Below are 144,179 nucleotides of genomic sequence, written 5' to 3' on the forward strand. Positions count from 1 at the left end.
GCCAGTTGGCTGGTATACAGCTATTCCTTCTCAGCCTCCAATAAAAGATTAGCCTCTTGTACGTTCTTGCACCAATTAGGCTCTGCAGCTGCATTTCGGGTGAATGCTGGATGTGTCGCTATCCAAGTGAATGCCAAGCGTTCTGTGTGTGTGTGCATGAAATCTTAACGGGAGCAGAGACTTTGACAATCCCCAACTTCAATGTCTCTTCTTGGTCCATTGTAGACATACAAGGAGACAAAGTTGTCTTCTGTTGTAGCTATCGTACTGGCGTTGAGGGTTGTGCTGAACAAGGGCTTTGCAGAAATATTGCTATCGACGAATCCAAGGGAAAAACATAGAGAAGGGGCACTGAAGATGCTTCAGCGTGGAGCTGATAGTCTAAAAGTCTTCCTAGATCGCTTCCCAGTGAGGAGTAGATGCAGCCACTCCTTCCTCCATAGCTATGAAGGGACCTGTCTACCTTGGAACCAGTGCAGTTCTACAACATGCGTGGCAATTGGGGAACCCATCCTGTGTCATTGAGTGCAGCTCCATGGGCACTTAATGAGCCCAGAGGAGCCTGTGAGAGGGAGCTACATGGATCCACCATCCGTTGCCCTGTAAAGGAGACCCAGCCTTGCTCCAGATGCTACTTCAGCTCGGGGGGAGGGGCTGAGACGGAAGGGAAATTCCATTCTTCAGCCCTGGGGACATCCCTGCCTCAAGCTCATCTACTCTGGCTAATCACAGGAGGGGGAGCGTTTGCCCCTAAGTAGTTCATATTGCAGGTGATTTAACCTTGGAATATGTTTGAACTTCCACTGAAGACAGCTAGAAAAGTTGGCTCTTTCTTCCGAGTCCTGCAGGAAGGGCTTGCGGTCTCCAGAGAATGCTTTAGAAACCTCCACTGTGCACCAGCTATGCTCTGCAAACCCCTGGAAGAACAGAGCTTGTTTCTAGCAGTCTCAACAATGCATATGTATTATTTTTTAACTTGTGTATGTATATAAGATAGGTGCCTATAATCCACTCAAATGCATGTCTGCTGAAAGATGCTGTTCTGTTCGTCTAACAGTAGAGCGGGTGGCTCAAACACCCAAAAGCGGGTGGCTCAAAAGACCAGAAGTGTGATTCTCCCAGTTGCTGAACACCCTTATTTTCCATTAAAGTCAGTGGGAGCTGCAGGTGCTCAGAATCTCTGAGAATTAGGACCAGGTTTAAACTGGGTATAAAATGAAAATTTAGACCACCTGCTGCTGCTTGTGCCAATAGGTGAAGTATCTGTTGTGGTTTTTGGAGCAGCTTGAGGATGTTGGGGAGTAGGAAAGCACTTCAAAGCAGGCAAAGATTCTGTTTTGATACCAGATCCAAGATCTGATGAGATTGGATTAGAGATCAGCCTGAAACAAACCCCCAGATCTGAACCTGCAGAATGTGGAAGCTCAGTGAGTTTTTGTCCTTTCTATTTGTGTGATTGTATAGTTTTCCTATTAAGGAGACTTTATAGCTGGACGAGATGGTGCAGTTTGCTGACTGCTGCTGCAATTCCTACAGTCCTGGGAAATCCCATTCAGGGCTGAAGGAATTTCAGGGCTTCCAGACAGACTGTATTCATAGGGACTCCTCTCCAGTGCCAGGTCTCAGTTCTAGTGGCATTCTTGGATTTTGAAGTTAACAAATGTTTTTTTGTTCTTTCCCACTACATCCCCTCCTCGCTCCCCCCCGCAGGTAAATCGCATTCGAACAAGAGACTTTGACTGCTGTCTGGCTGTTCCATTGATTTCCGAGGCAGGAGACAAACTGGACCTAGTCATTAGTCGAAACCCCCTGGCACTCGCTGCCAATACCCAACTGGAGGCCAGTGGAGAGTTAGTCCCACAGTCCTTGGGCGTGGAGGTCAAAACAAGCATGCAGACACTCTGAGGGAGGATTTAAATGGAAGGTACCTTTGGGCCCTGCCATGGTGGAAAAGCTGATGAGTATCCATTGTGGTTTTCTGTTTTTGCACTGGTAACTGTAATGCTGTATGTAGTGTAACTTGCAGGTGGGTCTGCCATTAGCTGTGACTCCTAGACCACCAGACATTGCTCTGAAGGTGCAAGCTAAACCAGATGAGCAGTGTGGACCTTGGTTAATGCAAATGGTAAAATGGGCTGCTGATAGCAGAAAACAGCATCCAGGGTAATTCACCTTTGGCAGGGCAACCTTCAGTCATCGTTCAGCTCCAGTAGGCCTGAGCTTTCACTGTGCGTGGGTTCATGGAGGGTGGATCATCTCCTTGCTCCTCTGACGCCGTCATTCTGAAGGACTTGGCCATCCTGTAAACACACATGGTGCTATTTATTTTTTTTTTGCGTTGTTGTTTGCTTTCTTAATCACGTACAGTAAGAGTAAAACAAATCCTGGTTTCTTTGAAAGGAAATGCTACTTCATCCTATAGCCTTTTTAAAACACTACCACCAAATCTGACATTTGAAAATCCCCTTTCCACCTGAACATTCACCCACACCGGGCAGCACTAAGTCCCATTTAAACCCCAACTCAACACTCACTTGCGAATGGCTAGATGCACTTTCTTTTGAAAGCTAAATCCTTTTGATGGATCAACGTCTCTCTCCAGTTGGAAATCCCACCCTCGTCACCCACCCCTTTGGAAATGCAAGGAAGCACTTTGCCCCCATTGCTGACTCCAAGACACAATTTGGTTGTCTGTCTTCATACATTTTTACAGAGCACTTAGTAGAACACAGCATCCAGGAAAGCCACTGAATGGCTGTCCTGAATCACTAGCTCTCTTGTTCACATAGACCATCTCAGAGATTCCTCTCATTGAAAACCTGGGCTGTTCCTCCAAGTAAACAGCTGAACAACATTCATCTCAGGCCAACTTCAGGGTTATTTTTTTCCAGTGTTTTGAATAAATAAATCCTTGTGGTCTCCTGCCAAATGCTGGCACGAAAAGCCCTCTCCTAGATTGATGTTGTGTTTCCAGTTCCCATATGTGCCCCAGATTGGGTCACCTTAGTGCAAGTACAAGTGTGTACACTTTTTTAAATGTCTCTGATAGGTTTTGGACACTTCCCTGTAGTCTGCCATAGCTGCCCTCCTTTACCTATCGTTAACCTCTCTGTGGTTAGTAAGCACGATGCCTTTTTCGGTAGCTCTTCCTCACCCTGTGTCTCCCTGCACTCAGCCCAGCTCCTTGTAGAAGATATGGGTGTGATATTTGAAATGGTTTAAAAATCTGCCTGCAGCAAACTAGTTGCGATGCAACCAAGGGCATGATCTCTTCCTTTCTCATCTCCAAACACAAAATTGCTGGCACGTGTCAGTTTCTTCACATGGCAAATGTGATTGCCTGCTCCGTGTTTCATATATTTGCACTTTATTATGATTTATTTTTTAACGGATGTCGTAAGGGCCTGTTTTGTTTTGTTTTTTCCCCCAGGGGAGGGGACATCCTTTTAAAGATCCCTGCTTAGTGGAAATGGGTCTCCTCCTTCTGCTTGTTCTCATTTTATTTATTTATTTTTGTTGTTGTTGTGTATTCGGGATGCCATGTAGCTTTGAAATGTTCATTGTTCCACCAAGGCTGAGCCAGGACTAATTCCCATGTCTGTACTCTAGGCAAATTTGCAACTGTCTCTCACATCCAGCTATTTGTAGGTGCAACCATTCTTGTCTCACGTATGCAATATTCCATACCATTGCTGCCATAACTAGATAATGTGCCATAACTGATACTGCAAGGCATTAACAGTACAGCTGAAAGTGTTTTTATATGCAATATTCTAAAAGGCAGAAGCTCAGTGCGGCTTCTAATGGGTTTTTAATGAAGACTTTTATTAAAAAGGCTTTAAAAAAACAACAACTTGGTCCTTGTATCCCTTCCTATGCATTTTGAATGGTACTAAACTGAAATGCATTACTTAAATGTGTATTTTTATCCATATATTAGAGTGTATTCCTTGTAAAGTATTTTTATATGCTAATTTTCTTATGTATCTATGAAAGCACAATATTTAAAGGTACAGCATTTCAAAGAATATTTTAGTCCTGTTTTGGACCTATTTGTAAATCTCTGTATTTAACTGGGATTGCAATGACTTTGTTTGTTTTTTTTTAATTAAATAAAAACAAGTGAAATGCATCTGGCCTTGTTCTTGAGTGTATTTCTGCTAAAGGTTAGAATCCAGATAATACTGGCTGGTTGGATGGTCCAGCCGTCTCCCTCACGTGCACATTTGTACACTCAGAGCAGGCCAATGCAGAGGTGATTAGGGACATGGCCTTCCCTTCTCCTCCCTTCCCCTTTGTGGAGATTTCAATTTCCTGAGCCGTGAGGATGGAGAAATCCCTTCCCTTCCCCCACCTCAGGACAGGGTCTTTCTCTTGTCTTTGGGCCTTGTGGGTAAAGGCTTCTTGAACCCTCCCTACACACCCACGTTGGGACCAGACCCAATCTGGCTGTAAATTTGACTGAAAAGCTTTGTGAGTTTGGATTTGATCTTAAATAGTATTCCGATTGGAGAAATGGGAGTGCTTTGAGAGAAGGGCACAAATTCAATCCCAGAATGTAGTGTTTTTCAACATCCATGGGATCCAACTCCAGATCTTGCCCATCTGTAATGGCTGCCTATGATACTCCATGTGCTGCTGCCCCTAAAAGCAGCCCTCGGTCTTTAGTATAATTTGGCACAGTAAGCTTAAAGTAGATGACTCTCTTCTGTACCTAGGTAAAACCCTCTGATTCAAAACCTTGAGACTAAGGTGACCGCCCATCCTGAATTGGGTGGGACAGTCCTGAAATGCAGAGTTCAAGGCTGAATTATTCCAGGATCGTATTTCTCCTGGCTCACTTGTGGCGCCGTTCTCCACCTGCCCGAGGCTCAGGGTGGTGCCAGCCTCTTCCTGGTGGGGGCAGGAGGGGCCTGAGGTGGGCCTTAGCGCCCCCCCCACACTCAAGATGAGGCCCTGCCCCTTAGTCCTCCTCTCACCCAGAAGCCCCGCCCCCTGGCCAGACCAGAAGCCAGAGCCAGGCAGTAGTAAGAGCCACCTGGGAAGCCCGGGTTCCTCTGCCTACCCTGGGCATGTGCCCCGGGCTGGGGACTGCTCTCGGGCAACCAGTCCCCCACCCAGGGCAAGTGGAGGGTCTGGGGCTGCCCACAGCAGCCTGGGCTCCCTGGGCAGTTCTTACCACAGCTCCAGCTTCTGGCCTGGTCAGGGGGCGGGGCCGCAGGGGAAGGGGCAGAGCGGGGGCAGAGCCACGGAGTTCTGCATGTGTCCCGCTTTTGCCTTTTGAAAAGATGGTCACCCTACAGCGTGTACTTAACAACGTGTGGCTGTACAATTTTGCTGCCCAAGCCACGAAGTGTATGTCTACACTGCAGTTAGGTGCCAACAGAACCTGGAGTCGAAGTTTGGGCTTGGGCTCTAGGACCTGAAAGGTGGGAGGGTCCCAGAGGTCTGTCAGCAGCCCAAGCCCTAACATCTACACTACAATTAAACAGCTCCGCAACCCGAGCCTGTTGGCACGGGCCAGCTGTGGGTGTCTAATTCCAGTGTAGACATAACCTAAGGCTTATTCAATTTGTTGCCTTGGGCAGTATAATTTTACAGCCACACTGTTAGGCTGTTAAGTGTCTCAAGGTTTAAGTATATCAGTAGTTCCCTTGAAGTTAGTAGGAGCAGTTGGATGCTTAAATACTTTGCCGGATCAGGCCCAGAAGGATCAGTGCCTTGCAAGATCAAGCCCCTGATTGACCTGTGATCATTCCTCTTAATTTACCTAATCTTTTTATGGAAATATTTGTGGTCAGGTCATTGCTACAGTAAACAGCTCTTATCTGTGATCTTTGTCTGTCTTTCTAGGTAGCAAATTCCTTAGAACAAAGACCTTTAGATGTTCGGCACCTAATACTTGGAATCAACTGCCAAAGCCATGCAGGGTAAACCAGAGGGCTCTGTATGCATTGCATAAAATCTTGTTAGGTGTAATGGAGCAAATGTGGTGTCAGCAGTTCAGTATCCTCTTAACCCTGCCTCCATTGTACACAAGGTAAAAGTTATCACATCTGGCAGCTCATCTGGAATGCTTTAGATTGTCTTAACGTTGGAGGCACCTACCCTGTAATAAGATACCCATTGTACTACAAAATGTTATTTACAAACCTCACTGCTGGGTGGTGGTGGTAGCTTTACAAGGTCATGTGAAGAGACTCCTCGGATTTGGGGACATTCTCGTTGGGTAAGTATTCAGCCATCTGGGTGTCACACAAACCGCACAACAGCGGCTCCTTGACGTGGGCTGCTTTTAGGGATTATCATTCTCTAGCAACCCTTGCCTGTGCTATGACTGAGGCTTGGGTCACCAGAAGCTCAGAAATGAGTGTGGAGGACACTGAGGTGGGGAAAACTAAGGAGGCACTTAAAGTGAAAGGGGTCAGAGGCTTAGAGGGCTCCATCAATGCCCAGTTTGAGATGTCTGGCTCGGTGGTAGGCAGGTGACAGACAAACGTGTGCGGCTGGATGTTAATATATGAAATTCTTCTCCCTAGGTTGCCATTTGAAATGCTGCTGAAGACAGTAGCGGCAGACAGTTGCTGCCCTAGAATAGTAGTTCACAGAGAAATGTGAAATAAACTGGTGAACTCTCATGGTTCATTCCCTAGAATGTGTGATGTGGAAACTTGTCTGTCGCCTCATTGTCTGTCTCACTGAGAGGCCCGGAACTGAGTGGTCTGTGGAAACTGAACTGCACTCACATGGCTGGAGGCCCACCTCCTTCTGTGAGCCAGTGTGCTGGTGAGGTGGGGCCTAGCCCTTAGACTGCCTGTGCTCTACTGCTCAGGGGATAAACAGCATGCAAATCTCCAGGGCTGGTAGTTCTTTCCTCTGGCGCTCAATTCATTTAATTTCATGCCCCGCAGTGTAATACCCAATATAACTCTGTTCTGAGAGTGACTGGTTGTGTTGGATGCAGTTTCCATGTCAAACAAGTCCAGTAATCTTTGTTAGAAGATGGGCACATGTTCCATATTTTTAGCTCACAAACTTCACTTGAAAACACCAGAACAGTACAGGACAGTTCAGAGAGTCCAAGGCCCAAAGGGACTACTGTGATCACCTCATCTGACCTCTGTATAACACAGGCCCTAGGCCTTTCCTGAAATGATTTTCTTCTGTTTGAACTCCAACATATCCATGTAGCTAGTCCCTTTCTTGGAAAGAGCAAACAGGAGCTGATCTGATTATCCAAGGCTGCAAGCCCTTTGTGAAATAACTGATTGTGCAATTCTTCTCCACTTGTTACTGAATTCACTGTGAACCAGACGTGTTCTATGTGTTATTTTCAAACCATGGTATGTATCTAATTCTGTATTAAAAAAATGCCAATTTAAGAGCATGGACTTTCTTGTTAATCCTTCATATGTCTCTGACTAAGCCCATGTGCAGAAGTCTAGTCTCATAGTCTAAGCCAGGGGTCCCAACGTGTTGCCTGTTTCTCGGCAGCATTTTGGCAATGACGCTTCTTCCTGCTGCTGCTTCTCTGCGGCAGCATTTCGGCGGCGGGATGTTTGGCACCCGCCACAGTCTTCTGGGAATAGCAATATGAAGGGACCATCATGGTCATCTAGTTTGACCTCCTCTACAGTGCGGGCCACAGAACCACAACCACCCACTCCTCTAACAGACCCCTAACCTTCAGCTAATTTGATTAGCTTCACTAGAGTTACTCCGGATTTACACAGATGTGGGGTCAGACTCAGATCCTGTCTCCACTTGCCCAGACATTCAAATCTAGAGGATTATCGAAACAGTCCAGCTGAGCTCAAGTGTCATGGCACTAGGATGGGCAAGAATCTCTAATGTACCTAGAGTCATATAAAACTTACAGATGAACACCATGAAGAGCTCTTTGACTGGAACCGGAAGCCAGTGCAATCTGTGGGACATCTGTTGTACCCAAACCTGTTGTTAAAAACCGCCAGCAACAGAGATTCTACAGTCTCCCTAAGCAATTTGTCCAGTGCTTAACTACCATTACAGTTCAGAAGCTTTTCCTACTGTCCAATCGAAACCAACCTTGCTGCAATTTAAGCCCATTGTGTCTCACCCTATCCTGAGAGGTTAAGAAAAACAATTTTTACCGTCTTCATTGTAACACAGTTTTTCAGTATGTAAAAGGTTATGTCCCTCCCCCAGTCTTCTCTTCTCCTTATACTATTTCCTCCACAGACAAGGGAAATGCATTCATATTCACCTGCGGGACTTCTCTGCAGCATTTGATACCAATGAACACAAGTATGCCTGTCCTGCCTCTAAGTACGGTTGCCAACCCTCCTGGTTTTGCCGGGAGTCTCCTGGAATTGGGCTTTATCTCCTGGAGGCTACTGAAGCCAAACCAGGAGATTTTAGGCAGCTAAAAATCTGGCGGCACAACACGACTAAGGCAGGCTCTCTGCGTCCCCAGGAGGTGCAGGGAGGCGTTGGGGGTCTCCATGCACTGCCCATGCCCCGAATCTGCAGCTCCCATTGGCCGGGAATTGCAGCCAATGGGAGCTGCGGGGGCAGTGTCTGGAGACATGGGCAGCACGCAGAGCCCTCTGCCCCTGGGGCTGCAGGGCCAACCTGGCCATTCCGGGAGTGGCGCGGGGCCAGGGCAGGCAGGGAGGCTGCCTTAGCCCCACTGCACCACCGCCTGAGGTAGGCATCACCTGGCCAGAGCCCGCACCCCTCACTCTCTCCTGCACCCCAACCTCCTGCCCCAGCCTGGTGAAAGTGAGTGAGGGTGGGGGCGAGGGAGGATGGAGGGAGCAGAGCTGAACTTAAGGGAAGCATTGGAGTGAGAGAATCCAAATCAAGGAAGTTGTGAAGACTTAAGCAAGGCTGAAATGAAGCAGATTGGGGGAAGTCACCGAAAATTTTGAGTGAGTGAGTACGAATAACCATCCACTGTCTTTGGAACTTGAACACGTTTGGAGGTGAGTTCACCGATTGCTAAGTCTAATAGTAGTGTAGCAGTGAGGACCCAATTGAATGAAATATGGTAATTTGAAAGTATTCTATTCTGAAATCTATTCCAAAGCATAGCATGCATTTTGCGTATTTTGCAATAAGCACAGAGCATAACAGGTTGTCTCCTGTTATTTGAATCTTAAAAATAACTGACAAATGCGTTTAATTTATAAAGGAAAAATTTATTTTCTGTTATAAGGTGATTACAAACTCCATCTAAAAAAGCAAAGATGACTTAAAAATATCAATATACATTTTTATCTAAAAATCAAAACAGATACTGCAAAATACAAACATTTACTGTATACACAAAGGCTAGTTTTAAGGATTGAATTACACTCCAGGATCTTATTCAAATACAAACAGTCCTGCTCAGAACAAAACCAGAATTTTTTTTAAAAATTGTTAAAGTTTTTAAAAAGGTCAGGTGACTTCAACATCGTCACTCTTCCACGTGCTACTTATCACATACTGTAGTTACAGTTATTAGGAAATTAAATAAAAAACAAAAATCACCACCACCACTGTTTTTAGCTAAATACATCAAACAAGATGGACCACTGCTTACTATCTGAAGTCCCTGGAGACCTATCAGGTAACAATCACAACATCACACTGAAAAAAAACTCCGAGCAAAACAATGAGCATTTCAGAGCAGTACTTCAATTAATCGAATGCTAAGAGAACATCCTTGAGTTCTTCGACAAGAGCAAATGATGGACCCACCTCAATCTGTCCCACAACATTCAGCCTCCCAACACCTTTTCAACACTGGTGTTCTGCCACTTTGTCTATTGTAAAAACCTTTTCACACCTCAGCTGCAGAAGATTTACAGACAACAAGTGCCAGGCTAAAGAAATCCAGTTTCTTTTCCTAGTTCTCCTGTACCCTCTGATTGGGCCTAAAATTCTAATTTTAATGGGGAAAAAATGGAAGGCTAAATTAACAAAAGTTTTGTGACTCCCTCCCCCCTGCACACACATTTTTCAACCTGCCTTCACAGACTTTGATCCTTGCTTGATTCCAGGTTTAAAACCAACTCTAAAGCTATATTTTGGTTAAGCTTTTTCATATCTTGTTTTAGCTTTTGATTAGAAATCATTGAAAAATGCCACCTGGGTTTTATTTGATGTTTTTATGGAAATTTTGAAGAATTTTTTTTCAAAATTTCCACTTTTTTTTAAAAAGGGGGGGGGGGGCACTGAAAATGTTTTGACATTGTTTGCCTTTGGAAAAACTAGCACTCTTTGAATGAAACATTTTCCATTTGGCAGGGGGGATTTCCTTTTAAAAAAAAAAATTGGACCAGCTGTAGTCGTGGTTGGGCACTGTCTTGGGCAAAATTTCTGCTGAAATTAAATTGTCCATTGAAATCAGTGAGCTTTTTAACCTGACCAAGGCATGCAGGATCAAGGTCTTATTTTATGCACTCAGCTTGTTTTCTTATGTTCTGTGTCCACAGATGCTTGAGTCGTGTTTATCTTTGTAGCTAGGGATTTGATCTGATGCTTTGATGTCCTCCTTAGAGTAGCTCAGAATAAACTAAAGAGTAATATATCACAAAGCTGTAAACCCAACGTGTCCTATTTAACATTAATTCCTCTGTAAACAAATTAGTACAATTAGGAGCGTGTTCATCCTAGATTAAAAATGAATAAATATAACAGATTAAAGGTTGTGTCCTAGTAGTTCCTGAACGCTTCTCAGCTGAGAGTTAATAATAACCTTTAATTCTAAATACAAGGCTTTGGCATCTAACTCTGGAAGAAATGGGCCCAAGCTGTGACCTTCAGATCCATATCTGAACTCTCTTTGGGGGTATTTTGGACCTGGGATTTCAGTTCAGCCTATGACAGAGGCAGCCATGAATTTTAACCTACGTTCCCCAAAGTTCAGGGTGGTTGGTTCTGAGCTTTTATTTCACCCCATCCCTAGTTAAGAAGAGGTGATCTTGGCTCCTTGAGGTTTAGGCTTCTCGCCTATGAATACTGGCTAACCTGTCCCACCCTACTTCAGTGCACTCTTGTCAATCATCAAACAAGGTGGGGTGGCATTGTTGCTGCAGTGCACTCAAAAGAGCTTTTTCTTTGCACACTTTTCTTTGCCAGCAATACCTGATCAGATCATTTCCCAAGAATGCTGTAAATACTTTGAAGACTGGACATAGCAGCACCTCCCCTAAGGCTGTTTTTAATTGTGGTGGGGGTCTCATTTGAGATGTGAATTGAAAACAGTTGTTTGCTACAGGGAGTGTGCCAAATGCACTGAATTTCCTTGGTGTTAGGTGATGGCCAACTTTCTTCCCAGTGCACTTGAAACACTTTAGTAGTCTGTGCCCTCCACTCAATACACCTCTTATTTAACCCTTTATTTACACTGTCTCCCTACCTGACCCACAGCGACCACAAGCCATGGCTTCATAACCAGTCATTCCAGGTGTTCAGTCCCTCTCCCACTGAAGACAAACGGCGGTTAAGCTATTGTTATCAGTGGGTACAGGATTTGAACACACTTATGACAAAGACATTACCAAATTGTCAATTCTGCTCAACAACGTACTACTGACTGCTGGGCATTTCACCCTTCTTCAGATCTAGAGCTATTTGGGACAGAGGCTGGGTAGCCATGTCCATCTGCAGGTGAGCAATTAGGGCACATACTACATTAAAAACAAGCCGGAGTTCTGATTAGCCACTGATCATGTGATTACAGTGACGATATAAAATTCTCTGCCGTTGTCTTGTTAAAACGATTAGAAGGCCGCACTTTTTTTTGCAAGTGCACCAGTGCAGCTCACGTTTGCTGAGCCACTTCCCGAACCCACATTCAAGAGCTGACCTTCCACTGCAGTTTGGATAGCAACATATGTTAAGGTGGTACACAGAACTACTGTCCTTTTTTATTTTTGTTTGCTGCATAGGAACTGACCCATATTGGTTTCCATATCTCAAACTTCAGTGAGAACATATGGAAGCTCATAGATCTGTTTGGACCAGAGTCACCAATAGACAGGTGAAAAGGAAAATTAATGAGAACCAAAACAAATTCTGTTCATGAAACCATGTTGTACCAATACAGTCTACTGGTTACGTTATCATACTTTGTGACTTTTAATGAGATCAGGTGAGTGACAGGTGGACTGCAAGAGTTTGGAAGGTTTGGTTTAGATAAGAATCATAAGTTTTGATTATCTGCACTGCTTTGGTCTGAAAATCTTATGAGCGAAAGATTTCCCCCATGAAATTTTCAGTACCTGATTTCAGTGAAGTTGGAAATATTGCCATTTCCAAACCCAGAAGAAACCACAAAGTACAAAGGTGCATGAAATGTAAAAAGAGGCCAATCTGGGGTATTTTCCCCTTAACTGAAATCAGTTCACCTATGATTAGTCATGATATTTAGTGCCTCCGCTGCAGGTAAAATAGGTCACACATTGCTACAAAGTAAATTAGAAAATTAGTTATCATTGCAACCATAAATACGTAGAAAATATGAACTTGAAAGAATCCTTTACCTTTTGTTTTAATTTAGCAGACTATAATGTTGAAATGCAAGTTTACCACCAGGTAAAATGTAGATAAAGCATTAGGAAACATTCTAAACTGTGAATAGGCTCGCTGGTGCTCAAAACCGTGGGATGGTGACCAGCATTGTTCTGGGTGACTGTTCAAGAGAAAGGATGATTTAATAGCTCTTCATGAATCCGGCCCTTTCTTGCGGTCAGGATGAATAGCACAGTCAGGGCCAGCGAACCTTACACCAGCAGAACTTCGGTGAGGTCATTGCATATGTGTGTGAGACACTTTCACTTGGAACATGGAAGCGACTGATTTGAATGGCACAGTTTGAGTCAAAATGGCGCTGGGCTCTCGTTCTTGTTTATTTGTAGTTTTAAAGGTGTAGTATTAACCCTCTGGTTCCTAATGCAAATCCACCCTCCACCATGTGTGAAGCATGAAATCTCAATCTCAACCTTCAAACTATTTTTCTAATTAGTGTCTCTCTCAGATGTACCCCTTCTAGAGTATGTGTGCACACACAAAATGTGAGTCTATAACAAAATATGTTACTGTAATTTACACTAACTGAAATGAGGAATTTAATTATGGGGTTGCTATTCTCACCTTAACTCATGCCATTGTGCCTATACACAAAGTATGACAAGATTTTGAGAAGGACAAAAGGCCTGATCCAAAGCCCACTGAGAATCCTTCCATTGACTGCAGCAGGCTTTGACTCAGGCCTTCTCCATTTCCACAAAGGCTGGAATACATAACATGTTTGACAGAGTTTTAGCTTTAATTTAGTTGCCTTTTGATAGCAAAAGGTTAAAACAATATTTAAAACAGGAATTGATTTTAATTGTTTTTTTTCTTCACTAAAGTTCTCAAAATCCAATTTTAATCACGTTGGCTTAGAAAATTCTTCTGTTGAGGTGGTCAAGACACCCCGAGTAGCTTCAGGGTGGCTTTTACCTTCAGCACGAGATGTGATAGTTGCCATAACAAATTATAAGTGTTTCATCTGCAACTCTCATAATACAGTAATTGGAAAAGAAAACAAAATTAATGTGGTGTTGGCTGTTTTTGTTGCTGGAATTCAGCCCCTCTGACTTAAAAACAGAGACGCAAATTATAAAGACTCTCCAACTATACAAGACACTTTTTTTTTTGGTCCCTTTCTTATTTCTAAATTGCCCCTTCCATTTTACATTAATACTAACACTACAAGTTTCTGCTGCAATGACCAGTTAGTGCCTGACCTGAAGGAAAGCTCTGTGTAGCGCAAAAGCTTATCTCCCTTCCCAACAGAAGTTGGTCCCACAAAAGATACTACCTTACTCAGCTTGTCTCTCTAATCTCCTGGGACCGACATGGCTGTAACAACACTGCATACAGTTAATGCATGGGACATCTTTTTTAAAATGACCCATGTAGGAATGTTAAGAACTGGATATGTTCCCATTTAAACTGCAAAAATCTACCCATGGACAAACTGAACTGGCAATAGTATAAGCAGGTACAGACTCGGCTGCTGAAGCTCCCCCCAGATCCCTTTGGCTAGCCTAACTGTGGTACTACAATTAGGATTATCTCCCAAGTACAGTACCCAAATGGAAAGGGCTGGATTTCTTTAGGGAGCCTCTTCTCAGCATGTATTGAAGTTTGTGAAACAAGATCTATCCAGATGTTTGAAATTCTTCACGGAGCAAATCTCGATTGAAATTCTTGACCTGGCCTATGTGATCAATTTACCTACAGCCATCCAGCTTTAAAAACTGTTTAGCAGCTTTCTACTGCATTAAATGCTTTCTTTTAAGTCTAAATTGGAATGGTATGTAATGTTTTTTAACCAAAGAAAAATTACATACTTACTTCTCTTAATTTACATAAAGCCCTAGTTTACAGTAGGTGGAATTCCCCCTTTTTTGTCCCTGATAAATGCATTACCCAAAAAACAAAATGGTGATAGTATGGTCCTCTGGGGCAAGACAGTCAGGAGACCTGAGTTCTAGCCCTACCTCTGCCACTGAGTTTCTGTAACCTTGGACAAGTCACTTTCCCTCCAGGGCCTGCTTTCCCAACTGCAACAACAATAGTAAAATAAATACACAGGGATACCACTTTGAGGTATATGGATGAACAGCGCATAGGGGTGTGCTAAGCATTGTTGTTCTCTTAATTTAATTACTATTATTAAAAATGTGCCTGCTGGAAATGCCTGGTGTACAATATATACCTAGGCTGCTTTGCTCCTGTGGTAATGAATAACATGCTGGGTGTTAAGCTTGGTGTGATCATTGTCCTCAATATATTTTTCTTTTGCTACCAAAGACCAGCAGTTTACAAAATACATATATATTTTAAATTCCATAAAACACGAATGCTGCCTCTCCATAATTCAGATCTTCACTATCACACAGGCTGCTCCTACCATTCTGTTCGTACAAAGTGCAAGTTTAAACCAGTAACATCTCAGCTAACCTACGGCATGCTGGAAAATTAATGGGTCTGTGCACAAAACTCCTTCCTCAGGCAAGATGTCTTCTGTAGGCAATAAGTAGTTTCTCTTCTACTGTGACTGGACTTTTTACATGCTGCTCAGGAGGGACAGGTGTCCTGATTGGGTATTTAATTCCTAACTGCATTGCCCACCCCCATACATTTCTCTCCTCCAGCTGACCATATATATATATATATATATATATATATATATTTATATTGACCATAGCAAAGGTAGCATCATGACTCAGAAATCGGTCATTCACCCTGCCTGAACCAGAGGACGAAAGCACTACACCTTTGAAAACCAATCCCTTGCAGCAACATCCACCTTTTGGCTTCTTTTTTTTTTTTTTTTTGCAATTCTCTCAACAGAGCTCACTCATGAGTTCTAGGGTTTGTTTACCCTGTTCCCAACCACACCAGCACCTAAAAAATGGCTTTCTGAGATTTGAATATATTGCTGGCAAGAAAATCAATTTCAAGTGATAAGATGTATAATATTCAGAGAGCTATTAACATGTGTTTAAAAACCCCAATGGTAGTAAATTCCTGTAATAGGTCTAGTCTGATATGAAAGCTGCCTCCTGTGCGAGGCTTCTGCTGTGATTACCTTACAAAATATGTAAAAAAAAAAGAAAAAGAGAGAGAGAAAAAACACCACAAAAACCAACTTTCTCTGTGAGAAATAAAAATAAATCCTAGTGCAAATATAAAGCTCTGTAAACCCGGTCCTATGAGAATCTATGGTTAGTAAATGGCAGTTAAAGCAGGTTTATCCTCTCACAGAGAGAGCTCACATCATAGTCTCCACAATGACATGAGTTGGCTTAATCAATCCACCATTAGGAGTTCCATTGGCGCAGAACGAGGTGGTGCTTTCTGTTTCTTTGGCCCACCGATTCATTTCCTTAGGGGCAGCCACTGCTTTTATTCTCTGAAAGGGGAAAGAGCAACAGCCAAGGGTTAGAAAAATGGCCACGTCGAGCCGAAGAGCAAGAGTCTAGAAAAGTGTGTTGTCATAAAACATAGTTCTCTTCAGACGCTCTTGAGCATCTTATGAAGGGCTTCATCTCGCAGCTGCTTATCCACAAGCATAGTGCTTACTACCACGAGCAGCTCCTGTGACTCTACCAATTAATCTGGCTCACTGTCAGGAAGTCCACTTTCATCTTTACCATTAAACCCAGGATCTGAATTAGGCTAGGTCATTAGTAAATACCCTACTAGCTCAGACCAGTAGTCCACTTAGTCCAAGAATGGCTGATATCAGATGCTAACCAACCTGCCCAATAGGGAGCTTTCTTCCTTATCCCCTTCAATTCATAGTTGATGTATGCTCTGAAGCATATGGATATATATCCCCCTAAAGCTATTTTTATCCTATCTAATGTAACTATCTCATTATCCATGTAAAAGTTCAGTCTATTTTTGAGCCCTTGGCCTCACTTAGAGAATGAAACCCAGTATCTTTAAGGACTGGAGATCAGAGAAAAAGCATGCTCGTAATTCAAGAAAAGTTGTGAAATTACCATCATTAGAGGTATTTGAGGCTAGACTTAGCCATCAGATATTCAGGGATGCTATAAGATTAATGGAAACTGTACTATTGCTATGTAGCATTGCGGCCTACAGGACCCAGAATATCCTTTCCAACCCTAATATTTTATTCAAGAAGGAGCACTAGGGCCTCACTGGATGGGAAGTCAGAGAGCCTGACTAAACACAAGTTGAATTTCAGTGCTATAGAGTCTCCTCCGATTCATGTGTTCTCTCTCATTGTATTGAAAACAATCCTGCCTTTAAACAGGGTAGTTCATTGGCAAGCTGAGACCTTTCTTCTAGTCTCAGTTCACAAAGAAGGAACTAGATGGCATTTGACAAGTGGTTACCTCCTAAGATGATCTTAAAAGGCAGCTTTGGCTACTTTTAGCCCTCTTTCTGAATAGATGGTGAGAATGCAGGCAGGAAAATAACACGCCCCAACAAAATGTCCTAGCCATCACTAAAAAGACCATTAAAACTTCGAGAACGCACACATTCAAGTGTATTACTATGCTCTGGGAAAAGCTACTTTCTTTACTGAAAAAAAGCACAGTTTGAAGAGAAGATGAAGAAATACTGTGAAGGGCGAATAGAAGAATGTATTTGACTTGTCTTTGAGGTGCACTAAGCATGTATCTGCCAGAGGCAGGACCAAGCTGTAAAGTTCAGATCTGAATCCAAGTTTCCCCAAAGTTTGGGAGCGTTTGGAGCCAGTGTTTCATTTGGGTCATTTTAGACCGTGAGAGGGAGAGAGAGAAGAGCCAAAAAGTTCAGAAGAGTTTTCCTAAAATTCGGGAATTAAGCTTTTGACTAGAGATAAGGTCAGGCATGGCCTTCACATGTGGTACTAAATATCCTCAAAATTACATGGGTTCTTTGGTGCAGATTTAGATTTGGCCTTCTCTCTAACTTTTCTATCTCTAATCTTATCTCTACTATTTTCCTACTGAACTGTGTGGTGAGCTCCCTTTGCCTTGCAAACTGAACTCTGGTGCACATAGGCATAGTTTAGTTTCTGTGTGAAACTAGACTAAAAAACAACTGTGCTCAGAGAGGGAACATTTTGTTGAACAAAAAGAACACAGCCATGGAAGGCACGTCATATCAGCTGATTTTTTTTTTTTTGAGGCCAGAAGGCTTAGGTTTTAATCTAGTTAGATAGGATTCATAATGTTTGCTGAAAGATGATCTGAAAAGTGATTATTTATATTGGTTAAACTGAGATGTTCAACTTTGCCCTACCAAGAGCCACAATGGCAGCTTTCCAAGGGTTGTGATTATTTTGCATAACATGGATCAGGCTGCAGCTGGCATAGAAGACAGCTTCATGTCACAGCATGCCATGCTTCATCTTTATCAAGATGGAGAAGGTGGAGGCTAGCATGCTGTGGTCTGTATTCTCCACTGGCAGCCCTTCCATATTAAAGACATGGACAAGTGTGGGCCATACTGTACCTCTCCAGTGTGGCTTGCTTTATCCACTGTATGTTAAAATAACTTTCCTGGAGCCAAATCAACAAAGCAGATACAAAGAGAGTGGCCCCCAACTGAAGCCACCGTTTACTCTTAAATGTTAAACTTTTCTCTCTCTGTGTCTCACACACACACACACACACACACGAAGTAAGCATCCACCCACCATTTGTGTGGTCATTCTTACCTCAATAAGTGAGCCATCCGACTTTACAATGCGGATGACCATGACCAATGGGATGCAGGTCATGGAGGAAAGGGCAAGAACCCATCCCAGGCCGATGGACCAGTCAGGGTATGTGTAAACTTTGTTGTAGGTCAGAGGTGTATACTTGACCAGAGAAAAGATAAAGCACGCCTGTGAGGGAAGGAAAACAAAACGAGAAGAAGGGTTATAGAACAGGTACTAGCATTGTGGATCCACTGCAGCTTACACACGATAGGGTATCACTGGGATCCAGAAAAGGAAGGCAGTAAAAGGCAGCACTGGCCAACTTTGCTAAGCATTTTAAACCATGGGAAAGACATTCTACACTGAAATTGTTACAAGAGAGCTTTATATGTGCATATTTATGTAAATAGCCAGTTAATAGATATGGTCCCAGAAGACAGCACTCAAACATGTAGCACAGTTCCTGCATTTTGTAGAACCAGTGACACTTGTGCATTGCAAATGGAGTTCTCTGTGCAGTTCTTTACCTCATCTCCTAACACTGAGCAACTTGTCCTCCAGCATAAAGATGCTTTATTTCAGTACTGGTTACTTTGCAAGGGAAAGATATGCTCTTCCCCCTTGCAAAATTAGGAAAACTACTTATTTCTGCTCTGCAACCAACACTAATAGGTTTTGTGCTACAGTCTGTATGCCAGGTTCTTGGATGCTCCTTAAATCAGACACTTAACAGTGAGGTAGATTGCCATAAGCCCAGTGAGTCAGGTCTGCACTGCATGGGCATCCATACAGCACTGGTTAACCTCCAGAGTCCTGTTCCATCGTGCAGTGATCTCAGTGTAAACCCAATGATGGATTATAAGGGGATACGCTTTTCTTTTGTTGTTCCAAAGTCCTAGTCAGGATATTATGACAGTACTCTTACAGTAAGTATCTCCTTACTCACTTACATAGTCACTCAGTAAGTATCTCCTGAACTCCCCTCATCTGTGTTCACTTTGAACAGTGAGCATGGTGTTAGCCAATACATATATGATAGGTGCCATACATATATGTTAGGTGTCAGAAAGACAGGGAGGGAGATCACTTGTCAAGACACTTACACTTAACACGCAAGCTCACTTGCTTTGACAGTAAGGAGGTTTTATACCGAACATGTGATTCTATTGTGTTGCATTAACATGCATCAGTGAGAAAGGAAATATTTTCTCTCTGTGTGTGTTTGCAAGAAAACAGGAAATATGAATATGAGGGGGACTTGATTTTCTCCAGCCACTGCCTTGCATATAAGAATTCTGCTGCATTGAGGCCATGCTACAGCTGTCCACCTCAAAGTGTCAACATTTACACACCACTGGCATAAAAACTTCCAACATCTTCATCAAGACTAGCTGACACTGCTCCACTATAGATTTAGAGGGGTTGGTATTACTGTCTATGCTTAAGATTGCTCAATACTTCCCAGTATAAGATCCTGTTTTCAGATGTTTTATAACTTTACCAAACTTTAACCATTTGGGCTGAAGTTTTCCATGCTGAGTGTCTGCCTAAAGTTGATTGATAGATATTGATTGATTGGAAAATTTCAGCCAAAATGGTTCAGTCACTTCTGAAGACAAGGCTAGGAAAAAATATATTGTTTTGCCCATTTTGAAAAATTCTTGAGATCTTTTCTTTGAAATGCTCTAATGCCCCCCATACTTTGGTGTAGGGACTTGGAATTTGGCAGGAGGATGGCCTTTGTTTCAGAGAGCGGACTTTTACCATCCCCAAGAAAATCTGCCCAAATTTGGCCAAGTTATAAATAAGCCTTTGAAAAAATCATAGTTAACACATGTTCAGCAGAGACTTTCTAGAGCTCAACACTAAAAGCTCCAACGATTCCATCTTCACTGACCATGCTCAAACCGCTCACAGGTCTTAGTGCTGACCAGACTGTGCATATACCATCCGCACAGGGTCAGGCACCGGAAATCAAAATAGGGAACCTATCTCTGCTCTCAGTGACAGCCCCCTGCTGGTCCTCAGACAATGTGGAGGAGGCAGCTGTCTAACTCTTATACAGATGGGACAAAGCTGGGGGGAAAAGTGGATTGACACAGGAAGCCTAGTGAGACTGGAAGTAAAGCAGGGAGAGGAACTGTAACTGGGAGATGGAGGAGGAGACTGGGACTTGGAGCTGAAGGGAGACTAGGACTGGCTGGGCTAGGAGCCAAGGACAGGGAGCTAGTTGGGGAGGAGGTGAGGCTAGGTGTGGCTGGGTGGGAAGGCTGGTACTGGGAATCAATGAGGGAAACAGGGTGGGGTAGGGTTGGGAGTCAGTTGGCTCAGGGAGAGCATTGAAACTGGACAAGGAGCTATGGGGAGGACTGAACGGACAAGGTAACCTTGCACAGGCAACCTTCATTCTGGCATTTCCTAACGTTTGAATGCCTGATTTTGCAGCGTAGCTTTTTGTGTTATATATAATACTAAATGAGAAATGGAGCATTTCCAAACTGCATGTACCTCTTTCAGTTTGGTACCTGCACACAGTGCCTTCTGGGAAGTTCCCCCTTACTGGACAAAAAACCAGGACAAAGGTTGGAAGAAGAAACATGTGCAAGATGAGAAACAGTGTGATTCTGTACTTACCACGCAAAGAAGTGGTGTGATTACAATCCAGCTCCATTTCATCCAGGGACCAGGTCTGTATCCAATCATATCTTCAATGGCATCGTAAATATTATCAGCGCCTGGAATACATAGTCACTTGGTGATTTGGTGAAGAAAAGAGCATTAACAGGAGCCTGGATATGAAAGCCACGTAGTATAGGACATCAGTAACCAACTGGTATTGCACTAATACAGCTGCACAGTTGGGGCTGAGAAGGAGCTGAAGAGGAAAAATAGTGGCTTGTTTTGAGTCTATGGGAGCTGTTTGTGTTTAGAGAGGAGTGTCTGTGGCTAAGTGCATCAGATGCACTGTTTATATTTTCATGGATGCTAATTTCCATAGTAAAGAGGAAAGGTTACATTAAAGGGCTGTGTACAATATTGTTCAACAAGCGTGATGTACAGGAATTTCAAAAAGGCCGTGCATGGTGGCACTGAAAGGTTGAGGGTAGTCTCTCTTCTCATACTGTTGCAGTAGAATACTGCATTAGTACAGCAGAATACTAACCCCAGAACTACAATGGAAGTTGGCAAAAGTTTTGCCTGAGAAAGGACTGAGTAACAACTGATATGGCCCATTTCAATCTAAATTTTACTGTGGTTCAATATGAAGTAAAAGAATAGTATTTATAGTTAATACTATACTATTAATAGTTCATGAAGAACTGTGGAAATGACCAGTCATAGCCAGTCAAAACGGCAACATAGATTATTGTCAGATTTAGGAAATCTGAATCACCTAAAAATAACCAGACATAATACATTTTCTGTAGGCTCTCTCTCATCTGTTTTCTATTTGGCTGGCTTGACCCATGTAGAGATGACAGTTTTAGAAGATAGGTCTTTGAGACACAATCAGAGCTTTTCACTATCGACCGAAAGTTCAGCTCTGGATGTTACATTTACACATGGGAATGCTTAATTGTGCATCTAACTACCAATGAGCACGCAAAAAACATTCATTTCTGTGTGAAAAAATTGGAGGCTGACTTGAGCCCAGCTGAAAATGTGGCCCTCAGAATGAAGAGCAAAATGACAATAATGGCAAAATAGCAGGTGCTTCCACAGACTAGTCAGGAATGGATGGTTCAGTCTGCTGAATGGTGTCTTGCTAGCTTTGACCAGCAAATAGGTAAAACTTATGGACTCATGATAAGATTCATGTTAGACCTAGGGATCCTTACTTACCATAAACCCAGGCTACAGCAACACATTCAAAGAATGCAACCCACAAAAGGCATACACCACTAGCTGCATAGTAGTCAAAGAGTTGAAACACATACATGCCACCCTGTAAAAGAGATACGCAAAAGGGTTAGGATCAGTCACTAAAACCCTGAGTGCTCTATACTCAATTCAAAATAAAATAGCCTTATGAACAGAAAACCATGCTGTACCAAATTCTTGACTGTTTATAAAAAGTAAAATTCTACCAAAATATCTTATTGCTTTTTAGCAAGTACAGATGTCAATCAACTATTAAAGGTTAGTACTTAGCATTAACCTCCCTAGAAAAGATGCTTGTTTATCACTGAAAGCACTTTAAAGCAGAAGCTTATTGATTAAAATTAAGCCACTTAGTATAACCGATTGAGACACTTAAGTCTTTCCTTCTTAAAGATATTTTTGTACGGGCATTTATAGAAACATATGAAAATAAATAATTGGTCTTTAACATAAACTCCTCTAATGAGACTAAAGTCATCTCACTAGGACAGGGGTGGGCAAACTTTTTGGCCTGATGGCCACATCTGGGTGGGAAAATTGCTTGCAGGGCCGGGGCAGGGGGTTGGGGTGCAGGGGCGGAGTGCGGGAGGGGGTGAGGTGTGCAGGAAGGGGCTCAGGGCAAGGGGTTGGGGCAGAGGAAGGGTGCAGGTTGTATGAGGGGGCTCAGGTCAGGGGGTTGAGGTGCAGGAGGGGTGCGGGATGCAATAGGGGGGTACCTCCCCCAAAGCTCCCATTGGCCGCGGTAACCCATTCCTGGCCAATGGGAGCTTTGGGAGTGGTACCCACAGGCAAGAGCAGCGTGCGGAGTTCTCTGCCCTCCCACCTGCCACCCCCAGGAGCTGCAGGGACATGGTGTGGCCGCTTCCCGGAGCGGTGTGGTGCCACGGGGGTAGCAATCCCGCGGGCCAGATCCAAAGCCCTGAGGGGCCGGATCCAGCCCGAGGGCCGAGTTTGCCCACCTCTGCACTAGGAGATATTCCATTTATGAGTCTAATGGAAAGATATTTTCTCAGCATGACCCCTCTCTCTCTCTCTCTCTCTATTACTTTTAAATATTACACAGATCTGTCCAGTTTCATTGCCACATATTGCTCTAAATGTGCTGAATTGTAGTTCTATATGGATGTAATTTTCTTCACTCCTTATGTTAGTTTCACATTAACATTTCTGGACAAATTGTCAGTGTATTCGAAATGTCAGTTATGGACATTATTTTAATTCTTACAGAGATCCCTCAGATTTTGTTTTAAGTCTGATCTTCAAAAGAAGGCTTTTGTTATTTCTAAGATAAATATCACAATAGTGCACTTATTGGAATAGATTCTAGGCTTGCTTATACCAAATTAAATCCAGAGTAACTTCACTGATTCAAATGTCTATAACCAAAATCAGAACCTACTTCACTGAATGGACTAGATGGAAGCTGTACACCCCAACACATCATGCTAGATTTGAGTTTAACAATCTCAACTTGTTTTACAATATGCATTGAAGAGTCCTACCACCCTTTTGATAATTTGGGGCCAGATTTCTGGCATTTTTACTCATGTTGTATAGTACCTTAGACACCACGATTGAAATTACTGAGTTTCCTTGTGGAGGAAGTTGAGCAATGGTATCGGAATCTGCCCCACAGTAAAAATAATATTTTACACTAATAAGAAATACTTCATTTTAAAAGATCTTAAAGTACTACAAACTTGACTCAAATTTTCACTTGGGCACACACAATAATGTGCATGTACTTTGCAGAGATCTGATTTAGATACACAAATCCCACAACTGAAGTGCAGCTGTGGTGAAAGTCAGGAGCTACTAGTCAACAGTTTAGGTCAAGAGGGAATTTGGCTAGGGACAACGTAGTTACTCAGCCAAATTGCTACTTCATCAAAGAGAAATATACAGCATAATAAACAAATTTCGCTAGAGCAGATGAGTGAATTTATCTGGAGTTATTAGGATTATATATATGTTTTAAAAGTTTCAGAATCAGAAATGAGATGCAAAGCTCTTTAAAGTAATCTTTGGTTTAAGCCCCTTTCTGTCATTCTCGTTGCATTATGAAAGGGGTGATTAATTTTCAAGCTTTTGTTTTGAAAAGATTTTCATTCCCAAAGTCTTTAGCTGTTCTTCTGCACCTATCTGATTAGGAAGCAGATGTAAACTAGGTTATACGGGAATGACAGTCAGATTTTCCATCTTTTTATTTTTTTTACGTTCAGACTAGGTATGTCATATTGCTGAGTAGATGCTTCTGAAAATTCCAAGTGCTTTATTTTTTGGCTTGCAATGAGGCATTATTAGCTAGTGCAGTGGTTCTATACTGTGACCCCATTTTATAACAGAAAAAAGGTTTGGGACCCTCTTCCTATGTAGCCATAAAGAAAGGAAGGGTAGCCATATATCCATGTAACTGTTCATGACATCCCCTCTCCACTAGTTGAGAACTAATGGATTGGGTGTCAGAAGTCCTGGGTTCTATGTCACTTCCCTGTGCCTCTGTTTCCCCATCTGTAGAATGGGCATAAAGATATCTACCTCCCTTTCAAAGCACTTTGACATCTAGGGATCAAAAGGGCTATGTAGGAGCTAAGTGGTGGTGTTCTTCTAAGCGGTTTGCTTTATGCCATCTGATTCACAATGTCAATGAGGATACATGCTGATAGTAAAATAAATAAATAAATATATTAAATTAAATTAAATAAAGCACGCCTTCATCAGCATTACTTACTTCAGTCACCATAGTTAGTCCCAGAAGATAGCTAAGGAAACACACTATAGCAATGAAGATTTCCCGTCGGTAACCCTTCCTTAGGAAGGATGGGTACAGATCAACTAGTGACGTGATCTGTCCTTCAACTTCAACAAACTAAAGGGGGAAAAAAACAAACTGAAATATACACAGTATACATTTCATTCTCTTTTGTCTTAATTAAACACCCCCTAGGAGCTCTGTATTTACACATTAAGTTGGTTTTCTTATAAACATAAGCTAGAAGGCTAAAGGAAATGAATGTGATGAGAGGAAAATGCTCATGTGGCTTTTATGTTGTAGATGTTTCTGATGAACAAAAAGTGCATGTGAGAAAAGAGGTAGAGAAAAATAATCGAAAAGCTAAACCTCCTGAACTGAGGCAGCATCTCTCAATCTTTGTCTTCATTTGATGTGCTGGTGAAATTTATATACACTGCATAGTTAAAGTACATAATTAGGGACAAATTCTGTTTTCAGTTATACTGGTGAAAATTCATTCAATAAAATACAGCCCTGCAAATCTTTTTTCTCTCCACAAAACCCCACTTCCCCAGTTTGTTTGTTTGTTTGTTTCATCCACCTATTACATCTTGTCATAAACTTAGACCCCACTCCTGCAAAAATTTGTGCATATACTTTACACACTGTAAATAGACCAATTATTCAGTAACAGTACAGGGTAAGGTTAAGATTCTGTCACTGGTATTTTTAGTAAAAGTCAGGGAAAGGCCACGGTCAATAAACAAAAATTCACAGAAGCCTGCGACATGACTTTTACTAAAAATACCCTGAGGTGGGAGTGGATAAACAGAGCAACTGCTCCAGCCCTGCTACTGCTCCTGCGGCAGGAGCTGACCACTGCTGTACCAGCCACAGGGGCTGACCCAATCCTGGGCGCTGCTCTGGCAGGCAGGGGACTGCTCTCGGGCAGCGGGCTGCTGGTGAGCTGTTTGACAGCCCCAGGGCTGACCTTGGCTGCTGTACAAATATAATACTTAGCCCTCCTTGAGTGCAGGGGATTGGACTCGAAGACCTCTTGCAGTTCCTTCCAGTCCTACAGTTCTGATTCTTTACATATGTTTTTACATCTCCTAGCATAATAGGGCCATCTGGTTTGTGACTGAGACCCTTAGGTGCTTCTTTAATAGCTGTAACAATACAGCCACTTTACAGAGGGTAGGTAAAATATTCTCAGTTGCAACATAAACCAAAGTCCTGAGCAGATCAGCTAATATCTTACTGTGTCTAATTCAGCATCTTAGAATAGTTTTTATTTTTTAAAAATTATCTGTATGTCCTTGCAACTGAAAAAATGAATGTAAGACAAATATAACTAGAGTTGTCCAAATAAAACAAAACCAGACTTGGGGAAAGGGCTCTAATTTATTGACAGCCAGAAGAACTTCATGACCTGCATCTGACGAAGTGGGTATTCACCCATGCAAGCTTATGCTCCAATATGTCTGTTAGTCTATAAGGTGCCACAGGACTCTTTGCCACTTTTACAGATCCAAACTAACACAGCACAGCTACCCACCTGATACTTCATGTATGGGAAAATGGACCATTTAATGGTGCACAAACAAATCTAATAGAAAGAAAGAAATCAAGACAGCCAAAATCTGCTCTCATATCTGGCACAATCCAAAGCCCACTGAAGACAGCAGGAGCCCTTCCGTTGACTTCCATGAGCTTTGGATCAGGCCCTTATAACGGTGACTTCATTGAGCTGCATTGATGTAACTGAGAGCAGTTTGGCCCTACTGAGTTGTCAATAAGTAAATGGTTCATCCCACAGTCAGTGACATCTCGCAGTGAGTTCATGAAGTAGCAATATTCTGGTGTATATAAATCATCCTATCCTTTGCATTAATATACTTACTATGTCCAGAAACTTCCTTTAAACACATTGTACTCTGTACCCTTCATTAATATGGGATAGCAGCTATATTACTGGACCATCTAGCCATCTAGTGGTTAATACTGAACGCTTGGTTGAACTCCTATTTGAAAGTCTTATGTAAAACTGTTTTTCTTTTTACATGTAACCCTTCCCATTGGTTGGATTTGATCTTAAGATGCTCTGGCATTCCAAAATCCTGCTTGACTGCACTCCAAAAAGGGGGAGTGGAGGAAGAGGAAATTAAGCGCTCCAATTAGTTTCAATTATTCTACACAGTGAGGAGCTATTTAAAATTACTAGACAGCTTAAAATTTGTATAAGCACTTAGTTGTAGAACCACAGCACTGGACATTGTAACATTCAGTGTGGAAGGGACTGAAAGTCACTTAGTAGAGTTCAAAGATTAAGCGGTAAAGAGCAATTTAGAACACATGCCACACTTTACAAATTGGAGCGATTAAGCTGGTAACAACCGGGAAAAAAACCACTTATGAATCTCTCCTCATATAAGCGAGGATTTGAGTTCAATAAACATGTTGCCTTTGTTGAGTGAATTTTATAACGTTAGCGGAGTACAAAGAGTTGCCTGTTGCTCTGAAACCTTGGGCAAACTCAGTTTATAGTTACTGTGTAATCCTTGGTTGCCTCTGTTTACTTGTGACTATCTAGAAATGATTAACAGATTCCTTTGTGGTATTTATGCTGCTATTTCTGTGAAAAAAACTCCTCTTTGAAAAGCACTACACTACAACAAACTAGGTACCTTGTAGTTCACACCAGCAGTGTCCACAAGGAGCAGTTACACCACAACGTTTTGGTGCGCTCTGCAATTCACTCCCGCATAGTCCACAAGCCCTACTGGGCTCAGAAACCTCCGTGCCAATTGATTTCAATGGCACCCCGCCCCTTGCAGGCACAGGCCCTAGCTCTTCCTTACCTTTGTGATGAGTCTCTCTCCTTCACCAGACTCAGATAATGTTGCACACCAACCACAAATGGTGGTGTGTTGTGGGGCAGCATTTGGGCCAGGGTGCATTGCTCTACCCCTTGGACTCCCCCGGGTCCCGACAACAAAACCTTAATGCACAAGATCATGCTGATCCTGCCATCACTAACTTATTCATTGTCTCTACGTATGGACCAAAGCAGCTTCTCCATTCAGACGCATGGGTTCGCAGCACAGGCACTTCATTTAAGCATCCTCATTGGTATTTTATTATTATTTTTAATTGCCCCATTTATAATGGGGTTGCCATTGTTGGCATCATGGTGACAAATAAGACATATATGTCCATTACCATGATTACTAACCTGGCTATCCAGTCCAAGCAACAGAAGCATAACAAAGAAAAGGATAGCCCAAACGGTAGGCACCGGCATCATGGACACAGCTTTTGGGTAGGCAATGAAGGCCAGACCTGGACCTAGAGGAAGAGAAAGAGAAAATAGGAAGGGGGGAAAGGGAATGGAGATAGTAAGTACTCCGCTTGTGCCTAGAGGTAGCTACACACCAATGCAGGGATGCCTGGTTCCTTTCAGATAAACCCAAACCCAGCTGGAAATACCAGAAGTGAAATTGTTTGGATCTTTCATCTGACAAAGAAGCACGCATGACTACAGCAGAAGCCCCAAGCAAACCCAAAGGCCATCGCTAACCGACCACCAGTTTTAACATCTGTCTCAAACATGCCAGTAATGGATCACTTCCTGCACCAGCCATTCAGGAGGTGTAACAGGAATGAAGGGAACTGCCCCAGTAGAATGAAGGAATCCTGTTTCTAGCACACATGATCTCTATTTGAGTGGAGGGGGTGGACAAGAGGGAATCTGCTCCAAATATTCTCCTGAAGCTTCAATGCTGCAGCCAACTCAACCTATCTTTCTGAAAACACAACTCTCTCATGCACCTTCCTTCCAGGTTTTGGTTTACACTCCAATAGCCAAGCTCCTTAGCTGCGATGAACTACCACTGAAATCAATAGCGCTGCCCCTATTTACACCAGCTGTGGATCTGGACCTATGAGTTCTCAAATGTGTTCCCTGCTGTTTGGAAATTATACTAATAACGATGATACTACTAACACGCCGCCTTAGTCAGATTCTCCTATATCACTAGGCTTCCTAAGTCGTGCCATAACAAATCTGGGTACTGCCAACAATCATGCACAACCACTAGACCAACTACACATGCTGTACACACCCACAGACCAGGGACTAAAACCTTGGTCCTTCTGCTCCAAAATCACAGGCTTCTAAAACTTAAGCTAAAGGAGCTTCCCCCATAGCTAGCAGTAACAGAATGTGCCTTATCTTCTCTGTGGCTCAGCTAAAGGGCTCACTCTCACACAGAGCACCGGCGCACTGCACTTCTATGTTGTTTTTCACAGAAGTTCTCATCTGGTGTCACACAGGTTTCAAGTAACACTTAGTTATACATCATGAGAACTTTTGTAAAGTGAGTATGCCATCTCTGATTGGGCAACAGGGGCAGAAAGAATCTGAAATTTGCTACTGGTTTAAAAGTGATCTTGTAATTTTTACAGAGTGGGGAAATCTTGCAAGGACAGATTTACATGCACATTAAAATCTGGAGGGGTTTTTTTTTTGTTTCAAAAGAAGGTGGATTGGAGTGTTGACATCTTCCAGGTTTGGTGAGAAGATTCAAATTAAACTTGTTTTTCAGTAGGGAACATTAAAGTCCGGTAAATCACAGGAGCAGAATTCTCTTGTTTAATCTGCATGGAGAATCGCTACTGATGCTCTTCCTAACTCCCACTTTTCCTTTCCAACAAGAAAGATGGAGAAAGGAGCAAGGGAAAGAAAATATGAGAGCAGGAGGAGACATTTTTAAATTAAAAGAAAAATTTAAGTAATTTAAATAGAAATAAATACAAATTAGCCAGCAATTGATTGATTAATTTTATTTCATTAATTTTTAAAAAGAAACATGTCTGTGGTTTTATGTGACAGAAAGCGCGCACACACAAAATTGGCTGAGTAGCTAAAATTTCTGGGGTTCTGCGTTTCCCTCAATCTCTGGACATCATGTCTTCTCTCAGTAAAAACTGAATTCCCAGCTAGAACTGCTATTAGATTGCATTTGTAGCCAGTCTGCGCAAATGATGAGACAGATGTAAAACTGCTGTTGCTCTCTAAAACTCACTTAAAATGTGTGTGTATGTTAATTTCTGATGACAAGTGCTCTATGCTCTGTGTGTATTTTTCTGTGAAAGCAAATGTTGAACTATAAAGAGAAAAGTCCATGTAAAATAACATAACATTTCTGGCATCCTTTCAGTTTACTGTAAATCATTGAAAACTGCATTTAATATGGAGCGCCGTTCCACTGAATAATTATCTTGTTAAAACGCACTTTGCTTGTGGTAGTTGTTAAAAGCTTATTAGAACAGTAATAACCATAGTCTAGTTGTTGGCCACTTGCTGATTAAATGAAATATTATGGCTGGAATTGTACCCAGTTGGCAGAAGGAACCATGGATGGTAGACAGATTGAAACAATACAAAATATGGAGGCCAAACCTTCTCCATCAGCTGACAGACACAATAGTCAGACCAATTAATCTGAATCAGTTTGCAAACGGCGTTAAAACAAAGGAAGTCTTGCGATGGCTTTATCACTGGTACATACTGTACATGCAATATATCTTTCATCCAGCCAGGCACGCAGACAAATCCAGCACAGATTAGCCAGGCCTCACTGTGCTTCCTTTGTTCCCACATTGCGTTTCTTAGGTTAAAAAAAAATAAATGCAACAATGCTTTTCGCTTTTTTTTTTTATGTAATGTAATTGGAAAAATAAAGGAGAAAAATGAACTTAAAAAAATCAGGCAGTTTGCCAATCTGGGGTGAGAGATGGCGGGGGAGACAGACCAAATTCAACCCTTGTGTAACTCCACTGAAATCAAGGAGTCCACTTTGCCCAATGAAAGATAGGAGTAGCTCCCACTGCCTTTTGATCTTCACTACTCATATCCTACCAAAGGAGAATTCAGCTCAAGACCATTACAGAAAGGGTGAATTTGGCAGCAGGGGGGAGGGGGGGGTGTAACTAAGCAACAGTGTGATGCTAGGGTTCTGCTGTCAGTGAACTAGATTGTGCCTAAATCACAAGAATAATCCACTGAAGTCAATGGAACTACAGGTGTGAGTAAGGCAAGTGGGAGGATACAGAATGGTGGAATCATCTGGTTGCCCAATACACAACTTCCTATGCCAAGCCGCAAAATCAAGTTGCAGATGCTCATGGCTCTCTCTCTCCTTTTCCTACCTGGAAGGATAGTCCTGGATTTGCATACTGGCAAAATAAGGGTTAAAAAAAAAAATTGGGAAGGGGGCGGGAGGGGGATATATGTGGGGGAAAACCAACTCTATTTAAATTTCTCTTTGCTGGTGAATGGTTTCAGGATGCCCTCCCTAGAAAGTCAAGTCGCCTCTTTGACAGAGAACAGGTAGAGCACAGGCAGCAGTAGTACAAGTTTCCCCCCACAGCCAATGTTCCCTCTAATTTTTAACAGGCCGTGCGTGCAAAAAATTTCTTCTGTGACACTGCCGAAGCAACAAAAAAAAAAGAAAAAGAAAAAGAAAAAAAAGAAAAAGCCAGCGTCCTGCCGCCGAAGCATGTGCCCAGCTTCGAGGGAACAGGGCCCACAACTCCTGCCAATATCATGGACTGAAGGAACCATCTCTCCGGACTGAGAGGGGTAAACCACGCTCCCAGGTTTATTCAATTCTTGGCCTCTCGGCTTAGAATGGCAACGAGTATACCAACTGGTACCACTTTCGACGGCGGTTTGTTGTGATTTGGTTACCTGTCCATTAGACATGAGCCTAAAACCACCACATGTATATACTGTGTAATCCACTGAATAGCCATCAGATGGCTACAATTTGTGGCCACCGCCAACCTGGGTTGAACTCAAACACGCACCAAAATAAAGGATTAAAGTCCAGAGTCTAAAACTGATCAGTGGTGCCACTTTAAAAATATCAAATATCAGGGACAAAGGTGCCCACTTAGCAATGGATTATGTCTTTTATTTTAGGTCAATTACAGTAAATTTTGAATAAGATTTTTTTTTTAAATCTGAATAGAAAAAAATGCCAAATATGCAAAATGTCTTAGATTGCATCTGAAATAAGTGCTTAGCTGGTTAGGGTGTATTCACCAGGATTATTCCCTTAGTTTGTTCCTGTATGCAAGTAAAGCAATCAGTGTCTGATCAAAATTACCTTTATGGGCCAGATCCTCAGCTGCTGTAAAATGGCATTTGCTCTATTGATTTCAATAGAGCTAGGCTGATTTACACCAGCTGAGAATCTAGTAGTGTTCCCAACATCTGTAATTTCCTGTAATCTGTAATGAGTCTTTGTGATTCTTAAAGATCCAGCTCCAGAAGTTAATGTAATTATAAGAGAATCTCATCTTTTATTTAAAAAAAAAAAAAAGGAAGTAAGTTTCTAGTCTTCCTGGTTACAAAAAACAGCTGAAAAACATGACTCTACAGTGAAAAATTGAACCCTAAAGGCTCAAAAAATCAGACGGAAAAGAAAAAGCACCCAAAATGTATTATTAGTCTTTTAAATCTCCTGATTTTTAAGCCAATCTCATGATTTTGGGGGCCTGACTATGATTTTTGAACACCTGAGGTTGGCAATACTGATCTAGCTTGGTATAATTGTTCACCATCATTATGACAGCCTAAAAGTACCACTCATGCCCGCAAGTCCTATAAAGTCTGTCCAGGGGAAAGATGTAGTCTACCTTGTTCATTGTATATTCACAAGCTGGATGTACCCTCTCTCTGATACATGTGTATAGCTGAATGGCAATGGGAATAATTACATGCAAAACAAGGGGAAAATATGTCCCTGTAAACAGTTTCAAAATGGACATGGCACAAGAGTATCAGCTTCACCTTGGAGCTAGATTAAAATGTAGAATTGCAAGAGTTGGTGTCATGGTGGAAGGGATTTTCCAAAGAAGCCTATGGGGTTTAGGTGTCCAACTTCCTTTGCCTTTCAATGGGATTTGGGCATCCAGTTCCCTTATGTCCCATTGAAAGTGCCAGACTTTATTCCTACGGCATCTCTCACCGGTGGGCAATCATAGCTATAGTAACAAGAGGGTTGGTGTAGATTTCCAAAACAGATTGACATGTCTGGACTCGAGACAACAATGTGTGTGTGGTCCTTTTAACTAATCTGAGCTAAACTTTATTAACGTGCTTTGGAAAAATGTGTTCAATCTGCCACACTAATTAAGGTAAAGTAAGTCCTATGTTAATCAGCTACCCACTACCGTTCTAAAAGAGAACCAGACTAACATGTGCGCATTTAATTATTTTTCTGATGCTTGTGGGAATTCTTTTTTTCTTTCTTTTTATTTTATTTTATTTTGTTTGGCTGATTTAGTCCGCAGTACTTTGCTCACACACTAGGTGGCAGTGCCCACCACCACTGCCACCGATACCATCGTACCTGACTCTGCCACATCAGCAATGTTCACCCCTTGCTCTTGTGCCATGAAGCCCAGGACGGAAAAAATTGCGAAGCCAGACACAAAACTGGTACCACTGTTCAGGCATCCCAGCAGCAAACAGTCCCTAAGTCACACATATGTCATGGAGCAAGTTAATTCAAAAAAAAAATTGAACCCATTGTCCCTACTTATTTACATCATTTAGCTAAGACACTAAACCCCCTTGGTTAGAGACTTGCCTGTAGCAGTTGTATTTATACTTGTTGTAGCTTCCCAGGGATGTCATTGCTCCTAAACAGATTGCATACGAGAAGAAGATTTGTGTCCCAGCATCTATCCAGACCTAAGAGAAAAGATGGAAGAAAGCATCATTAATGTAGGCAATCCCTATAGCAACGTGCATCACAATCAGTCTGTCATTCAGGCTACGCAACAACAAAAATTGCTCCCCCGGAGACACGTACTGGGGCAAAGCAGGAGAAAAAAGAGAGCATCTCATTTTAAAATGACGACGTTGTAGGGAAAAATAAATCATTAGCATCAGAGTCCACTCGAAAACTTCACAGCTCTGTCAACAGTTCAAAAATCCCTGCCTGAAAGGTGGTCTATAATTCTAGTTTGTCATTCAACCGATCCTTTCCTTACTGCAGAACAATCAACACTCTCCCAAGAGAAGGGACAACACAGAGGCCCCTGTAAAGTCCCGTATACACTTGTATCTGCTGCAGTTCAGTGAAAACCAGCCCACAGAGTCACTGGACTGCAGACACGAACACCATGACTGCCACTTTTCCAAATGGCTCCATGCTGCTGCCCCAACCATACCTTTCAACCATAGGTGGCACAAGGCCAAACACTGCCGGTGCGGAGGGGACACAAGCATAACACAATGCATTTCTTTAACATAAATAACACCGTTACTAACCTCAGTTCATGGCTCATCATCCTGATGGTATTAGTACAATAACATACAACATACAATACCATTACAGTGAGAAATTCCAGCTTAATACATTTGTGGTAACTCCTCCATCTATGCCTGACCATTCACAGCCATGTACTTCTCTCTACTAACACCGGACAAAGGTAATGGGGACCATCCAGGGGGTCTGAAAGGGGGGAAAGCAGCAGCTTTGCAGCACAACTCTCCTACCATTGTCAGCATCATCCACCTGAAACACAGGGATCTCCTGGTGAAAGACGAGCCTTTTCAATGGGGAGTCCATGATAACTTAACCCTGGAGGGAGCTATGCTATCCTGGAAGAGGGGCCTGGGAGTTAAACAGAATCTAAATCCTTCCTGTGTTATCCATCATCACATCTTAGGGCATGAAGCTTGCGGCTAATAACTCATAACAATTACATGCTACCAGGGACGGAGGTAAATGCATGTCTGAATGGCTGGTGTAATGAAGGCAAAATCACAGAGACTGTCACAAAAGTTTCTTTCAAGGATACTTTACCTGCTTCCTTACAGGGCCCAAATCCCCTTGGGCTTTTGATATTTTACCAGATAATCATTAGACAAGAAACAACAAAGAAAGGGATTTTCACCCTATCATGCCTATGGCCATCACTTTTTAAAAAAATCACGGTTACCATTTGCATTTGTTTTTTTGCTATTGGTTAGACAGTTTTGCATTTCCCATGTGATCACCATTGGGCAAAGAGCTAGTGGTCAAACTTTCACTCATTGCTACACCCGTACCATGGAAATGAATAGTCTTTTTCTTTTCTAGCTGTAGCTTGTGGAGGAAAAAAAGATGCAACTCCTCCTACCCAGTGCTAAGTCGCCATCTCCCAGGCATTTTCCCATGAGTTTACATGAGAAAACAGATTTCTTGCATGTTTGCAATGGTTTTCATTTTTCTACTACTCTGTTCACTTCTTTCCCCAATGTCCTGCTCCTGAGAGGTGGTGGCAGAGTGAAACAGATACTCACAATTGCTCCTTGGTGTGCCATCTGCCACGCTCATATTTCTCTCCTTTCTTTCGATTCCCTCCGAAACTAAAGACTATCCTCCTAAAAAAAACGTATCTCCCTTACCTTGTCCAGAGCCTAATACCAACAAGAAAGCTGAGATTCTATAACTGGACAGAGTCTACAGCCTCAGAGTCCTTTGACACAAAAATACACACACGGAAAGATGCATTAACACATTTAACAATGACCTTTTCAACCAGATACAATGGAAAAATACAACCAAGTTTTAATGTCCATGCTATGTTTGGATTGATAAAGATCACGGGAAAAAATCTACTGTTGCACCACCACCCACCTCTAAATGTCCCTCTTGTTTCAGAGCATGGGAAGTCTCCCTGCTCCTACTTACTGGCCCCATACCTGTGGGTCTGCTAACCGTGATACATCAGGGTAAAGGTAAAATTTGATGCCCTCTGCAGCTCCAGGCAGGGTGACACCACGGATTAACAGCACAATAAGCATGACGAACGGGAATGTAGCGGTGATGTACACAACCTGCCAAAACAAAGTGACAATATGTAGAGTCCTTGACAATTAATTTAGAAACAAAATATATAACTGGTGTCCTTTTGACCCAGAACCAAAACTGATGGAGATCCAGGGATCTGAATTCAAATCCCCCTTACATTTCATGAGGCTCAGATTTGTTGGTTGATCTGGGTGTTTAAGCACATTTTTAGTTAATTCTCTCTTCCACTCTCAACTGTCCTCTTGGCTTGTAGTGTTCAACTGGTGCCTTAAGTTCCTCCAATCTTCGATCTATGCAAAGATAACAGTCTGGCCTGATCTGTCTCCAGGAAGTGGCTATCTGCATCTCCAGGGAAAGAGGGTGCTGGAACAGGGTGGTCTGCCTCTTTAAGGACCACAGGGCCTGAAGCTGGCCGCTCTGTTTGGAAACAGTGCTTGTCTTTAGAGGAGCTGTTCCTGCCTGGGAGAGGGGGTTGTCCAGCCCAGCTGGGAAGGGGTCAAGTGATTCCTGTAAAAGGGCTGGAAAAGTACTGTTGAGGGGAGGAGCTGCAGGAAGCAGGGTGGATCCTGAGGTGGGCCCTGGAGCAAGACCTGGAGATGCAAGGGGAAAGGCCCCTGAACCCTGGAAGCAAGCTGCGGTCAGGGGAATAGCTTTGTTTTGGTGTTAATGAGTTATTTGTCTGAAGAATAAGCTGTGCCCTGAAGGAAGAGCCTGAACACATTTGGGTGAGCATTCGTCCTTCCCTGGCCAGCAGCCTACAACCGCAAAGGCCTTTTCTGCTGACTGTTCACACTAGTCATAATTTCCTCTTTGCCCCCCTGCCAGCTTCTCTTACCACAGGCTCACCTTTGGCAGTGAAGAATAACAGCCACCACTGCAAAGGGTCAGTAACGGGTTACGTCAAGCTTCTTTTGAACCTTCCAGTGGAGGCTCTTCAAGTGCTTTACAAAAATAAGTGAATTTAGCCCTCTCGTAAGGTAGGTAAGAATTATTTTGCAGATAGGGATGCTGTGGCCTAGAGAGACTAAGAGACTTACCCAAGGTCCCTCAGTCAGCAGCAGAACCAGGAAATGAACTTCCCAGACACCTGCTCCAACCACTCCCCTAACCCATTGCCTCTGACATGTTCTGGAGAGCAACTTAAGCATCTTCCACCTATTCATCTAACTACTGGGAGCCTGAATGTATGAAAGGTGTCACAGGCACAGGAACTAGGGATGCTGCAGCAACCCCAGGTTTTACGCAGGGTCCCGGCTGCCGACCCCGCATCTGGGGTTCTGGCTGCCGCCCCCCCCCCAGCTCTGGGGTCCCAGCTGCCGGCCCCACGCCCAGAGTTGAATCTCCTATACTGCTAAGCACTGTGCTACTTACTGCTCCTCTATCAGGCCAATATACACGTCTCTCTCATGACACAGGTGTTGCCATGTATCTTGCTAACAGAGGGGCAGCTTAGATATACATGCAGGGACCAGTGAAGTCCATGAGCACTGAAGGCTTTGCAGGCTTGTTCTTTTGCCTGAGAATACTGCTGTCCTCTGTGTGGATTTTAAAGGCACTTCTCAGAAATAAAAAGGAATCCAGCTGAAAGGCTTTGGCAATGTATTGGGTCAGTGAAAGAGCTGTTCACCTGTGGAGACTTGAGTTTCATCCCTGACCCAGGCCACAGTGCAAATGAGTTTGGCAGGCTCACCCTAGGAGAAACAAACCAGTCCTCATTTTGGTATGAATGGCAGTGTCTGCTCAAGAGAGATGCTGGACTAGAACAGAAGGGGTTGCTGCAGGCTGGGATTGAGGTATATTATCCCATGTGAAGGCTCAGGACTAGGGTGCGCTGGTTAGCATTTAGAACCTTTGTATGGCTCAAGCCGATACTATACTCCTCATTGGAAGCATTAAATCCACTTCACAATTTCTCAAAGGTGATTTTCTTTTAAAAACAAAATAAGAAACTCCCCTTCTCCAAGAGATGCCTACACCCTCCTTGCCCACAGACTGGCTTTCCCATTTGCAGCTATAAACATCTCCAGCTCAGAGGAATAACCAGCAGAATCTTGGCAAGACAGAGTATGATACAATAGTTCAGAACTAAAGACTGATTCACCCAAACCTTGTAGGCACTATCTTCAGAACGTACGGCTGAGGGCTTGCCCAGAGGGGGGAAGCTGACTGACATAGCTCTTCCATAATAACCCACATTCTACCCTGTTCTAAAATAAAATGGTCTTTATTCCATAATTACTCTGCTTTGTGAATGGAGTAATTATTCCAGAATAAAACCATGTGTATGCTAACATAGCGTGTCCACACAGGGAGCTATTCAGGAATAGCTATTACAGAATAGTTATTTCAGAATAGCTATGCTGATCAATTTCCCTAAGCAGAGAAGCACTAACACTCTATTGCCAGGCAATCTCTGCCTTCCAAAAAGGATTGGTTTCTTCCTTTTTTCAAATGGAGTCAAATGTTTCTGCCAGGTAATTACAGCGCTGCTGCCTTATTTAAAATACATTTTTGTTTTTCAAAATTTAACTTAATCGGGGAAAAGCTCCTGAGATGCATCCACTTGTCTTTTAAGTGTGTCCTAGGAGAGTAACCAGGAGAAATCAGAGCCAGCATTGATATAACTCAGGTAGCCAGACTGATAAAATTCAAAGAAAACCTTTTCATGCATATGGGTTTTCTTCCTTTTCCTCTTGGAACGCAGTAATATTTTTCATTGATAAATAATATGGCTTATAACATTAGCCTAGTTTCAGAGTACCAGCCATGTTGGTTTGTATTCGCAAAAAGAAAAGGAGTACTTGTGGCACCTTAGAGACTAACTTCAGCTGTAGCTTACGAAAGCTTATGATCAAATAAATTTGTTAGTCTCTAAGGTGCCACAAGTACTCCTTTTCTTTTTGCAACATTAGCCTAGTTTCATCTAAAAACTTTCGAAAAGTTATTTACTTTTTGTCCTGTATGATCCCTTTTTATATAATCTTGACCCATAAAAATCCCTGCTCTCTAATAACAAGGCTGTGTCTGCATTCACAGGAACTCAGTATTACACAATGGACTTTCCCACTGCAGGGCAGGAAAACCCCTGCATGACTGAAGGAGTTTTTAGGCTCCAGCACTCTATACAAAAAAGTCCCCAAAACACTGGGCTATTATTTTTCATGACTGTTTCTTTTGTTCAGTATATTCCAACAAGATTTTTTTAAATGATTATTTCCCCTTCAGGAAGTTGTTAGTACATTGGAAAGCAGTTAAGTGTGTAAGAAATGATCTATAAAATTAAGCTATGGGCTAATCATTCATCCAATAACTCCAGGCCTACATTAAGAGTTCTGCAGTTTGCTTTGGCCTGATTCAAAGCCAATGAAGTCAAAGGGAATCTTTCCACTGACTTCAATGGATTTTTGACCGGGCCCTGTGTCCTCAAAATACAATGGAGGAACAGACAGTAAATTCTGATTAAGTTCTGAGATACACCTAATTTCCAGAAAAACCTGTTGGTTATTTGATATTTTTTAACCGTTCCTTTTTGCTTTTTTACCTTCAAAAGGTTCAGCATTAATTCCCTGGTGCAGAAATACAAGGGCAGCGGGAACATTTCAGAGTCCAGTCTTGCATTCTTTGTGCACTGCATACTCCATCTCAAGTCTATGGGAGTTTGGGATGCACAAGAAAACATACCCACAAATAGATATTCAGCTGTTGAGATTTGCATTGAAAAACCTGTGAAAGTTCCCAGCAAACCTCTAAATTTTTCAAGTCACTGCAGCCCTTTGACCTTCTCAGACTAGCATACACCCTCACTGATTTTGATTATGCTGGTATATTATAGCAGGTGTTTGGTTTTTGTACACAATAAGCATCTTGGAAAATCTTTTGGTGCTGTCTAAACTGTGAATCAAACAGACATCATGATCGCAAAAGGTACTCAGGAAGTGTTTGTTTCCATTCTACTATTGCTGAGGAGATTACTATGCTCTCTTTCATTAATACCCTTGACAAGCCAACTCAACAGGTCATGCCAATCAGTGACAATAGGGAATAAAACCATCCTCAGTCAGTACAGATTTAGGGGTGCGGAAGCTGCTCTTTGAGCCTAAAACTGGCAGGAGACCAGAAGAATAAGGCACCATGTTTTTAATGAGGCCCTATGATAAAGTCAAAGGGAGAGAGAAATGATGGTACAGAACCACTACCATATATTTAAAGAGGCAATAAATACCAGGCATCGCCTCATTAATCGACAGTGTGGAAACTTCTGTACTTTGTTCCTGGTATGCTACTGGAATGGAATGAGGTTCAGATGCTGTCTAATTAATGCCATATGGAATGGCGTGGTTTTGGAGAGTGCAGTGGCAAGGGCATGGGGGAGGGAAAGAACCACAGATGGGTCCCATTCAACAAAAACCTTGGAGCACCCAATGGTCTGGAGTCTGTGAATGTTTAACTACTGTGGCCTTCAGCAGGCATCTAAAATATAGACTCTAGATATCAATGTTGTTGAACTCAGCCCTGAACTCAATACGCCTAATAGAAAACTTCAGAGAGGAAGGTAGGCCCTGCAGTGAGAGGCACACTAGAAATGACTAAATAAACAGGGAATAGATCTGAGTGTCAGAGTAGCCCTTGCACAATGACTCTGGAGAAGAAGATGGTGCTGCTGTTTTAGGACGAGCATTTTCATTAAATAAATGAGTGCTTAAAGTTAGTCTCCTAAATCTGTCTTGGGGAACCTAAATACGTGGGCAGATTTTCCAAAACTGCTAAGCATCCAGCATTTCCCAGTGACTCCAGTTTATCCCCACTGTGGATCCACTGATTCCAGTGGCACTGCACCAGAGCTGAAGGTGGCTCTGTGGGTGACAAGTAATAGAAGCACACAGTGGTATAACTATTATTATTATGTGGGAAGAGGCAAGTAGTGTACTGCTCAGGAAAGCCTGAGGCACCCTCACCAGTTCAGGTAGCACTGGCTAGATTCCATTGTCTTAAATGGGTGTGTTTAAAAGGCTTCCTGAGTCATCTTTATATGATTCTTGATGCCATTCCATTAACATCCGCTTGGTTCAGAGGCATTCTGTACTATGGCACTGGCCACTGCCTTCCAACACCAATCAAGTCCATCTCTTAGTGTGAAAATACATTTTTCACATGGAAGCTGTTATTATTTATTGACAAAAGACACAGCCTATTATTCACTGTACTGCTGACTTTTCTAAGGTAGTGATCGTAAAGGGGTAGACAGAGCACTTACTTTCCCAGTAGACTTGACGCCTTTCCAAATGCAGAAGAAACATATCACCCAGACAAAGAGAAGACACAGTGCTAGATCCCACTTGACAACACCGATATCATCAATCCCTGTAGACAAGCTCAGTACGTTGTGCCTTAATGCGTGAAAGGAAAAGAAGCAAGACAAAGATGCAACAAAGCAGTTAGTCAGGAGTTTTCTTACAAGCTCTGCAATTATACACACATTACTTATGGCAATGACTGGACTGGCTGCACTTTAATATTGCAATCTTATGAACATGTACTTGCCTAACTCAGCATTACTCATATGGGTAAAGGTTTGCAGGATTAATCCCCAGGTATGTCTGCTGCCTATAGGATTCGTCTGACCAACATACGATACAGCATCTTAACCAAGGCTCCTTTTGGAAGCTAATGATCATATATGTATGTTGTAAGTGTTGAAGTTATTTGCTATAATTGTTCTTCATGGAGATGGAAGCCAGACCTCTACTGGCATCTCTATCATAGAATCACAGAATATCAGGGTTGGAAGGGACCTCAGGAGGTCATCTAGTCCAACCCCCTGCTCAAAGCAGGACTGATCCCCAATTAAATCATCCCAGCCAGGGCTTTGTCAAGCCTGACCTTAAAAACTTCTAAGGAAGGAGATTCCACCACCTCCCTAGGTAACGCATTCCAGTGTTTCACCACCCTCCTAGTGAAAAAGTTTTTCCTAATATCCAACCTAAACCTCCCCCACTGCAACTTGAGACCATTACTCCTTGTTCTCTCATCTGCTACCACGGAGAACAGTCTAGAGCCATCCTCTTTGGAACCCCCTTTCAGGTAATTGAAAGCAGCTATCAAATCCCGCCTCATTCTTCTCTTCTGTAGACTAAACTTCCCCAGTTCCCTCAGCCTCTCCTCATAACTCATGTGTTCCAGTCCCCTAATCATTTTTGTTGCCCTCCGCCGGACTCTTTCCAATTTTTCCACATCCTTCTTGTAGCGTGGGGCCCAAAACTGGACACAGTACTCCAGATGAGGCCTCACCAGTGTCGAATAGAGGGGAATGATCACGTCCCTCGATCTGCTGGCAATGCCCCTACTTATACATCCCAAAATGCCATTGGCCTTCTTGGCAACAAGGGCACACTGTTGACTCATATCCAGCTTCTCGTCCACTATAACCCCTAGGTCCTTTTCTGCAGAACTGCTGCCTAGCCATTTGGTCCCTAGTCTGTAGCAATGCATTGGATTCTTCCGTCCTAAGTGCAGGACCCTGCACTTGTCCTTGTTGAACCTCATCAAATTTCTTTTGGCCCAATCCTCCAATTTGTCTAGGTCCCTCTGTATCCTATCCCTACCCTCCAGCGTATCTACCTCTGCTCCCAGTTTAGTGTCATCTGCAAACTTGCTGAGGGTGCAATCCACACCATCCTCCAGATCATTTATGAAGATATTGAACAAAACCGGCCCCAGGACCGACCCTTGGGGCACTCCACTTGATACTGGCTGCCAACTAGATATGGTGCCATTGATCACTACCCGTTGAGCCCAAAAATCTAGCCAGCTTTCTATCCACCTTATAGTCCATTCATCCAACCCATACTTCTTTAACTTGCTGGCAAGAATACTGTGGGAGACCGTGTCAAAACAGCCTTGAAGCCATAGTGTACTTGTATGTCAATATCACCCATAATGTCTGACACAGACTTATTCAAAAAGGCCACAGTACATCAGTTTTTAATTTTCAGTCTGTTACCGTGACTATCATTATGGGGATCAGAGACAACAGTGTGTCAAATTAACACATTAAGGAGTTTGGTTTGCAGTGCAGAGCCTGGATTTGTTACAATTTCTGTTACCCTTTCCATTTATCTTGGCTCAGATGCATACAAACATTACTGATGAAGGCCAAGGGTAGTCAAAGTCATCACAAGTAGGTCCTTGTTTAGTTGACCAAGGATATTTGGTAAACTTTATTTAGTTATTCAACTTAGAAAATAAACACAGATTTCTACTGGGGAGGCAAAAACATGAGCATCAGAACAGCTAGGTTCATACGAACAAGTTTTTATTAACTTCTTTCTTTTGTCAATTTCCATGGGTAAGAACCAATATTGAAATAAAACTACTTCCTTTACTTTCTCTGGCAATGTACATGCTCCAAATGGCATGTTCGTCGCTTTTTCTAACATGAACAGGCTGTGTCACACCTTTACTCGCTGCCTGCAATAAAGGATCAAATCCTGAAGTCCTGATTCGGTTTTTTACTAATTCCTTACTTGGGCAAAACTATGCTGAAATCAGTGGGCCAAATCCTGAACTCCTCATCATGCAAGACTTTCACTGTCGTCAATGAAAGTTTTGGCTGCGTCAGAACTGCAGGGCATTGCCCACAGACTACTTTGTTCAATGAAAGAATGCCGCTGAGTTTTGTTTTTTGCCAATGATGAAAGTCAGCAGCCCAAATCAGGAGTGCGAGGGGCACACCAGGTCAGGGTGTCTGCACACACAGATGAGGTACACAAGTTTAGTGTAAACAGATTATCATCAGGATAAAAACATTTACCAAACCCTGCGAGGTCATAGCAATCTGATGCACTAAGCTCCCCGCTCTACCCACCCCCCTAGTGTGTATCAAGGTTATTTGTTCCCAATGGAAAAAACAATAAAAATTAATAAAACCAGTGATCTAAAAGTGCTATAAATTTTTGATAATAAAGAGAAACTGACCAGTTTAGAAGGCCCAAAATGGTTCCCTTTTTTAATATTAGCTTGCAAAATTGTTACGATAATTTGAGCATGTGTGTGTGTGTTCTCAGAACTAAATGCTTTATATTTTTTAAATATTGTTTGAGTGTATTCAGTACTGTGGAAAAAGACTAATGGGACTCAATAGAACAGATGCTCCCCAAACAGTGTAGCTACTCAGTAATGAGGAGCAACCCTATGATAACAAACAATTGTATAATTCTGCAGTCCTTGCTCATATGAGTGAGTCCTTACTCACTGGAGTCAGCAGCAGCAGGATCAGGCCCGATGTGAGTATGTGGGAGAAGAAAATGAAGAATTTTTAAGGAGACCAAAGTTCAGTTTCAAGCTCTCATGGGGTTTTTTAAATAAAGTCCAACTTTCTAAGCTGAAAGGTAGTTTGGAATAAAATGCTAATAAGCAGCCAACATGGCTTGGTGCAAGAAAACACTGAGTAGCCTTTTTCCTTTCGGAAATTGGAGATCTGTGAATGTATGTGGCATGTTTCATGAACCACTCTTTGTTCTTCTCTTATAGATTCAAAAGCAGGTGGCCATCTTACCTAGAATGTGACCCAGGATTCTGGGCCCACATTCTATGGAGGAGACCAGAATCTGCTATTAGGAGCCAGGTAGGTTTCTCTTTTATATAGGACTAGTAAAGTGCACTGTTTGATGTGCTCCCTGGCTGTCTTGAGCCATCCTCCCCTGCAAAGGTAGAATACCTCAAGGAGCCAGTTCAGCACACACCACTACAGTGTCTGCATTAGGCTATGTCAGGCAACCAAAATCCACACATTTCTGTAACAGAAGCACATCAGTCTGCATCTGTAACACCTTAATAATTTCATTCCTAGGTGGAGTAAGGGCTGTATTGCATAACAGCTTTGGTTATATGGACAAACCTCCATTACTCCCTCCGTTACCAAGCCTGCAGGATGTATTCTGTCGTTTATATATATATGTAGATGTATTCTGTCATTTATATATATATGTATGTATTCAGTGGGACAAATATCAAACATGGATTTTTGGGCTTTTTTTCATAGAGCCAGTATGGACTAATAACACGGAGAATGTAATAACAGGAGTTGTAACTGGTTCTAGAATGTACACAAAAATAGAATGAGTTGCGGAATTAGGCAATCCTTGAAGGGTGTCCCATGTCAATTAATCACATAAATGCAGTCAGGACCTTTCATACCAAGAGAGAGGAAGTGCTTTTTAACATAGAACGAGCAATAACAACTAGTACTATAATCAGGTGTACAAGGAACTCACTAAAGGGAATGCGATGAAAGAAGCAATTTCGTAAATCTTGTTTGCCTCCAAGGGCACATAAGACTAAGTCGGATTTTGTTTAGTTTTGTTTTGCTTTCCTCAGGGTTACATGCCAGGAACATGTGACAGGCTTTCTTGGATTTGGATGAACAAGGTCTGCTGATTACCAGCCATTTATAAACATTTGGTCAGCATCAGACAATCAGAGCTCTTGTTTAATGGGAGCTGTCCCATAATTCTCACCCCTTTCGCATTACTGCATTTGTAAGGCTTTAAAATTCAGAACTTTAAAAGAAAATCTGAAGAAATAAGACCTAAAGCACATGATAGCAAGATGTAAGTCTCCTGAGATAAAGCCAGATTTGCTTAACCCCTTTTACTGCTGCTCAAGTAAGCATGTGATTTGCACAGAATGTTAATTCAGATGAACTGAAATGTCAGGCTCCACTGTATGTCCAGCAGGACGGGGAAGGGGCACATGTCATTCAGCATGAAGAGGCTAATGTATCAGTGGAGCCAATTATACCAGTGTGGAGTCAGCTTTACCACACACTACTGATGAAGATAACCACATCCGTTTCCCAGATTGGAAAGGGCAGTTAGTTTCAAAAACAAAAAATTAAATAGGCATTAACTGTACAACAAAACAGTGTGGATTCCTTCAACCACAGAATAATAGCCTCTTCTCTAAGCATTGTGGGCTTTTTGTATGACTGTTAATGCTTGAGCACTGAGTGGCAAATGTAAATGTCTTGTAGGCAACAAGTTTCCTAGCTGACTGGCTCCTAAGGAAAAGGGCTTTATTTTCAGAATCACGTATTGCATGTACAACTTGCATTTGCACACACTTTGGGGCCATATGGATGCTAGACTCTGCATGTGCTAAATACATCACTTGCATGTGTTGAGGCTCAAAAAGTGTGGTTTTGGGGGGCATGCAGGTGCACAAGGAGAAGCATTGTTGAAGTCCCACTAAAACTCAGGTCCAAAGAGTCCACCAAGACCAGTAAGATTGACAGCACAAATTATTGTTAACTGCCCACAGGCTATGTTATTGTGTTTCTAGAGAGACGTCTGTGTCTGCCTTCCTTCATTCAGACATGACTAGGTCATTCTGAGAGTTGTGGGTCTGCAGGGTCTCAGTGATGGGATATTTAAGATCATGGCAATAACACAAGCTTTTAAAAATAAAAATGATAAGGGCCGATGATCTTATTCCCAAGGACGAGTGAAGTTTTGCAGGTAGGCTAACAAGATGGTATTCCTCTGCCTTCCGGGGTAAAACTCTTCCTGGGCATTGGGATCCTCCCAGCCTATTGAGATAGCGACTAACAGTGGCAGTCCTGCCTCTGAAGGCAGACTGTCCGGCAGCAGGTATATTTTTACCTGGGAAATCTAACTGGTTTGTCGCATTGCCTTTTATCAAAGGCTTTAGGGAGCTGGGGGCGAATGGAGATTAAAAAGAATGTATTGTGTAAAGTCTGGCCTGGCCTGGCCTTAGATGTGGTATATTGAAAGCTGCGCATTAATACTTTCACTCTTTAATATGCATTCTTGAATAGAAAGGGAACAATGCCTGTTTCTTTTTTTTTTTTTTCTACTGCTCCTGTCAGTGTCGTCAGTTCTGAACACGGCTTGTTTCACGATGGTACGGTTTAACGCCCAAGGGAATAGTGGCTGACCAGGGCAGTGCACGCACACTAACAGTATCCTGGAGCCAAACGCCTCCCTGACATGACTCCATTGAAGCCAGAGATGTATTTGGCCTATGATGTTTAACATGGCTGCTTGAGCACAGAAGTTAATGAGGCTGCCAGGTGCAGAAAGAATTGCCTAGAGGGGTATCTCTGCACTTGGAGCTGGGAGTGTGATTCCCAGCTCAAGGAAATGTACTCACTACTAGCTCTCATCCAGCTAGAGAACTAAAAATAGAATGACTCTCCAGCAGAATGGATGGCAGGACGGGTTAGCCACACTGAATACGTACCCTTCCAAGGCCAGAGGCATGTACTCGGGGCAGCTAGCCCATCCTCCCGTCTGTGCTGTCATTGTGCAATCAGACCTAGTACAAGTAGGTCTCCTTGAGCTGAGAAACACACCTCCAGCTCCAAGTACAGATATATTCTATGGGTTCTAATCATTGACTTTTCATAAATCATCCTTGTTCTGCGTGTGCAGAAAAGTATAACTAGGTTCAAAAAAGAATTAGATAGGCTCAAGGAGGATAGGTCCATCAAAGGCTACTAGCCAAGATGGTCAGGACTGCAACCCCATGCTCTGGGTGTCCCTAAACTTCTGACTGTCAATACCTGGAACTGGACAACAGGAGACGGATCACTCAATGATTGTCCTGTTCCGTTCATTCCCTCTGAAGCATCTGGCACTGGCCTCTGTCAGACGACAGGATACTGAACTGGATAGCCATTGGGCTGATTCAATACGGCTATTCTTATGTTCTTATGTAAAAGTGAGACAGCATAAACTTAATAGAGCTGAGGAAGATTAGCCTGATTTGTTATCCACATTAGAAGATTGCTTTTTGACCTGTTCCACTTGGTCTTTGACTTCTTGATGTGGAATGCCTGTCTAGCAAACAGAGGGACCAGTCAACCACCCAGGAAATCAGATCTAGGAAAGTAACTGTCACTTAGCACAGAAGCTTAGTGCTAATGACACTGAAAAAATTGGTAATACAGGATGCACTCTGGCAGTTACACCAATCATCTGATGGTCCAAAACCTACTCTACATTACGGGCTCATCTTCAGCTCTTGGGTTACAAGTTTCAGCACAGTTCCTAGGATCTTTTTTCCAAACTTAACACCTGCCAAATATTTGCAGTCTGGATGTCATTTCTGGTGCAGCAACTGGCTTACGTTTATTTATAAAATACAGAAGTGTGTTCAAGTTGATTCAAGGAGTCAAACTGGAATTTAAGTGGCCTGAAGAAGCCAAAGTGGGATAGAAGCAAATGCTACACTTAATACCACCAGGGCAAGCCAAGCAAGTAAATAATCTCTGAAATTGCTCACGGGGGTCTTACATCACACAGATCTTCTTTGTATTCCCTTTTATTCTGCACATTTTTGATGCCTGTGCAAATACACTGTTTGCAGAGGTGCCTCTCCATTCCGAAATCAGATTGTGCAAAACAGAATTTATAATGTGAAATGTAGGAGAAACTGTGACAAAAACCTTAAGCCTGATAAACTCCAGGCATTTGGCAAAAGCAAGATCTTCTCCAAGATAACACAGTCGGCTAGTGCAAGACAAATGACCACAGAAATGTACAATACCGGGCAGTGTTTAAAATCTCTGCCAGTTTTCTTTGCCAGGTTAATGGCTGGCATCTTTGCCAGGTTAGTAAGTGATTTGTTATACATTTAGAAAGTGAATTTACAAGGAAGGGAGGGGGAAAAGGCAACAACAGCTGTGCTCACAAAACCATAATTAATGGTCTGTCATTGTTTCCATTGTAAACCCCTATTATCAAGGTACTTGTAAATGAAATGTTCCAAACTCATATTTGATGTAGAGAATTGCACCCCAGAAATGAATGGGTATTTTTCACAATAGAAGACAAAACCAAAATCCTTTCAAACCAAGACAGGTTTTTGGGGACTTGCTGTACTCTACTGGGTGAACCTATGCATTTAGATACATTACATCTGAATATCTTTTGGCCCAGATACTCAATGGTATTTAGGCATCTAACTCTTAAATTAGGTGCCTAAATACCTTTGCAGATCTGGGCCTTTGTGCCTCCTCTCCCTTTCCTACAACCTTCAATGAAAAAGAAGAGGTTTAATGTAATATTTAGACGTTCACTTATCTCCAGAAGCAAAGAAAATCACAATTAAATGTATGATTGAAAACCCATGCTGTTCATTATCCATTAACTCTGATCGTTGTCCTCTATTTTCGCAAGGATCTGAGAAGACTGAGCTATCTCCTATGCCATAGGTCAAATTCAATGGGTTTAGTGAAATCCATGGCGTTGCAGCCCTTACAGTAGGGTCTGAATTTACACTCATGTGTGCAGCAATATCCAAGTACCACAAGAATTAAGACAATACTGTTAGCACAACTTGCTTTCATTTGCTTTTGTGGGTTCAAGTCAGATCCTTAACGTTACTTTAAAAGTCGTTTTCTGAGGCTGAATTTTTGTTTTGAGGTTGAGTTTTTGCACCTCAGGCTAAGATCTCAGAAGCTAGAACAGTTGGGTCTTGTTAGTACTGGGATGGGACAACACTAAGGACTGGCCAGGATCAGTGCTGCACGTAACGTTGGGCATTAAGAAGGTAGGGTGACCAGATAACAAGTGTTGAAAATGGGGACAGGGGTTGGGGGGTAATAGGTGCCTATATAAAGAAAAGCCCCTAATACTGGGACTGTCCCTATAAAATCAGGACATCTGGTCACTCTATAAGAAGGTGACGCTGTGGCCGTATCTATGCTTGGGTATAGCCCTGATTCAGCACCCTGGCTTCCTGTTGTCTACATTTTAGGGTCAGCACCAGTGCACCTTCTCTAATTGCTGGCCACCAAATACTCTGTCAGGCTATAGGCAAGGCCTCCAACCTAGATCTATTCATTTTCCCTTACCTAAAATTCCCCAGGGAGTTTCAACAGAAGAAGCTATTTGCATTTATGATTTCTTTCCTTTAAATAAAGTGCACTAAAAAATAATAATGCATGGTCTTACTCCCAAAACTCTGTGACAGGCGAAGTGAAGTTTGTAATGTTCAGTGACAGCCAGAGTGTTTTGTTCTTCCTGAGAGTGTCTTCCATGCAAGTAGGTGTGTTCCACTTCTGACCACAAAGTGACCAAGGTAGGACGCTCTGAAATGACTGGAACAGATAGTACACTCCCCAAGCCAGGATGACGATGTAGTATACATTCAGAAGGGACACAATCACTATGGAAGCATAACCAATTCCTAATACAAAATAAATAAATAAAACACATACATAATGGTCACTTATCGTTCCAACACTATGAAATCCCAGACATTTAAAGCTGTTTTTTAATACTCTATGGATTTAGATCCTGGTGTATGATATACCACTATTGGAAACTCGATCCCATTAAACAGCACACGCAACTAAAGCATAACCATGCTACTGTCATTGATTGTCACTAGCACCAGTGGTTGCAGCGGTATTAATGAGATCCTTGGGCAGAAGGTTCAGTGTATGTGCAAAATAAGACGTGTGTTTAAAAATTCCAAAGTGAGTGAAGTGAAAGCCGTAATCTATGCACCCATTTCTCTTTTGCAAAGAAAGTATGCTGTTTGTGCTTGTTATTGCTAATGAAATCAATGTTTAACTCTGCTATCAATACTTGACAATAAAAAATGTCCTTTGTTTGTTTTTAAACACAGGGTCATGGGCAGATAAGGCCACGTCCTCCACAACTTAAAATGGCAATCAGGGAGGTGATGGAATGCAGCTCTGGCAGAATTAAATACCAAAACTATTCTGTGGGTCTGACTCCTCTCACACCACCGTAATCTCATTGCCATTACTTCTGATTGATACCTCTGTGTCAGAGGAGAAACAGTCTCTTTATTTAAAGTAAGAAACAAAAGGTCTGCATACATATCCTTCTTCTGATACCTTTTGAACACTAGTATTTAGAATCTTGAAGGGCTTTCTGAAGCTAATGTTCCATTTAGGAATGGGAGCAAGAAAACCTGTTTTCCCAACAAAGACTTACAATAGTTTGTAAAATAAATAAATTAAATTAAATAAATAGGTTTATATGAAAGGTGCTTACTGATATACTGTATCAACACCTGGCAGAGCTGCCTTATATTGCACAATCTTAAGCCATATTGCAATGTGATTCTCCACAGCCAATAATTTTGTGCTGAGTGCAAATGGAAGTGTATTATCCCCCTATAGAGTGTATTATCTATTCTACTGTTCAGTCAGAACATTCACTTAGCCATATTATTAGAACCATAAATTTCCTTTTCCAGGGATACCAAGGTGATTTTTATTTAAACCAAGAGCATCACTTCTCCCCCCATCCTATGGCCTAGTGAGAGGAGGGGGAGAAAAGAAAGGGGTGGAAATCAGGATAATTCCACTGACTTCGGTAGAACAGCTGAGAATTTGGCCCATTGGATACGATCTTACTTACTTAGGTAGTTCCATTCATTTCAAGGAGTAAGATACTGCTCGGTATCAGTAAGGGTGGCAGAATCAAGGCCTAAGTCAATTTAAGGTGCCCATTCCCACTTCAATTTTGAAAAGGAAAAGTAGTGCATCTCTATCCAATGTAATCACTCATAATTAGTGGGGGTTAATTCTAATGAGTCAGTTCATTTCCCAGTGTCTCTCTGAAGCCAGTCGATGTGTGGGATGCAGTTAGGGGTTCTAAAGGATTTTGGTAACCAGCTTTTAATTTTATATTCCCATTACATTTCAGAGTGGCATTCGCACAATTCTTGTGAACGGCAAGTGTTTCTTCGTTTGCTGGCAAATGCCCTTTAATAAGAATATGCAGCAACCAGAGTTGTTTTTTACAGTCTGATCTAATTATTGCAAAAGCTCTGTGCCTGAATCTTTCCACAGAAAGCCATTCAAATTCCCACTGTGCTTGTAATATAACTGTGATGCCAATGGCAAGGTTTTGCATGGCAAAAAGAGTTTGGTTTTCAGCCCAGGATAATATTTGGAAAGGCACTTTCGCAAAAGGATATGAGACGATGGAAAAGAGTCTGATCACTTAGTATTTCAGAGGAACACTACCTTCTCCAACTCTCGTCAACACAATGTGACATGACCTCTCTCTTTCTCACAGGTTGCACGGCCTCTTGCTATGGGCCTATTTAGTGCACAACATGCTATTTCTTTCTTATTTATTGGCACTTCTGTCATTTAACAAGACGACAGCAACAAAAATTAATACTTTGATTTCTCCTTTATACTCTCAGACTTCTACCTTTCAAGGAACCAATATCATATAGTCAGCGACTACAACAAATAGCAGCGCTGATGGACAGGAAGGAAATATACTTGCCCCCTGTTTTTTAAGCAATACACCACATCAAGGGTGTACCTTAGAGACATGATACAAAGACCACTGAAATCAATGTGAGTCCCTTTCTAGGATCAGACCCTAATATCTGAGGATTTAAGTGCAGCTTAAATGGTGCATATGCCTTGTGGTGGCCCTCTGCCCAGGGGTGAATTTCCCCCATAGTGTATTTAGTCTCAACTCAGCAAAGCACTTAAACCCATTCACAGCGCTAAGCACCTGAGTAATCCCATCCTTATTTAGCAAGGCAGTTCAATTTATGCATAAACCCCACAGTATCAATGTGAGGCACGTGTTTCAGGGCTTTGATGAACCGGGGCCTGAGTGTTATAAAAATGGGAGTCAAAGGCATTCTGCACTTTGCAGGACTGGTTGCCAAAATGGAAATTACCCGTTAATAACATTAACAATACCATCAGTGCATCTAGCACAGCTGTTTTGAAAAATTCCAACTAGCACTAACATGTCATTACATTCATTAACTATGTCTTGTGTCGTGATATGGCAGGAAAATAACTAACCAGTGAAAATAGGGCAGATCTTTTCCCAGCATGTAATTCCTCCTTCAGAGGTATACTGCCCTAGCGCCACCTCCAGGAAAAACACAGGAAGACCTCCCCCAAACAGGAAAATGAAATAAGGTATAAGAAATGCACCTGTACAGAAAACACAATGTACAAAAGAGATTAAGAGAATTCAAAATGAAGAATAATACATATGCTGCAGTAGATATATATAACAAAGAAACAAATTTGATACCCTTGTGTACACACATAACAATTTTACTTTTCTGGGATTATTGCTCCTGTTCAAAGATTAAAAATAGAATGGTTACAAACCAAAGTGAAAGGTCATTTTCATTCCTTTTTAAAGAAAACATCTATAAAGATGATGAGGATTAGATATACTTTCATTTCATTTAAGCTAAAGCAGTATTTTTACTTTAAAACCCAAAAGAAGTGTTCAGTTCAAGTCTTGTCTTAGCTGCACCACTATACATTTGGAGTAGCGCCATTAATTGGAGTTATTCTACATTTACACTGAGAATATTAATCCATATAATTAATGTATATATTATTTTTAAGTTAAAAGTGAAGTTCAACTGTAATAATAGTAAAATTCAAGGTTGTTGAGTATTTTCATAACAGAGCTTGGACATTAACTATGAAATAATCAAGCAATTTCCCCTACAGCTTGGGAAAGAGAAAAGAGATTGTTATGGTTATTTCGATTTTAAATATGTGGGAGGCACTCCGATGCTACAGTATTGGAAGGATGGATGGTGGGACGAATGTATAGGTGAATGAGAAGAAATTAGAGAGAGAGAAAAATACTCACCTCCGCCATTTTTATAGCAGAGATACGGAAACCGCCAGACATTGCCTAAACCAATAAATCCACCAGCCACGGACAGCAGAAAGTCAATCTTACTCGCCCACTTCTCCCGTTGAGGTGGCTTCCCCTCTGCCTCGTCCTCAGGGCGTGTCCCAGGGCTCTTGCCAGGGGAAGGTTTGAGGATGTCCTTGTGGAAATCTTTCAAACACTGAAGCTTCTCCTTTGTTGCCATGTTTCTGGTTTCTAAAGAGAAAAAAGTGGCATGAATTTATTAAACAGACATTAATGGGAGAACTCCAACCGTACAAAACTTGTTTAACCAAACTAAGTTCCCTTAAAGGTCACCCATTACTAACGCACACGTTTCCTTTAGTGACCAGGATACAGATAGGCCTCAAAAAGTACACAGAAGTCTCTACCTTTGCAGGACCTTGTCAGAATACGATGCAAATACTTCCTGTGCTTGATCCAACACTTAGAGGTGAAAGTAAGCCAGTACAGTCCAGTATGGCGTACCAGTAAAAGCCAGTACACAGCTGACCGTACCGGCAGGGCTGCTGACGGGTGGGCCAAAAGGGGCAGCTTCCCCGGGGCCCGACAGTTTAAAAGGGCCCGGGGCTCCTGGCAGCAGCTGGAGCCCCTGGCCCTTTAAATCGTCACCAGAGCCCCAGGGCTCCCGGCCGCCGCTACCCCGGGGCTCTGCCAGTGATTTAAAGGACTCGGGGCTCCCAACCACTGCTACCGCTGCTACGCCAGTGGCTGGAGCCCCGGGCCCTTTAAATCGCCACCAGAGCCCTGGGTTCCTGGCCAGTGCCAGTACCCGAGGGCTCCGGGCAGTGATTTAAAGGGCCCTGGGGCTCCCAGCTACCGTTTCCCCAGGGTTCCGGCGGTGATTTAAAGGGCCCTGGGGCTCCTAGCTACCATTTCCCCAGGGCTCCGGCGGTGATTTAAAGGGCCCTGGGGCTCCCAGCTACCGTTACCCCAGGGCTCCGGCGGTGACTTAAAGGGCCCTGGGACTCCCAGCTACCGTTTCCCCAGGGCTCCGGCGGTGATTTAAAGGGCCCTGGGGCTCCCAGCTACCGTTACCCCAGGGCTCCGGCGGTGATTTAAAGGGCCCGGGGCTCCCGACCGCCACTACTGCGACCATGCCAGCAACTGGAGCTCCAGGCCCTTTAAATCGCCGCTGGAGCCCCGGGCAGTGCGGGCCAAGCAGCACTGAAGGGCTTGCTGGGGGAGTCTGGCCCCAGCCCCGCCCTTTCCACCCAAGGCCCCGCCCCTTCTAGGGGCCCAGATCCGCCCCCCCCCCCCTTTTCTCAGGACCCCGGCCGCCCTGCATACTGGTAAGTCCCTTAAGATACTTTCACCCCTGCCAACACTCCACTGACTCAAAGACTCCACTGACATCACTGGGCATGGGATCAGGCCAACAAGCACTGAGAGGCTGCGTACATTGGCCCTGGCACCTCACTGCTCTAAGAGGGTGTGATCTGCCAGATTTAGGAGGTGTAAAAGATGTGCAGTCCTTGTGTGCTGACTAGCTTCAGGCAGCGGGTGTATAGAGAACGCATGCTGCATCAGTAAGTGATGGTGCTGAGCCTCAGCAACCCCAGTGGCAGAGGTAGTTAACAGGCCCACTGCGGGCCAAATCCAGACTGCCAGACGCTTTTGAATGGCCCACAAAATCTTTTTATTGTCCTTGTTGTTATTGCTGTGTGAAAAATGTTTCTCTGGAGTCTCGACCTTGACTATACCTTAATCAAGAAATTTGGACCTTGACAAAAAATAATTGACTACCCCTGCCCTAAGGGATTCTGCTTGCTACGGGGCAGAGTTTCTCAGGTTGCTGCTGCTCACTCGGTGCATGCATCTCTGAATCCCCTTCACTCCTCTCAATGGGCAAGTCCAACCTAGACCAAATGAAATACATATTGCACTCTGATGTCTTCTGCGGGAGTGTACGGTACTCTCACATTTTTTATGTAACATCCATCGCTCTTTCCCACTGCCCTAATTCTTCCTAGAATCTTGTATCATTAACAGCCTGCCATACTCTGGCTCTGACTAAAATATTGTGAGGGTTTATCCTTAACAAACTGGAATGGGAAGCTATTTCTCCTAATCAGACCATAGGATCTGAAAGAACATCTTTAATTTATTCTATTTTCACAATGAAACTGCTTTCACTTGGCATCAGTAAAAGCAAATAAACTTTTATATTCAGTTAACTTCTTATATGTACCTATAAAATTACACATTTTCCTAGTGTGATGGTTTGTTAGTTAATTAAAAATCTGAGGGCATGACTGACCCTGATGCAAAACCAAAAGCAAATTCTACCACAGGGGCCAGCTAATTTAATAGAGGGAAAATGATTAACTGCCATGTGAAAATAGGTTTCAGAGTAATAGCCGTGTTAGTCTGTATTCGCAAAAAGAAAAGGAGTACTTGTGGCACCTTAGAGACTAACCAATTTATTTGAGCATAAGCTTTCGTGAGCTACAGCTCATTGCATCCGATGAAGTGAGCTGTAGCCCACGAAAGCTTATGCTCAAATAAATTGGTTAGTCTCTAAGGTGCCACAAGTACTCCTTTTCTTCATGTGAAAATAATAAAACATGACATAATTTTACATACAAGTGCCTTTTTTATCCAGCAGTTCTTAACTAAACCAGTTTAGGAATAACAACATGGTTTTTGTTTTTGTTTTTTTACAGCTAGACTATTTGAAACTATGCATTCATCAAAATGGTTAGCAAGTAACTGGTAAACCCAAATTCAGACATTAGGTCAAATTTCTTCTGCATGCAACTCAAATTACCTCAGCTGACTCTGGCTTGTTACATTTAGACTGTTTTATGATGCTGAAAATAAATATTTTCATCAGACCCAAAAAACCCAGCAAATTTATGCCAGGCCACAGTCATTCCTTGCTTGGTACATGTTATAATGTGTGCACAGTAACAAAAATCATGCTTCAGATTATCCCATTTGATAGCCGTCAACCTAGTACTTGCTTGCTGCTTTCTGATCTGTAAACAGATTTAGAAGTTTGGGTTGACATTAGCTCTACAAGAAGTTTTTAATTAGAACATGATTCTGAGATTCATGCATCAGTGTACCTTTAGAGATGAAAACCTTTCCATACACCATGTATGTCTGAGCCAGTCAAACCTGGGCCAGTCACACCCCAGTGCCTTAAACATTTGAAAGGCCAGTGTTCTTATAAGATGGTCCTCTGCAACAACTCCCTACTGCTCTGACAGCTAAAAAAACAAACCATTTGTTTTAGCAGTACTAATCACTATGGTATTCTCTTGCATTAGGAGAAAGGTATGTTATTATATACATACTAGTGAACAGTAGGGGGAGCTTGGGGAAGGAGAAAGAGAATAACAAGATGCTGGATAATCATTAAGGCTAAGATTTAGTCACGGGTATTTTTAGTAAAAGTCATGGACAGATCACAGGCAATAAACAAAAATTCACAGCCCCATGACCTGTGCATGACTTGTACTATATACCCGACTAAATCTTGGGTGTTCTGGGGGGCTGCTGCTCTGGAGCGGGAGCTCTGGGGTGCCCGCTGGTGCTACGGTGGGGGGCTCTAAGGCACCTGCTGGTACTGGGGGGGGGTTCTGGGGTGCCTATTGGTGCTGGGGGGGCTCCAGGGCACCTGGTGGTGCTCAAGGGTGGGCTCCAGGGTGCCTGCTGGTGCTGGGGCCTCTGGGGCACCCACTGGTGCTCAGCGGTATAGGGAAAGCCCGGGACTGCCACAGCCACTGCTGGCAGGGCGGCTCCGGGTTCAGTTGCACCTGACAGCTGTAGAAGTCATGGAGGTCCTGAAAAGTCACGGAATCCATGACTTCCATGATATCCATGACAGATTCCCAGCCTTAATAATCATTGGCCATAATGGTTTCTTTTTTGGGGGGGTAGGTTTTGTTTTTTGGTACCTTCCTCTGAAGCATTAGGTAGTGGCCACGTTTAGAGACAAGATACCTAACTAAACAGATCAATGATCTGCAATGAGATAATGCTTCTGTTCCTCTATGGAGCTCTTATTTTATTTCATTTTTAGTGAGTTTGCTAATCTAATCTAATCTAATCTTACTGGCTGTTGGTTTATTTCAATCACAGTTCAAGTTAATTTCATTTAAAATTTGCAAACCTAACCAATTTTTTGCATGCTGCGTTCCATAAATTTTATCTATCTCTGAGATGGTTGACCGTCCTGTAGTTAGAGTTAATGGCTTACAGGCTAAGTGCTAATTGCTGTCTTTTGGAATTCTTATTTCGTAACACATGACACTACATTTTCAAAAGGGCACGCTTATTTGGGGTGCTCTACTTGTCCACTCCTTTTGGGTGTCTCATTTTTGAAAATGTAAGTCTTGAGTTTTATTTTCTGATCCAAAATTACTTGGAATGTGATGATGGATCTTGGCTCTTCTGCTATCTTGCAGTGACAAGCTCTACACTCAGTTTTTAAGTCCATCAATAAGAATTTCACAGAGCAAAGACAGCAGGATTTGAAACTAATTATAAGGCCTTTATAGCATTTAACCAGCTGCACAGTGAGGCACAGTACATTGCTTACCTGATAGCTGTGCAATGCACAGCTCGAGATCTTTTATTTCCCTCATTGTAACATTTCATTTTTTGCTATGAACCTATTCATCTAGTGTTGGCAAGGTCTCTATTGTCCATTAAGATACAGTGTCTGTTTATGGCTGGCAGGCACGTACTGTCCATCAGTGCCATAGGAATTAACACTAAGCTGCTACTTGTGACTACAATTCTAGCCCATGTCATATGTTACATTCAGGGACTGTGGGACTTTATCCCATTAGCTGCCAACTACTGGTGGCTACACAGCCACTCCCAGTTACCGGAAGTGCCAACAGAGTCTGTAAGGGAAGGGGCAGAGGCCATTCTGTTTGGCAAGGAAAAGTCAAGAAAGCTGAGTTTGTTTAGTGAAAGGCATTGTCTGTATCATTAATGGGGCTGAAGTTTCATTTCCTTCAGTTATGTTCCACTGGGTGAGGTTCTTAAGGGATAACAAACAAATAGCCTGATGGAGCTGCTCACTTCTCAGGTCAGAACAAGAGAATGATAGATTATTTTTTACAGAATCACATAGTGGGACACTTTCTGAGATCCAAGTCCCTCTAATTCCCACAAGGGAAAAACTGTAAGAAACTACTTATAAAAGCGTGAAGTCCAACATGAGTGATTCAACTCCGAGGCACATGTCTGCCTTCCAGAAGACACATGTCTGCCTTCCAGAGCAGCTCCCTCTATGGAGCCTTGGCTATCTCCAGGAAGACTTGGCTTGACCTGCTAAAGTTTAGATGGATAAACAAAGAACCGCAGCCAAGCCTGCAGCCAAATATGTAGAACCTGGATGGAAAAAAGGGGAAAAAATCCAACTTTTGCTGGGCTAATTCTGTTCTCATTTACACTGGTGTGAACTCAATTAACTCCACTGAAGCCAATGTAGTTAATCTGGATTTATGCTGGTATAATGTAGGAGAATATAATACAGTAGCTAAATGTGGCCCTTTGCATTTTTCTCTCTTTGGCTCCCAGCATAATCATTACATGCTCCACACACGCTACATAATTGGCCTAATAGCTCCTTTTTTTATCTGCAGCACAACTCCAGACTCCACATACATCAGCCCCACTCCCACCTGTCAGGCAGGTGCATGAAATGCCTCACTCAGAATATCTCACTGTCTGATTAACACAGACTCAGTTGCTGCTCTCCTACTACTGGTTAGCTCTTGGCCCTCAGCGGAGAACTCCAAAAGAGATCAGCCTTAGGCAGAGAATGCCCACAGCTAATACCAGGTAGCTCAACACAGTACATCATCTCTGGTGTAGTTACATAACTGCTAACTCTGTCATTAGAATAATGATTCACTCTCCCACCCCACATAAAGGAAAACAATACAATATAGCAGGGGTTCTCTTTTTCTTTCTGAGGCCCCCCCAACATGCTATAAAAACACTGGGAACTCTGCCTAAAGAATGACTGCAGAATCTGACCCGTGGTTTTTACTGAGGGTTGGAATATTCTCTGCAGGCTGATGTTCAGGAGCTGATTTTGTTGCTGTTTTGGAGGCTTACCTAATGGTAACTTCCTTCAGGTTGTGTTTTCTCTGTTGGGTAATGTTCCTTTTTACAAGACTGTTTAAAGCCTTCTGTTTATCACGTTATAATTCATTTTATACTCGTACTTAAGCAGATTGCCCTTTGCCAGTTTAGGCTTTATCATAACTTCTATTTGATCTCTGTACATTTGTGAAACAAGTTAAATTTCCATCTCCATTTCATATTTTCACAAAATCAGCCAACCCTAGACTGTAAGCGTGCTTGTGCCACCTTTAATTTTCATATCATTATATACATGAGCATTTCAATATTAATAGCACTGTGATTCCCAGCTCACAACTCCTGCTGCACCTGAGGGCAACGGGGAAAAAACTCTGATTTCAATAAGAGCAGAATCACGCCCCAAATAAAATCTTTATTACATTTGGCTCATTTCCTAGGAGCTCAGAGCTCTAAACCATGCAACTTTTGAAGTCTGTCACTTTCCCACCTTAGAATATCAGAGTGGTTAGCCTACTCAATAGATGAGTAAAACATATAACTCCAGATAAAAGTTCTGGCTTTTTTACAGGTCTTTCTTATCTGAAGGGGGAAATACTGATCCACTTCTTTACCTGCTACCCTGGAGGCCTGTAGCAATATCCAGAGAATGCCTGACTCCATTTATTGTCCTTAACTCCTATCCCAACCCTTTTTTGTTTCATCAGACAAAATACCCGTGATATTCTCTGAAAAATATCAACCCTCCATTTATTTAATGTATTGCCTCTCTAATATTCTTTAAAGGTTCTCTACAAACTTTCCTTCTTATCGTCTCCCTCACATTCTCCTCTTCTTTCTCACTTCTGTCCTTTTTCAATCTTCTTTTCTTGATTTCTTTTCTCTCTGTGTGTGTCTATTTATTCATCTATCCATCCTCCCTTTCTTTTCCCTCTTCTCCGTCACTCTTCTCCCTCCCATTTCAAATCATATCTCCTCTCATTTCTCTTTTTGCCTGTTTCTTTCGCGGGTATACTCCTTTTCTCCTCCTTCGAAGGCTGACATCTGGAAAAGTTGCTGCAGAAAATTCCAGGAGCAACAGATACTCCTTTATTTAGCTGGGGTAGGTTACAAAAGGAAAGCCATGGACTTGTTTCAATTTCTTTTTAATCAATTGTATCCTGGACAAAAGGCATCTATTGCTTTCCAGATGTCTTTTCTATGTGGTCCTTGTGTTCATATTTGTCAAGTGCTGTAAATGGGCACTGTGTCTCAGCTCAGAGCTGTTATGAAACACTCACTGCAAAAGAAAATCTGCAATCATATAATACTCTGAATTTTCTGTTATACTTCTTTATTTGAACCAATAAATCGATCACCACTGAACCTCAGACGATTAGTTGAGTAGGGGAAAATAAAAAACCCACTGCTCTTGGCCTTTCTAATGGGAGGATAAAAGTGGGGAGGGAGACTTAAAGCTACCCTGTGTTTACAAAGAAAATACAATGGGTTGTATATTAATGCAGTGTTGTTCTGCTCAAAACAAATCATGAAGCCTAAAGAAACAAAATACTCAGCAGTCAGAGGTCACCTTTTTATATGGGACTTGGGGAAAGGGAGGAAGGTATTTCGATACCATTGACTCAGGGGAGTGAGAGTTCTGTAGCGTTTCCCATGTGGGCAGATGAGGGGGAAGCTGGAAACCAATCCAGCTCCTATTGAAGTCAATGCAAACTTCCATTTATTTCAATGGGAGAAGTATTAGACCCCCTAGACCGTAGGGCTGAAATAAAAGGTCCATGTGAAACTATTGCAGGGATGGAGAGGGAGTCTTGCACCAGGAGGCCTGTTCAGTTGAACCACAGCCACTAGTACAGGCACTGGGGAGCAGTAATGGATACGACCTACAGCCAGCATGCTCTTTCTGTTCTGTATGCTGTAGCTTTTGATTCAACAGCTATGAATCTAACCGCCTGCCAGCAGTTATCACAGACACACTTTTGTCTTTACCAGACTTGGTTAATGTTAGCAGGTAACCCCAACACACCCCCAGTCCTGAACTTCCCCAGAGCCATGTGCTCGGATTTGTCCACCCCTCTCCTGCAACATTCTGAGGAATAATAAAATCCGTAATCTCCTTTAAGGAAACAACACCCACCAGTTTGCCACATTAACTGGAGCTGATATTCACTTTGGCACAAACACAGCGTGGTTGGTTTAGATTAACAGTAAAACAAGCTGGTTAACAAATGAAGACAGGATTTTAAGTGAGCTCAAGAATAAGAGAGAAAGTTAGAAATGGTTACAAGCGAATAAAAGTGAAAACATGCATCTAAAAGTCTAACACTTAAATCTAGCAAGTTTTAGTTCAAGGCTTTGTTCAAGATGCCCTTTCTCACCCACAGTCTTCCAGCAAGACGGTTACTGGCCCTCTCCTCAGTCAGGATCTCTTCCAGAGGCCCAAAGGTGCTGGTGCCTTTGTCTTCTTAGGTGAAAGAACTAACTTGGGGTTCTCTGTGCCTTTCTTTTATAGTCCAGTGAATCTTTGAAGTGGATTCTTCCAAAGGATACCCCTCAAAGTAAAGTTCATTCAAGCTGTGAGGAAGGCGACAGAGTCTGGTGGTGAAGAAAGCTCCATGCTCTTTTGTCCCCCACTTGTGTTTGCTGAAATGCAAATCCTTCTGTTTCCTGACATCTCCTCCCCCTGCTGCCTTGATGGGCCTGTTTACTACTTGTATGTAAATTGAGGTAAACACACATTCTTTTGTTTAACCAATAGTTTAACAACTATTGCCTCAGCAGGGCAGTCTGGTTTTGAACCCGTGCTAATAACATCACATGGGGGAATTCATAACTTTACATATAATGTTGCTATCTACATTTCAGCATAATATTATTGACCAGTGACTTACTAGTTTCCAGGTGATACCTCACGAGGCACATTTTGTACAAAGATTATTATAATAGTGGGGAGGGTGTGAACACAGGGCTGTTTTGGGTCACACCCTGCAGTTCATAGAACATTGGCCTACCAGCCTCTCCCCTACCCACCTCTCTCTACCCCCAACCCCAGCCAGGAGCTGTGGAGACCCTCCCAATGGTACAGATGGGGTACAGAGCATCCCTGCATAGGGTGACTGCTACTCCTCTGCATCACAAAGCCACGGCCAATAATCCTTGCATGCCAACAAGCCTAAATCTCAGCCACTGTCTTCTCGTGCCAATAGGCTTGTCGCACCACAGATCCAGGTACAGGTGAGTTCATCAGCAGGACTTCTTGTGGTGCTTCCACCACAGGTGAAGATCCCATATAGGGGAGAGGAGTAATGCAATGGTGGTGGGTAGTTTGCAGAGGTAGGAAGAACTGATTACAGCTATTATGCTCTTTGTATATAGTACTCGTAAACTGTGTAGTGGGAATGTCCAGTTAAAAAGTTGTTTTTGTTCACATCAAGCCAACTACTGACCTAATTTAATACCCCCTGGGTGTGTTAGCTAAAAGCCTAGTGATTGTCAACAAGCTAGAATGAGCACCATGTTCCTGCTGCTTTCCTTGCTATACTGCTACTGATGTACCCGTTTTCCAGGTTTGAAAGTGCAATACATTATTACTACATACCTCCTAATGTCCCTAATTTTTAAGAACAATGACTTGACTGTGCCCACAAAATTTATGTGTGCATGCAATTTACATGGCACAACGGATGCATTGCCAAATGTTGTTGGTATGGTTAAGGAGGATCCTTCAAGTCTTGTTCCTTAAAATCTCTTTTTTTCCCCTTTGACTGATTTGTTTGCACTAAATAATAATTCACCTTCCTACTAAACCTAGCAAGTGTTTTAATTTTGGTTTGGTTTGGGTTTTTTGCTTCTAGGGGGCTGTTATATAATGAAGTTACAGTTCATTAGTGTGCCTGAGCATTAACCCTTTTAATTAACCTTTTCTATAACCTCTGAAAAACCATCAGCAAACACTTAGACCGTATGGACTATGAAGAAATTTACTTGATCATGTAATGTAACCTCTCAAAAAAAAGAGAGCTTATGAACTTGAATATTTGCAATATTTTGTATAGTATCTATTGACTTTTTGTATGTGATTAATAACGTATTGAATCTATCCTATGCATGTACCGGGCATATATATATATATATATATATGCCCGGTACATGCATAGGATAGATTCAATACGTTATTAATCACATAAATAATACATGGAATCATTAGTCATCAGTCTTTCATTTGGTGCTATGATTTTATACTGAGTAGATCTCAAATGCGTAAAATAAAAATAAAGTAGGCATTGGATGAAGCAAGCATACAAAGAGATGTACAAATATATTATTTTTAGCTTTTTTTCCTCTTGGGAATAATTTCATATTCCCCTAACATGCTTTGCTTTAGCAACAAATTCTCAGTTCGTCACTACATTTACCCATATCGTTTACTCATGGGCTAGTCTCAAAGGTTGGTCACATTTTTTCATATGTTTTCCAAATACTCACTTCAAACCACAGGCGCCAACTTTCCAATGTGCCGGGGGGGTGCTCAATCTCCGATTCTGCCCCAGGCTCAGCCCCCACTCCACGCCTTCCCCCAAGTCCCCACCCCCACCCCGCCTCTTCCCACCCCATTCCACCCCCTCCCCTGAGTGCCATGTCCTCGCTCTCCCCTTCCCTCCACAGAGCCTCCTGCATGCCGCGAAACAGCTGATTGCGGCAAGCGGGAGGCATGGGGAGGTGATGATTGGCAGGGCCCACCGACAGGCAGGAGGCGCTGAGGGAGGGAGAGGGGGGCTGATAGGATGCTGCTGGTGGGTGCTCAGCAACCACCATTTTTTCCCCGTGGGTGCTCCAGCCCCAGAGCAGCCACGGAATTGGCACCTATACTTCAAATAAATACATCAGAATACATGTTTGGTGGAAACAGAAGTTGGTTCAATAAAAGATATTACCTCACCCACCTTCTCTCTCTGGGGAAAAACAAACTTTCGGTTTTTAAATATTTTTCAGGGTTTGGGGGTTTTTTTGGCTATTGCTATCCATAAGTAATATGTGACACTATGCAAAGAAGATAAAAAAAGGAAATGTCAGAAGCATTCAAATTTCCTTGTAATATACCCAGTGGTAAGCAGAGGAGCGCTGTTGCAATGCTTCAGTATCTCATACAAAAAGTCATTTCACAGATTTTGACCAATTTTATGACCAGGCTGTAGCATGGATGAGATCCTAACTACCTGGATGGGACTGTATTTCTACATTATTTATTGACCTTATGTATCCATCTAAGTTTTAGATCAGGGGTCTCAAACACGTGGCCCACGGGCTGCAAGCAGCCCCCAGAGTTATTTCCTGCAGCCCACCATAGCTCCCCTTATCCCCCACCTCCGCCTCCCTGAGTGTCCCCGCTCCTCTGCCTACCTCCCAGCTCTTCCCGCTGCCAAACAGCTATGTGGTGGTGCTTAGGACTTTCCGGGGGGTGGGGGAGGAGTGGGACGTGGCACGCTCAGGGGAGGAGGCAGATAAGAGGCGGGGCCAGGGCTGGGATTTGGGGAAGGGGTTGGAATAGGGGCAGGGAGGGGGCAAAGTTAGGGCAGCGACTTTGGGGAAGGGGTTGGAATGGGGGCGGAGAAGGGTGGGAAGAAGCGGGGCAGGGGCAGGGCCTTATGGAAGGGGTGGAGTGGGGTCAGGGCCAGGGGCAGAGTTGGGGGCTTTTGTATCTTTGTATGAAAAGGTGTCAGTGATGCGGCCCTCAGGCCAAGGTACTAGTCCTCATGTGGCCCTCGTGGTGATTTGAGTTTGAGATCCCTATTTTAGATAGTATTTGAGGACTTATTCTAACCCTGCTTATGAGGACTTTTATAACATAAACATCAGATTGTAAGTGGTTTCTAACATAGTGACTCCATTGTGTAGGTTAATCATGTCTTAATTATGTCGGTGTACTGGGCAAACTAGTCCTCCTAAAGCCCTGATCTCGGTGTGGGAGGGAGGACATCCCAAAATGCATTATTCACAAAAATCCATGCCTTGGCCCCAGCCGCACCCTTCTGCACCACCAATATGGTACCTATGCACCAAAATTTGCCCAGAATGCACTAATACCAAATGGCTGTGCAGCACAGCAGGTTGGACTTGACCAACAGAACTGACACCAGATTGTGCAGGAAAACCTGTTGCTGTGTGCATGAACTGAGCCATGTTAGCTGTGGCCACAGTAGAAGAACACACCAGAGTCCAACTGCACTGTGAATGTGGTTCCACTGAGCGTAATTTGAGCCCTGGGCTCTAATGATGAGAATGAGTTACTTTGGGTTTTGTTTCAATTTCTTGTCTGCAGTGGGGCCTATAGTTCACAGAAATATGAGTCAGTGAGACAAATTAGTTGTCAACTTTTAAAATGACGCAGGCCAGTGCTGCTATGATAAGAATCTTTGGTTCTCTTACTGAGGTAAGAATGTTTCTAAGGCACTTTATAAGACAATCTTAGTTCATAGCCCTTGAACAATAAGAGATTTTCATTCGGTTTGGAAAGCGGGGAAGGGGAACGTTGTTTATTTAGTTCAAGAAAGCAGCTGAACAGAAGCTTTAAACTTTATCAAGATTTGCATAGGAAATGAAATCTAACAGTGGTTACTGGTATACAGAGGATATGCCAAAAGAAGAAGTGATAAACTGGCTGCATAAGCTGGTGGCACAGTTTGCTCTGCTCTTGATTGTCAAACATCATAAAAGAAGCAAAATCATGAAGATCATATGATGTTTTCTTTCTGTTTATTTTTCCATGCATCTTGTGAAGGGTGCAGGCCTGACAGCCTGGAGACTGAAGTGCCTTGTTTATGTACTGAATGGTTAAGGATGGGCCAGCCCAGTTCAGTGTCCACTTCCCCTGCATTTCCCCGCACCACCCGTGTGCCTCCATTTTATACAGGGCCTCTGAATAGCCTCCAACAGAAAGTAATTTTGGTCACTGCTGACCTGATTTAAACTAATGAGCTGGAGGTGAAAGTCTTCCTATCTCACTACCAATCCCATGAAACATCTAGTTCTCCAAAATATCACATGACTTTGATTAATTTTTAAACCAGAAGTATATCTTCAGTTCTTTGTAGCCACACGGCTTTAACAGCTTTCATATAAGGAAAGCTGCACTGCTCGTTTTGTGTCGAGAGATATGAAAAGCAGATAGTGCCTAAAGCAAACATTTAATTTCTCTAAGGAAACTGAACATGCAGATCACTTCTGCTTGCCACGCTCTGAAAGTGGCGTAGGTGCTCTGCATGCAAACAAAAGGACCTGATCCTACACTTTAAACTCAAAGAGCCCACTAAAGTGCCACCTTGACCTCAACGACCTTGGTGTGAGTGAGGACTACAGGATCAACTCTGATATGAGCAAAGAATACCAACAGTGCCAGCCTAATACCAGTGTCTCTCTCCTCAGCTGTCCACATGTCGCCCTGTTGTTGGTCTTTGTGGGTGAACATGTTTCTGTGTATGACTAGACAAAATATAGCAACTCAACCATTTTCCTCCATCCTTTATCTTTTCTATCATTTCTGACAGATATCAGCTGATGGCTTTAGTTGTACAGTATATTGCTTTTATCTTCCCAACCTGGGGCTCTGTAAATTTCACTTTATGAAGGTACAGTTCAGAAAACTGAACAGATGGGGCTAAATTATTTCCTAGAGTATAAGCCTATCCTATCCTCCCATGTCCCACCCAGCCTTTCTCTCTGACATCCAGGGAAGCAGAGCAGGCTGGGAAATGTAGTCCATTATGGCAGCCATATCTGTAGATTTAGCTTCTGACAAGGCCTGATGGGAAATAAGTGGTCCATATAAACAACACCCTTTCCCCAGATAAAACAGAGACCTGGAAGGAGTCGGGCTATTGGAGTAGAAACAGTCAAGTAAAGGCATCTCCTTATGTTTAACTGTTTATAATTGTTTGGGGATTTTTGGTAGCATCTTTGCAGTGGATACCTTTGAAAATTATCTGGAGTGACCAGTGAAATTGCATGTAGTTTTGCACCTCTCTAAGGCAGGTTAAAATAAAGTTACTTCGACAAAAGGACTGTTCTGTTAGCACATTCGGCCGGTGAAAATTTGCTATCTCCTGAAGCTCAGAGAAGCCTCTCTTCATAGCCAAGGCTCTGTGGCTTGGAGTTGCTGAACTGAAAAACAGCTGAGCTGAGAAGCAGCTGCTCTGTGCAGAACTAACTACCTTGTGTGACCTCTATCTGCTGCCAGGAGGCATCGCATAGTGGCACGAGCAGTGAGTGCCTATATAAATCCTAAATGCCTGGAGGCTCTTTTTCAAAATTATTTAAGATTGTACCAATATAAAATGGGCATTTAGTGTTAGTGGGGGGTGGGGCGGGAGTTGAAAGGGTATCTAGCGTTTAAATGTCCCAAACTGTTATAATCATTATTAAATAATTATTTATTAAACACTTTATACCACAATATCTTCTCATGGCACTTCACAGAGATTTAAAGAGCCATCGGGTGAAATCCCAGTGTCACTGAAATTAATGGCAAGACTACTGATTTCAATGCCACCAAAAGTCAGCCAGGGTCCCTGCCCCAAACTGCTTACAATTTAAATTTCTAGCATAAAGATCCCGCTTCTGATCTCAGATGACCTCAGCAGAGTAACTGCTGTTTTATGCTAGTGTAAGTGAGATTGGAATCTGATCTAAAATGAAGTTACGCTGGTGTAAAACTGGTTTGGGTCCTAAAATAAGAGGCGGAGGAAGGAGAGCTTAGGGAAAGGAGGGACAAAGGTTAAAGTAAGTAACAACAATACTGTATGAAAAGCAAATTTAAACGCTCTGATATTTCACACATTCAAAACAAATAATTGGAAAGAAAAATTTAGAGAGGATATTGCATTATCATATGGGTGATCAACAGGGTGACCAGATAGCAAGTGTGAAAAATCGGGATGGGTATGGGACGTAATAGGCACCTATATAAGACAAAGCCCCAAATATCGGGACTGTCCCTATAAAATCGGGACATCTGGTCATCCTAGTGATCAATGACAGCTCTGGGTTGAATATAAAATAGCAATGGCCCCCATTAGAGCTATATTAGATTATACTCATTTTATCTTGAAAGCACAAAGCATGTTCCTTTAAATAAACAGAAAATGCTTAATATAACAACATGTGCCAAATAATCACTACTGTGTTTCACAATATGTTCTGTGACTGATTCCCTGCGCCACAGTAAACTGGTATACATGGTAGTTCTGGATGGTATAACTCACTGTGTAACGTATTTGGAGTGATTTTAAACAACTAATTGTTTGGGGATTTTTTAAATTGTCAGTTCCCAATAGGGCATTCAGAAATAGTCACATCATTATTATTTATTATTATTTTCTATTATTTTCAAATGGTGATGTACTGGTTTGAGTGGCTGGAAAGTGTTGTGAATGCTCGAGACATGTTGCATTGCAGGGAAATCTATCCAAGCCACTTCCAGTTTGTCAAACCACGAAGTTGGTAAGTGCTATCTGCAGGTACTGCAAGTGCACATCTTGGCTGGTGCAAAGAGCAATCAGCTCTTTTTGGCTGCAAAGACTATTCAGCACCTCACAGAAGGCACTCAGCACCTGGCAAAATCAGACCCTTTATGTGCGATCATTCCCAGTAGAAGTTCAGACAAACATTCTGCTCTTGTCTTCAGAAAATAGCCAGCCTACTGAAGGGACACAGCTAACTGGTACTCCACAGAGCAAATTATGCTCTTTCTGTCAGGGCAAAGATGTGCTCTCTGTGCTTCATTCTGCCTGAAGAGCAGCCCTGCCTGTGAGGAGCACAGTCATATTAAGGGGAAAAAGACAGATCATCTGTCTTTCAGTCAGTCCGCCTAGGACAGGAATAGATTGACACCTCAGGAAGGAACTCATCATTAACGAGAGCCTGGAGGAGCTTAACAGCAGAGTGCACGCAGCATAGAGCAAATCCTGCTCTAAAACCCTGAGTTCAAGGCCAAAACAATAACTGGGTTTAAAAAAGAATGGAGGACAGGTCTATCAATGGCTATTAGCCAAGATGGTCAGGGATGCAATCCCATGCTCTGGGTGTCCCTAAACCTCCAAGTGCCAGAAGCTGGGACTGGATGACAGGAGATGGATCACTTGAAATTGCCCTGTTCTCTTTATTCCCTCTGAAACATCTGACACTAGCTACTGTCAGAAGTCAGGGTACTGGGTTAAATGGACCATTGGTCTGACCTAGTACGGCCGTTGGTAGGTTCTTAATAGAGCCTAGACTAAGTCTATAACATAACCAGCTAATAATTGAAAGGATGTTAAACTGTGTCTACTTGGCTTCAACCCTGGTAAACAGAGCCTAAATTGCCCCATTGTAAATTTGGAGGGAGTTCACTGAAGTCAACAGTGATCATCAGATTTACAAGTACACCACTGGGGAGTGATATGGCCCAGTGGGATTTTGCCTGAGTAACAACTAAGCATTATTGCAAAACTCCCACTGATTTCAAGGGGAGCAGGATTGATCCTAAGTAAGGAGAGTAAAACGGGGCCCCATGTCTATGGAAATTAAGGGCCTGATTCTGATCTCATTTATACAAAGGTAAATCAAAAGTAGCAACCCTGCAGTCAGGAGTTATCACAGTGTAAATAAGCTCAGAATCAGGTCCTACATGTGTGTTTCTTTGGAATAGAATTTTGACAGCTTCCTTCTCAACATTAATGCTATCTGAAGGTAGGGAGTTTAGGAGGGAGTCCATGGAATCACATGAATAAACACCTTCTCCTACAGCCCTATTGCTCCTCAATCCCTTGGGTGACAATTATTGCCTCAGTGATGTTCTTCAACACTGTGTGACTTAAATTAAACTACTGCAATTACAAATACCTCATTCCTGGGTTTTGCCTTTTGAAATGTAAAGCCTCCAATGACTGTGTTGTCTTATGGGTTTTTTCAGTGCCTAGCATAACAGGACCCAACTGGTGATTGGGGCCTTTGGCCATGACCTTAATATAAATAAGAATGAATAAATGACCTGTTCTGCTCACTTTTTCACCTCGAGTCTACTAAATCAGTTAATTGTCACAAGCATGTAAGCCAACTGGAGTTTTGCCTGAACAAAGACTGCTAGATTTTTGCCCTGTATTATTTTATTATTATTCTTTATCTTCTCTTATACTATTATGCATAATGCTTCCTACTTTCTACCTTTTCATCTAGTCTTGATTTATTAACACGTTTGTTGACATTTTGCTCCCCTAGCTTTGCATGGGAATGTATTTCATAAAAGTGCAAAAACAAATCAAGAGCAAGCAGAATCCTTCTTACTCAAAAGTCTTATTGAGCTATCAGCAGAAATGCCCATGTCTTCTGATGCATCCGATGAAATGAGCTGTAGCTCACGAAAGCTTATGCTCAAATAAATTGGTTAGTCTCTAAAGTGCCACAAGTACTCCTTTTCTTTTAACGTCTTCACCGCATCACAAGGAGATGAAAATGTTATTTTGTTATAACCTTCCATTCCTCAACTCAGAGGACTTATACAGTATTTCACTGGAGTACGTAGTGTTTCAGTCATGAGCACATGTTGGTTCTTTTATTGGTGAATCTATCGTGTGTGATATTTCATGTGTGTATTATTATTTGTAGCTGTTGCTTTCATGTAGCAACTGTAATAAACTAGCTGGATATATGTTCCTTTCACTTACTAATTAAAATCAGCATTGTTAAATTTACTTTTTGAAAAAATGGATCTACTGCATTGGGAGTATTACTGACTCCATTTGCAAGTCTTTTGCATCAAATATGTGAATTGCAAAGTGACTTGGCATCCCTACTCATATTTGGGAGAGGCAAGACAAGATAACTTTAACATGTAATTCAAATTACCTTCCAGAACAGGAAATAATCAGATTACTTCACAAAACTACTTTTCGTTTTAATTAAGTAGTTGTTGCAATCAATTACTTTCACAGTTGTATCACTATATACAGAGAGAGAGAGAGAGAGTGTGTGTGTGTGTGTGTGTGTGTGTGTGTGTGTGTGTGTGTGAATTATTAACTGGTCCTTTTTGACCTACCTAAACCTGAGACAAGACTCCCTTCTATTTTCAGGAAATGGCCCAAATGGATAGCTCAGACCTAAATCAGGGAGACTATAATCAGAATCCAGACCCAGACACAGGTCATATTTTTGCAGCTGACTTCCATCTCTACAGAATACAATGAGCCAAATTAAAATCCCAGATCCAATTCTTTGGCTATTCAGACTCCATATTCCAACCTTTTAGCAGCTTACACCCATCTCTGTCACCATTGTTCACCTTTGTCACTTGTTTCCTCTTTGCTACCAGGTGTTATGTATATAATACAGCCATTTATTTTAAACTTTTAATGATCATCTTTGATCTGGTTTGATCTGAACCTGGATCAAGCTGGGTAGTCTGACAGCTACACCAGAGTTCAGTACACAGTCTAGGAAATACACTCCATGACAGCAGTGAGCAAACATTAAATAAAAAGCTTTCATTCACACTTGTTTGTTTGTTTGATTTTTCATGATTCACCAAACTTTATATTTCATTCTTGGTGCACATGCCACAATCCCAGCAGTCCAGCCTCCCTCAGGGCAATGGAAGAGACTTGATAAAAATGCCAATGTATATGAGAGAGTTAGATTAAGCAGTTCTATAAGAGTGGACTGATGTCACCCAATTGCTTACGTGAGCAAAGCTCCAACATGGATGAGAAAGAGATTATCTCCACTATGTGAAAGGCTACCTCTTTCCATGCATATAAGCCATATAATGACAATATACTAACTATACAGAGAGAAACGGTACAATATGAAGAAAAAGAAAAGTGCTAAACTTGTCAGTTTCTACATTATTTACTAATATTTTAAAACTAGTATAAAACAAATGAAGGGCAGGGATGCAGATAAAAATGACGGAGCTGGAAATAGAGTTTGGAGTAATATACAGAGGACAATTGCAGGAGGGGTATTGAAACATAAAATGTTACGTATCTCAGTTATTTCTTTGCACTGTAGATAACAAAACAATAACAACTACAATACAAAAGTTAGGATAAATCTAGGTGCATTAAAATGAACACATAATCATACTGTCTTAAACCAAACCCTAGTGCAATAAGTAGGTTGCATGCAATGAGATGATATTCAGTACTAGCAAGTGTAAATTCCTGTATTGAGGGAGAGGAAATAAATAGCACAGCTATTAATTGAGGGGTAGCTAGCTGTGAATTTGAGCAAGATCTAAGGGTGATCACAGACAGCAAATTAATACAGAGTCTCAGTGTGATGCTGCTGGGGTGGAGATGCCATGCTATTTTTGGATCTGTATATATATAAAAGGATCATATGGAAAGCTAAAGAGATAACAGTGTCATGTTAACACAGCCCTAGCACAGCCATAGTGGGAATAGCATGTGCAGTTCTGATCTCCACAGATTAGAACGGATATAGAAAAATTAAAGGAAACACAAATAAGGGCAATAAAAGTGATCCAAGGACGGATGGAGAGATTGAAGGAACTAAATTAATATAGTCTAGAAGTGAGAAGAATCTGTGGGCCATGAGCCATCTATAAATACCTTTAAGGTAATAATATATGTGAAGGTAAATAATTAATCTGGCTCAAAAGATGGTAGAACAGGGAGCAGTTGATTGAAATTAAGTAAGGAAAAGTTCTGGATGGAAAGTAAGAAGAAGTTCTTTAAAGTGCTGCACCAGAGCAATGACACAGACCCCAAAGGAGGTTGTCTGGGTACAGTCATTGCCCATATTCAAGAACAGGTTAAATAAGAAGCTAGGGAAAAAGATGTAGACAATAGCGCTCTTAAAATCCAAAGGCATACACCAGGCAATCTTTTTTTTTTTCCATGTTCTATTTACTTTGGTTATCTAAAAGGCTGGTGCTCCTACACAGAAGTATATAATATATGATGCTCACAGGACCTGGCCCACTCTGCTGCTATATATCTGGTTAAAATCGAACCCAGGTCAGTTGGTTGTCCTGTGGCTTATGTAAAATAAGTTTTGTGGATTTCTGGAAGAACAAGTGTCCTCATTGCACAAACCACCATCCCAATAAGCAGACTTATGGGCAGTTTCAGCATTGAGGCCAAAGGCTGAAAGGGCATGAAATCTGATTTTTTTTTTTTTTTAAACACATAAAGGTGAACCTTCTAGCTCTGAGTTCAGAGACATTAGTATGACAATGTGAAGTGGAATCTTGACACGGTTGCTGCTCATGTTGTACCTTGTCTGTGGATCAGTTGAGAACCAATCATGCCAATATATCACCTTTCAGGAATGCTAAAATACACAACACTTAAAAAATATAAAAAAGGGGGCACTGGTAACAAGTCCTAGAATTTTTAATGACAAATGGGTGCACACACACCAGGCATATAAATCCATGTAGCATCATTGCCCCCACCCTTTACAAATATCCCATCCCAACTGCACTCACCAGTCGGGACTTCTGTCCCCTTCTCACTGTGGATGGGCAGTGGTGATTCCTCCATAGGGTGAGGCACTGATGGAAAGTAATGAATTGTGGTAGTATTTGTCGCAAAGTGACAATCACAAGACGGTCCCTTTATTATCATTATAATACAAATGCCTGGTTACTGTCACCAGGAGTCCTTTTTCAAAATGTCACAATGGCAGGAGGTGGCCCCTGCAAATATTTCACGTGTCCGAGGCACCTCTGAGAATTCAGACATATCAGTGGGATCCACCATCTGAAGTTTGAAATCCCTGGGTTTAATTTCCTCTTGAGAGTTCACATTCTGGGGGGATTATTAGCTTCTGAAAGTTTAACATTATCGAAGAGGCCTCATTTTGGTCATTCACAGTCGATGGGGTTAATCCCAATCTAGAATTCATATCCGCGGAAGTTTAGACCCTTCTGAAAATTCACACTGCACAGACAGGTTTCTATCCTGGAAGTTTCATAATTCCGACACTTGACAATATGCTGATTATTCACATCCCTGGAGTAAACTCTCTTTTGGAAATTCATACTGTTGAAGAAGCCAAAGGGAGCCAAGGCACTGAGGCACATATAGAGACAGGTTACAGACATCAAATCTGAGTCATGATATTTCATGCACAGAACCAGGAGAGAGAGGCTCTGGTGCTCAAAGCTTGCCTTTGGCTGCTGAAATGCCACAGCAGGTGGTAGAAGGTTGTACTGCATGTGGCCTCTTGGCCATAAATTTTGTATCACTGATCCATTTTATGGAATATATTCCAGTTACAAGGCTCTAGATTATCCAGATATTCAGCTTTATGATATTAAAGTCACTAGAGGGAGATCTTTGAATCTGCATTCCAATGGGCTCCAGATTCTAGCGTACAACGTCGGGACACCGTATCATCATGTCTTTAGGTTTCTTTTTCTATTTGGAGCCTCTTCCTTTAAAGATGTTTTTGTTACCCTGGTGATTCCTCTTTAAAAAACTGGGGGAAATGTGTCCTTTGAACTCTTTTCAAGAGACTTGAATTTTCTATATTAGGGGTCCCATGTTGAAAAAAGTGAGTAATATGACTCCTGGAATTTTTCCATTCCTATTGTCTTTTAAAAAATGGTACCGTAGCTTTTCAAAGATACCCTCAGTCTCAGCTTTAGCATCCCAGTGTAAAGGACAATTCTTTTTAATTGCTGGTGTGGGTTTTTTTTTCATTTAATATACACATGCTCTTCTCCTTTGAAAAAGCTTATCCTTAATTGATTGCCCTAACTATTTCCATAAAACCAGCCAAAAGAATGTTCATAATTCAAAGATACAAAATAAAATTCTTATAACATTTCTGCCAGAAATATAGCCAGAATAGAGCGAGTTTTCAATAGATTTTTGACTAGCAATGGACTACGCAGTTGTGTCTTGCTAGATTCAAAGAGGCTCAAGTCTCTGCCTGCACCTAAGCCCTCCTCTTATTGAAATGCAAAATAAAGGGTAGCGTAAGAGAGAAACAGCTGAACACAGTTGACTACATAACTATTGTACTAGACAGGGAAATAATGGTCTACAAGGGTGCTTTGCGCAAGCTCCTTTTATCTAAAAGCGGAACTAACATTCCAGCCCAATAACACACACAAAAAACATTTGTCACCACACAGCATTTTGCTACATATTAACCAGGAGTTTCTATCTGAGTCTAATCTAGTGCCGTAATTCAGAGACGTATGTTATTTTCTGAAAAAATGTTGATTTATGAGAAGTCAGATTGATGTGAATGCTCATGGCTTGCCACGCCACTTGACCTAGTGCGTGCTTCAAAGTTATATAAAGCAGGTCCTCTGCATTGCAATTAATGCAGTCATTTTCCTCATTAAGGCTCATTTTGCACTAAGGCAATAATGGTCTTAATCTATGCTGCTTCTTGAAAGATTTTCTTGACTTTACTTATTAGAGAGAGATACTGGAGCAGAATTTACTTGACTACTCAAAGTTTTAAAATCAGAGATCTGCAAGCAAATCAAGTTGCTAGGCGACGTGTAAAACTGTTGAACTCCATGATGTGTAGCTTTACGTATTCTATGGAAAGTCCTGTACAAGATTCATCAGCCTGATGTAGACTGAGCATTTATTCTGGAGGCAAATGTATTCACAAAACATTTGCAACAATATTCACTGATGGCTGGTGTTATTTAATCTCATTTTAGAGGGTCCATGGGTTGTAAAAAAGGCCTGAAATATCTGTATGCTACAAGAGGCCACACACATAAACAAATAAACAAAAACAACTTTACAGACACAACTTGGATTTTGTAGAAGAATCCAAAAGAGAGAAGCTTATTTTTAGCATAGGACTGGGAGCTAGGACTCCTGAGTTCTAAACTGAACTCTGACATTGATTCCCTCTTTGACCTTGGCCAAGTCACTTAGGGCTTGATCCAAAGCCCACTGAAGTCAATGGAAGTTTTTCCATCAAGTTAGTGGGCTTTGGTAGAGACCCTCAACCACTCTGCATCCGTTGCCCCTCATATATAAAGTGAGACGTTACTTCATACCTACTTCACAGGAGTTACCAATATCTGTAAAGTACTTTGTGATGGTGCCTAGGTACTACCATGATATACACAATAGAACTGCATATATAGATTTGAGATAACAGGTATTGAGTATTGTTATTGTGTAACTGAAGTTTATATTCACATGCTCTTTATTCATTTGGTTTCTATGAGCAGATGGTAAGCGTTCAGTATTTGAACATTCTAATCGTTTTTATAATCCTTTTGTAATTTCATAAATGAACATAAATAACACTTACATGAAGAAGAGTCTCTCCTGAATGGATTTTCTCTTCCTGTTTTTGGAGGGGGGGAGAAGAGGGAGAAGAAGAAAAAGAAAAAAAAAAGAGAAAGCAAATAAATAGACAAATACATAAAATAAAATAAAATAAAATAAAATAAAATAAAATTAAAATAAAAAAGAGGGAAAAAGTCCATCAGGATACTAAGATACATTTGATTTATACATCATCATGCAGATGATATCCAACAAATAATACGTATGAACTAAAGAAGTTTTTTGAAGTACATCAAGATACTGAACATAATACCACAAAAACAGGTCGTTTCTCATCTGTCATCCCTCCGCAAATTTTTAATATGAATTGTTACAGAAATTTTGCCTGCATGTGTATTAAGAGCAAGTAAATTACACTGTCTGAGTGAAAATAACATTCCAAGGCCATTTTACGTGGAGCAAGGTAAGAAGGCTTTTCAAATTACTTCCTAAAGTTCTCATTGATGGCCACATGCATCTCTGTGTAGGATCTCTGTTTCCCATCTACTCAGTGCTAACATGCATATCTGGGGCAACCCCTAAGGCAGTGTCTCATAGGTTTTGCAAATCACTTTCCTCCACCCTGTGCCCAAGACACAGTTGCACTGAGACACAAGCCTTGCAGCCAAAAAAGTAGTGGATGGCTCCCTCTGTTATGGCAGGGAAACCATAACAACAAACACAATGGAGCTGTTGGGACTCAACAAGCCTTCACTCCAACAAATGACTTTGGATAACCACCCTGCCTCATGCCATTCCCCTTTCCTGTCTTCAGTGTAAACAGGGATTGTGTAAACTTAAAAGTTAATTTGGATTAAGAAGGGTGTGAATTTAAAACACAATAACTATTCTTGAATAACTTCAAGTGCGGACACTCTAATTCTGGAATAACTCCCACATGTAGACAAGCCCTAAGTCCCTCAGAAAGACAAAAACCACATGAATACAGTGGTGGCAATAGAAGAAGCCAACTGCTATCACTTCTCTCTCTTTTTTCTTGGAAGCTCAGACCCTGAGGTAAAATAATATTGGTAAATGTTGGCCCTCCAATGGCAACCCCCATACTTAAATTTGGAAACAAATTAATGGATAACTTTACTGCACCTCTATTTCCAAACTTCTACTGGAGTATTTTACACCAATGTCAACCACGGTATAAGTTTAGCAATGCAGTAATGACCAGAGCTCAGCATGTACATTCTCTCTTTGAACAGATAAAAATACTTTGGGTCAGATCCTCAGCAGGTATAACTCAACTCAATCAATGTAGCTACAGCGATTTACACCAGCAGAGGCTCTAGCTTTTGGTTTAACCTATCCCAACATACACTTGGGGGAGGGGGGGAAATTCAATGAACATAGGAAGGACAACTTCATACTCTGACTTTCTTTCCAAACCACTGGAGAATCATTCCTGTAAGTGGACTATTCCAAGTGCAACTGTAGTTAAGTGGGAATTTGCTATATGAAGTGCTTAAATGATAGGACTATGGGATTACTTTTTAAAAGCAATCCTGTAGCATAAATGTGGGTTAGAGCATTTGACTTCTTTCATCACTAATCTCCCATTGTAATCTATTCAAAACTGCAATTTTAAAGCATTGACAATTGATTAGGGTGATGAATCAGATAAGGTATTACTTTTAAAAAGCTGGTTTCAAAGTAGCAGCCGTGTTAGTCTGTATTCGCAAAAAGAAAAGGAGTACTTGTGGCACCTTAGAGACTAACACATTTATTTGAGCATAAGCTTTCGTGAGCTACAGCTCACTTCATCGGCTGTAACTCACGAAAGCTTATGCTCAAATAAATTTGTTAGTCTCTAAGGTGCCACAAGTACTCCTTATCTTTTTTTAAAAAGCTGTAACTCCTCCACCTTGCACATTCATCTTTAGCTGTTGCATGTTTCAAACTGAACTGAAGTGTTCTTAAGAAAGCAAAAGCATCTTTATGGAGTCATTTGTCTACATTCTAAAAACACTACAGAGCATGGCACTGCTGTACAGAGTTCCTGTTTGGTATTGGTTCAGGTGTGTCAGGTCACGATTGAGGTGTGCTGGCAAACTGGGAAGGAAGGGAGAGCAATGGAATAACAGAGGGGGTCTGGGAGATGAGAAATGAGGAGCATTGGCAGAGGGGTGTGATGAGGAGCTTGCACTGACTAAATGCAGTACCTGGCGCTATACTGTGCTACCAATTCTTCATTTCACCAATTCCACCCCCCTTGTTAGTAGAAACAGACAAAGGGTGTTTTTGGCGCTCTAGTGGAAATCACAGATGGATGAGACGGCTCAGCCACTAATTATTTTTATATATCTAAAGTTAAAAATTAAATGATGGTGACTATGCTGTTTTACTCATTTTTAAAAAATATAGTACAGACCTCAGTCAAAAGATCCAGTGTTCTGAACCTGCTATTACTGCGGAATACTGCATGGGTTTTTTAATACTGGAAACAGAGGGCTTTCCAAAGCAATACTAGGGTTGACAGCATTATTATTTGCAGTGGACAGAAAGAGCCTTAGCAATGGAACTGACTCTAACCTACATTTTATAAGTGCAATTTCCCATCAATAAATTTCATCAGATAGTCATTTCCTTTACAGCACTCATTTCTTTAAACAAGATATTGTCAGATCCAATAGAATAAGAAAACAATTAATCTTTTCTCCAGAAAATGCTTCCACTATGGTACATGTAATGACACTGTAGAGCAAATAATCTACAGGAAAATAAAGATTTGGAAGACTGAAAGATTATATTGTTATGCTCTGAGGAGGGAAAAGCGTAATGAAATAAAATGTGATTGTTTGGGGTTTAAACAGTTCTGCCATTGTATTAATTTGACAATTCAGGATGCTTCAGTAAAGTGAAAAGACTTTGGTTTACCCTAAATTCAGTTCTCTGTGCAATGATGGTTTAGTTGTCCTTTAGGGTTTACATTTCTCTGCCCCACAATCTATACCCTCAGTTGGCTCTGCTGATGCATTTGGGTGCAAAATGCAGATTACACTTTCAATGCAGAGCCAAGTGGGAACAGCCAAAGTTAGAAAGACACAGAATGGAATGCCTCCTTGCTACTGAAAGCACACACAGCACAAAACAATTAGGCTATGAGGGAGTAGAGCTTCAAAGCACTATATGGGGTTTTCTAACCGCGCTATAATCCATAGGACTTGCTCAGTTAAAATCCTCTTTGGAAATGCATCCCCAAATGGAAAGGAGGCTTTAAGTGCAAATCACGAGGCTGTAGCTCAGTCTTGGTATTCAGATTTCAAATTAAGGAATTAATCCTTGAAATTCTCCCCAGTTTTAGCTGTAAAACAAGTCACTCTGAAGAACCCTACTGAAGCCATTAAATTCTGGCAGGCAGGACTTCTCCAACATCATGCACAAATAGTAATCTAGTCTGAGGTTTCTTTGTATTTTTCCACAGCAGTGCTGCACCTCTTGTTCATACATGATTTCAAACATCCTGGAGACCCATTCTTACCTCAGCTCACGCATTGTGCCATTTAAAAAAAAATAAAAAAAAAATAACCATCAAACCATCAAAAAAATAAAAATGCATAAGCTAATGGCTGCCAACTAAACTGAAGGGCCAAATTCTCCCCTGCATTACATTAGTGTACATTAACATCTGCAGAATTATTCCAGGTTTACACCAGAATCTGGCCTGATATCCCTAAAACCAAAGAAGGTCATTTTTAGACAAGCACTTCCGCCCATTTGTCCATCTCCTTAATGCCTCCAGATTGCTTTATGCTGGCTGCAGTTTACTGCTCTTTACATAGTGCCCTAGCACTGCACACAGTTAAGCAGCAGGTAGCTAGAGGATTTTGAAGCCAGTTGTCTGACACTACACACTGGAAAATGCAGGTTGGTAAATGGTAAACAACAGAAATTAAAAAATTAAAAAGGAATTCTCTTGCCCTTTCCATTCTCTCTCCATCTATATTATAGTACAATGATACTCAGACCTCAGTAGTGTGAATTCACTGTTTCATTTACTATAGTGCTATATATTCATATTTAAACAGTAGGACAAGGGAAATATCATCTATATATATATAAATATATATATTTCCCTTGTCCTACTGTTTAAATATATCTCCTAAATATTTCCCCTGTCCTACTGTTTAAATATGAATATAAAGGCCAGTAATTTTGCTGTGAGAATTATATATATATATATATATATATACAGTATTATTCTCACAGCAAAATGACTGGCCAAGTATTATTACTTTATCAACTACAAGCAGTTAATAACACAGTAAAAACATCCTGACTGGTTAATAACTTAGTTTGTTTAATAATTAAGTGTCGAGTGTTTTAATATCATGTGCTGTAAAGAGCCACAGGAGACACATTAAAGAGCCACTTGCAACTCAGGAGCTTCAGTTTGAGTATCACTGATATAGCACATTAAGTTTGCCTGTCCTCCATATTCTGCCCTCTAGTGGCTGGAGTGTCATAGTCAGATCTGCCTGAGAACTGATTGAGAAACTATGTCACCCCCTACTGGCTGCAGCCTAAAGAGAATATAAGCCATAAGGAAGAGAAGATGGAAGAGAATGGGAGAGATGAAGACAGTAGTGAAGATCGAGATGGTGAGATGGAGAGACAAGAGGAGAAGAAGACAGAGGGGGGAAAAGAACAAAAGGTAGATAAAGACCGAAGTGAGAGATGGGCTATCTCTGAATGTTTCACAGGTACTAGCTAACATTTACTCACCCACCTTTACTACAGGTATCCTCCCTCCAGAAACATACAATTCACCCTCAACTTGTGCCCCAATATTGGAGGGAAATAGCATTATTAGTACGGTAGCTATCCCTTTGTAAAAACTAAAATTTCCCTCTTTCACCACGACCATACTGTACACTTCTGTAAAAGAAAATGATCTTCCACCAACATCCCACAGGGAAATCTTTCCATAATACTTCTTTGGAAATAAACAAGGCCAAAAAGAGTTGGCCAGTTCTGCTTGAATCCAAATCTAGAAGTAACAAATCCATATGCCAAGATTTTAAAAGTTTTGCACAAAGTCTCTCTCCTCAACATTCCACAACACACAGTTTTATTGGGTTGATTTCCTTACAATCCTAAAGCCATAGAATCTAAACTGGTAGCAACTGTCATCCAAGTACCAAATTACCCAGACAACTAACTCCATGTCTCCTGAACAATACCGCTCCACTTTTTGTTGGTCCAACATTTGAAACATTTTGACATATAAGCAAAAAGATACAGTGGTTACCAAAATAGCACTATAAACACAACCAGTTCTTCTTGGCACATTTTCTTAATGCCTTTCCCAATACGGTTAAAAAATGGGAACTAACCAAAAAAAAAAGCCTCTCTCCATCTTGGCATGAAGTCTACTGAAACACAAAAATCCTTCATATGTGGGACTGTGTTTCTTCAAACTTGTTTCTGTACCTCTGTTTTCCCACTATGTTTTCCTTTGTTATTATTATTTAAAAAAATAATAATAAAGAGAAGAAACAAGATTTCAGAACATGTAAGTGTAAGAATTTTGTCACTTTGAAGGAAAAAAGTAATTCTCAAAGAAAAAATATATTTTTTCACCTCTCACGAATGAGGAAGTGGGTGAATATATTCTGAATTCTCCATCTTTAATGCATGTTTTATCTTCGGTGTGAATGCAAATTAACTCCCACACACACACCCCTTATCTTCATATATGGAAACTTAAAGTTGTCTCCAAAGTCTGTCTTTTGTTACACTATCATACACCACTGAATATTCATCATCTTAAACTCACTGGGCCAAATTCTGACCCAATCCACACTGATGTGAATCCAGAATTACTTTTTTGACACCAAGATAACTGAAATCAGAATCTTGACCCACAAAGTTATGGCACTTATGGAAACTTTAACTGCCTCTGAAGAAAAGAATGTCAGACCCCGGTCAGATCCATTAGTAGCAGCAGCAGCTGCGACAGCACCGGCTGTATTGGTCTTTCAATTGGACCTGACTGGAGGTTTGCATACAGCCTTCAAAAAAATGTTGCATTTTGCACTGGGGGAAACAGCAGGGCTGGGAAAGAAGAAATGTACTTTTAACGGTTGGAGAGCTGCCAAGCAAGTGGTTAATTTCACACTGCAGACTGTTATCTGAAAAAAGTTAACACAAGGTGGTGGAGCATGTACGGAGGGCGAGATGGAAATAACCGCTCGAGAAACCACACGGTAGCCTAGATAGCAATTAAATATAGGTAGGTGTTGGGTTTTTATAAGGGACTTGAAAAGAAAGAAACGGCCCTATTGACCTGCGCGACCAAAATGCAAAGAAACAGCACGTTGTAATCTATCTAGCCCAGGGTACGGCAAACCACAGCGAAGATATGGGGCGAGGGGGGGGAGGCAGGAGGGAAACAGACCCTGAGCATAGATGAGACATTTGCAGCCCTGATCCACCAAGGCAATGCCCGCCCCCCCCCTCCTTGTTCCTTCTGAGGGTCTTTTCTTTGCCATCTTCATGCAGCAACAAGAGAGAAGCAGCGATCAGTCCTCCCTCGTTCCCTCTCTTGCCGGGCAGATCTTCCTTCGGCAAAGGCAAAAACCCTCCCTGCCTCCTCCCGACGGCTCCTTCTTTGTTCCTTCCCCGTCTGCCTTCGGGAGCGACCAGAGCGCGAGGCTCTCTCCCTTTCTGGCAGACAATAGAGAGGGGATCTTACCTGCTGCGGGCTCAGGTAGCTGGCCAGGGCTCTAGGCGTCTGCCCGGTGCGTCCCAGGGAAAGGTACCGCCCGACTAGCCGGGCTGCGAGGGAGGCGGGGGTGATTTATAAGCGCTTTCTTCCTGACCTCTCGTCTCTGTTGTCTAATGAGGGAGCGTTGAGCATCACCCATCCTGCTGAGTGGAAAAACACCGGCTCAGCCTCTTCTTTGGTGGAGGGGGCGGGGGTGCTAGAGGAAGGGGTGGGGGGGAAGGAGGGGCCACGCTTCAGACACACAGCCCGGGAGCCTGGGCTGGCAGGCAGCCCGCTCAGCTCCGGGGAGGGGCAGCGGCCAGCGGGGCCGGGGGCAGGGAGGAGGGGGAACTGCTGCTGCTGGGAGCAGGGAGGCTGAGTGCGGACGCGAGGCCAGCAGGCGAGCTCGGCGAAAGGGAAAGTGGAAGCTGCCCCCGCCGCGCGCAGGCTGCCGGCCCGCTCCCCCCCCCCCCCCCCCCGCCGCGCATCCCCCTCTTCTGCCGCGCATCCCACCCCCCACCCCCGCTGGAGTCACTCCGGATTGACAGGGGTGTAACTGAGAGCAGCGAGGCACAGCGGCGCCAGGTGCCCTGGATACGCGGCGGAGGCGTTGAGTTGCACTGACAAGTGGAGTCACACAGCATTTCTAACCCGAGCGCCCGCCCCCTTGAGCCTAGGTCCCAGGCCTTGTCTCCATCCAGGCGATGGAGGGCTCGTAGACTCCTAGGACCACAGAGGCAGGCCCTCCCAGAGGTCCAGAGAGGCCCCCTAGCCATAATAAAAATAAAAAATGAGGACACGGGAAAACAAAATAAGGCACCAAAAAAACGAGTGAGCCATTATTTGATTTTTTTTTTAAATTTAACACATGCTTTTCTAGCCTTTTTCTGTGCAAATGCACTAATTATTGAGGGAAAATGTAGCTTTCGGGCAATGTCACAGTTGATATTCAGCATGGCGAGCCCATTCAAACGCTCTCCATAGAATCATAGAATATCAGGGTTGGAAGGGACCCCTTAGTCCAACCCCCTGCTCAAAGCGGGACCAATCCCCAACTAAATCACCCAGCCAGGGCTTTGTCAAGCCTGACCTTAAAAACCTCTTGTCCCATAGTTGAACAGTGATAGTTCTTTACCTGCTTTAACATGCTGAAGGCGCGTTCACCCAAAGCCACTGATGCACGCAAACTGACAAAAATACACAATGCAATTGTGATATTAGGAAACACCTCAGAGAGTCCAAGTTTGAGTATTTCTTGAAGCAATTCCTTTGGCTTGCAATCAGTTTAAAGTTTGTGGAATATATCTGTTTGAGGAAGATCATAGAATATCAGGGTTGGAAGGAACCTCAGGAGGTCATCTAGTCCAACCCCCTGCTCAAAGCAGGACCAATCTCCAATTTTTGCCCCAGGTCCCTAAATGGCCCCCTCAAGGATTGAGCTCACAACCCTGGGTTTAGCAGGCCAATGCTCAAACCACTGAGGTATCCCTCCCCCCAAGGTGACCTTGTCACTGAGATCTTTTGAGAGTCACAATGACTCAAATCGACATGTAAGACCTGATTGAATAGAGTCAGTGATGACAAGAAAGACATTGATAATGCTGCTCGGCATCGGATTCAGTAGGTAAGTTGCGATTGGTAGAGAACTCAGACGAAATGCCGTATTCTGTGCTACTAATCTGGACTCAGTCAGGATCACTTCCCATTGTTCACGAATCTGTTGAATGTCATTGATAAGACTTTCAATGTTATCCCTCTCAACATCAAGTGTAACATTGTGTTCTTCAATTACCAGGTTAGTTTGGTGGATCATTGTTAAGTAGTTCCATCCACAAAAAGATGACATCAGAATGTATTCAAATTTGGACATGTGCTTCTGAATAGACTGAAGTTCAGTTCGAGCCTGTGCAGTGAGATTCACACAAATGCTGAATGCTACACAAATGCTGAAAAGACTTAAAATGAAGGAATACTAATTAAGAACACAAAATGAAACAGTCAGACAGGTTATTATCTTTATCACTGAATCAAAACTCAAGCATGAAAGGTATAATATAACAGGCTGAGCTGAAGACAAAGGGATGACATAGATATATATAGATATATAGATATAGATATATAGATATAGTAAACACTGACATGGATACAGACAGAGGGATAATGTCCAAAAATTTCAAACATGTGTCCTCACGAAACTCACTATACAAGGTTGTCCTCACAAATTTTCACCTTGAAACTGGACCTATAGGCTACGAAAGCCGATGACGATGGCCAAGCTACCAAGCTAGGGCTCAACCAACCAACCAGTCACCTCTTTTAGCTACCATAAAAAGACAATAATGAGGAATTCTCACACATAAATAATTATTTAGTCCACTAGACATAAAACTATAAAGACACTAAAATGTAACAATTTGCTACCTTTCAACATACATTTGATCCAGCACCAGCCACTAGCAGTAGTTTGTTTATATAATCAGCTGATCTGAGAGGACACATCCATCATAGTCTAATCTTGTGCCATCAGAACTGATATATTTTTATTAATATTTATGAAAATTTTAACTCTTTAATATGATAAAATCTATATCAGTTAACAAAAAACTTAAGTCTTTTACCAAATCACATCTCTTATTTGCTTAAATTCGCAGCTCTAAGCTGAGAGAGTGTGTCACATTTTGGTCCGATAGGGATGCACATAAAAACAAGTTGCAAAACTTATCAAATGCCAAAAAATTAACAAGTGTATAACTTTGAGGCCCCCTTTGAGCTTGAGGCCCAGAGCAAATGGCCCTCCTGGCCCCCCCTCTGATTGGCCCTGACCATTGGGTTGGAAGGGACCACAAGGGTCAGCTCGTCTAACCCTCGCCAAGATATGCAGGAGTTGTTGTGTCTAAACCATCCATGACAGATGGCTATCCAGCCTCCTTTTGAAAACCTCCAGTGAAGGAGCTTCCACGACCCCCCTCCTAGGCCGTCTGTTCCATTGTCCTACTGTTAAGGACTTTTTCCTGAGATTTAATCTAAATCTGCTATGCTCTAGCCGCTCAAGGTTTGTTTTGCCTTTTTTCCCTGTATGGCTTTTCGGTGGGTTGATGTCGCTTGAGAAATATGTAACAACTCACTCTTTGTCTCTGTCTGCAGTTCTGAGATGCCCTGCATCCTCTCCGCCTTCCCACAGTCACGCTCACAGGCTGCAGAGGTTTGTCTGGGGAGCCTTTTTTTTTTTCTACAAAGAGTTCCCTTCTGTGTTACCAAGTATCAGGCTGTACTGGGACCAGAGCAACAGTAATTGGAACACAATCAAGATCTACCCTTCATCTATACCCTCAACACACACCTAAACCCATAGCCCTCACTTACTCCCAGGTTGATAATTTCCACAGAAATTCTGGCTGCATTCAGTTTGGTTGAGACTGAGCTTTTAGGGATGTTTACAGACCTCTGAGATCTAGCTATGTAGTCTCCAAACTAAAATCTCACGCCTGAACACGCCCTAGTTTTGTGAGATTTCAAATAAGGTTACAAACCTAACAACCAGAAAGGAAGAGGGAGTGTGGACAAGCAGATAGGACACAAGACTAGAACTCAGGTGACCAGATCCAGGCTTTGTTGCTTGAGCCTCCCAGAGATTCCAAACATCTAGCACACACAATGTACAAAATAAATATAGTAGTGTCTACTCTTGGAAACTATAGCAGTCAGTGGTGTTTGAAACTGCCTGGCCATTAGGAGCTTCTCTTCACGAGACTTTTTTACATCGAATTTCATAAATTTCTAGATTCCAAGGCCAGAAAGGACAACTGTGATCACTGAGTCTGATCTCCTGGCTAACAAGGCCCATAGTAGAGCTTCTTCAAAATAAGTCCTAGAGCAGATCTTTTAGAAAATTCAGAAAAGAATGTCATTTTTAAAGTTGATTGTTTTCCTTTAGTGATTAAAGATTAATGCTAAGTATGTGTGTGTATTCAAGGGACAATAGACCCACTGTTATAAAAAAAGAGAAAGAAACAAAATCCTTTTTCCTTACATTAAAATAACCACGTGTGGTTGTTGTTAATCACCAAAATGACGAGCAGCTCACGGTCTTCTTTCGCAACTGTGTTCTACGTGCTCAGCGATGTGGTATTGCACATTTTTTCACAGAATCAAAGCAATTAAAGACAGAAAACATTTGTTCCCTTTGACCATTCCCCTGTCAAAAAAAGAGTTATTCCCTCTGTACATTCCTGAATGCTTGCTATTTGCTAACAATCAAATGGTCACTTGTATCATTTATTTTACGTAGTGTAGGTAAAAACAATTACATGGCTTTCCCAGAAAACTCTAGTTGTTAAAGTATTTACTAAATCAACTCACTTCATGCTAGATTTTTTTAATATCTATTTTAAGCAAGTTTCCACTAGTTTTAGGTAACCACCACACAATAACCCTGGGTTGAATCCTGTGGTGCTGACATAAAGGTCCCATTTTACTTCAGTGGCCTGGCAAGATCAGCAATACGTGTATTGTTTTTTTGTTTTTTTTTAACTACATCAAATCAAATCAAATGGAACATAGCTCTAGCGCCACTTCTGTATTCATAACAATACTCGGAATGTCAGTTCCTTCCCAGTATTTGATATATTCTTAAATTCCTCTTTTATCATGTGAATCGCATTTTCCAAGCTAGGTCTAAGTGTGCTATTAATAGACAAGAGACAAGACTGAAAAGGCCAAAAGGCATTTGCTATACAAAATAATGTAATCTTGATGGGCCTAATTCTGGTGTCATTATTTCACACAATGAACAGCGGTTAAAGCCCAGGGGAGTTTTGCATGTGAAAGAACTGCAGGATTATGGGTAATACTCACCTTAGTAAATGGCCCATGTAAATCCCTCTCTACACCACTGAAGTCCTGCAGTGGCTCTGTTGGGGGAAGTATGCAGATGGGTTTTGCAGGACTCTCCAACACTCCACAGACCGTGGGTCCTAGCACTGACCATGCATAATCTGGTGCAGCAGGCCCTCAAGTACTATGGTGAAGAGCATAGTATAAATTACTAAATAGACCTAAATAGAATAGGGTGATAATGGTGATTCCTTGGATGTTCTTCATCCAGTAGCTGTTAGGGTATGTCTACGCTATGATAAAAAAACCCGGCACAGCCGCGGCTGGTGAGGGTCAGCTGATTTAGGATCATGGTTATACGTTCGGGTTTGGGCTACAGCATGGGCTCTGGGGCCCTCCCCCTGCGCAGCGTCTCAGGCTTAAATGTGGAGCGAGATCCAGGCCCCACTGAAGTCCATGGCAACACTCCCACTAATGTAAGTGGGACCAGGATTTCATCCTCAGTCTTTATTTAATGAATTTCATGTCACTTAAGGGATGCAAAATTACCTGTGTTCCCCCAGTAGTACACAGATATGAATCCAAATCAGATTTCTGCCATTTGCACCAGCATCAGAGCTATTTGCTACTAACATTACAAAGTTTTGCAAAGAGCAAAAGCGTGAATTTTTCCAAACTTGCCCCAGGATTAGGCATAGTGAGAGAGCTTGTTTCCACAATAAACTGGAAGTTTTTCTCGCATAGCAACTGTTTTTTATTTTCCTGTAAACTCAAAAAATCTCTAGTCTCTTTTTAAACATGAGAATGCACCTGTAATGGGAATGTTTCTGCAAAGCCATTTTTATAAGGGGTGCAGGTTCCGGCTTGGGATGGGGGCTCTGGGGTGGGGCTGGGGATGAGGAGTTTGGGGTGCAGGAGGGTGGTCCAGGCTGGGATTGATGGGTTTGGAGAGCAGTGGAGGGGGGCGGGGAGATAGCTCAGTTGTTTGAGCACTGGCCTGCTAAACCCAGGATTGTGAGTTCAATCCTTGAGGGGGCAATTTATGGATCTGGGGCAAAAATTGGGGATTGGTCCTGCTTGAAGCAGGGGGTTGGACTAGATGACCTTCTGAGGTCCCTTCCAACCCTGATATTCTGTGATTCTATGATCAGGGGTGGGGCAAGGGTGTGGGAAGGGGTGCAGGTTCAGCTGGGGGTGGGGGCTTGGGGGTGGGGCTGGGGATGAGGAGTTTGGGGTACAGGAGGGTGGGCCAGGCTGAGATTGAGGGGTTTGTAGAGCGGGAGGGCGATCAGGGCTGGGGAAGGGGGTTGGGGCATGGGGAGAGGCTCAGGGGATGCAGGCTCCAAGCGGCGCTTGTCTCAAGCGGCTCCTGGAAGCAGTGGCATGTCCCTTCTCCGGCTCCTATGTGGAGGCGCGGCCACGTGGCTCTGCGTGCTGCCCCATCCACAGGCACTGCCCCTGCAGCTCCCACTGGAGCGCATAGGAGCCAGAGCAGGGCCATGCCATAGCTTTTAGGAGCCACGTAGTGCGGCCTATGACCCAGCACCCCGGCCAGAGCACCAGAGTGGGGCCAAGCCGCTGGTGCAGCCTCTGCCTCCAGAGTGCTGGAGTGGGGCCGAGCTGCGTGATGCTGTCATGACCCAGTGCCTCAGCCGGAGCGCTGGAGTGGAGCTAAGCCACGTGGTCCAGCCCTGACCCAGCACCCCAGCCGGAGCACTGGAGTGGGCCAGAGCTGCGTGGTGCGGCTCACGGGCTGGCTTAAAATGGCTTGCGGGCGGGATGTGGCCCACGGGCCGTACTTTACCCACCCCTGCTCTAGCATCTCTCTAGTAACATATCTCCCTGACTGTGCAGGATTGTTGCTTCTAGCATAGTCCCTAATATTTAACATTTTACATGCCTTCCTGACTCCCACATAATGGGGCTCTTGTCCTGCATTTAGTAGACTTTTTCACAGCCTGAAAGATTTCACTGTTGGAAAGTTTTTTCCTGGTATTCAATCTAATTTTTCCTTTTCTTAATGTCGTCTAAGTATTCTTATTCCTTGCTACAGCTATGACCAAGTCAGCCGGCATAGTTATGACAATTGGTCCCGACCTGGCTACAACATAGCTAACATTTGTTGTGTAGATGGAATCTAACAGTGGGCCCATAACTGCATTGAATCATTGGACTGTCCAGGATTTTGACCTGGTTACAGCCATGACTGGGTCTCATCTACATTACTTTGTTAAGCCATGTTGTAGCTGGATAAGGGGTCAAACATTCTAACTGGGTCAGTTATAGCTATAGTGTAGATGAGGCCTTTGTCATACCTCTATGTAAAAGTCTTCTGCAACTTTACAGCCATCAAACAGTAATAAACTATTTTCATAGCCTTTCATAGCCTTCATATTGTCTATTAGCCCAAATGCCATATTTAGCTCTTTTAATCTTTCCTTGTGTTTCAGTCCCACAAATGCCCTTGTCTTTTTTTGCTGTTCTTCAGTCTGTCAATCTTTCTAGTAAAGCAGTGCTCAAAACTGAATGCAATATTCTAGGTGACACTGCATTAGAACTGCATGGAGAGAGACTGTCACTTCCCCGTGCTCGGTATTGTTATGATGACTCTCCATATTAAGCTCCAAATATAGATTGTTCTGGGGGTTGGAAGGGATTAAGCTGAAATCACCTTATTATTGTTACAGAGAAGCAGCCAAAATAGTGAATGAACACCTGCAGATCTGTGGTGTCAACAGTAATTATGACATTCTGCCTTCGTAGGTAGAATATAAGAGAAAGAATATTGGAAAAGAAACTCAAGGTTAAGCAAGTCTTGAACCCTTCCCTCCCCAATAAATTTACTACATAAATAAACTTACTACAAAGTAGAAAATCAAATTCTCTAGAAATGATAGGGTCGAGAAGGTTATTATTAAGTGGCCCAAACCCTGAATTCCTTGTTCAGGTTTTACACAGATGGAAATCTCATTAACTTCAAAGGGAATTTTTGCCTGTGTAAGAACTAAGTAAACACTAAGTAAGGATGTCAGGATTTAGCCCGATCATTATTAATAATAATCCTCGCACAGATATATATTTAACCTAATCACTGTAGGGAGTGCAAGATAAACTGGTGCAAAACCTCTCTTGCAGCAGATATCCGCAACCTTCAGTATCCAGTCGCCTTAGGCACAAGTTAGCTGAAAGAGAACCATAGAATATCTTCATTCCAGGGTACAGTAGTTTCTAATATAGCAGATCTCTTAATCCCTTTGTCATTTGTTAATCCCTTTGTCATTCACAGTTCCCAAACATGGGATATACATAAGCCTTTTTTTCATTAATTCTCTTCCAGGATCCAAATCTAAAAAAGGGTATTGCAAGACTGCACATGGATAACTTCTTCAGATGGAGTTCTAATCCCTTGGTAGAAATTGGGTTTCTTTCTGTTGGTTACAAAGGAGACAGCAAGTGTTCACGGAGTCTCCCAATACATAGGCGTACCCACCCACTGGCAGTAAGGACAATTGTGAAAAGGATACACCACTCCGACTGATGTCAGCATGACATGAGGGTTTTTTTTTTTTACTATATCATTGATCCTATCATTTTGCTGTTCATGGCCAAAAACAAACACTAGAACGCTAATCTGTTGTCAATTAGCTCTTCACCATCCACAATCTTATTGACCACTAGCCTCCCAACCTAGTGTTATGTGCATCACATAAATATGGCTGAGCGACACCATAGACCTGTTAGCTCACATTGCCCGCCCAAGATAGTCTCTTCCACACAGAGCCAGGCCCAGAGAAGACAGATCTGGAGGCTAAGTAGCCATTCTCTTCCACACAGAGCCAGGCCCAGAGAAGACAGATCTGGAGGCTAAGTAGCCATTCTTTCCCCTTCTGGGCTAGACTGCAGGACAAGTTCACTCAAGTAAAAAAATTCTGAGTGAGTCCCCTTAATATGTGAGTCCAGACAAAACTAATTTCCTGCTAATCTATAAATCGCCAGACACCACAGGCTTTCAAGAGGGGATGATAGAAACACTGTCTAACATAGTGATTAAATTCATGAGACTCACCATCTTGGGAGACTTCAATAACCACATGGACAGCACCTCTACTGAGATAGCCCAAAACAACCTATCCGAGATCCCTGCCTTAAATTTCTCATGGGCAATCTCCAGATACACTTGCACACAGAGCCAGCCATATTCTGGACTGGATTCTTGGTGGACATAAGGAACGCAAGAACCACCTCCCCTATGACCTGGTCAGTCCACTTCCTCCTCCATGCAGAAATAAGAACTCTACCTGTTGCAAGTCAAGAAGAAACTATCTCTCTGCTCTGTCCCGGAGAATTTTTGCACCTTGCCACATTCCAGAAGTTACAGAAAACTCTACCCAACTGGGAACAAACAGAAGAAGCATTAGAAAAGCACTCCAAGTACTCTGTAGCTCACGAAAGCTTATGCTCAAATAAATTTGTTAGTCTCTAAAGTGCCACAAGTACTCTTTTTCTTTTTGCGAATACAGACTAACACGGCTGCTACTCTGAAACCTGTCTATGACTACTGCAACAGACAATAGCACCAAAACAACCTCCCCCACACTCTGCTCAAAACTGAACGCAGAAGTCATTTCTTAAAGTTAGCTTTCCCTCAAAGTTCTGTATACACATGTGCACATGTTCACACACACTCCCCACACACAAATGAAAATTAAAAACCCTATAATCAGGCTGGGAAGGAAGAAGGAACAAAAGAAGGTTTGTTATGGTTCTCACTTAAGGGAACATATGATTACATAGACAAATTACATACATAATTTGTGGGCTTCATGGTTTGGGGTGTTTGTTTAAGGTAAATGAATGAGAGAATTTAATGAAACTCTAAATAGGCCATATTCCTCCCTGACTGGAGAGATGAAATTTTGTAGGCCTTGATTCAGAACATGCCTACAAATCCTTCACTGTTCAGCAAAGGACTCAAACACGTACTTAACTTTAAGAGGAGAATAACAAATAGCACAATTTTCAGTATAAATTTTTGGGTCAATTATCATTTATGGTAAAATTCATGAAACATTTGAGATTTGTAAACATTTCACAAATAAACTGGCAGTTACCCAAATACCTGTGAACAATTAATATAATGACTCTATGATTATAGGAGAAGATAACCCTCTCTGCTTATTTTCAAATCCCTCTTTGTATTATGTGACCAGCTCTAACTAACAGCCACCTATGAGACCATATTGTTTTAAAAGTCCCATTTAGATGTAAAAGTTCTCACAATGCATCATTTTTAGAACAGGTTTCTTTGTAAGCTGTTGACAGAAAATGTTTATAGCTCAACTGATACTCAAGGAAATAGTGTGAATGTGGTCATGAATGTAATATCTTTTCTCTGAGTTCACTTGAACCTATTTCCCTGTTCGGCAAAGTACATTAGAATTTTTAAACCAATTCACTTTGCCTGTGTTTATGCTTTTTTAATGTTCCATGAACAGTCTAACAAAGTTAGATTTAGGAGTGTTTTTTTTTTAAATTTGTAAAAGATTTGTAGGGAGTGAATTTTGAATTCTCAGTGCAACCACGCACATTGGAAAACTGGTTTTAACACTAACAGTCCTCCAATTAGGGAACTGAAAGAGAGTATGTGACTGATGACTAACCAACGCAGCTTGAATTTTGAATATTGAATACCCGCAACAAATTGACTATCTACAACGTGCAGGCTTAGTGTCAGCTCTTTGTGGGCATCCCACAAACAGAAAAAGACAAAACTCTTTAAATGAATGATTTGCTAGGAATTATTTGCCTAGCTCTCAGGTCCTTATTCAGCAGAACACTGTTGTACATGCTTAAAGTTAAGCACATGCTGAAATTAAGCATAGGCTTAAGTACTTTTCTGAAAACATGTTGCTTAAGTTCTTTGCTTTCAGGGAAATAATTAACAGACTATTAATTGTACAAACTTCAATAACCAGGATTCTGAATGCCATGCCACTTTTGATACAGTTGCATTGGTTACCAATCAACTTTTATGCCAGTTACAACTTGCTTATGATGACGTAAGCCCTTTACAAACAGGGTCCAAGTTATCTCCTTACCACAGATGTCATTGCCTCTCCAGTTCTTTGATGTGTTACCGTGACTTGTGGTTCTTGTGATCAGGGTACACCAGAACTGTTGATCTCATTGCATGTTGACATGATAAATTGATGAACCTTCCCTTTATGACTTAATATGAGGCTTATTACTTTCACTGGCATTTTATTTTGGACAAAACTAGCCACAAGGTAAATTAACTTTCAATGTCAATGTCATTGTAAAGGCTCTTGACCAAGCGGTGCTTCAGTAGGTTAAGGTGCTATTAAAGTTCAAGTTGCTGTTAGTAGCTTCCAGTGGAGGAAATTCCTCTCCAATCACTCATGTTGAATTGCCAATTGCCAACATTGGGGATTTTTGTCAGATAAAAGGTATGATGATTATTGAGACCGTTGATGCCTACATTGTCCCAGAGTTGAACCAACAAAAATAAGGAACGAAGGGCCAAATCGTAAGTTCCTTATTAAAAAAGTGAGCTTACAAATGCTTATTCACATGAGAATAGGGTGACCAGATGTCCCGATTTTATAGGGACAGTCTCGATTTTTGGGTCTTTTTCTTATATAGGCTCCTATTACCCCCTTCCCCATCCCGATTTTTCACACTTGCTGTCTGGTCACTCTACATAAGAAATCTTTATTCATGTGATTAGTCCCACTGATTTCAGGACTATTCATGTGAGTATGTGCCTGTTCCTTTTCCCTTTGAAATCAATGGCAGAACTCAGCGCTGAAGGATCTCATTATAACTGAAGGTCATAAAACCTATATAGAATGGAATAGAATAGGATTCATGATTATCAACTACAGGATCAAGCTCTTAGCTTTTCACTGAGTCCTTACTTAGGCAAAACACCTACTGAAGTCAGTGGGAATTTTGTTTTACTGAAGAAGGAGTCAGTGAAAATTGAAAAGGAGTACTTGTAGCACCTTAGAGAAAGCTTATGCTCAAATAAATTTGTTAGTCTCTAAAGTGCCACAAGTACTCCTTTTCTTTTTGCGGATACAGACTAACACAGCTGAAACCAGTGAAAATTGAGTCACGACTTGAGGATTTAGCCCAAAGTGCATCTGTAATGGTAGCTGCAGTGTACCTGTTGAGTGGACACATTGCACTTTTCCTAGCCTTTTATACCACACACACCCTTCTTGCTCTTTCCAACAAAAGTAATGAAGGTTCATCTACTTCTACTCCATGACAGTGACACTGTGACAACCTGCTGACGCATATGGAAAAAGTGTTTTTACAAACCAAAACACCAGAAATTCTTTTATGAAATGTTTTCCTCCCATGACATGCTGTTTTCTCATTACATCTGTTGACATTTTTCAGAATGACCTCAGCTGGATATTTTGTTCTGGAGTCCCCATTTAGTGGAACATTTAAACAATAACACTTTGAAACATGCTCATTCCCTCTTTTGAAGTCCATTCAGGCTCTGCCCTAGGGTCAGCATGTGCATTCCAGCAATGATGCCTGGACCATCTGCTGTACAAGTAGAAATCCCACTGGTCTTGCACCTAGAGGTACTAACACATTGCATAACTCCCACTGAAAACAGCCTGTCAATTTAGATGCATTTTGGACTTGTTCCTATAGTTGTAGCATCATCCCTCTGGAGGGCTTGTGCATGGAACCTTGGAGTGCGGATTACAAACTAATGAGGTAAATAATAAGAACGGACACTAAGTTATTTTATTAGAAATCTGTATTGTACCTGCAGTCTACACTTTTACTTTGTGGTTGCCAGAGCTAAATTATTGGCTTCTCATTCAGATATCTAGATATTCCAGAGTGCTCTTTATTTCCTTATGGTAAAACCTTGCTCATTCATCCAAATGATTGAATTTGCTTATTAACAGTTAGTGGGTAAGAGAACATACACAAGAGAAAATCAAGATGATGGCATGTAACAACTGAGATTTTCAAAGTTATATGGAATTTGGATGCCTGAGGCAGCTTTAAAAATCTCAGCCAAAAAGTGCTTTGTTCATATATTTTGTCCACTCTAGTTTAGTGTTAATAATTTATAATTACATTTAATAATCTATTGGCAAATGTAGTGTAACACAGTGGTGTAATATTGTGCCCCTGTAAGAAAAAAATATATACTACCTGTGATTTTGATTTTACATATTTGCCTGTGATCACACTAAAAATATTTCTGGAGAAGAGAACAGAACCAAACCCTATTGTTATAAAGAATGCTGGTCCAAATGTTTTGAATTTAGCTGACATTTGAAAAAAAATAACCAGGAAAAACTTCAATGGAATTTTTCCTCTATTTTTTGGCCAATTATAAAGCTCATCAAAATATTCTTAAATTTTGAAATTTTGGATTTAAAAACAGCAGTGAGGAGTTCAAAAAGAATTTCACAATGTTTTCCTCCTTCCTCCCCTCCTCCCCCCAACCAGCTCTACTTTTGGGACTAGACACATAGTTCAATTTTGTAAGTGCCTAAGTAACTTAGGATTCTAAGTCTTATTTCAAAAGAGATTTAGGCATTTGGGGCCATATTTTTAAAGGTATGTAGGTACCTAAAGATGCAGCTAGGTGCCCACCAGGATCTTCAAAGCACCCAGTAGGAGGTAGACACCTAACACTTTAGAAAATCCCACCAGGTGCCACCAGGTAATGCAGTGCATGATAAATAGAATGTGGGATGGATCACTTGATGATTACCTGTTCTGTTCATTCCCCTGGGGCACCTGGCATTGGCCACCGTCAGAAGACAGGATACTGGGCTAGATGGACCTTTGGTCTGACCCAGTATGGCCATTCTTATGTTCTTATGTTATGTTTTTATGGACGGTCTCTGCCCCTGGGAACTTAACATCTAACCTCAGATAATATACTTTAAACATATGGTACAGTCTGTAGGTTGTATCACCAAGTATCAACTGATGTTGGCCTTATCAATTAATTTATGTTTAACATATGTTCTGCACTTGGTGGGTTAGCACTGAAAAGCCTCATGGAAGAAGAGTGTGTTTAGAGTGACAACATCTGAATAATGAGAGAGGTGCTTGGCAACGAGGAGAGGTAGATTATTCCAAGTGTATGGCATATCATGAAAGATGGCATGAAGAGAGAGGTGGGAGGAGAACACAGATAGGCATTAAAGTGAGAGGTTTGGAACAACATAGGCTGCAGGAAGAGGAATACAAGGAGTAGGCCAAATTTTCAAAGGAGATCAGACCCTATTTAAGCACCAAAATAATTGGCCATTTTTTTTCTTTTGAATATCCATCTGTCCCTTATTTAGGGTCCTAAGTGGGACTCAAAATCTGGCCCCAGTTGTGTGAGCTGAGCACCAGAAAATCTGGTCCATTGTCTATCACAGTATGTTATTCTTCTGTCCTAAGGAGCAAGTCATAGAGAAGTAAATATTCAAATGAGGGTTGGGCTTCAGTAATACAGGGAAGCTGCACCATGAACTAAAGATCAAGCAGCGTAAGCAACATTTTCATAAATTTGATGAAACAAAACATATAGCCAGAAGGATCAGGTTCAAATATTGCAGTAATACACTCCAGCTGGAGTGTAGAGAATTTCTAAAGAGGGCATGTGTTCTTGTGCTTCTGTCTTCCCCTAAGAGCTTGGCAAACTAATTTAACTTCTCTGTCCAAAACTGCCTATTCTGTAAAAACAAAAGATGGGAATAATAATGCTCATCTATTAGCACATGGGGGACCGTGAGCATTAATTAGGGCCAGATTCTGGCCTTAGCCGCCAGAGGCACGCTGCGGGGAAGAGCTGGGTGCAGTTACCAAGCGGAGGTGCTCTGAGGCATTCTGCCTGCATGGAGCTGAATAAGAAGCAATGGCTAATAGAATGCAGGGGGCAGAGTGCTGAACAGTAGCACTTACACCTCATGCTGACAGGTGGAAAGACATTTCCCCACCCCCAGCAGCTGCCTGCAGGTGTCAGCAAGTGTGTAGGGAGGCCACCCCTCCAGAATCACTAGCCGTGCCCCACCGTGGAGTGAGGAGCCCTACCATGTGTGTTGGCCAGTCAAGGCAAGCAACCAAACCTCCTGTTTTACTGTACATCTTCTCATATAGTGCTGTTGGTTTCTGTTGATTGCTGCTACCCTCTCTTGCCCCCACCCTCAGCATGGAAGTTAAAGCAACTTAAATGCACTAACAGCTGTGTAAATGACACCAGCATTGCTGTCACCTCAGAATTTGCCCTTGTCTCCCCACAGTGAGCTCCTATTTGATGGTCAGATGGGTAGGAGGGAGCAGCCCTTTTGTCTGAACACAAATAGCTGTGTTCCTTAGCAAGCAGGCAGCAAGACAAATTATAAAAAACACGTGAAAAGTCAATGGATTTGCTTTTAAATCGGATCTACTTGGAAGTTTTCCTCAGCATGAACATCCCTCTTTAAAACTGAGAGAAGCTGCCTCGTGACCTGAGCCCCATTAATTCTTGACTTTCAGTCCCAGCTCTGACATTAACGCTGAGGCAAGTGTAATCCTCTCGTTTTGACATTAAGGGCCCAATCCTCAGCTACTGTGAAGCTGCACTGAAATAAATGGCACTGCACTGAAATAAATCAACCCCATCTGAGGATTTTCCCTTGCATCTTTTGCTTTGGGCAAGTGACTTCAAATGTGTGCCTAATTATTAGTTGTTATTTCTATGGCAGTAGGCCCTAGAGGTCCCAGGTAGGGATCAGTGGCACGATTATATTAGGTGCTGTAAAAACACACAGGAAGACACGCTCCTGGCTCCAAAGAGTTTTCAGCTCTAGACAATATGGCCTGGGTCTGGATTATGTTTAAACTGGGGTTAGGAATTTGCGTTCAGGGCTGAATGAGGAGGGCAAGGTCTGGGGTTCCAATTCAATGGCACTGAAATATGGCAAGCTGGTCTTAGGACTGTTCAGCCCCAAATGACAGATATTTCATGAGATCAGGTTTTCTTCTGAGGCCTGGGCATGAACATGGTGGCTATCTCACAGAATCAATTGATCTCACAAAGTTTCTGCCATCAGGAATGGTGGACATCTTGTAATGTCCACTGTATCCAGGAACTCTATGGAGAAATTTTGGCTGCATACAAACCACAGACTCCTTTTGGTTCTCGATCCACCAAATCTACAGGGGCCAGTTCAGAGCCAGCAATGGGAGAATTACCCAATACTAAACAGTGTTTGGGCTCAAGGTTCTAATTTCTATGTTCTAATTTCATTCAGCCTTCTGCTGGTAAAGAGCAAACTTTTTTTTGGAAACAACCTCATTTAGTTACACTGATGGCAAAATAAACCCCAGTTCATCAGGGATGCGTCCCTTTCACAGAATTACCATAAAAATGTCTGATCCATCCATGACTCTAAAACTCCAAGAGGGTTTGTTTTTCTTCTCCTCCCTCTACTCTCCCCTTGACAAGTGGGTGAGTTGGGAATGGTTTAACATAACTAAATAAATACCATGGCAGGACCTTGAGAGTATGTCTACAGTGCAGCTGGGAGATGTGATTCCCAGTGTGGGAATAGAGACTTGTACTATCTCACCTTCAGCAAGCGCACTAAAAATAACAGTGTGGACATTGCACGCTGGCGGCGGCCCAGGCTAGCTGCCTGAGTCCAAGCCCACCCAACCCCCAGTGTCCAAGCTCAGGTGGCTGGCCCAAGCCACGGCTGTTTTTAGTGTGCGAGCTGAACTACTGTGAATCTGGCCACCTGTACCAGGAATCCCACCTCCCCGCTGCAATGTAGACGTACTCCAAGTGAGAAAAATGAACAGGGTTTTTACATACTTTGTGTAAGGCCCAAAGTACTTAACTTGATGCTTAACTGGCTGCAATCAGATGATCTCTGTAGCTCTGGGAAATAAGCAAATCTTAGGGCGGGGGGTGAAGGGAGGGGAAATGGGCTCTGCTACATTGGTCTTTATTTTGTCAAGGATTTTATCACAGTATTGTTCTTTATTTCCTCCTATTTGTAAGGCTTTAGCATTTTGTGTTACTTTTATGTTTATCTCCCTTCCACCGACAGTTCACCTCTGCACTTGCCCAGAGCTGTATCTATGGATTTGTCTACACTGCAATTAAAAACCCACAGCTGGCCCATGCCAGCTGATTTGGGCTAAAGGGCTTGGGCTAAGGGGCTTTTTAATTTTGGTGTAGACATTCACGCTTGAGTCACAGCCCGCGCTCTGGGACCCTCCCTCCTTGCAGGGCCCTAGAGCCCAGGGTGCAGCCTGACTTTCAACAGCTACACCAGAAACAAACAACCCCGTAGCCCAAGTCCTGTGATCCTGAGTCAGCTGACATGGGCCAGCCATGGGTTTTTAATTGCAACATCGACACACCCTATAAGGCCAGGCCAATGATTTGAATAGAACATCTTCTCTCCCAGGGCAATGCAAGTGAACTGCCCTTTTCCAAGGCCCTAAACAGTCTAAGGTGGTTGATTTAAATAGTCGTGATTACTCTGTACACTATTACGTAAAGAATGTTAACTGTTGGTTGCAGGGTTTTTGTGTAACAAATGTTTAAATTCTTTAGGTTCCCAAATCTTTTATGGAATGGAGGGGACAATATTCTTAAATTAAGTTTTAAAATAATTTGTCTGAAAATCAAACACCCCTCAAGGTCAGGCTGGCTCATTAAGCACTACTTTAGTGGGAATTGTTAGTAATTATTTTATAGCACCCACACTTGCGCAACGCACGGAGCAGAACACAAACAGGGACTGATTCTCTTCCCATTTATGTTGGCTTTACCCTGATATAACTCCACTGACTTCAGATGAGAACCACAGAGTTAGTCCTGATTTAAACCAGTGTAAATGAAAGGAGAATCAGGCTCATAAACTTCAGGTCCCTGCCCTGAGGAACTTACTATCTAAATGATAGACGTGACACGGGGATACAACAAACACCAAAAAGTCATGGGGCAATGTTGGACACAGGTGTGTGCTCACTGAAGTCAATGATTTACATTAGTTATGGATCTGGCTCTTATCATCTCACTTGATAGGCATGTGTAACTCCTGTTAGTGTTCTTGTACCTTACCCTCCAACGCTAGTCATAAAAATGAGCAAGGTCACACAGTAAATGCAGGCGTCATGTGTACTAAATGTCAAGATCAGCAATGGTTCAGTTCATTAAATGGAAGGTTTAATCCCAGATAATAACGCCCTTTTCAGGATTTAGAGGGAGACAACAGACAGGTTTCATGTGGGTCCATGGCTCAAGTCACTGTTTCTTGTTTCTTAAGTGCAGGTCAGTCTGCCTAGGAGCAGAAAAAAGAAGCTGAAAGCAGTAGCAACACTGACCTTAACCTAACCAGACATGTCAGCCCTCTCCCTCCTAATATAGAGCCCTGCTTTGGGTACCTTTCAGAATAACTATTCATCAGAGTTGCCTGTCGTGAGTTGGTGGAAAGTTCCAAAAACAAGCTTTCTTAGTGATTTATTATAGGGACTAGCAGGAATAGACTGTTGGTTGGAAGAGTCATTTTTAACTGGTTTCCTTAGTTTCACTTGCTTTATATCTTACTGCACTTTGTGTCTGTGTCTCATTTACACTAATGCCACTTTACCAGAGCAGTGTAAAGGGGCCTTAAAGTGCCACCACTTTAAACAACGAGAGCTGCATAAAGTGGCCTTAGTATAAATGAGAATCAGGCCTTTTAAATTTAAATTGTGCATTTCCATGTAATGTATGGTACACTAGAAGAAGAGACAGGCCTTGACTGTAAGTAACATAAAGGCAATCCTTTATTCAGGCCATTTGACACATTCAGGCTTCTTTCAGAGTAGCAGCCGTGTTAGTCTGTATTCGCAAAAAGAAAAGGCGTACTTGTGGCACCTTAGAGACTAACAAATTTATTTGAGCATAAGCTTTTGTGAGCTACAGCTCACTTCATCGGATGCAGGCTTCTGGAGTTCTCCTTGACTCTCACCAGCTTTCAGACTGATGAAAACACAGCTTGTCCTGCCTGTTGTCACCACACAGGATCTGTCTAAATCTTGGTCTGGATTAAGATGTCCTGGAAGGGATTGATGATTATATGCCAAGCGAATGTTCAAAAGAGGAAGGAAGAAAGTGATGGTGGAGGCAAGGAGATACATAGGATGTTGCAGTCCAGTAAGAAAGCATATGAAGAGATGATGCTGGAACAGAAAAGGGCCACATGGATGCTCCCATTAGTTGAGTCCTTTATTTCTTTTCAGAAGATACTGAATTTTAACTCAGGAGAAATGCTAATGTAAGTGCCTTGCCCACCCTGCCCCAGCACCATGCATAATGCTATTCACATAGGGAGGCTGGTGTGAGACATTTGCGACAAAGGGTTGGAATTTTATTCTATTTAATTAGAAAATCAAAAACAGATCCATTCCAGGGGAAGATTGGGGGTGGATGGGAATAATTTTATTAATTGTTTGCTTGAAAACAAGCCCCTTTTCCAGTGACAACTAGCCTATTTCAGAGTGAAAACTGTTTACATTATAAGTACAGTATGACCCAGATTTTCATATGTTGAAATTTGACATTTGAAGGTCTCCCGTGCACTCAGGGTGAAACTAACCCCTTTGCCACACATGATCTGTGTGTAAAATGTGGTGCTCTTGGAGCCTTATTGGTCCCTGCATATTAGAGGGACAAGGTGGGTGAGGTAATATCTTTTATTGGACCAGCTTCTGTTGGTGACTGAAAGGGGCTTTTGAGCTTACAAAGAAGAACAACAACACTGGATAGCTTGAAAGCTTGTCTCTCTCACCAACCAATGTTGGCCCAATAAAAAATATTACCTCACCCACCTTGTCTCTGTGAAAATGTGACAATTCATTTCTAAATCAGGAAGAGAGTCCTTTTTCTTCAGTCATCCACACTCCAAAATGGTGTAAGGGATTATGATCCAACGTGAAAAAGGGACCATTTGTGACCCTAATAAGTGATTATCTGGGAAAAATGAAGGCATGGAAACAGGTGCTTAGAATGGAAATTGTTTTGCAATCTTACCTGACATGTTTGCTCTCAGGCAACTGCTATAAGTATATTGGACCTGATCTTGGGCAGTGCAGTGCAGTGCAGATCTTGAGAGATGCTGAGTGTCCTTGATAATCATTGACACCAATGGGAACCAAGGGAGCTCATCACAAATTTGGGCCCATCCTTGGGTTCTTTTTACATAAGAACATAAGAACGGCCATACTGGATCAGACCAAAGGTCCATCTAGCCCAGTATCCTGTCTTCCAACAGTGGCCAATGCCAGGTGCCCCAGAAGGAATGAACAGAACAGGTAATCATCGAGTGAGCCTTTCCCAGCTTCTGGCAAACAGAGGCTAGCGACACCATTCCTGTCCATCATGGCTAATAGCCATTGATCGACCTATCCTCCATGAATTTATCTAGTTCTTTTTTGAACCCTGTTATGGTCTTGGCCTTCACAACATCTTCTGGCAAAGAGTTCCACAGGTTGACTGTGCTTTGCGTGAAGAAATAATTCCTTTTGTTTGTTTTAAATCTGCTGCCTATTAATTTCGTTTGGTGACCCCCTAGTTCTTGTGTTATGAGAAGGAGTAAATAACACTTCCTTATATACTTTCTCCACACTGGTCATGATTTTACAGACCTCTATCATATCCCCCTTAGTCACCTCTTTTCCAAGCTGAAAAATCCCAATTTTATTAATCTCTCTTCAGATGGAAGCTGTTCCATATCCCTAATAATTTTTGCTGCCCTTTTCGATACCCTTTCCAATTCAAAATTGTATCTTTTTTGAGATGGGGTGACCACATCTGCAGGCAGTATTCAAGATGTGGGCATACCTTGGATTTTTATACAGGCAAAAAGATATTTTCTGTCTTCTTATCTATCCCTTTCTTAATGATCCCAACATTCGTTTAGTTTTTTTGACTGCTGCTGCACATTGAGTGGATGTTTTCAGAGAACTATCCACAATGACTCCAAGATCTCTTTCTTGAGTGGTAACAGCTAATTTAGACCCCATCATTTTATACATATAGTTGGGATGATGTTTTCCAATGTGCATTACCTGGCATTTATCAACATTGAATTTCATCTGCCATTTTGTTGCCCAGTCACCCAGTAACCCATTGTTTCTTCTGATTAAAAAAAGACTGTTTCCTCTTTATTGTTGAAGAGTCTGGTGGTCCTAGATGACCCTTGCTCTGTCTTCTAAAAAGCAATTTGACTACATCATCAGATTCTCTCTTGCTACCATTTAAGGAGCATAGGCAAGTTGTGGTAATTTTCCAGAGAGACACTGAAATGGTTATTCACACTTTTATCACAGCCAGATTAGATTACTGTAATTCTTTATTGGCTGCCTTCCCTAATAGTGCTCTGTACAAATTCCAGCTGGTGCAAAATGTGCCCACTAGGATCTTAGTTAAGAAGGGACAATTTCATCCATTCTGCTCAAACCTCTGCCATGGCAACTGGATAGATAACACATTCATTTCAAAACTGTTCTTTTTATGTGTACAGCCAGAGTCAGATCTTGGTCATCTACCTCAAGCGTTGGCTCTTTGTTCTGTCCTGAGGTCTGCAAAAGCTGTGCACAGACAGACACATTACATCTCCAAATCACTTTACAAACATTAGCCCAGAGTTTCACCCACCCTATGCCGCTTTGTGCTGCTCTGATGATGGAAATGGGCTGCAAAGGAGCATCCTGAGGAATCCCCCTACATAGAGAAATCTGGTTGTGTAGCAGTTCAATACCACCACTCTCCTGGCTCCCAGCATAGATGACATGTCCAGGGAAAATGGGCCATGGACAGAATGCTGCTGTGATCCCCATGTGCCAGAAAGCCACTTAGGGATAGCGAGGCACAATTCAGAGTAGCCTTGAGGCTGCTCTGAGTTGCACCAATTAGTGAACTGGCTCCTGGCTAGAGCCAGTATCAGTAATCCACGAAGGTGGTGTCAAGACATTTTTGCCCTCCCCATCCTCCTGTAGAGCTCTAAGCACAGCTTGGACACGCCAGAGAATGTGGGCCATTGACTTTTGGCATGACACTAAAGAGGTCTCCTTTTTTTAAATCAAGGGGCCACATGAGCCCAGAGTTTAGAATGCAGGCCTCTCATTTAGCTTTTAGTAAGTAAAGTCCAAAGGGCATAAAGGGAAAAAGTTTCAGGGAGGCCTGTATGATTTAAATGAGTGTTAATAAAAATCCAGTAGAGAATTATCTGGTTTTATTAACTGTTATGTACAAAGCAATTTCTGATTTGTTGCATGAAAGCTACTAGAGTCAGTACTGAGCTTTTGGTAAGATACGGTATGGAATGGAACGGCATGGTAAAGACAGCATGCTCTTGTTGTTTACCTCCTCTGTCACCATTGGTAGGGAACCTGTGCCTTGACACTCATGGAAATGGATATAAAAGCTGTGTGTGTGCGTGTGTGTGTGTGCTGACATTAATTTTTTGTTTTATACTCATAAACTTTTTGTTTCGAAGGAAGTGCATTAAAAAAAACCACATATAAAGAGACCTGTGGCACCTTATAGACTAACAGACATACTGGAGCATAAGTGATGCATCTGACAAAGTGGGTATTCACCCACGAAAGCTTATGCTCCAATACGTCCATTAGTCTATAAGGTGCCACAGGACTCTTTGCCGCTTTTACAGATCCAGACTAACCCGGCTACGCATCTGATACTTGACACACATAAAGAGTTACACTGACTTTCCAGACAGCTACAGCTACAGCTAAGGAAGAGAAAGTGGAGGTCAGAATTGAGATCATGGCTGTTGTCCTTTTAAATGCAAAACATCATGTTCATTTCAATTCTTTTCAGTAGCCTGAGGCAGGAGAGGAAGATATGAAATTGTTTGCCTCATGGATTAGAAAAAGAAAATAGTATTTTCAGAGACTGGACAAACCAGAATCATTTATCTGAGACCCCATGAATTTGGGAGTGCCGGTAAAATGAGATTCAGATTAGAGCCTTGCAACGCACTATTTTTTTAATCCTGCCCTTCTCCCATCCCACAATAATAACTCCCACCTGCTCCCCCATTGTTTCTTGCATTTTTATTCCTCCTTAGATCCTGCAAATCCTGCAAGAGAGACCAATTCCCCCATGCTACAAAAAAGAAAAAAAGGTCAATTAATATCTTAAATCTATAAATGGAATTCAGACACAATTTTACCACTAAAAGAATAAAGCAAATCTTGCTTAAAGTATGTAAAAAATACTTTAACTCCTGTTATCCTCCTCCTCTATCTCTCACTTAAATTTAAGTATTAAAACATTTAAAGTGTTTTTCCACAAATTACCACCATGGTTTTGTTTTTGTTTTTTTGCCCACCTAATCCTGCCTGCAACACAGTACATTTTACTAGCTCCATCTATTATGGCAGCGGGTCCTGCAGGACCCGCTGAATCCCAGTCCCACAACCGGGTTCTGATCCAGATCACATCCAATGCCGGTCAACCTTGGGACCAGATGAACTGCAGGATCCAAAGGAGGGTATAGATGGCTTTTATGTTACCTTTATACACTCTCCATCAGATCATGGAACTGGCCTGCAGCCAGTTTGACATCCAGTGGCAAGTTAGAACAACTTCCGGAGGAGATCTGGGAAGGAAACATGAATCAGAAAACAGTGCCCACTTATCCCTGTGCACTTGGACCCAAAGTTCAGGGAAGACACATATGTAGGAAGAGTGTTATTTATCCCCTCCCCCCCCATACCTTCACCCTGTATGGCTAAACTACCTGGGTCATGACCTGACCTCTATTCTAATCTGCCCTACACATGTATGTGGCACAGATAACTACATGAATGTGCTGGTGATAGACGGCGGAATCAGATGATAAACATCACCTTCTCACCACGGGTCATCCAGCTATCCCAGACACATAGCACTGAAACCTACGTGCCACAGCAGACTAAGGGGTAGGCTCTCTCGATATGGTAAGTAGAACACTGGATGCTGCAATTCTCAGTTGTAAAAAGACAGTCCTCACTGTGGCATGTGGCTTAGTGGTACACATATCATCTCCCAATATGGAGTAATTACTGGGCAGTCTTCCATGTTCTTAATTCCCTTGCTAGGCTTTGGAGAGATTTAAAAAAAAACAACAACACAACACATTTTTAACAGTTCAAAACATAAAACAATGCACATCACAGGCCTTATCTAACTTATTGAAGGAAACGGGCATTTTGCATGAGCTCAGAAAGTCCCTAAAAGGCCATATTTTTTAACAGTAGGGGAATTACTAGAAGACAACATGCAATAGTTGCCTATGAAGTTTTGAATCTCATGTGTATATGCATCTCCTGTGACTGTGCATGTAAATGGCCATTTAGATTTCTGGTTGTTTGGAAATCTGGCCTTAAATATCTATTATGATAAAATAATTAAAGTGAATTAACAAACATTTATATAGCACCTGTAATTAGCAAAAAATTACACGCAAGACTTCATGGACCAGATCCTCATCAGGTGTTGCTCTTCTGAGGAGTTACATCAATTTACACCAGTTCTGACCTGGCCCCATATGTGTCTGATTGACTTCCTTCACCATTGAAATGCAGCAACGTATTGAGGGGGACAAAAGGGAACCACAGTAGCTGTTTAACAGCAACAGTACAACCTACCAACAGTGTACAAAAGGAAAATGAAAACAATTTATCTAAGTGAACATACAGGGAGTGTAAATAGGCCAGAATGCACAGTAATAACCTGAGATGGAAATTAGCCAAGACACCAGGGCTCTCTCTCCTGCTCTATGTGGGACTGTAAATAAGTGTAAACAAACACTACTTTGGTTTTCCATTTTGACTAAACTCCTCTCATGTTTTATATAGAAATAGAAAACTGTGTAAAAGGTACACACTAAATCCTAAGGACACACTGTGCAGCTTAACTGTCCCTTTAAACCATGGCCATGTTTTTAATTTTATACCCAAATATACGCTGAACCTCTCACAGATTTTGTTCATTCTTGGATAAATATTTGATCTGAGAGCATGCATGGCAATATCCAGCTTAGAGAAATGAACCCCACTTTACTATTTTTAAAATGACATTTAGTGCTTGTTAAAGGTATTGGATTGAGTGCCCTGGGGAGTGAAGTCCTCTCCCCAAGGAAAAAGGCAGTGGCTTGTCAAGCTTGCCCTGCACCTTAGTTCAACCAATGTGCTTCAATCTTTACTTGAGGAACTACTTCCAGGGTTGAGAGAGAGGAGTTTAGTTCCCCTCTTCTTTCATTCCTTGGCATCTCTGGTGAGACTGTCAACAAGTACCAATTGTGGGGGAGCTTGTATGATGTACAGACAGAGGCAACAGGACTGAGACCACTGTCTCGTTCCTAGTAAGCTACCATAGTAAGCTATTATATAAGTGCAAGTTTCATACATTCTGATACAAGCTAAACTGAACCAGTGACCCAAGGTCTCTGTGGAGCATCAAAAATCCACCAAGACATCCAGTTCCCTATCTTCTTGCAGGTTGTCATCTGTTGGACAAATTCAGATGGATCTCACAAACACTTAATCTCTTTCCAGTAACGCTCACACTAAATGACAATAGGAAAAAGATCCATGAATCCTATGGATAATTACAGTGCTATGGCTGTAGCAAAGAACAAATGTAAGCCAGGTCTGATCACCCAGGAAATAGACTGCTGATATGTTTCTGTTCATAACAAATATTCACCAAACAGTTAGGGTGAGTAATTTTCCAATTTATGGGGTGTTTGCCAACTCTTTGCTTCAACTGTTCAGTATTGGTTATTCATAGGTGTGTTTGATGGTCATTAGAGTCAGATGGTATTGTTTCTGCTCTGATTGGATGATTGAAACCTTCTAAAGAGGATAGTGATGAACAACAAATAAGAAATATCATCTGGCATGAATAATCATTCATGTTAAAATTCATGAATCATTAAATCCCAGTGGTGGCATGAATACCTACAAATATGACCCCACTTCGCTTCTGCCTACCCTACCTGGATTCCATCACTGTTGTAACTGGATACCTAAAATCTACATGATTACTATGTAACCAGCTTGATAACACGTCACAACTAGAGAGCACAGGCTGAGGCCCCCAGAATTCTGATCCAGAGCTGTAGCCGGCTTCCTAACACCCCAAATTCAGTAATGTTCAGATCTGGGGTGGAGGGGGGTGTTTGGTTCACGATAAAAATACAGGAACCATTTGCAAAATTCAGATGTAGTTACAGGTTTAGACTTCAAGTGGTTATTCACATAAGCAGCCTGAAGTTTGGAGACTTATATCAAGCTTTTCTGAACTAATCTGAACTTCTGGAATTTGCAAAAATTGGTTGGGAGGCTCACAAGAATAGGCTTCTTGTGTGATTACCAGTGCACCCATTTAAACCAGAAATAGTAGAAGAAAGGGGGAACTGGCAGATTTGCAGGGCTCATATAATTAATATAATCAATAATAAATGCTTTGTACTTGAATAGCATCTTCCATGGGATTAGCAGAAAGCAGTTCATAAACTTTCATTAATTAATCGCCTGTGAAAAAGGTGGGGTAAATTTTAGCATTACAGACATGGAAGCTGCGGCATTGAGTGGTGAGAGTGACTTCCCCAAGATTTTACGGTTAGTCAGTGGCAGAGCTGAGGATAGAATACAAGACTCCATATACCCAGTCCTCTACTTTAACCAACAGCCTGCATGGCATCCAACTTTGACATGCATTTGAAGATGCTGGCTTCCTCTGATGACACTGAATTAATTTTAAGGGCCCTTAAGCATGTGCCCATTACTGTGATCTTCTTCCTCCTTGCTGTAAATGTTACCCTTGTGTCCTGTTGCTGTACCTACGTAAATATTGTGGCACATGGTGTACTGCACGCACATTTCCCTACCATTTGAAGGGCCATGCAACATTTAAGCTTCTGTGACGTTCCCCTGGTGTTATCTGGACTGGTGATCTGCTAGGTCACTCCAATCCTTGACTCTGGGAGCCAGCCTTACCCTGCACTGCTGTGAGAACCCCCACTCCGGGGCTGTTCACGCACAGCCTCTGACATGTAAGCTGCTCCCAGCTACTTGCAACCAAAGACACTAGTCAATATCTCCGGTCCCAGACACAATCCTAGGAACCTCCGTCTTGCAGTGTCCAGGTATGCCTGCTGGACACTGCAAACTTATACGAGTTTGCTAATTTAACAAAGAAATTGATTCATACCAGGCTTGTTAGCCCAAGGTGAGTCTTTGACATGCTTCAAACCAAACACACTGCTTCAGGTAGAATAAACAAATGAATTTATTAACTACAAAGATAGATTTTAAGTGATATTAAGTGATAGGCAAAAAGTCAGACTGGTTACCAAAATAAAATAAAATATAAGCACACAGTCTAATCTCTCAACCCTATTAGACTGGGTAGCAACTAGATTAAGCGATTTTTCTCACCCCACTGGATATTGCAGTCCTTAATATACAGGTTTGTTCCTTAAACCTGGGCCAGTCTCCTTTGTTGGAGTCTTGTCTTCTTCTCAGTGTCTTGGTTGCTTGCAGCATAGGAGGGGGCAGAAGAAGGACCCAGTATGTGTCCACTCTGTCTGTCTTATACCCTCAGTCCATGTGCTTGGGGAGCACAAGTCCAGCCATGTCTGGGGGGGCGTTGCTGAATCTCTCCAAGCAAGATTGAGCAGTTCCCCTGGTGTGGCCTCATGCAGGTGCGTCATTGAATTGTAGCTCCCTTGCTGGACAATGGCTGTTGATGGGTTGTTTGACACCCTGCCTGGGCGTTGGTTACTTTCCTTGCTGTTGCCTCTGGGGAGCTAATATCTGGCTGATTCCCCAACTTACAGCATGTTTTAGTGACCACCATACAACACAATTCTCATAACTTCCTATGTATTAAGGATACACATATACGGATAGAGAAATGACTTTCAGTAGGTCATAACCTTTCCCCAATACCTTACAAGGCATGCTTTATATGTAAGATCACGATTATATGAAAATGAGGAATATGGGGGTTACGGTACGCTCCCCCTAGGTATAGAATGTCACACTGTCCCTTCTTCCCCCTTGCTGGAAATGTTATCCTTGTGTCCTGTTGCTGTACCTATGTAAATATTGTGGCACATGGTGTATTGCATGCACATTTCCCTACCATTTGAAGGGCCATGCAACATTTAAGCATAGCCAGGTGAGCAAAGGATGACATTTCAGCCAGAACTCTGATTCTGTGTCTGTGCAGACCATATGCATAGTTGAGTGTGTGTGTGTGTGTGTGTGATGCTCTGAGCTGAATGCTTTCTACTGTAGACTGTGCCCTGATTCCTCACTCATGACTAATGGAGTCAGCCCAAATCACTAGGAATTAAAAGTTTCTTAAAAAAATCTGTTAAAACAGCAGAGTTGTTCAAATCACGCAAAAGGAGGAAATCTGAACTCAAATCCTCACACCCTTGTAGCTTCAGTTTGAGATGTAGAACACCCCGAAACAAACAGGGTGGGAGGGCTGGTCATTCTACAACCTTTGTAACACTCACTATTAGCTATCTATGTACCCCTCCCCACAATCCCATTTATCTGCATATCCACAAAAACCCCTCTGCTCCACAGTCACTGTCTGCAACTTCACATGATTCCTACGCTCTGCTGGTAACATCCTACCCACTGAGGTATTGAACAGTGCTGGAGCTGCAAGCTGCCTATGGGAGTGAGGAAGTGGGTTGGCGCTTTGGACAGACTATTACAGGAGTAATTTTGTTAACTAAGCAGGCAAAGAATTAATTATAAATATATTTTTAAAAAGGAAGCAAAGAATTAAGAGCCCAGTCCAGTGAGATGCTGAGAGCCCTTTAGCCCCGTGTTCAACAGAGGCTCTGTCTGTCTTAGTGGAGAGACGTAGGGGAATGTGATAACTTTCAAGAATCCTGTAACACTCTTTTTATCAAGCCTGGATACAAATATAAGGCTGAGACTTAGGCTGGTGTAGACTTAAAGAGTGCACTTGCACAGCTGTGTCGGTTTCGAGTCTGAAAAATCTAATCCCTACTGCACACAGTCATGCTGGCAAAAGCCCTAGTGTACACACGGTTATACAGGCAAAAAATCCTTGTCGCGGCACAGCCTCTTGCATTCAGGGAACTGGTTTAAGCTACACCAGCAGAGAACTCTTGCCAGTATGAGCTGTGTCTCCACTAGGGCAGTTTGCTGGTATAGCTCTACTAATAAAGCTAAGCTGCCAAACCTTGTCTCAGCATAGACAAGGCCTTATATCAATATGCAGAGACAGGTCAAAACCAGAACTTCTGAATTTCAGGGTGAGAGGGGGCTTTTTTGAATACATGGATCTGAACTAGCCCTTTTAGGCTATGTCTACACTGCGCACCGTACAACGGTGGGGATGTGCCGCTGCAGCCGTGCCTTAGGAAGGTGCTCAGTGTAGCCGCTCTTTGTCGCCGGGAGAGAGCTCTCCCGGCGACAAAATAAAACCGCCCCCAATGAGGAGGGGTAGCTTTGTTGCCAGGAGCATGTCTCCCGCCGACGAAGCGCTGTCCACACTGGCGCTTTTTGTCGTTAAAATTTTTGTCGGTTTTTTTCACACCCCTGAGCGACAAAAGTGTTAACAATGCAAGTGCAGTGTAGACCAGCTTGGTTTGGCTTGGAGTTAGAAGATGCCTGTTTTAGATATGGCTGGAACTTCATAAAAAGCAACTGCTCTGATAAGATTTCAGCCTAATGTTGGAAATCTTTGAAGAGTGCCCTGTTTTGGGCAAGATCTTAGGAGCCTGTGAGATTTCAGCACCCTAAATCTCAAATCAGGTCCATAATTTGGCCTCAAACCTAACTGATATCTGGATCCAAACCATCTCCTCAGTCTGTCTCTACTGCACAGCAGCTGTTTTGCTTTGCTGTTTTCTCTATGGTTCGAAGAAAAGCCCCACCGCAACTCAGTGGTAGATCCAAAACTAGAATCCACATTTACTTGCTCCCAGAGCTTGCTTTAGTCACAAGGCCATCCTAACTTCCAGTAAATAGACAAAACATTGAAGAATTTATCCATAACAGGTGCATGCTTTCCCCTATGTACCTGAGAGCTCTGTACAAAGGGTCCTTTATAACTTTATAAGAAATCCTTAACTTATTCTCATTTTAAACAGAGAGAGAGAGAGAGAGATTTTAGGAGCAAATATTTCCCTAGCATTTCATTTAATTGTCCAATTCACTCAGTTATAACTTTGGAGTGGCATATTTTTGAAAATTCCAAGATCATAATAAATTCCATTTTACTGAAATAAACAACAACGTGCCAAAAGGGTGATGAATTATCACCGGCTGCGCGGTAGGGTAGGATGACAGGAGGGAAGCATGAGCCAGCTAGAATGTCTCCAATGTGCCACTTCTTCTCTGTGCTGCTACTTGTCTTCTGCTTCAGAAATGCAGCTTGTGTATTAATACCCTAGTGAAAAATGAGCTCAGGTAATTCCAACTATGAGCATGCACTCAGTCCTGCTGGCACAAATGTTTTCCCTCCAGGTCCATAGCTCAATGACACACAGGCTTACTCATATCTTGACCACAGACATCACTACTACCCAGCAACATCAGCCTGTGTTTTTTTTGCTGTTGGATGTTCCATAGTAGGTCCAACTCCCACTCAACTGGCTGTGCCCTTGCAGCACTCTCAGGTACATACCGCTGGTTCTTGAGCAGCAAGGATTTGGACTATTGTCATAACGTATATGTTTACCAGGGTTCAAGCTATGTCACACTTCTGTGGGGGGGAAAGGCTGAGTGGTAGTTTGCCTGAATTCCAACCACAGAACAGACTCCCCCCACGCTCCCAAACTCTACCTACAGTCCTAGAATGGGATCTTTCTTCTAATATGGAAGTTCTCAGTAGTCTCCAGAGTTAGTACCCCACACTGAGATGAAGGGGCAGGAGACTGGGTGTCCCAGTTATTGTTTCAAGAAGGGAACACTGCACCATTTCTCATTTTTAAGGCTACGCTCACAATGGTAAAGGCTAGAAAGGTAGGGCTTGTCTACACAGTGGGGTAACGCACTGTAGATAGGTGTGATTTCTAAAGTGCACTAATATCTTGTACATTAATTGGTCCATGTAGACCCTGTTTGGCGTGCACTAAAGGTTCCCTAGTGCCAGGGCCATTCATCACTTCCGGGACTGACCCGTCACTTCTGGGACTGACCGCGCCGGCCAATCGGGACAGCCCGCAGGGTCCCCCAAAGCATGGGGCCTGGAGTGGTCGCCCTGATTCGCCATACCCTAGGGATGGCTCTGCCTACTGCCCTTTAACATAGTACTGTTTCAAAGCGCACTATGTTAAAATGCACAAACATGGTCTACATCTAAATGACAGAAAATTCCAGAGACAGTGATGGGACAATCAGAGCAGAGCTGGCCCTGGTTCAGGACAATCTCTTAGTCCAGAGATTTAATCAAATATCTCTCTTCTCTGGAACCACGTGCATCTGATCCGTTACTCAACAATCCTGAGCTGGTGTTTTGGGCACTCACAGTGGGGGGAGGCAGATCCAGGCATATAGCTACAAGTGACAGAAGGAGGAATGTTTCGCAATTGCAGAACACAGTAAGGAAAAGTATTCTCATATCCTCAATGATACTGTGCAACACTGTGTCTAACATACCAGCTACATTCAGCAGGATGGTACTTGTTGTGCTGCCAAGTTTACCAGTGGGAACATCCTGACATTTAACTAAATTTACAAGAACAGCACAGGAAAAGGAATTATAAAAAAAAGGTACAGCTCCCCCTACCTACCTTGCTGACATGATTTTACCATGAGGGTGTCTTAAATGAACTGTTCCTGCCATTGTTCCCATAGCAAAACCAATGCATTACAATGGAAAGTTCAGTCCCCTTTTGGTGCAACTATCATGGCAAAACAACTTTAATAGTAAATGGGCATGTGGGGAGAAACATGGAGGTTTTAAATGAGATGGGCCAAGACCAGAACTCTAGACATGACTATCCCCAGGCTTTGGTGGAAATGGGATGGCAGTTGAAATATGGATCTGGTATTGAATTTTTGCATTGTGGCCTCATCTCTACTTGAACCATTCACTTTCCTTTCAATTTTCAAAAAAGTTCAGCATCTCAAACAGTTCTTTAAGATCTGCTGTCAGCGATTTGTTATAAACTGGCCACTTATAACAAATCACGTCACTTAAAATCATTTGAACTATATGCTATTGCAGTCTGAATGTTCTTTAACTAGCAATGAGGGATTCTGTGTTTTGTTTAGGATTTTAGGATACACTGTATTAGGGATTATCAGTTACAGCAATAAAAAGGTATTTTGTCTTTGGAAAGAGTTATATATATCCGTGTCCTTTAGTGTTTCCTTAACAACCCTGGAAACTTTTATCTCAGGAAGAACACACTAAGTGGGCAATCAGCTGGTTATTATAGCAGCATCCCAAAATCCATTTTTCAGGGTAACAGACCTACACTTTCTTTCCTCTTGCTCTTGCTCCTAATGTATTTAAAGAACCTCTTGTTATTGCCTTTTATGTCACTTGCTAGGTGTAACTCATTTTGTGCCTTAGCCTTTCTGATTTTGTTCATACATGCTTGTGCTATTCTTTTGTACTCATCCATAGCAATTTGTACATGTTTCCACTTTTTGTAGGATTCCTTTTTGATTTTCAGGTCACTAAAGAGCTCCTGATGGAGCCATACTGGCCTCTCACTTTTCTTCCTCTCTTGCCTTCGCATGGGGACAGTATATAGTTGTGCCTTTAATATTGTCTCCTTGAGAAAATGTCAGCTCTCTTGAATTACTTTTTCCCTTCGATTTTCTTCCCATGGGACCTTATCTATCAGTTCTCTGAGTTTATTAAAGTCTGCTTTTTTGAAATCCCTTGTCCTTATTCTGCTGCTCTCACTCTTTCCTTTCCTTAGAAATCATGAAGTCTATCATTTCATGATCACTGTCACCCAAACTGCCTTCCACCTTCAGATTTGCTACCAATTCCTCCCTGTTAATCAGAATCCAGTCTAAAATGGCTGTCCCCCTAGTTAATTCCCCCACTTTCTGGAACAAAAAGTTTTCCCCAATGCATTCCAAGAACTTACCGGAAATTTTGTGTTTTGTCATATTACTTTTCCAACAGAGATCTGGGTAGGTAAAGTCCCACATTACTATCAGGTCTTATGTTTTGGATATTTCTGGTTTTTGTTCTAGAAATGCCTCATCCACCTGCTCCTCCTGATTTAGTCATCTATAGTGGAATCGTACCAAGACATCTCCCCTATTTGTTATCCCTCTTATCTTTACTCAGAAACTCTCCACTGGACTCCCTCCTACCTCCTTCTGAATCTCAGAGCAAGTGCATTATACATTAAGAGTATATATACACCTTGTCCCTTTTTACCCCATCTGTCCTTCCTGAACAAGCTAAACCTCTCTATAGTAATATTCCAGTCCTGAGGCTTATCCCACCAAATCTTTGTGATGCCAATTAAGTCATAATTTAACTTAGGTAACAATACTTTCAGTTCACCCAATTTCCCATATGCCTTGCATTTGTGTATACACATCTAAGATGTTGAGCAGATTCCCACACTGATTTCCTTCTTGTTGCTCCTATGACCCTATTGTAATTAGCCACCTCTATACCCCACACCAATCTAACCCTCTGTTAAGGTCTCCTTTTTGTTTTAATACCTATGGGCTTTTGTCACCTGCCCCCTTGGAACCTACTTTAAAGACCTCCTTCCTGGGCTGGTGAGTCAGTGTGCAAAAATGCTTTTCCCCTTCTAGGTCAGGAGGACCCCATCCCTTCCCAGTAGACCATCTTCCTGGAACAGCAACCCATTGTCAAGGAAGCTGAACCCTACCCTTCACCACCATCTGCACAGCCATGTATTCATCTCCAGGATGTGCATGTCCCTTCCTGGGAACTTACCCACAAGTGGGAAGATGGATGAAAACACAACTTGTGCCCCTGACCCTAGCTGCCAGAGCTGCGTAGTCACTGATGATTGGCTCTGGGTCAGTCCTGGCAGTATCATTAGTGCCCACGTGGATGAGCAGAATATATACTAGTAGACATCACAGCACAGAGTGGGGCAATGTTGTTTTTCTTCTGCATGAGGCTGGTAAGGCTCCCCTTAGAACACTATGTACAGTTTTGAACACCTCGGTAACAGAAAGATCTTGACAAACTGAAGGGAATTCAGAGAACAAGAAAAATAATGAATGGGCTAAATTATGAAGAAAGATTAAAATAATTGAATACTGTGGTCAAATGAACTCTCATTAGCTCTCACTAATTGCTATGGATCACCACTGAAGTCAGTGGGGTTCCATGCATGTGGATGAGTGGAAATTGGCCCTGTGTGTTACACATACAGTAGCTTGGCTGAGAAACAACTAGGAGTCCTGAGGACAGTCTTTAAATATTTGAAAAGTTGAAATGCCAGAAAGGGAGAAGCACTGGTTTGGAAGTTCTTGGAGATATAACTTGGAATAATGCAATAAAATGGAGAAGAAGAAAACTCAGCCTGAATATCCGAAGCCATCTCCTAACAACAAACTCCATTAGACTGTGAAATAGGATCCCAAGGCACATGGTGAAAGCTCCATTAAAAATGTCATGGGACACATCACTGAAAGGTCTAACAGCACTGCATTAGAAGAAGAGATGGATGGACTAGGTCATCTCAGAGGCCATTACCAATGAATAGGAGTCTATGAATATCTGGTTTCGTGAAAGTTTTGAGCCTATCAGAAATATAATAGAAAATGAAACAGCTGTTTGCATTCTCTCAGCTTCTTTTCATTCTCCTTTTCTCCAACCTACTGGCATGCCCTAAATCCATATGCACACAAACCATACGCTCACATTGGTAGGACCAATATATCAAACAGGATCTTTCCCATCAGCTACCTCAGTGTCGACTTGGCTGAAGTATACTAGGACATGCAAATTCATCCCTAGTGAAACTCCACTGACTTCAATACAGCTACACCAGGGCGAATTTGGCCCATTACAGCATATGTTTTGTCTTAGAATTGTGTGTGTGATGGGAAAAGTTTGCAAAATGGGAAGCCCAGGGCTCTGTACCTTAGAAGGCCTGACAGCACCAATGTATGGCCAGACCATGCTACAAAAGTTGAATAAATCATATATGGACCTTGGGCTGGCCCTATGCAGGGGATTGGCTTTCACCCTTATTGAACAGCTCTTTGATGACAAAGTTCTTTGAGAGTTGCCGCCATTCATAGTTGCTAGGTCAATGTCAACTTAAATTTCAAATGTGGCATAAGGTGAGGATTTCCAGGGTCATTCATATAAGTATCAATTCTCATCTTCAGTTAAGTACAAATTGGTAGCAGTAGATTAAAGGTAACCTGCACAGGATTTTAAAGAGTTAGGCCTTCATTTACAAGCGGTCCTTGCTTTTTATCTCATGAATATAAGGATTGCAGAGTCTGGTCTTCTCTGGTCTCTTCTTTGCCAGAGGATATGCTGAGTGCCTCTGAAGATGTTTATTGTGAGCTCTTCAATCTTAATTGAAAGGGCAGTATTGTTGAAGCTTTAGCAAAGATGTCCTTTATCCAAAATGTCATTAGTCACTGAAGTTAACAAAACCAAAGGCCCAGATCCTCCCCCGAGGCCATGTGCCAAGCATGCTGGAAGTGACTTTAAGTCACATTTATATTTCCCCTGACCCAGAGACCAAATGCAGACAAGTCTTTGCCCCCATGCCGCCGTCCACTCCCTCTACCCTATGCACACAGAGTGGGAAGGGTAGGAGTCAGTGCATCTGCTCTAAGCCACCCAAGAATCCACTATGGAGTCTTCAAGGTACTGGTTAAGACAGTTTTAGGGCAGCTTTGGTCTGCAGGAGTGACATAAAGCAGCTGAAGCAGGGCCCAGGATGTGGCTCCTAATTTACAGACTGCTTTGGGATACCTTAGGTGTGAAAGGCAGTTTATAAATGCAAGATACATTTTTAATATTATCAACATTACCTACCTATCAGCTTGATCTGTGTTAGTTTGGAGAGCAGCATTTAAGTGTCTCCAGACATTCAAAAAGAGCGAATAATTCATTTATTTTAAACACACCCACACACCCAGAGTTTCATTGTGGAATTCATTTCTCTCTGAGGTTATCTTGGCAACAAGTGTTGCCACTGGAGGTGTGTGAAAACCTGGGCAACAAAAGGCAAAGCTGCTCATTTTTATTTCATTTAACCACACACTCAAACGTGAGCTCTTGTGGCTGGGGAAAAAAAACCCACCATATTTGATTAATTTTTGTCTTAAAAACAGGCCTTTCCTCAAGCTGTTCCTGAACAATCTGGGTCCCATTGTGTGAGAAAGGTGGCTTTGAAATTAAAGTTCTATTTGGGGGGATGTTTGGGATTTCAAAATAGCTGTTTAATTTTTGCAGAAAAGGAGCACTTGAGGAGATACAAAATCACATAAAATGAAACAGCAAACAATCATCATACAAGAAGTTGTGGAGCAAAACATTCACCAGTTTGTTACCTCTATTGCCAGGTTTCCAAAACCAAGATTTTGGTCCTACAAACTGGGTATACCCCTGCGTTTGAATCTATGCAACTTTGTTTGTGGTCAGCAGCCTGTATGCTTGGAACAGCTTCCGGAATCGAGGCCAGATTTTTAAAGATTTAGCTAGAAACAGGAGTTAGGCTTGAGCTTTTGAAAATCCCACTAGGAGCCTATCTGCATCTTTAGGCCTGTAAATACCTTCTAAACCTGTCTCGAAGAATGATTCTGATCTCAGTTACTCTAGTGTAAATGAGGAGGAACTTGCTTGAAGGCAACAGAGTTGAGAGTTTAGCTGGTTTAAGTGAGATCAAATTCTTTTCTCAGATTCAGCTTCATAAAGCCTGTGAGACTCCGCAAGGTCAACGTGGTTACACGGGATTGATTCCAGTTGTAACTGAGAAGATAGTTTAGCATTTTGCCTCTGTTACAATGTGTCTTTCTTAGGTGGATGGAGCGGATCCGAACAGTTAATACTGTACTTAAACAGCAACTGGTGGAATCATCCCCCCCACCTCCTTGTATGGACTCCTTCCATCGATAGTCTGGCTATATTCACTTTGGCTGAGGTTCAGGGGCTATTCTGGGAAAATCCAAAAGCATCCACAAAACCAACAGCAGGTTTATTATTCACGTAGTTTGCCTTTATTTTTACTTACTGAAGACTTTAAACAAAATCAAATCATCAATCCAGACAGCTGCTCAGCTTCCCCAGTCTTTCTTGGAAAATGGAAATAACCAGCTGTGTCAGTAAAACGCTAGCCAGGTAGCATCATTCACGCAAACTTAATATCAAGTCTACAGTGTAATTATTATGGAATTTATTGTATTTTTCTTACACTGGCTTGTTGCTGTGGATTCCTGAAGAGATATTCTCCAATTCTTTCTTGTTTGCATTTCTTTTCTCCCTTCCCACCCCTGTGTTTTGTGCAATATATTCTAGCTTGAATATAACATTTCTTGTACTGCTGTTTTCTCCCTCTCCTCTGTTACTTATGGATGCCCAGCCAGTGGGCCTTCCCTTAAAGAGCTGGCCATCAAGGATGAAAATCATCCTTGTGCAGAGGCCCCAAACAAGGTCTATGCATGTATTCTGAGAATTTAAATGGGATGTAAGTGATGCCTAAGTTTTGTCCCAAGCCTGTGCACAAGGCATAATTTCACAAGTTGAGCCCATTTGGCGATGAATAATCATTCCCAAACCAATCCTGATGGCTGAGAACTTGTTCATAGTTTGTATGCATCTGCTGAATAGTTTGGACAAATAATTTTCAGCCAATGTATTGTTCACCAAGTGCAGAATTTGATTAGATGGCATTCATTTTACATACTCTACAACTAATCACCTCACTAGTATAGTATTGTTTCACTTCTTTGGCTGAATTTTCTTGAACACAAGGAGTGTACAAGGTGTTTTACAGTTATTCCAGCTATTTGTATAGCAGAACTTTGAATCCCTCCATTGGGTTCCCAAGAAAAAAAAGACCCTCCATTGGATTCTCAAGAAAAAAAGAATAGGCAGTGTAATGGAGGCTTGCTCCTTTACAGGCTAGAGGCCTGCAGCCTGTTAGTAAGCAGGCACCCCTGAGTAGGGAGAAGGTGATTTCCCTATAAACCCCGGCAGGAAGTTGCAGAGGAGGGAGATGCCCAGGGAGATTAGAGACTCCTGGGTCTTGGCTGGGACAGACTACAGGCAGGAAAGGCCTGGGAGGAGCCCTGATAAGAAGGTGAATGCATGGACTAGAGGAGGCTTTATTTTGAACTATTTTTGATGAAACGATAGAAGACTCCACAGGAGAAATAAATACTCCAGCCAGGTAGGGGTGAGGGTGGCCTGTCACACCAGGGAAGAACTACAGCGAATAGACTTGGAGGGAAACAGAAGCCTCAGAACTGAGTTTTTTCTTCCGTTTTATGTCAGTACATTAGATCCTAAGAGAAGAGCAGGCCACTCACTGACATGCAGACAGCTGTTTGTGAAAAGAATAATCTTCCAGCAGGAAACCCAGAAGAACTAGTGGAGAAGTTTCATTCTCTTCCTAGACTTGAATGACCATTTGTTGTCTATTTTTCCCCACTATTTTTGTGGTTTTTCACAGTTCCACAATATATTTATGTCAGTGTTACTTCAACTCCAACGTGACGTGTTTATTTGAAGTCTAATAAAGATCATGAATCAGAACTAATGTTGTACTTTAAACTGTATTTATTTATTATGTTAGGGTAAAATTTACCTGCATCTAGACAGACAGTATTAGGTATGTGGAACAATTTAGTGAGACCTGAGTCCTATTTGAAGGCTTACAGGATGCATAGGCCTTGTGCTTGCCCTATGGACAGAGATTAGTTTAATCCTTAAAGCACAAGAATGCTCCCATTCTTCCAATGGAAAGGGAGCACCCAGATGTGTTTCCCATACATGTTTTCATAATTGACTTAAGCATGTGCGTACATGCTTTCCTGAAACAAGGCCAATGTGAATTCCTTCACGTATACTGACTTTCCATTAGTGGTTTTTGATACCTCTCAAACCAAACTCAGCAAAACCACGTAAACAGGTCTAATGGAAAGGACAAACATAAAGGGGATATTTTATTCAGTGAGTTGCGTTTAGCTAGTGGGTCTCACGCTGTAGTTTGGGAGTCATCAATGATCCATGGTGCCTTTCTTGTGGTCTGTGGGGGGAGGGATAGCTCAGTGGTTTGAGCATAGGCCTGCCAAACCCAGGGTTGTGAGTTCAATCCTTGCAGGGGCCATTTAGGGATCTGGGGTAAAATTGGGGATTGGTCCTGCTTTGAACAAGGAGTTGGACTAGATGACCTCCTGAGGTCCCTTCCAACCCTGATATTCTATAAAGAAATATTTTGAATCCACATGTACAAGAAAGTGTGCCTAGGCCACAAGCCTAGTTTCACTGTTAAGAAGAAAAGAGGAAAATTAGGAACACAATCCCAAAGAATGGGAAGGGAACTGAGGAAACAAAACAAGACATGAAGGGATGGAAGCCAGCACTGGATAGATCATTGATTTTGAAACAGTCCAATTGTTTATACAAGTTAAGGCACATTACAAATTTTGTTTTGAGAGGAGAAAACAATACATTCAGGGTTACACAAGAATTGCTTTAGTACTTATTTTGATTTTAAAATTTTACATTTAGTTTTGTATCTTAATAACAGTAGAGGCACAGTCCTGCAGTCCCTACTTATGCAAACACTTCTTACTCAGAAAGTCCTATTGACTTCTGTGGGACCATTTCTAGAGTACAGACCACTCACATGAATATGGCTTGCAGGATCAGGCTCTTGGTCTTGTCCCATAATCTCCCTCTCTGCTCAGCACAGTTTTAATATGGCTGATACTTCTTGTGGTGTTGCTGCTTGTGATGAACCATGTCTACAACCAGCCAGCCAGTGGCAAACGTTGGAGACTGTCTCTCTTTCTCTATCCCTATTCATCATTGGTACCAAAGTGCACCATGAAATCAGGAGATGAAACCCAGCCTCGGGGCACAACAAATCACACACAAGATAAACTATTTATCCTAAATGAGAAATGGTATTGACAGCTGGTGAATATCTATTATAAGTGAACAGACTGGCATAGAGTGCAAGTGGGTTATTATTTCTTAAGTGTATATTAGTTCATTTTAATATATTTCTTGGTATGATAAGATGCACTGGTATGCAACAATGTCACTTGACTTGCCCCACTGAACCCCAATTAACCTCGAGACACAGCATCAGATATGTCAGCATCAGTTTGTGGATATCCAGATAAAGCAAAAACAAAAAATTAACAAAACCCCCCAAAACAATACTTTGATGGAGTGTTTGCAGGTACACAAAATGTCTAATGAACCACTGCTTGCTCATGAATGGAGGTCAGATTCAAACCATAGCTGATTTCAAGTGCATCTGAGATGAGCCTTTCACACAGTTCTACTGAGAAGGTTATTGTCAAAAGAAGAACAAATATTAGCAATAAAGATAGGAATGACATTATTGTCACTTATGGTTCTCTAAAGTAGAAGTTTTCTACATTACCCCCGGAGTCCGGATATTGCAAAACTGCTCCTATTCCCCCACCCCTTTTTAAAAAAATTAACTAAAGCATTCTATTGTAAAATCCAAGATCAGAGGCAAAGAACACAAAGATTACAAGTCAAGATGGCCAGCAAAAGAGCATTTCCGACCACTTAGCTTAATATTCTTATTATAATCATTGGGGAACTGGCACAGCAGGCCCTTAATAGCCACCCATGGTATCTGGATACCATAGTGATGGGTGACTAGAAATACACAGAGACATAGAATAGAATGGGCTCTAATCACGTAAATGTTAGAAGCAGCTATTTTGGGCACTGCCAGAAAACATGGATTCTTGCTGCCAATTTGTACTGTAGTTTCTAACCAGGAAGAGTGAAGTATATTGCTGGTAATTCTCACTGGCACAAACGCCTCACATCCCAACTGTGTGTGACCAACAGAAGTCCCTAAGGAGGAACATAGAAGAAAGTACAAATATATTTCATGGGCATTAATGAGCCCTCTGGACCTGGGATCTTGTTCTGCCTACTACAGAGATAGCAGCCAATGGCATCTCAGATGGTGGCTGAGAATCCAAGCTTCCCCTGTGTCTGGAGTTGTTCCAAACAAGGTAATTTATTGGGGTCTCTATCTACTTTAAAACAAAATTATAGGGAATCCAACTAGCAAGTATCTAAAGTGGGATAAACATATACCCAAGAATATTCTCACTGGAGAATAATGTAGCTATGTCTTTCCATTAGCATTCATATTTACATAGTTAGGACCTGTTCTCTTCTCTCTTTATTCCAAGACAAAACTACAATAGAATGGGAGTTAAATTTGAGGGTACATACCCATAATTTAAGATTAAAACTTTACAGGGATATTGTATTTATCCCCAAAATACACATTATAAACCAAAAGCAGCCCACTTTTACAGATCCAGACTAACACAGCTACCCCCTTGATTATAAACCATAAATTGTTAGTTAAGACAAAATTTAAGGGAAATCCAAGCATGTTAAGGTATGGAAGAGCAGTTAGGGCACCCAAACAGCCGTAACTCTGCCCTACAGAGATGCCCTGCAATAATAATACAATTATGATTGATACATGCTAGTGCAGGGATCAGCAACCTTTGGCCCACGGCCGACCAGGGTAAGCCCCCTGGTGGGCCGGGCCGGTTTGTTTACCTGCCGCATCCACAGGTTCAGCCGATTGCAGCTCCCACTACCCGTGGTTCGCCGCTCCTGGCCAACGGAGGCTGCAGGAAGCGGTGCGGGCTGAGGGATGTGCTGGCCGCCGCTTCCCGCAACCCCCATTGGCGTGGAGTGGCAAACTGCGGCCAGTGGGAGCTGCGATCAGCAGAACCTGTGGACGCGGCAGGTAAACAAACCGGCCCGGGCTGCCAGGGAGCTTACCCTGGCGGGCCGCAGGCCAAAGGTTGCTGATCCCTGTACTAGTGTTTGTGGTCTCAGCTTATATTAAACTGATTTTATAGACACATTAGGTATCAATTTTTACAAACATCAAGGGGCTAATTCTGTTCCCCACCCTGGTCTCTATATGCTGTTTTATGTCTGTCACTTGCATTCAAAGGGTGACACCAGCACATTTCCACTGTCACCCACTCATTCTTCAAGACACTCGATACTCACGTTTGGAGATTGAAATGGCCACATGCCCTGGGTCCTATCCCAAAAGAACTGGGCAGATAAAGGGAGAAGAGATAACCTTGGGGAGAGATTTGGACAGAGAACTGAACGGGGGAGTGAGAAAGAGAGAGATACAAAAACAATTAAGTTATAAAAAGAAAGGTAAAGACAACTGAAAGTTCAAATTAGAGTTTTCTGGCAGGAAACATGTAGAACAGGAAAAGATAAAGGAAATCAGTGGGGAAAAATAAGGGACATGGTTTAAAAAAAAAGGTGTAAGAGAAATCCTGGCCCCACTGAAGTCAAGATTTACCCAAGATTTTTAATTAGTGAATTAAGTGATTTAACAGTGATTTTGCTGTTTCAAGGACAAAATAAAATCTGAGAATATCTCCAGAATGCCCCTCCCTGCCCCCCCCCCCTTCTCGCCATCTCACACACATCTTGTTTTGGAAAGCGTGACAGTTATTTTGATTAATTTTAGTTTGAATCTGTAACTTCCCAGTCCTTCCTCTACTTCCTATGCTGAGGATGAGGCTTGGAAACACCTGTTAGTGACACATGAGTCACAACAGTGCCCCAGTGGAGGCCACTCTGGGCCACTGCGCTGAGTAAAGGCATTTATTATGAACTATCTATTACTATGTGGAGTACATGTGAAGGCATGTGATGCTGAATAGATTTTATTGGCAAAAGATTGCGGTGATTGCACTATCCCAAGCGGTGGAACCACAAGTGAGATAGATATATTCCCCATGAAGGAGCAATACACATTTGTTAATATGCCCAACCTACCATCTAATTTGTTTGCACCATGGATTTATCTTCTCCTGTTACACTTTTGTATGCTTTTCTGAATTGCCTTCTGCTCCCCCCTCTTCCCCCCCCCCCCCACCCCACACACACTGAAGGGCATTGATTACTTTGGAAACAAAGATGTCATCGGTCTGGGCAGAACTTTGACATCCGCAACTGCAGAAACAGTGCAATTTATGCAACCATTTAGTAATTTATAACATGATTTGAGATGGGGATGGGGTGATTATGCTGTCCAGGCATGTGTTCCACACACATTGCAAATTGCTGGGCCACATTCCGCACGGATTCACACCCATGCAACTCCATTGGCTTCAATGGCTAGCAAAGGGCATAAGTCACTGCAGAATTTTATCATCATATTCTGTTTTAGTGTAGCTGAAAATTGCTTTGACAGCTAAATAAGCTTCCTTGTTTATAACCAGCTTTTAACTGACTCGGCTGCATTATGAAGCTTTGCAAAGAGTTTACTTTGTAGGACTGAGTGTAGATGCTCTGAGCATGAACAATTCAGCATGATGAGCTGCACTCATTTTACATGATGCACAGGGCTGTGCAGCCTTCCTGTCTTTAATGTGTCTACGTTGATTTGTGCTGTATGTTTTCTAGTCTTCAATATCTTTTAAAATTTTTGCTGGATCTTTCGGCTCAGTCTCTCAAAACTTTCCTATATGGTCTTGGGAGAATTTTCAATCCATTCTGCATTCTGTATACAAAATCGTGAACTAAGAGAGTCCATTTAAAATAGTTCTCGAGCATGCATGTCTTGGAATTATCTATTGTATTCTTGTCCTAACCTATTAATTAGTATTTGAATTATTACGGTCATACTAACAGACTTCAATCAGGATCCGAGCTTGTTGTTTTAGATGAGTGATCATTGTCCTAATCAATACAAAATTATCAGCATTTAGTCCACGATCCTACAAGCAGCCTCACGGGGATGGACCCCTGGGCACACCCCGTCTCTCTGCAAAGTCCTATGAGTCCATGTCAGTAAAAGGAGCTGCTTACAGGATCAGGACTTTTTACTGGAATTTGAGTGAGTTATGTAAGCCATGTTGACTGTCTTCTTTAATGGGGCTTGTCTCAGCAGCTCTGGTGGTCTCTCCTCTCTAGATGAGCTGGCCCTGGCTGGTTGCATGCTTCTAGCCACAGCTTGTTTACAAGTTAAATTAATTCAACTGCATGCAGTGTTCTACCTTCTGGCGTAGCATATATTTAAGGCACTTTCTTCTGGCTTTGACAAACTTTGCATCCCCATTCCGTGGCTTTACAAACATGCGGGATTCATTCTGATATGTATACTATGAGGTTCTACATAAAGACGACTAAGGGCATGATCCCGTGTCAGCTAAAGTCAATGGCAAAATTCCTGTTGACTTTGCTGAGCGCAGGAGTGGGCATTTCATCTGATTGCGCTGGGCTGAAAACCTACCTTAGAGGCACCATTGGGGATTTTGCTTGAGTAATGACCCCAGAAATTGGTCTTCATGTGTCTTCTGTGCCATCAACTTTTACTCAGTCCATACACTCGCAAAACTTTAATTTGCAATGAGTCCTGCATTTGTGTTGATCATTATTTTAATAGTTCTGGAGATATAAGCCTTCTTCTTACAAATTTGACATTTGTCAGACAAACTTCTCTCTTATCCCCTAAGTCAAAACCGTGCCTCATTTCAGATAATTTGAAGAACATTTTATTTATTTATTTGTAATAAATAAATAAATTAAATAAAATAAATAAAAGAGCAGGTCATTATTTGAAAACATAACAACCGTATTTGCTCCTACTCATATTCCTAATGTGCACATTTCACAAAAACTGTCAGACTGTGTGCTAATTCGTTGAATACATTTTTAACAATCCACAATGTGCCTGGATCTTCTTTGTACTTGCCTAGTTCACTTAACTAGTGAATTCCTGATTCTTTCATCCTTACAGAAAACCATGGATTCTTGCCCACTACCAACACTCTGCGAATGGTTATACGAAGGTACATGCAATAGCCAGGGGGCGAATGGGAAAAGTTAGAGCAAAGGTTCTCAGACTGACTCGTAGTTGTTTTGTTCTACAAAACTGGCTTAGGGGGAAGTTTTGGGATTTTGCAAGTTCCGCTGGTGAAGTTTGTAAGATACTTAGAAACTCTGTACATTTCCATGGCAAGTTCTTGCTCCAACCCTTGTAAACTTGGCTGAATCATCAAATGTGCATGTGAATCATTGTGCAACCTGCATTGCTTCATGATCAGCAGGAAAACTACAGTGCAGCTGAGAACAATACTGTCTAACTCAGCAAGATGCCATTTGTTGTTATGCACCATGATTCGACACTGTAATTTAAAAAAAAAAATTGCAACAAGCTAGAAAGAAAAAAAATAACTGAGGTTTGCCAGGAGGAAGTAACTTGCTTGGGGGCTGGGTGTTCAGCTAGAAAGAGAGATCTGCACAGTAATGGAGAGGAAATGAGAAGTCAGTTGCATAAGTGAAGTTAAAGAAGTAAATAAAAAATAAAGAACAGTTTTGTGCATCATGAGGCTTTTTCTTCACTTTCCATTAATGAGACAATAGGCTCATCCATTCTGTGAATAGAAACAGTACCATGAGTCCTGGGGGTCCAAACAAAGCTAAGCAATGCAGCTGGAAGGAGGAGGAGGATTTAAGAGGAAGAATTGTTTGATGGGTAAGGCACTGGACTGTCATTGAAGAGACAGATATACAATTCCTGGCTCTGCTACTGACCTTTGTTCAACATCTTCAGTAATGATCTGGATGAGGGGATGGATTGCACCCTCAGCAAGTTCGCGGCTGACACTAAGCTGGGGGGAGAGGTCAATATGCTGGAGGGTAGGGATAGGGTCCAGAGTGACCTAGACAAATTGGAGGATTGGGCCAAAAGAAATCTGATGAGGTTCAGCAAGGACAAGTGCAGAGTCCTGCACTTAGGACGAAAGAATCCCATGTACCGCTACAGGCTGGGGATAAGTGGCCGTTCTGCAGAAAAAGACCTGGGGGTTACAGTGGATGAGAAGCTGGATATGAGTCAGCAGTGTGCCCTTGTTGCCAAGAAGGCTAACAGCATATTGGGCTGCATTAGTAGGAGCGTTGCCAGCAGATCAAGGGTAGTGATTATTCCCCTCTGTTCGGCACTGGTGAGGCCACATCTGGAGTATTGCGTCCAGTTTTGCCGTTCTCCCCCGCCCCCGAAAGGATGTGGACAAATTGGACAGAGTCCAGTGGAGGGCAACGAAAATGATTAGGGGGCTGGAGCATAAGGCTTATGCAGCCGCGTAGCCAGGTGGAGGGAACAGGGGGAGCGATCCAAAAAGAAGGCGCCACCCGCTGCGACGCTTTTACTCACCAGGCGGCGCTCCGGCGGCCGGCCCTCGCTCACTCCGGGTGTCTTCGGCACTGAAGGTCCCACCGCCGAGGTGCCGCCGAAGACCCGGAGCGAGTGAAGGTCCCACTGCCGAAGACCCGGAGCGCCACCGGATGAGTAAAAGCGCCGCAGCGGGTGGCGCCTTCTTTTTGGATCGCTCCCCCTGTTCCCGCAACAGAGGAAAATTTAAAAGGCGCCAAGACATCGACAAGGCGCCACTTGTGCTCAGTGCGGGAGCGGCCGCTGCCCCGCTCCCCGCAGCTACGCCACTGGACTTATGAGGAGAGGCTGAGGGAACTGGGCTTATTTAGTCTGCGGAAGAGAAGAGTGAGGGGGGATTTGATAGCAGCCTTCAGTTACCTGAAGGGGGTCGGTTCCAAAGAGGATGGAGCTAGGCTGTTCTCTGTGGTGGCAGATTGACAGAACAAAGAGCAATGGTCTCAAGTTGCAGTGGGGGAGGTCTAGGTTGGATATTAGGAAAAACTATTTCACTAGGAGGGTGGTGAAGCACTGGAATGCGTTACCTTAGGGATTTTTAAGGCCCAGCTTGACAAAGCCCTGGCTGGGATGATTTAGTTGGGGCTGGTCCTGCTTTGAGCATGGAGTTGGACTAGATGATCTCCTGAGGTCTCTTCCAACCCTAATCTTCTATGATTCTCTGTGAACTTGGACAAGTTGCTTAATCACATGTGGATAGTATTCTTTCCCTACCTCACAGGGGAGTTGTGAGGATAGATTCACTGTGGGTTGGGAGACCATATAAATAGATGATTAGCTTGAATACTGAATACTAGCAATGAACTGCTTACAAATGATCTACAGACCAAAAATTATTGGGTAAATCCCTTTCTTTACATAATTCTGAATAAGGAATAAATTTGAGAAAGTTGCTAGCTACCTCTTGGAACTTAATGAATAAGAAAAGAGGCAAAATTCATTGAGTAACATCTACACATTTGCTAGGGGTAAATTCTCCCCTAAGATCTGAATGACGGCTTATGGGCTTGATCCTGTTACTCCCTGCTGTTACTCACCTGAGTAAAGGCTTTCAGATTGGGCCCACTGATTCTCAAATTATGCTGTATTGACCTGCATTGAACTCTTGATAGACAGGAGGAGAATATTACTCAAAAGAGACATCTTATATTTCTTAATTTAAATAAAAAGGTCCAAAAACTAAATGCTGATGCTATTAACAAACTTCTATACAGGTGCTTTTTGGCGTCTTTAATTTTACAAATTGCTCTGCTAGCAGAAAACTTGTTCATGATGCTTTGATACTTCTTGAAAAAAAATGGCATGTTAGAAGTAGAATTAGGGGCCCAGTTCTAGATTAATTTATACTGATTAAGTCAGTGGCGTTGCACCAGAGTATGTGCGAGCAGAATCAGGCTTAATTAGGGCACGCAAGGCTGCATCCAGTGTGCTACCCAGCAGAATCAAGCAACTACAAAAGAGGAAGAGAGTTCAGAGGTTATTTTTATGGGTTCTTTAGTGTGGATGGCAAATGCCTTAAAAGACTGATCAACTTTCCCTGGATTCTAGAAGTGGCTGCAGTGAAATCTACCTAATTTGTTTAATTTCGGAAATCCTGAGATTTAAGAATCTGTGTGTCATCCCAACTCTCCAGCTAGCCTGCAGAGACTCTGGCCCTGGCTACTAAGTGACCTTTGATAAGATTAATGTTTTAGAAAAGCAAAGCATGTGGGCATGACTCTCTCCCCCCAGCATTGCCTTTCGTGGCATACTAGGATAGATTTTGTGCATGTATGGGTTGTCCTTGACTTGGAAATAGCAATGACAATGCCATAGAGATTTTTGGTCTTCATTCTTCTTCATCTGGTCATTTTTTTTAGTTGTTGCTGGATTGCTACAGGTTATTCATCTAGCAATTAAATTGCTTTTGGTAATTCAGGTAATTTGTACACCTTCCCCTTTGTTGTCACTGCAGTAAAACACCTGGTGCCAGATCCACAGCTGTGTGAGTCAATGTAGCTCCATTGACTCTGATGGAGTTACATCAATTTACAGCAGCTGAGGATCTAGATCATGATGTCCATAGGAGTGCAGGGGAGTAATTGGGAGCAAAGATTGGGTTACTTTGTGATGGGGATTGGATGAAACTGATCTTGTAGTGCACCTAGCACAACACGTGAGCCTGTTTAGTCTGGCCAAACGCTGAGCTGTGAATCGGGTATAGATGGATGAAGCAGGAATATTGGTAGTATTCTGGTCTGGACCAAAAAACATGCAGTCTGTGATCAGTGAAATCCACGTTAGTAGGAGAAACAGGAAACACCGGAAAAGTCAGTGAATTGAGACAGCCAAATGACCATCCTTTTATCTTCTGGGAATTTAAACTCTCTAAAGATTGGGCATAAGATTAGAGTGATTTTTAGTGGGGGAGGTTCAGTTTTTTGGTTGTGGGGTTTGTTATTTTCTTCTTCTTTGTCATCTGTCTATATCCTAAGAAAAATTCCCAGGTTAGAGTCCATGTAAGCATCAGCTGTCTAAATCCGTAGACAAGTAGCATTAAGGCAGATCAGTACTTGTATAGGAATACTTTCAAGAAACACTAAATGCTGGTATTTTGGGGTCTGATCCTACAAACATGTTTTAACTTGAGTCATGCCATTGTCTGCAATGGGCCTGCTCATTGTAGGAAGCACTAAGATCAGTATGAAGTGTTTGCAAGATGGGGCCCTGTGTTTGTAAAGTGTTTGGGGATCCTTCAGGATAAAAAGCTCTGTTCTGTGTAAGTTTACAATGGTATTGTTACCACAAGTACTTAATCTTACAGACATTGTGTGTTTGGGCTTCCAAAGTGCCCCGCGCTGGCCCAACTGTGGCCCCATTAAAGTCAGTGGGAGCAAAATAAGTCAATGCTGTGTTTATGAAAATCCCATATGTCAAGTATGTACAGCTCCTAAGCACAGAACAGCTACATGACTGTTAAACTCCCTTTGGGGTTTCAGATTAGGGGTCAATATATGTGAGGAGACAGGGCCATATCCCTGCCTCCTCCTCTCCTCTCCCTGTCCCCTTTGTGGCACCACATGCTCTCAGGGGAGAAAGGAAGTATCAGGGGCTGCAAATCTACCCGCTCCTTGCACAGGCAGTGCAAATGGAAAGAAGCTTCTTATTTCTCCCCACCCTGCAGTGTGCAACCACATATAGACCAGGAAGAATCTAGCCTGGTCTATATATCTATATGGTCTAGCCACAGGGAAGCAGTTTGAAAGCATTTCTCTGACTTTAATGAGATGGGAGAAACCAAAGGTAAGGGCAAAGTAGTAACAGACTCCTCATTCTCTAGTTTCAGACACACACAAGGCAATTTTACACAGCAAATTGCCACAGCCCACGTCATCTCTTCCAGTAGCAGCACACAAAGATAGAGTCCAGCGAAGGGCAACGAAAATGATTAGGGGTCTGGAACACATGAGTTATGAGGAGAGGCTGAGGGAGCTGGGATTGTTTAGCCTGCAGAAGAGAAGAATGAGGGGGGATTTGATAGCTGCTTTCAACTACCTGAAAGGAGGTTCCAAAGAGGATGGCTCTAGACTGTTCTCAATGGTATCAGATGACAGAACGAGGAGTAACGGTCTCAAGCTGCAGTGGGGGAGGTTTAGATTGGATATTAGGAAAAACTTTTTCACTAAGAGGGTGGTGAAACACTGGAATGCGTTACCTAGGGAGGTGGTAGAATCTCCTTCCTTAGAGGTTTTTAAGGTCAGGCTTGACAAAGCCCTGGCTGGGATGATTTAACTGGGAATTGGTCCTGCTTCGAGCAGGGGGTTGGACTAGATGACCTTCTGGGGTCCCTTCCAACCCTTATATTCTATGATTCTATGAAAGATGTTCTGCACCCTCTATGAGCAGGGCAGAAGTCCACATAATAAAGAAATGATTGGTGGGGAATCCCCATGGCCCCATGACAGGACAGCACTGGCTTTATTACTAGTAGGATCTTCCAGCTCAGCACATTTTGCCCTGCTGTAAACAGAAATTGCCTTGGGATATTTAGAACAAGGTGCAGTATTTAGTTATGGAACGGTGCTAATCTCTCCACAGTGAAGGTCAAAGTAAGCTTTCTTTTATAAGCCCTGTTTAAAACTCACATACATCCCAACCTCTAACTTTAGCAGAACAAAATCCATTGACATGCTCCATGCGTGGTGCAAGGCCAGAGCAGGAGCTCAAGGCAAATGTGACAAGTCAATTCTGAGCTACGAGAGTTCAGAGCTACAGCGTGCCTATAAACTCAGCCCTGAGCAAGGATGGTGTGGTGGCAGCATCACCCGAGGAGTAACCCCACCAGGCAGTGGGCCTCTGACACACCTGTCTGAAGGAGAGTTCTCTCCCTGCTTCCCTGTTGCAGGGGGCAATAACTTCCTCCTGGCCTATTCCAACAGCAATTACACCTCAAAGCTCACCCCAAAATATTTTAAACACAAACATTGTGGCATTACCATGCCACTTAAGGCCATCACATTGCTCATTCTGCATGTTTCATCCTTTCCCCCTGCCCTTTGTCTGTGTGACAGGGTTGAGCTTGCCAGCGGTGCAGCCTAGAGGTCAGGTCACTGGGTCCCAGCTCTCCCCTGGCTCCAGTGTCCCTTGGGGGACATCACTCAAACACTGTGGTATGTCCCCCTTCCAGTAGGTAGCAATTCAGCCCTCCAGCCAGGTCACCAGTCGAGTCCACCCCCATTATGGGGTAACCATGTCCAACAAAATGTATGTAGTCCAACATTCCAACAACAGAAAAGGGTCTTCAGACAACCTCCAGGCCCCTGGGGGTTACGCACCCTTGTCTCATGGCTTTCAATGTCGCTATTCCCCCTTATCTTCAGGACGAGAGGTTTGTTCCCCCTTCACAAGAGAGTGCTTAGTAGGCGAGTCCAGGCCTTGCTCCTTCACAGGGCTCCAGCCCAGGGCCCTACAAAAGGCAGTGATAGCAAACACCCCAGAGTGCTTTGAGACTGCCTCCCTGGGCCTCTTCCTACCACTTTATTCCATGGCATGATCAAAGCCTCACAGATGATCCATGAGAAGGGTTCCCTACTGCTAGGGAAAGGCTAGTCATAGAATCATAGAATCATAGAATATCAGAGTTGGAAAGGACCTCAGGAGGTCATCTAGTCCAACCCCCTGCTCAAAAGCAGGACCCATCCCCAATTAAATCATCCCAGCCAGGGCTTTGTCAAGCCTGACCTTAAAAACTTCTAAGGAAAGAGATTCCCTCCTCTAGGGCCTGGGGAGGCTGCTATGTGCAGCCCTCTCCCCTGCAGCCAGAACACCTACTTCAGCCTTACTAAGGCAGTCCCAAAACAAGCCTCTCCTACCTACCCTGTGTCTCTGGGTCTCTTTTAAGCTCCTCCTCCAGCTGGAGCAGGCTCCTTAGGTGGGCCCGGAACTGTTCCTTAACCCCTTCTGTCCCAGTGTAGGGTTAAGACACCCCATCACAGTCTGTCTTGTCTCTTTAGACTGTAAGCTCTAAGGGGCAAGGCCTGTCTCTTGGCCCATGTCTGCCCAGTTCCTAACACAGTGGGGCCCCAATCTTGACTGGGACATCCGGGCACCCCTGTAATACAAATAATTATAAATAAACCTCGATTTAATGTTACAGAGGGCAATTTATTAGATGTCATTAAACTTGAAAATTGATTTCCAGGACAGGGAGACTTTGGGGAGATGGTTGATGCTGCTCAGATGCTCTTTCCTTCTTTGATTTTTGTGTGTTCCTGGGGGTATGGGTTATCTGTTGGCTTTGCTGATAAGTTTATCAGTAGCTGAGTGTAACACCCATTTCATTTTTACTATATATATGGGGCCTGTTTCTCGGGTTGGTCAGATAGGGTTTAATGCCACTGTGGCATTTAATTTCAGAAAGAGTAACTATGCAAAAATGAGGAGGTTAGTTAAACAGAAATTAAGAGGTACAGTGACTAGAGTGAAACCCCTGTAAGCTGCATGGACACTTTTCAAAGACACCATAATAGAGGCTCAACTTAAATGTGCACCCCAAATTAAAAAAACACAGTAAAAGAACTAAAAAAGAGCCACCGTGGCTTAACAACCACGTCAAAGAAGCAGTAAGAGATAAAAAGGCATCTTTTAAAAAGTGGAAGTCAAATCCTAGTGAGGTAAATAGAAAAGAGCATAAACACCACCAAATTAAATGTAAAAATGTAATAAGAAAAGCCAAAAAGGAGTTGGAAGAACAGCTAGCCAGAAACTCAAAAGGTAATAACAAAATGTTTTTTAAGTACATCAGAAGCAGGAAGCCTGCTAAACAACAAGTGGGGCCCCTGGATGATTGAGATACAAAAGGAACACTTAAAGATGATAAAGTAATTGCGGAGAAACTAAATGAATTCTTTGCTTCAGTCTTCACGGCTGAGGGTGTTAGGGAGATTCCCAAACATGAGTCGTCTTTTGTAGGTGACAAATCTGAGGAATTGTCACAGATTGAAGTGTCACTAGAGGAGGTTTTGGAATTAATTGAGAAACTTAACGGTAACAAGTCACCAGGACCAGATGGCATTCATCCAAGAGTTCTGAAAGAACTCAAATGTGAAATTGCGGAACTATTAACTATGGTTTGTAACCTGTCCTTTAAATCAGCTACTGTACCCAATGACTGGAAGATAGCTAATGTAATGCCAATTTTTAAGAAGGGTTCTAGAGGTGATCCTGGCAATTTCAGATTGGTAAGTCTAACGTCAGTACCAGGCAAATTAGTTGAAACAATAGTAAAGAATAAAATTGTCAGACAGATAGAAGAACATAAATTGTTGCGCAAAAGGCAACATGGTTTCTGTAAAGGGAGATCGTGTCTTACTAATCTATTATAGTTCTTTGAGGGGGTCAACAAACATGTGGACAAGGGGAATCCAGTGGACATAGTGTACTTAGACTTCCAGAAAGCCTTTGACAAGGTCCCTCAGCAAAGGCTCTTAAGTAAATTAAGTTGTCATAGGATAAGAGGGAAGATCCTTTCATGGATTGAGAACTGGTTAAAAGACAGGGAATAAAACGTAGGAATAAATGGTAAATTTTCAGAATGGAGAGGGGTAACTAGTGGTGTTCCCCAAGGGTCAGTCCTAGGACCAATTCTATTCAACTCATTCATAAAAGATCTGGAGAAAGGGGTAAACAGTGAGGTGGCAAAGTTTGCAGATGATACTAAACTGCCTAAGATAGTTAAGACCAAAGCTGACTGTGAAGAACTTCAAAAAGATCTCACAAAACTAAGTGATTGGGCAACAAAATGGCAAATGAAATTTAATGTGGATAAATGTAAAGTAATGCACATTGCAAAAAATAACCCCAACTATACATACAATATGATGGGGGCAAATTTAGCTATAATAATCAGGAGAAAGATCTTGGAGTCATTGTGGATAGTTCTCTGAAGACATCCATGCAGTGTGCAGCAGCAGTCAAAAAACCACATGGGATATTAGGAATTATTAAAAAAGGGATAGAGAATAAGACAGAGAATATCTTATTGCCCTTATATAAATCCATGGTACGCCCACATCTTGAATACTGTGTACAGATGTGGTCCCCTCATCTCAAAAAAGATATACTGGCATTAGAAAAGGTTCAGAAAAGGGCAACTAAAATGATTAGGGGTTTGGAACGGGGTCCCATATGAGGAGAGATTAAAGAGGCTAGGACTTTTCAGCTTGGAAAAGAGGAGACTAAGGGGGGATATGATAGAAGTATATAAAAGCATGAGTGGTGTGGAGAAAGTGAATAAGGAAAAGTTATTTACTTGTTCCCATAATATAAGAACTAGGGGCCACCAAATGAAATTAATGGGTAGCAGGTTTAAAACAAATAAAAGGAAGTTCTTCTTCACTCAGCGCACAGTCAACCTGTGGAACTCCTTGCCTGAGGAGGTTGTGAAGGCTAGGACTATAACAGGGTTTAAAAGAGAACTGGATAAATTCATGGAAGTTAAGTCCATTAATGGCTATAAGCCAGGATGAATAAGGAATGGTGTCCCTAGCCTCTGTTTGGCAGAGGGTGGAGATGGATGGCAGGAGAGAGATCCCTAGATCATTACCTGTTAGGTTCACTCCCTCTGGGGCATCTGGCATTGGCCACTGTTGGTAGACAGGATACTGGGCTGGATGGACCTTTGGTCTGACCCAGTATGGCCTTTCTTACGTTCTTATGTAAGATAGGGTTTATGCCAGTGTAACTCTATGCCCTTGCCATGCCATTTCTTCCCCCCCACTTGCCCCCTATGCCCTGCTTGGGTGAGATTGTTACACAGAATGCTGGCTCTGTTGGCACCAGAGAGCTCCTTCATACTTGAGGAACTCACAAACTGGCCAGAGGTAGCAGCTAGGTGGGCACTTTGTGGAAAGTGCAAATGTTGAAAATGCGAATCAGACTCAACGTATTTGTATTGTTTAGACGAACTGAGATTGGTTTGTCAATATCAGCAGATAAATATTACCTTTGACTGAAATTCATTTCTGATGCGGAGGGTCTTTCAGTGGCCCTCACAACACTTAAGCCCAGCATTGGAACCCGGCAGTGCAAATGTAAGCAGAGCTGCTACACAAGGATGTCTGAATATCCCCTGGATGCTGCTGAAAGGGTCTCCATGTCAACCATGAATAGACTGTTGCAAAGGCAACAACAGGCATGGGCAGGTGCCACAAGACCCATGTTTATGCACACACATTGGTTCCAGTACCCTATGCAGAGGATCTGGGCTTAGCTTGTCCCCAGGAATAGGTGTAGGTTCACCCCTCCCAGCTCACCCGCACTTCTCCCACGCACCGCCTGATCACTCAGGCTGCCTGTAGGAGGAATATATTTCACCCTTTACAAGTGCATTTTCATCAGAAATGAATTCCAGAACAGAAGGCTCATTGACACCTTATGTTGGTTCAGTGATAGCTAATCTACTCTGGAAGCCATAGAGAAATCAGTTAAGAATTATAGGAATCTTACTAACAAGCCATAACAGCTTCTGGGCACATATTGGCAGCAGTGTTATACCCCACCCTTAACCAAATATTTCACGTAACTTCCTGGGAGCAACAAGGCAGCCAAGAACCCCTCTGAAGTGAAACACACAGAACTGAAGTGACTAGCTACTCTGTTTTTAAGAGCACAAGAACTCTAATTTTAAAAAATGCACAAAGTTCAAAATGCCAAATCCAGACGGGCATATATCCATCAAGGGCCAGACGGGCTTGTGGCCAACTCATAGGGCTAGGATTCAGAAGATCTGGACTCTATTTCTGATTGTTGCACAGATTCCCTGTGCAAACTAGGTCAAATAACTTAACTTCTCTGAGCCTCAGTTTCCCCAAATATAATCTGAGGGCAATGGAGCAAATGCCCCTGCTGTTACTCCCCTGAAGTCAGTTATGCCTTGGCTGAATGTGGTCATCTGGCTCAGGATCAGGGGGTTTGTGCTGTAGAGCTAAAGCAGTGGAAACATTTGGGCTTGGGCTGGAGCCCAGGCTCTGAGACCAACCCCTTCACAGCTGATCCAGGCCAGCTGGGGCTGTGCCATGGATCTTTTATTGCAGTGCAGACATATCCTTAGAGTCACAGAGTTTTAGGCTAGTAGGGACCATCAGATCATCTTGACCAATGGTCCCCAAATTTTTGAGGGTCCACCAGGAGCCAGGGCTGGGAATGGGGTGTGGCTCCCGGGGGGGGGGGAGGAGGAGAGACATGGATGGGGTAAAGGAGCTAAGGCTGGGGCTGCAGTTGGGGGTGGGTCTGGGGCTGAAAGCGAGGCCAGGGATGGAGCCGCAGCCAGGAGCAGAAGTGGGGCTGGGAGCTGGAGCCATGGCTGGGGGCAGGGCCAAAGCAGAGCTGGGGATGGGCCGGAGCTGGGTGGCATTACTTCCCCTCTCCCCTTAGGGGCTGGCCCTCGCCCACCACAGCCCCCTGAATGTCCTTCATGCCCCCCTAAGGGGGTGCGCCCCACCGTTCTAGTCTGATCTAGTCTGACCTTTTGTATATGACTTAATGCTTCTTTCCTGCTCCCATTAATATTTATAAAGTACTTTTAAGTCTATGAATGGAAGACAGTATATGTAAGTGCAAAGCGTTATTGCATGGAGTTTTGCAGTCTAGGTGGAGGTTGGACAGTAATTAGATGAGGTAGACAAGATGTGCTTTGGTTTAGTTTAATTCGCTGTTTTTGCTACATTCAAAAAAAAATCCATCAAATTGTTTTGAATGAATGTTCTGACAACCTCAGGCTAGGAACATTTCTAGGAAAATTGTAGAGATGCTTTGTTCCTGAAGCTTGGAGAGTGCTGCTTGGCTGAGGATACTACAGTGCCAATATGTTTTCATCATGAATTTGAATGTGCCCTCTCCAAATGCAGAGGTATAAATAGCCTTCATAGTTACTACAGTTTATCTTGACCTTGTTGCCCATCAGTCTACATGCTTACTCTGTTGACATGCTGCAGCCTTATTGCTCTAACCCTGAACACTTAGAATCATAGAATCGTAGGACTGGAAGGGACCTAGAGAGGTCATCTAGTCCACTGACCTGCACTCATGGCAGGACTAATTATCTAGACCATCCCTGACAGGTGTTTGTCTAACCTGCTCTTAAAAATCTCCAATGATGGAGAGATTCCACAACCTCCCTTGGCAATTTATTCAAGTGTTTAACTACCCTGAGAGGAAGTTTTCCTAATGTCCAACCTAAATCACCCTTGCTGCAATTTAAGCCCATTGCTTTTTGTCCTATCCTCAGGGATTAATGAGAACAATTTTTCTTCCTTCTCCATGTAATAACCTTTCATGTACCTGAAAACTGTTATCATGTCCCTCCTCAGTCTTCTCTTTTCCAGACTAAACAAACCCAGTGTTTTCAATCTTCCCTCACAGGTCATGTTTTCTAGACCTTTAATCATATTTGTTGCTCTTCTCTGGATTTTCTAGAGTTTGTCCACATCTTTGCTGAAATGTGGTGCCCAGACTGGACACAATACTTCAGACTTAACACTGTTCAGTCTGCCGGGTCATGCAACATTTGTTTGTGGGATTTGGTAAAGGTAAAGTTATGTTCAGCAAAATCAGTGCAGATTGCTATCAAGATTGCAAACTAACTTCAAATGCGACGATATATATCATAGGCATGCTTTCTTTTCTGAGGGTAGTAACTTACAATGCTTCCTACTGATGCTTGAAGAAGGATGAGACCAATAGGAAAAATGAAACCTCTTTAGAGGAGTTAGATATATTTTTAGAATCACATGTCTGCCACTGACAATATTTTAGACAAAATATATGCCTATAATACAGACTTTGAACTGTACTCAACATTATGAAAGTGAGATTGTTTTTAGTGAGGGTTCCATAAACAGAGGAACAAAGCTGGAACAATTTGTAGATGTCATCAAAGACTGGAATTTTAGTTATTTTTATAATGCAACCAGCACTGACATATTGCCTAGCCATCAACCTCCATTCCCACATTAAGAGGTGTATAGTAAGGTGATTTCAATGGGCACTGGATCAAATTTTCAATGTGCCTCTAAAAATGGTACAGCTATTTTTGCATTAAAAATTCTGCCTTTGCATGCACATTATGAAGAAAATGGAAAGAAAGCACCGGGGAAGGAGGATTGACTCATTACTAAGGACAAACGGACTATGAGGAAAGACACATGAGGTTCTATTCTATGCGCTGCTACTGATGGCTGGGTGACATTGCGTAAATCACTTAGCCTCTCTGTGCCTCAGTTTCTCAAGCAGTAAAAGAAAAGATAATCCTTATCTCCCTTTATAGCTTGCCTTGCAATATCAGGTAAAAGGCACTATTGAAGCGCAAAAGTCACATGGTAACATTTTAGAGACCTATTGAAAGTTTGCCCCTTTAGCCTTTGTTTATGAAAAACTTCTTGACCTCAAGATCTGAAGTTGGCCCTCTACAATTTTTTTCCTTTGTGACGTTTTGAATAGATTCTTGGGTGGCAGGTATTAAAGACCAGGTCAAGCTAAGCCACCCTGACCCAGGCTGTGGCCCTGCCCATGTCGGCTCGGGCCCACAGGTGGCCAGAGACGGCACTAGGCCCAGCAGCCCGGCCCGGTGCTTGGGGGAGCCGACAGCTCAGCCGGGTGCTTAGGCTGGTGCAGCACTTGGGTAGGGGGGCTGGTGGCTTGGCCGGGCACTGGGGCCAGCCTGGCACTTGAGAGGGCCTGCGGCTCGGCCTAGTACCAGGGTCGAGAGCCAGCAGCTCAGCCTGGTGCTGGGGGGGCCAATCAGTGTGGCATGGGTGGGTGAGCCATGGCTCCTCTGGCTGCAGGGGTGTGTGTCTCAGGGCTCTTCCAGTCATGAGGGGGTGGGGCATTGGGGCTTTGGCATGCGGGAGGGCGGGCAGGGCATTGGACGGAAGGGGTGGGGTAAGCGGGCTAGCCTCCCTGCAGGGAGGGTTCACCTGTCACATATGAATAGACTAATACAACTTTGCACTTTCCCCAAAGATACTGAAGATATTTACAAAAATACAAACCATATTGAATTATTAAGCTTTGCAACACTTTGCTCTGGTAAGGAGGTATTATTATGCCCATTTTTCTGATGGGAAAACTGGCAAGTGAACGGACTTGCTTGGACCACCAGGAATGAAACCACAGCCTCATGGCTTTTAGTCCTATACCTTAAATATAAGATAATCCTTCTTCTTAAGAGGGCTACTTACCACTTGGCATGCACGCTCAGCAGCTGCTCTGCATTTAACCATGTCCATCATATTTTGCAAATGGGTAATCAAAGAGGTTTGAGATCTTTAGGCAGGGGATGTTATGTTCTATGTTTGTACAGTGCCCAGAAGTATGGGGCCTTTAGGTGCTACTGCAATATAACTGTATAATAGGCTAAATAGGGCTAAATTCAAATCTACTGACACATGAAGATTCAGTTTGCACCCTTCTGAGCCCAAAGGGATAGCTGCACTGCTTGGGAGATATACATGGGGAATCAATGGCAGCAATTCTGCTCCTTCCCTCATCTGGGAATTACAGCAGGAAGGGCGGCTTTACAATCTGATGATGGCTGCTATAGAAATGTTTGGATATCGTAGAACTGAGACCTTTGCATTCTAAGTTCCACATTGTCTTTTGGATCAGCGGTTTGTGGTCATTAAAGGTCACTCTGTGCTCTTCTGAAGAGTGACGATGCATAGCCCCCCGCCTTCTGATTAAATTACAGTTCCAGTAACTTTTATACATTTAGTGCATTCTGCAGTTTCAATTGCATATGTGTATTTTTCACTTGCTATCATAAACTGCTGTAGAGCTTCATCATTTGTTGTTAAACAGCAGCCACGTTTCTGCCCAGAGGTGGCTGCATTTCAGAAGTGGAGGAAATGCAGGCTGTATCTACAGTCTGGTCAACATTTTCAAAAGTGGTCACTGATATTGGGTGCCTAGTATGAAATATCTAATAGAGGCCTAAGTGGTTTACCAAGGTCAAACAGGCTATCTATGGCAGAGCCAGGTTTAGTACCCTGGTCTCTGGAATGAAAATCCTATGGCCTATCCTTCTTCTAGTCCATTTTTCTCTTGATCAGTGCAAGATTGTTCCCTACAGTAATTTTTCCAAGAAGCACGAATATAGATCCCCATAGCATATGTTTTAAGGGGTCCATAATCTTTGGGTATTTGATCTAGTTTCATAGATTGCAGGATCTTACAACCTCAGATTTCATAGGATAATATCATTAGCCAGAATCACAGCTGCCCAATCATAGAGGCAGTTGCCTATGGCAGCACAATGTTCATTCAGTGACTGTTTAATATATGAATTGGCTGCAGGGCTCAGAATGGTGGGCAGTTGCCAGTTTGTTCAAGAACAACAAAAACCTTGTAGATGATGCTGATGGTTTAAGACAAGCCAGCTGGTTGAAGCTGCTAGTATTGAGCTCTCCTGCTGCCCTTTTGAAAAGAAGATGCTCCTTTCTGCCAGTTTTGACGCAACTCTACTGACTATTAGGGAGTGAAAGGAATAGTCATGGATGTGAGTGTCTCTTCAGATGGTAATGACCTTAGGACACATGTGGTCTTTGGCTACACATGAATGTTTCCTGTTAATGTCAATGGGAGCCATGCACGCATGCATCTAACGGCACCATTTGACCTCTTATATTAGCCACAGGGATTTCGAGCTGCTTTGCAAACTGCTTGGGCAACCTACTACATTAAGTAGTTTTTGGCCTCAGTGATCAGCAGGACCTTGGCAGCCCTCGGACTGATGCACCTGAAAGATTTCTGATAGAAGGGCCTAAGAGAATATTAGGGAGAAGGAAATAACAATTAAGTTAATTAATTAACTTAATCTAATTAAGTTAGCAAAGTGCC

At 42.4% G+C, this 144,179-nt stretch overlaps 2 protein-coding genes across 10 annotated transcripts in view; one reads left to right on the forward strand and one right to left on the reverse strand.

Annotated features, from left to right (window-relative positions):
- The window catches only part of GRIP2 (glutamate receptor interacting protein 2), a 478,373-nt gene extending 474,241 nt beyond the window's left edge, over nt 1–4,132 (forward strand). For all 5 annotated transcript variants that reach the window (XM_048856218.2, XM_048856222.2, XM_048856219.2 and 2 more), the window contains exon 24: nt 1,711–4,132. In XM_048856218.2, coding sequence (XP_048712175.1) covers nt 1,711–1,905 — 195 coding nt within the window. In that variant the 3' untranslated portion in view covers nt 1,906–4,132. The remainder of the gene's footprint in view (nt 1–1,710) is intronic.
- A 5,029-nt stretch (nt 4,133–9,161) lies between these two features.
- SLC6A6 (solute carrier family 6 member 6) lies at nt 9,162–83,672 on the reverse strand. 5 transcript variants are annotated; one of them, XM_048859043.2, is made up of 16 exons: nt 83,473–83,672; nt 76,750–76,785; nt 61,836–62,031; nt 53,344–53,583; nt 52,527–52,661; nt 49,663–49,897; nt 40,941–41,073; nt 35,578–35,712; nt 33,473–33,576; nt 33,233–33,357; nt 28,045–28,157; nt 24,807–24,944; nt 22,037–22,139; nt 20,828–20,928; nt 18,209–18,379; nt 9,162–15,940 (listed from the first exon to the last, which is right to left on the reverse strand). In XM_048859043.2, the coding sequence occupies exons 4-16, from the start codon at nt 53,570–53,572 to the stop codon at nt 15,800–15,802; spliced, it is 1,863 nt and encodes a 620-aa protein (XP_048715000.1). In that variant the 5' UTR covers nt 53,573–53,583; nt 61,836–62,031; nt 76,750–76,785; nt 83,473–83,672; the 3' UTR covers nt 9,162–15,799. The 5 variants fall into 5 exon arrangements, with proteins under 5 accessions (XP_048715000.1, XP_048714997.1, XP_048714998.1 ...); XM_048859040.2 differs by lacking the exon at nt 61,836–62,031 and adding an exon at nt 73,940–74,005; XM_048859041.2 differs by lacking the exon at nt 61,836–62,031.
- Nucleotides 83,673–144,179: the final 60,507 nt, after the last annotated feature.

This window comes from Caretta caretta, chromosome 7 (assembly GCF_965140235.1).
Source record: "Caretta caretta isolate rCarCar2 chromosome 7, rCarCar1.hap1, whole genome shotgun sequence".
Classification (NCBI taxonomy): domain Eukaryota; kingdom Metazoa; phylum Chordata; order Testudines; family Cheloniidae; genus Caretta; species Caretta caretta.

Bases quoted from the DNA above. Each gene is read 5' to 3' on its own strand.
- SLC6A6 (XM_048859040.2), bottom strand. From the start codon at position 73,994: ATGGAGGAATCACCACTGCCCATCCACAGTGAGAAGGGGACAGAAGTC. The intron at 53,584-73,939 runs GTGAGTGCAGTT...TTTTCTCTTTAG, and splicing joins GGGGACAGAAGTCCCGACTG to AAACCAGAAACATGGCAACA. The intron at 15,941-18,208 runs GTAAGAATGACC...TTCCCCTTTCAG, and splicing joins CGGATGGCTCACTTATTGAG to AGAATAAAAGCAGTGGCTGC.